The sequence below is a fragment of the Cuculus canorus genome, chromosome 2 (assembly GCF_017976375.1).
Source record: "Cuculus canorus isolate bCucCan1 chromosome 2, bCucCan1.pri, whole genome shotgun sequence".
Taxonomy (NCBI): domain Eukaryota; kingdom Metazoa; phylum Chordata; class Aves; order Cuculiformes; family Cuculidae; genus Cuculus; species Cuculus canorus.
The window spans coordinates 139,042,553-139,186,731 of NC_071402.1; the positions used below are offsets into that span (position 1 = coordinate 139,042,553).

At 39.4% G+C, this 144,179-nt stretch overlaps 3 protein-coding genes and 1 long non-coding RNA gene across 6 annotated transcripts; 1 reads left to right on the forward strand and 3 right to left on the reverse strand.

The window, feature by feature from the left end:
- Window positions 1-475: 475 nt before the first annotated feature.
- ST8SIA6 (ST8 alpha-N-acetyl-neuraminide alpha-2,8-sialyltransferase 6) lies at window positions 476-42,456 on the reverse strand. 2 transcript variants are annotated; one of them, XM_054059346.1, is made up of 9 exons: window positions 42,289-42,454; window positions 42,022-42,123; window positions 32,642-32,740; window positions 27,200-27,286; window positions 15,064-15,208; window positions 12,229-12,341; window positions 10,895-10,987; window positions 7,386-7,858; window positions 476-3,034 (listed from the first exon to the last, which is right to left on the reverse strand). In XM_054059346.1, the coding sequence occupies exons 1-8, from the start codon at window positions 42,381-42,383 to the stop codon at window positions 7,390-7,392; spliced, it is 1,203 nt and encodes a 400-aa protein (XP_053915321.1). In that variant the 5' UTR covers window positions 42,384-42,454; the 3' UTR covers window positions 476-3,034; window positions 7,386-7,389. The 2 variants fall into 2 exon arrangements, with proteins under 2 accessions (XP_053915321.1, XP_053915322.1); XM_054059347.1 differs by lacking the exon at window positions 42,022-42,123 and having other exon boundaries at window positions 42,289-42,456.
- Window positions 42,457-42,646: 190 nt separating this feature from the next.
- On the reverse strand, window positions 42,647-77,092 carry LOC128851322 (uncharacterized). Its single transcript, XR_008448662.1, has 3 exons — window positions 76,961-77,092; window positions 45,043-53,219; window positions 42,647-43,341 (listed from the first exon to the last, which is right to left on the reverse strand). It is a non-coding gene; the product is annotated as an uncharacterized LOC128851322 (long non-coding RNA).
- Window positions 77,093-81,748: 4,656 nt separating this feature from the next.
- HACD1 (3-hydroxyacyl-CoA dehydratase 1) lies at window positions 81,749-94,521 on the reverse strand. 2 transcript variants are annotated; one of them, XM_054059349.1, is made up of 7 exons: window positions 94,312-94,521; window positions 90,195-90,312; window positions 88,830-88,848; window positions 88,660-88,742; window positions 85,884-86,005; window positions 83,454-83,632; window positions 81,749-81,956 (listed from the first exon to the last, which is right to left on the reverse strand). In XM_054059349.1, the coding sequence occupies exons 1-7, from the start codon at window positions 94,434-94,436 to the stop codon at window positions 81,874-81,876; spliced, it is 729 nt and encodes a 242-aa protein (XP_053915324.1). In that variant the 5' UTR covers window positions 94,437-94,521; the 3' UTR covers window positions 81,749-81,873. The 2 variants fall into 2 exon arrangements, with proteins under 2 accessions (XP_053915324.1, XP_053915323.1); XM_054059348.1 differs by having other exon boundaries at window positions 88,660-88,748; window positions 94,312-94,519.
- Window positions 94,522-103,006: 8,485 nt separating this feature from the next.
- STAM (signal transducing adaptor molecule) lies at window positions 103,007-143,390 on the forward strand. The gene is made up of 14 exons (XM_054059094.1): window positions 103,007-103,160; window positions 115,487-115,571; window positions 124,682-124,757; window positions 124,851-124,946; window positions 125,486-125,632; window positions 125,907-125,997; window positions 126,087-126,279; window positions 126,606-126,700; window positions 127,879-127,967; window positions 129,819-129,906; window positions 132,394-132,448; window positions 132,779-132,932; window positions 134,948-135,123; window positions 136,286-143,390. The coding sequence occupies exons 1-14, from the start codon at window positions 103,121-103,123 to the stop codon at window positions 136,533-136,535; spliced, it is 1,635 nt and encodes a 544-aa protein (XP_053915069.1). The 5' UTR covers window positions 103,007-103,120; the 3' UTR covers window positions 136,536-143,390.
- The last annotated feature ends 789 nt before the right edge of the window (window positions 143,391-144,179 follow it).

Genomic DNA, 144,179 nt, shown 5'->3' on the forward strand with positions numbered 1-144,179 from the left:
CACATTTCTTGTCAGTTCTGTGCTCCACACAAATCACTGAAATCTTTGAGAGCACAGAGGATCAGGTCTTCAGGTCAATGGCAAGTTTAAACTGCTGAAATAGCTCTAAAAAGTCAAAGTGCCTGTCCATGTTATGAAGCTTTCTGTTTGCTCTCATTTGTGAGTGCTACATCACATTCCTTCAGTTAAGACCTCTTTTTTGCCAAGAAAACTAGAATAGGTTTCTTCTTTTCAGCGAAAGTTCTGTTAAAATGCATTCCTATAACCTTTCCTGTTACTAATATGTGTGTTATAAATAACACAGCTGCACAGAAACAGTCCAGACACACAATAACTTCAGCTCTGTATGGTGTGTCATAGTACACTATACAGATTTATTCACTAAGATAAAGCAATATGGTGCTAACAAACATACATTTCTGAAAAAAAGCTGCTTCTTCACTGCAAATGAAATTAATTTTCTCCCCTCCACATCTTCTATTATACTTATACAAAACCATTTTTTTCCACTTTACTCGTGCTGAGTAGTTAACTGAATTTAATCTGAACAATGAATTATTTCCATCAACTCTACATACACATAAAACACTTGCAATTGTTCTAGATACCATGCAAGATCTTCTCAGTCTCTAAAAGATGTACGATTTTTTCCAAGTCAAATTATGTAGCTGCTACATAGCCAAGATCACCTCATTGCACGATGCTAGACTGGAAGAAATAACAGTCCTTGACTGAACACAGGTGTGTCTTTGTCTCTCTGGGTGAAATATGACATGGTTCTCCTCAACCTAAGCTGTTTGTGTCACCCAAAGGACAAGTACATCACTTTTTACAGCTTTCAGCTATACACACTCAGGGACAGTCTAGGTGAGTGACTTATAGTGTAGGAAGAACTCTTTTGGGAGTAAATTTGACTCTAATCTATAACTCAGGTCTTGCAAGTTGGCAATCACCTGTAACATAACATGGACGCAGGGTCCTGCAGCAGCCAGCCCTCTGCAGACGAGCAGCAGACGCCTGTGGCCAGAAACCGGCACAAATTTCACTGCTGGTGAAGACAAAATGTGGACATGTGGTGCTGGAACCATAACAGATCACAGTAAATCAAACTCTTGTGCTCGCCTTTTTCACTCACCAGCTGGTAACGCAGATGTACCAGTCAATTCTGATGTCTCTGAGTCTGTTAAAGGCCCTACTGATATTCAGAGGTCCACTCGTCATATGGTGCTCCTAGGCACTGTCTATTTTTTTAAAACCTTATTTTGCAAACAATTCGCTTTATTGCTGATATTTGCTGCCACCATTTATAGATACTTCTGCTTGGGTAGGAGTAGTATAGGGTTCTGACAATATTATCTTAGAGTGGGTCAAGATGCTGAATGTGTCTCAACTATCAGACCTGGAATCATAATGACTGATTCTAACACTTTCAGGATTATTTATGTGATCATAAACCAGGTAAGCTTTCAAATATTACAACAATATAGAATGCTCTTACAGAGTATCAGTTGAAAAGTTTTTTTTTGAACCTTATTTTACAAGGTTCATTTCATCTAAGTAGGATTTTTTGAGTCATTGAGGATTATATGAGCGGAACATTAAATGGTCTTTGAATCAGTTGATGGAGGACTTAATGCTACAGTGGCAAAAGCAGTTTTAGTAAACAAAATACCTGATAGTATCTGACTGTAAAAGAAGGACACACTATCTTTGGAACTGATCATTCAATAGACTTTTAATAAAGCTACCGAAACTCTTCTTTTAACAGAAACTGGTTATTATAAATTTTTTATAAATTTCTTTTGGTTGGTTTGTTTGGGTTTTTTCCCTGCAGTAAAGCATATAAGCATAACATGCAAGCAGCCACAGCTAGTGAAACACTGCTTGTCATAGCTCCTGTAAATGTTAATGTGATTCTCTGCATTGAGCTGATATTTCACTTTCAGCTGTCACAGGATGTTTCTCCACAGGTACTCCTGGACCATATGGAAACTTAGAGCAGAAGAAATGCATGGGTTTTAAGTTAAGATACTGTAGGTTCTTCTCTCATATGTCCTAGTATAGGAAAAAACCTTGGAGTTGATTTTAAGAGGAGCATTCTTCTAATAATGCTTAGCGCAGTTTCCTGATCTGTACTCACATATTGATAGAAGCTATGCTATGTGACAAAGAAATAGAAGAAATTATAGGTTTGGTACCAATATTTCTTCCAATGAATGGTTCATCTCGTATATCAGCTGAGATACAGATCTGGGACTGCAGGATTGTGTGCAAAGCCATGCCCTACCAGGCCTCTGGAAATTGCAGCATGGAACCTAGTTTATTGTTGTCATTTGGAGTTGAACTGGACCTTAAACGGGAAGACAAGCAAGAAGAGGGGTTTAAAAACAATTATACAGCTCTGGTCCTTCTTGTTCATAAAATTAACATAATTCACATGAGTGATCCCATTAAATCCACAGCATTATCTATTGCCCACAAAATGAGAGTCCATAAACCACTTGACTATTTTTAAGCTGGGACAAACTAAAAATGACATGGCTCTGAATTAATTACTCTTCTGTAGCTCTTCTCATCACCTCTGTCATGTAGACAAGTGCTAGAGTTTACAGGATCAAGTTCTTAATTGAAAGTGTTCACTGCCAACTCACGCAGCTACCATATTGCCTGTATTATGTGATATTAACAAAACCAGAAATCTTATGTCAAAATGTTTTAATGATACTTTAAGAAGCAAAACATGCTGAATGTCACATGTTGCCACTATCCTGAGATTGTGCTTTGCTACAATTAAGCCAATAGTCAGGAGTTTGAGAATTTCCCAAATAAATGCTATTTTGTATTTTTAAAAAACAATCACTTAAAAATCAGAAATGTAGCAGTCACTGTGTGAAAAATCACGTTCTTTTCTCCCCAAGAGTAAAATATTTCTCTATCATAATTACACAGTTTAATGCTCACAAAATCACATCAGACCAATATCCAACACTGAACTGCCGAAATACACACAAATTGTCTCCTTAGGATCATCACCCTGGAATTAAAACAATAAAATATGTTATTGACATTTCTTGTAGAGTAGGAAAACTGCTTGCTATATTCAAAATGAGCCAAAAGCTTAGTCCTCCGTGTATGCGTTTCACTTTCTGCGTCCCCTTTTTCAGCCCAATTTCAGAGTGAGGCTATGACATTTATTGTACAGTATCACAGGCCCGCAAAAGTCCCCTGGGTGAGCTGGACCGCTAGTGCCTGATGTAGCCTGAGCATCTGCTCTTTCTACAGGACTCCACCATTTGAAAATCCCCAAACTGCTCACACTTACCCCACCCTGCACCACCCTCTTCAGACTTCCTAAGCTAAGCAAGGCTGGGTCTAACCAGTATCTTCATAGGACACATTCACTGCTAATCTGAATATGGATATGTCTAAATTGTATTATCTTAATCACATTTTGAAATGGCTAGGGATTGAAATGATTCTGTTTCTTCAACAGGCTAGTTCTGCTGTGGAAAAGAAAAAACCTTCTAGATCTGGAAATACTTTTTCATTTGATTTGAAAACTACCATAAACTCTAATTTGATTTAATCTACATTTTTCTGTTCTGGTGGGTTTTAACTAAGCCAGAAGCAACTTATCTCCATTTGTTTCATTACTAACATTATTCTTAACACCGAAACTTTGTTAGTGGCTGAACATGAGCAAAGTGTGGGCTTAAAAGCTCTACTAAGTGGGTACTAAAGCAGAAGATCTTTCTTTCAAAGTTGCATACATTTAATAATTTCACACTGGATAAGATTTGGCCAAGTCAAGGATAGGCTGAAATTTGGGTGCCTGGCAGGAATCCAGAGGTTTCCTTATTTTCAAACTGTGGTATCATTTTTCTCAAGGTAATTCCAAGCAAATTGTTGGGTTAGTTCATATCAGTGTAGCTACAGAAATATGAACTACTATAAATTCAGCAGAATTTAACCTTATGTTGGTATCTTAATGTTTTACAAATAGCTTATTTATAATAATTATATTTATAAATAGGTTACTTATAACAGTATTTATCACTTACTTGGATTGCAACAGCTTTCAAGATTAAAAAAAGATCACACAGAGTTTGCAACAAAATGATTCTCTTTGAGGTTAATTCCTGTGCAAGTGAGCAGATGGACTTTACAGGACACTTGTTGCCCTGCTAGCTCCACCTTGAGTGGAGGGCTGCACTGTAGCTAATCAGAAATAGATGACTTTTAATCACCTGGTTGGAATTAAAAGGCCTAGTCTCAATTTTGACTTTCCAGGTCAGATACCCTCATACTCAGTTGAAGGTTCAGCAGTTCTTAATCCCTAACCACCAGCACACCTCTGCTCAAGCTCTCCTTCAGCCCTTTGCTCGGGTGTTGGAGCACTATTCTCTTTCCCAGGCTCAGACAGTCTTAGTCTCATTCTTAGTTTCTATGCTTTTTTCTGTTGACTGACTCCTCTGAACAGCTGCTCAATGCTACTGCGCTCTATGTCAAAGGAATACATACTCATCTTTCCCCCCATCTCTTTCTAGCAAGCAGAAAACCTGATGGATTCTTGGTCCAACAAAATTTGCATTTTAACCAGGCTTCTGGGCAAACAAATTGTTGCCAGTCTGATTTATTTATCATCTGCCAATTTTTATAATCAGATTATTTTTGTCTATTTCTAAATATGAATCAGGCCATTCCCCCTCCTTGAACTTATGTTTACTTGAAGCTAATGAAATGCCCTTCAGGCTTATCAGGTTAAACCAGTGGACAAACAAGACTTCCTTCAGCTGCAAGGCCATAGCAAGAACAATTTAGTAATTTAATACAAAATAATAGTGATCATTATTTTAACTACATTTCAAGATTTTGCTCAAGGTTCATTTTCCATTTTACCATGAGTGATAGGTACACATCTGCTTTAGCAAAGACACGTATATCTGTGGAGTGTAATCATAAAGGTACGGGAGAATATATTAAGGCAGATGGAGCTTCCCACATTGTTCAGCACCAGCTCTACAGGGCTCTCATACTTGACAATTCCCTCTATCCAATAAGCAAAGTTCACCTTTACAACAGCAAAGATGGTGTATAGGAGCAAGACTGCCAAAACTATCATTGGGATGTGGTTATGCTTTCCCTGCACTGTTCCATAATCTGCTGCCTGCTTGCAATATAGGTGCTTGCAGCAGAGTAGCTTCCTCCGCTTCTTATTTACAGCAGCATATTTTTTGTGTCCCAGTGATGTATGAGGGAAGTTCTGCCTGAGGGCACCCAGTGGTGTAAGGAACCTTCAGCTACATGCAAAAAGGAAAGAGCATAGAGCAGGGAGAAGAACATCAAAGGGAAATTGAAAAGAGAAAGGTAATTGTTCAATATTTAGACAAGGTCATCTTCAGTGAAATATACCCATTGCAGAATTTCAATTATCTCTAATAGTTGATAATAGTAGCAGAATGGTAGCTCATACTGAAAGCATTTAATTTCTTCGCTTTTAAAGGGCTAATTTTTCTTTTTGTAAATATGATTAAATGTTATTTTTTCTCTACTCTAATATAGTGGAGAAAAATCTTAGGGCAGCACAACTTATCCTTCTGGTTGTTTCTCTCTTACAGCTTATTTTGCAAGTTTGGCCACAGAAGTGATTTTCAGTCTGTCAAGCATGGACAGCATTTAATTAACCCATCCAGATGCTTAAACATTTTTGTGGTTTCTATCTGCTTCTCTCTAGATTAAATATTCATCAAGAGCTGCCTTTCATTTTCTTAGCTACTGTAGTTACTACAATGAAAATTACATAGTATGTCTCCAGCGATTCATATTGTAGGAAGAATAAACACAATAGAAACTGAGGGGTATGAACAGCTTAGCCACTAAGAAAAATACATTATGTATTTCTTAACCTTTCCAACATGCTGCAACGTTTCACAAGCAAAATAGCATACCTTAGCCAGAGGAAACTGCACACATACACACCTCTTCCTAAGTATGGACTAGGAGAATGGGTTCACTAGATGGTTTCTAGCTCCCTTCTCACATGCTTTATATTACTCTAATAATGTATGAAAGCAGTTAATTTTTCTATTTCTTCAAATAAACTGAAACGGAATAAAATTATGTTTCTTGGTACTAGCAATCTGCTAGTTTAAAACTTAGCTGCCTCTGATGATGAACCAAGTGTGGCTGTATCTTTGATAGCATGTTTTCTAAATAATGTCAAAGGATATTTTCAAATTCATTTCAGAATTTTGCTAGAAGACAAGCCCTTGGCTCTTGAAATTAAAATTTCTGTCTTGAACAAGATAATGCTATTTTAATTTATTTAACTTGAGTAATACAGTCATGAGTTTACATCAGTCCAATTAAAGCATATTGTATACAATGCTAGTTCTACCGCACATTTCACTTACTGTTATATTAACTTGAACCCCCTGGAAAAATTGTGTTCTGTGAAAGGCAAATCTAACAACAGTACTATGAGCAGGAGTATTTCTGAGTTAGCTTAAAAGATGTACTTATACAAATAGGTCTTATTTTGTCAAGAGGGCAAATCAAGATTGAAAATATGAAGACAAATCTTTTCAAAGTCATCTGTAATCTGTACATGGCAAATTGGCTCAAGGTCAGAGGCCAGACTCTGTGCTGCATTTCTCTGAGGCAATACACAGAACACAGAGGTCCAAGGGGGGTGGGACAGTTAGAAAGGACAGAGGGAAGGGAATGACACTTCATCCTATATTTACAACTTCCAGATTCTGAGATGCCTCAAGATAAAATCCTCAGCAAGATCTACTGTAGTGTGTGGCAGCTTCCTCACTGCTGCCCACAAGCTGTTCTGCAGCCCAGGGCTGCAAGAGCACACTGCTCTGAATTCTACGTAACAAGAGGGAGCAAGAGTGCATATGCACGCTGCTCCTTCGTGGGGCAATCTCAATCCTTAATTTGGCCTCTCTATATGTCTCGAAAGGCTGTGCCAGGATTAGGTGCCTTCTCTTGTAGACCATAGTATGTGACAGCCTTTAACAAAGCAGTGCACAAAGGAGGCTGGTTCAGGGGAATCGATACCAAACTAAACACAGGTGAGTAGAGACACATATCTGAGATAAGGAGACACTAATGACTGACTGTGAATTATAGTGATAATGTATATTTAGCTATGCTCCCCATCTAAAGTTAACAACTAAAAAAAATTCTCCACTTTGTTTTATGTTATATTGATGCAGAAAACTCAATCTTTCACTTATTTATGAACACAACTTTTATTGACTATATGGTATAAATGTCTCTCTAAGGAAAACCAGACCTTCACTGTTCACAAAACAAGTTTTACCTTAACACATTACTTAAATAAAGACATTTCATGTAGTAAGAATGTGACCTACCTTTTCAGTCTGATTCACATTTACCAAACTGCAGTTTCAAAATGCCTTTGCCGTGAAGCTGAAGGATCTGGTTATATTCTTTGGGCATTGCATGGAAACCTGGCTTAGGCAACTGATTGTCATAATAATGGTGGCTGATCGGCATCTTCTCTGTGGACTTTGAGAAAGGCCAGAACCCGTAGAGCTTCACATTCTCACACAGCTCAAGAGCAGCACTAGTGATCATAAAACCAGATGACAACCGGTAGGCTTTCACACCCTTAGTTCTCCAGAACTGGGCAAGACTTTTCAGATAGGTGGGGTGAAAAAATATTGCCCTTTGGGTTGCTTTGAACTCTTGCAGAGTGTGATACACTTTAAAAGAAGTGGCTGTGTTGCTTCTGAAGGAAAATGCTGGCAATAAAAGGAAAGCATCTCCATAGACCGCAATGTTGTCTAGAAATTCTGTCTTCTTTTCATTTAGTTTGTTGTATCTGCAAAGTACAGCATTTTAGGATAAGAGTGAATGGAATGTTCTATTGATATAAATATCACAGACTGAACCAGCACAATTGCATCTGCAGATATGAGTTATGAACTCTGCTGCACCAGTTCACCATGTCTACATTGCAAACTTACACCAGCCTGTTATATGTTGTCATATGTGGAGTTATGAAAATCTGGCTTTATTGTATGACAAGAACACACTTCATAGGCCTGAATTGGCAACACAGGAGCTGCTGAAGCAGATCAAATTTAAAGCTAATGAGATCAGGTCCTGTTTACAGAATTGGCCAATTCAAGAAATTTCAAAGGAGAATGCAAAAAAAAAAAAGTATTTACACCTTCCCTGTTTAAAAATACATACACTATGACATGTACTGCATGCATTTGTGAAATGTGTTTCTTACATCAATATTGATGAATAGGTATATTGATTAATAGGTATATATTGATGAATAGGTATGTAAGATATATTGATGAATAGGTATATAAGAGAAGCAATAACTTCTCTTCAAAATCTGGTGTCTGCCCTGTGTAGAAATGCAAGTAAGCAGCTTTGGAGTGTCAAAAGTGTGCTCAAGTTTTATAGGGTGTTACCTGCTTGATCCACTTCTAAAAGAGCTGAAAATACAGGCATATCTATTTATCTCCTTCAACTACAAAGGGAAGCAACAGAGTAAAAACTTAAAGATCTAACCTCACAAAAGAAAAGGATTTATCTTCAGGTGCTTTGGTTTTCCAACAAACACCTAAGAGATCTAGTTCTCAGTAATGGATAAGTCTGCGGTCCCAAATATTAAATAGTGAACTTCCAGAGTTATCTGAGAGGTGATATAAGAAACAAGGGGGTCACTCAATTCATTTCCTCTATCAATCCGAGTTGTCTGAATCACCTGAACATGCTGACAACCCCTTTGATATTTAAAGCCAAAAGTATTGAGTCCTCTTTTGTAGGTAGATGTCTCTTTGAACAGTGTATTTTCACCTTTCAAGGGCTACCAGAGCCTACTTCTCACAAATGACTCCAGCAGAAACTGAAAAAAATTGGTTTCCTTTCTCTTCACAACTTGAACGGGTTCAAACCCTCATGCAAAACTTTAAAACAGAGGACAGCAGCAACTGCTGTTTCCATTCCAAACACTCACAAAGGAGTTATCAGCTACTTCTTGCATAACTGAACTCATGCAAGGAGTGATACACCCCTTTTCAGCCTGAAGAGGTTTAAATTTACAGCTTTTGCTGCCCAGAAAAGTGCCATGACTACCAGATTCTGTTGTAAAATGAATGAGACTCAGCCCCTCCTATTGCCTCTGGGCATACAAGAATCACAACACCAAAACAAGCAAGAAGCCTCTCGTCTATATCTAGGAAGAGTGGCTGAAGGGTGAACTTCTGGCCTCTACTCCAAGAATTTATTCTATTTCTACTCACTGTAATGCGAGTAGTGTAAAGCTTTCAGGACAGAATTCAGATCTCTCTTCTTCCTGAACTAGAAGCCTGTACAAATCAACCTCATCTTGTTTTCCTTTCCAGCTCTGACGCTGTAAGGTGCAGTGCACCCCAGCTCCATTAGGGCACAAAAGGACTGTGCTGCTTTCCTCCAAAAGAGTTCACCTACTTTGTCCACCCTGACAAATACAGTTCAAATGTTGATAAACCCTAACAATAATAACATCAGTCTAACCCATTACCCAAACACAGAATTGCAAATTAAAGTGAATAAAGTCAGAACAGGTTTTCTGAGATAAGAAACAGACTTAGTTCTGCTAAATGGTACCAAGTGCCTTCATGCTCCTCCTTCACAAGCATTTAGTGTTCTCTGAATATTTAAACAATTAATTTTTTAAAATCCTAAAGTCCTCTTATAATCTCATTTCATCCTCACACAGGTTTAGTTCCTATTTCCCTTCAGTGTAACTGCTATAAACCCTGGTGTGGCTTAATTTGGCTAAAAAATGAGTGCAGGTCCGAAGAACACTTTGATCAAGCCCAGACAAATCGTGCATCAGGTCAGTAGTCACCAATGATGCTGAGTCACTAGACAAAGCTTTTCTTTCTCATATTCTTGTGCAGCCCCATTAATATCAGTGAGCTAAATCTGGTTTTGGAGGAAGCAATAATTCATCTTCAGGTAAGTAAAAAAAGGGCTGAGTAAGCATTAAGGTAGTTAGTACTCATTGCAAAAAATCAAGTTCTATCCTTGAATCAATGACAAATGCCAGTTAGTTATTTCTACGCTCACTGTACTTTTTTCTTTTTCTTCTAAAGGAGGAGGAAAAAAACCCCTTTGCCTGATGTCATCTATTAGACAAATACGCATATGACAGACAATAAGATACAGTAAGATCAGTAAGAAGTAAATAACATGCCACAGCAGTCCTTTTCATAGATAAGCTGCAGTTCCAGCCCGCTGAAGATGTCAGATTAGTCAGCCTGGCCTTATTAGATTTTCTTTTCATCAAGAAGGCGAAAAAAAATAAACTTTGCTAAGAAAAAAGTGTGTGAGCAGCTTTTGTGTGGATTGAGAAAATGGATGACAGAAATCAGGTCTCCATTCAGCAAATAGCCTTCATCAGAACAGCCTTGAAGCACATTACCTAAGAACATGCACTTACATCCTACTGACAGAGTCAGACACACATTTTCAAGCATCCTGATTTATGATTACAATTCCTTCTTGCGCTGGGGGTCATGAAGAGCATGGCGGGGGGGTGGGGGTGGAGGAAGAGGCTTGGGCTTGCAAACATCTATTTTACTCTGCGTTACTCATAAATTGTGGACTGGTGCCAACTGTGAGGCACTTGCTAATCTGACTATTGCTGATTTCTTTCTGTTACAAAAAAAAGGCCAGGTTAAACAGATTTCCATTTAGACTGGTACACATTTTATATGAGAACTATGGCTTAATGAAGTAATCTGCATGCACGACTCTCTTTGCTGGTCTCCCAGTGGATTTTCAACAAAATCTAAATAACGTCAAACAATTATAGAGTACTGCAAAGAAACAGATTTGCATTAGTACTTACTTCTGAGCTATGATACTCGGATTAACAGTCACAAGGTTTGTTTTATTGCCAACATCTTTGCTAATGCTTCCTGTGGTTGGTGGAAGGTTACACCTGAAAGTGAGAAAGATTTACATAAACAGATGTGAACCAGAAATGCTTTGCAGTTATTATTTGCATATTCGTCTCTTGTGCAATGACACTTTCTCATCAGCTCCCAGGGATCTCTAAGCACTTTACAAATATTAAATAAGGCTTACAGCACTTCTAGTAAAAATATTTAATCTACTGTGCAGATGGTTAAAATAGGGCACAGAGAGCTCATTTTCATAAATCATCTCACAAATCAGTAGCAAAGTTAAAATCCCAGAAGAAGCCTGTCTATAAATGCCTCGTGTTCGCTGCTGGGAAATACTGGCCCTCTTCCCTAACCAATGCTTTTCCTCTGAAAGTCTTCTATTATTTTCTGTTTAAAAACAGTCTGATTGATACCAGTCTCTCTGCTCGCACAGCAATGTTGACAGCTGTTTCATGAGACATCAGCAGCATAACCTGCCCAGTTGCAGAAATAGTAGCTTTTGTAATAGGTACAGAAAGCATTTTTTAAAAGTCAGTCACTTGGTAAGTTTAGCATCTTAGTATGCAAATTTTTATCAACACAGTTACTGAACTGGGAAGACTTCTTTCTTTTTTAAATTTGAAAAGTCCAAATATTAGACAAAAGCATGAAAGGAAACAAAATGTAGCAGACTGTGTGATTGGAAATGTTGAGAGAAGAACCTTCCTTTAGCTCACTTTCTCCTTAATCTATAGTGGGAGCTGAAAAAACTATTTAAATTAGATGCGTAGTATTTTTTAGATGGCTAAGAGAAGGTGAGACAAATCCTGGGACAGTTAAATAACTGCATTAGTGAGCCAACCTAAGTAAACCCTTTGTAAAACCAGAGGAGAGGTAAATATGTAACATTTAATACCAGTCTGTCTTATTTCAGGGTTTTCTTTATTCTCTTCTGATGAAAAATAAAAAACAAAAAAAACCAAAAAACCCACACACAAACAAACCAATGAGAAAAAAGTTTCCTTTCCTAAAGGATGCTAAACAGAACAGATACTTCAAGTTCAGAACTTTGGGCTCTCAGATAATCACATCACTAGCAAGATAACTTTGTACTAGGTATCTTAGGAAGGTACCAGTGTTGTGAAACCTACAAAGCAGAAAGACTGTCCTTAGAGAAGCAGAAATAAAGAATTACCAAGATCCTTCCTCATTGCTACAAACTGGGATTGGCATGCTTCCAACCTGCCAAGTTTTCAGAAACATTCTACAGCCTTCAGGGAGAGGAAGCAGCTCTTACCTAAACACAAAGTCAGAACGATCAATTTCAGCTCCACAGCTGGAATTTTTCAGAATGCCTCCGTTTCCAACCACTGCACAGGTCTTGAAGGGATAAACTGAAAGAGGAGAGGACTGCAAACAAATAAAAAGACACAGCCAATGCCTCATAAATATTTTGACTGTTTCTTTGCTTCTTTAGTCATTTGTCCTTGTAGGTTTAATCCGGTAAATCCTGGTGAAGCATTCATCATTTAGCAGACAGATTGCCAGGCCTGGACAGACAAGACCAAAATAGGCACCAACACAGGACTGCGACTTCTGTCATCAGTACTTGGAGGCAAGAACACTGAATTATTAAAACTGGATGAATATCTTTTAAGTGCACTTAACACAAAAGTTGTCCAGTAGCAGACTGAAACCTTGACAAAGTAAGGAACTGACTTGTACTGGAGATAGTTTGAATTCACCCATTTTCCTTTGCACTGTAACAGACAGGCGGTTGTCACATAGTCACTGATTTTGTCAGCTAATGGAAGGTAACTTGGTAAATGCTCACTGCTTGGTCATCACACAATTACATTTGATATAAAATAAATTTAGGGAAATCTGCCCTAACTCATGGTAGATGTGAGGGCTAACGGAAGAGGTTACTGTTTATGGCTGTTCACTCTCTCTACTCTTATTCTTATAGGCTGCTGTCTTGCAGTGGGGAAGCTGAATTGGAGCTAAGCACATCCTCTTGTGAACCAGCACAGTTCAAAATCCAGCAAATTCAGGTTGTGAAAATCCAGCAAGGTTATTCTGCCCCTGTATTCGGTACCTCGAATACTGTGTTCAGTTCTGGGCCTCTCGCTACAAGAAGGATGTTGAGGGTCTGGAGCACATCCGGAGAAGAGCAACAAAGCTGGTGAGGGGGCTGGAGAACAAGTCTTACGAGGAGTGGCTGAGAGAGCTGGGGTTGTTTAGCCTGGAGAAGAGGAGTCTGAGGGGAAACCCTATTGCTCTCTACAACTACCTGAAAGGAGGACAGGACATCAGGAAAAAATTTTTCACAGAAAGGGTCATCGGGCACTGGCAGAGGCTGCCCAGGGAGGTGGTTGAGTTCCCATCCCTGGAGGTATTTAAAAGATGAGTAGATGAGGTGCTCAGGGACATGGTTTAGTGGCAGGTAGGAATGGTTGGACTCAATGATCCAAGAGGTCTTTTCCAACCTGCTGATTCTATGATTCTATGAAATTAATGTAAATTGTTAGTTATTTCAGTTAACATTAATACGGTTGGCTGTTTTCCCAGGGTCTCAGAAACATCTCATACGTCTCGTTCAGCCTCTCCTGCTGTGGGAGGACTGACGTTCAACAAAGGCCAACAGCTGGGCAACTTTGACCGCAGAAACTGAACCCACCTGTAAAATTGAGTCAAAACTTGTTTACACAAAGTTTTATCCCTCCTCACTCTCTCATCAGCTAAACTAAAGAGAAGTAGGAGGGGACACTATTATGCACAGGGCAAAAAGTGTGGGGAAAGTGGCAGATATCATGTTGCCTGGCAATATATTACAAAACAACACATTCAAATACTTTATTCAGTTTGGAAAAGATAGTAGTAGAGCACAAAGGCCAGACAACTCTGGTTGTCTTAGTATATACACATAAACCTATTTTCTCTTTGATTTAGTTTAAATTTGCAACCACTGTAACCTCTATTATAATGTTTTAGTGATTGTCAAATTTTTAGTGATTCACAGCAACCTTAGAAAGGACTGGACTCATGGCAGCTGGGATCTCAAAAATCAAGAATGCCAAAGATGAGTAAGAGGACTCCTTTGTGCTCTTTCCAGAAATTGATTACACCTCTGTTCCCCTCTTTTTCTGTTCTCCAGAGCTTGTATGTCTATTATAAGCACTAAGCTACAAAATCTGATTCCTTCCTTTGCTCAGCCTGCATTTCTGGCTGCAAAGGCCCCATCCCAGTGAGCAAGAAAGCTGGTGAAAGTGCTAGAAGGAATGTCCTATGAGAAGCAGCTAAGGACTTTGGACTTGTCCACTCTGGAGAAAAGGAGGTTAAGGGGGAACCTCATTGCTCTCCACAGCTTCCTGAAGAGGGGAGGAGGAGAGAGAAGTGCTGGTCTCTTCTCCCTGATATCCCAGGACAGGATGTGTGGGAATGGTTCAAGGCTGTGCCAGGGAAGGTTTAGGCTGGACCTCAGGAAGCATTTCTTAATCAAGAGGGTGATCAAACACTGAAACAGGCTTCCCAGAGGGGTGGTTGATGCCCCTAGCCTGTCAGGGTTTGAGAGGCATTTGGGCAAGGCCCTTAATACCATGGTGCCATATTTTAATTTTAGTCAGCCCTGAACTGGTCAGGCAGTTGGATGAGGTGACTGTTGTAGGTCCCTTTCAACTGAAATATTCTGTTCTGTTCCCTTCTATTCTACTCTATTCTATCACCAAAACAGCTTTCATAAGTTATATGCCCAAGTCTGCACTGGAGATGGCATGGGAATATGAGTAATACGGAATGTTGTTCCAGACTAAAATGCCTAGAAATTGGAATGAGAAAAGCAAGGCAAATGTTCTCAGATAATTAACTCCTGAATTCAGCTGACTGCCAAGCGTGGCTGCATCTTGTTCTCTGTAGCAACTCTACCTACAATCTGATCTATGATACCCTGGTCCATGCCTCCACCACTGTAAGGGAAGGCAAAAAAAAACCCCAAAACTGTTTTACAGGGCAAATGAAGAATTGGATACAGAGCACTTCCTCTTCCAGAGGAATCAAACAAAGCAGTTCAATTACTAACCCAAAATATATATGATACTGCAATCATAATAACAGGTGAAGATACAGTTCTTACCACAGGCAGCATCTTAAAAATGTCCTCTGTAATGAGGAGGGTCTTTTTACTGTCCACTTCGTAACTCATGTTACTTCCCAGTGGGGTGTTGTTTTGAGAAGCAATAAAATTGTGAACTGCATCACAGCAGGAAGCTAATTCTGACCTGCAAAAAATCCAAACAAAACCTGCTCAAAGACAGGCAAATAAGTAGGAAAGCAGTGGTATACAACCAGATGAATGACAACCACTTCTAATTAAGTAAGCAACAAAAGGCTATGTGAACCCTTTTTAATGTCATTTCCCTTTACTTGCTTTGCAGAGTAAGTCCATTTTCACAGCAAACATTCAGAAACTAATCAGACGAAGCAGTCCTTTTCTTATCCTGTCTTCCTCGCTTGGTCTCCCTTTCCCATCCAGAAAAAGTTGTAATTGCTCTCCTTATTAATTGCTGGGATTATTATAGAAACATTGAGAAACTTCAGTCCCCAAAGAATTAACAATGTGATTTCAGTCAACATAGAACAAGCGACTGTAAGAAACTAGAAGGCTGAAGAAAGGAAGAATCAAGGAGATGAAAGGAATGGTGATGGGAAGTACTGGCTATATAGTACTTAGTGAACAGCTAGATGGCTCGAAGCCAATTAATTAATAATTCATTTCTGCAACTGTTCAGCAGGGTTTTCCTGTGCATGGTATCACATATGTTAAATAAATTACATCACAACTTGCAAATAAAGAAGATGGATATCTTTGTGATAGAGACAGCCAGCCTAGCTGCTCCTCTAAATACCAACTGAAGTGCTTAAACAGGTAAGAGTGCAAGGGCTTCACTCAAACTTTATGTAGGGGTGAAGGCTATGGCTTTTCTTACAATTCCTGCTCCCTCCAAACTCATAAAAACATTGTGTGCATAAATATCCTATATTATTAGCAGTGAAATGCAATGAAAAGCCCCATCAAGCCTGAAATATTATAATTCATTATGCTTTAGGGAACAATGTTCTCTCTGCTGCCACTGGATATGATTTTCAGACCATAAGGCTGAAATATCCATGGCCAGCCATTATCTATCAGTTGATAAGACACAGCTATCTCTTTAGGTGACATACTAAGAGAACTACTAAGCGTATAGAGAATAAAACTAATTGATAATAGAATTGCTTGGAATTTTGAAGAAGATAACACAGCAGGGAAAAGATAATTCCTGTCCTGACACTGAAGCCCAATAGTGAAGAAAAAACCCCATATATTTACTTAGAGCCAGAGGATTACAAAAGTTTTATTTCATACTTTTTCAGTGAGTACGGTAAACCAAACAGTTGGAACTAGTTAAACAACACAGGTCAAATCCTGGCTGAAAGTAAGCTGTCTTTAATAGAGTAAGACATGGGTAAGAAAAGTTGCTTCTTTCAACTATGAGCAATGTACACAGAGCAAATATTCTAATAATAATATAGTTTTATTCCTGCTGGAGGTGAGGCATAGTCTAGCACATGGGAGAACCCAAGGATTAAGGGAACCCAGGAAAGAGAATGAACAGGTCTCAGATAACTCTCAATTCCACTTCTTTTGAAATAAAGGTCAAAATAGGGGAAATAAAGGTTGATAAAGTTAGTTTGATTCATACATAAAATACCAAAGGAAAGAGTACCATTTCAGTTGTCAGATGGTTTACTGGTATGTATTAACCTGATTCGATTACTGAGTTCTGAAACTCCTGAAATACAAAGTTTCCAGGTGAGAGTGGAATACTGGGAATGACAGAGTGCTGGAATTTCACAGATCTGAAATAATCATACTAGGAATATTACTAGAAAATATTAACAAGAAATATTACTCTTCAGGGAGGAGACAGGAGGGTTCAGATTTCCACAAGCCATATTCAGCTCCACACCCTGAACACAGTGATACCAATTGCCTTACTCAAAGCAGAAAGTGGCAGGGGAGGTGTCTGTGGTCAATGAAAAACACAAGAGTGGGGACAGAACTGAGACTATGCTCCCGTGCATCCAGAGGTGCACACAGGGTGAAAACAATTGCCATGGGCATGTGGTGTCCTATTTTAAATTATATGGAAAAGTACAAACGGAGCCATCAGGCAGGAGAGTCAAAGGATTAAATCAGGGACCATTGGATGTTATTGAACCACTCTTAACTGGAGACAACTTCTTTTTCTTTCTTGTACATTTCTTCCTATAAGCAGCTCTTTCCAATGCTAATACGTACTGCAGTAATAAAAGGATTCAGATATCACTGTCAGGCTCTGAGGTCTGACCACCAAACCTCCCCGCCCAGCCCCCCGAGGCCACCCCCATCCTGTCCATGGCACAAGACCCCATGTCAAACCCCAGGGCCACCAGTCCCGAGCCAGCGACACCACAGCAGGACCAATCTCCCATTGTGTCCATCCCATCCTCAGGAAGATGCCTGATGCCTGGCATCAGGGCTGCCCCCCTCGTGGCTGGGTAGGACAAGTCCGGCTGCTTATCCCTGCCCTGCTGCCCACATTATTGCATTGAGATCCCACTCTCCTGTCCTTGGGGAGCAGCTGTCCCTCACTGCTCCCTGCAGTCACATGGAAATGTCCCTCACTGCAATCACATGGAAATGAGGAACCACAAGAAAATACAATTTTGATTTGATTTCCTTGAATTTTTTTCTTAAAACTAAATGAAGAAGATCTAAATATTATCTGTGTCAACTACAGGATATTTGGCAGAGAAGACGTAACAACAGAATATTCTTGTCCAGCATTAGTAAAACAGCTGTTTTACATGTTTTTCATTAATACAGGTGATGTGGTTTTGGTTTTTTTACTCATTCTACAAGAATGAGTAACTCTACAGGAATGAGTGCTCCAATAAAGGCAGAATCAGTCTGGAAGAAAGACTAATATCAGAATTGATAAGAAAGTAATAGTTTGAATTAATATTATGGATCTACTGAGGAAGTAAAACAGAGCCAGGCTACGTCAGAACTGCAGTGAGAAAAAGAAAATACATACTGATTCTTGATACATACTCTTATGTTACTTATGAGCATACGTGCTGAAAATTTAGAGGCGACAATAGAAACATCTTACTTAGATCAAATCATGACACAGAATCCGATTGTGCCCCAACATCCACATATAGAACCCCAGCAAGAATGCATGCAGCCTGCAGACAGCAACACCCACTGACAATCTTAGAGATCTCTTCCTATACGATTTTGTACAAACTGTGACACGCAGGACCTCTACAGCTGATTGTAAACAATGAGTAAGGGGTAAAGATTGGGCAGTTCAAGCAATCTATTACTGAAACCGTCATCATAGTGCTAATGTCATAGGCAACGACACCCTACAAAGCATGTACTTCATAAGATTATGACATGTATCATGCAAGTAAATTCTTTTAACAAGTGCTATATGTAAGGTGCTGCAAAGCCAAGACAACATTTTAACTCATGTATCATGCCATATGAGGAGAGAGAAATTGCTAAAACCTACCGTACAATGAGATTCCTAACCAGACGGTGGGATAAAAGACAAGTGTCAGAATCTGAACAGCAATAAAGAATACTACCTTAAAGCCAAACTCTGTATTTCCTTCAGAGAGGTAGAAAGTGATCCACCTGGTGTGTATGACCAGGAGAATATGCTGTGATATGGGGGCAGCTCTTGGAAGATGGGATATCCCTCTACCGGATGTAGCTTAGAGTGGGAAGATTTAAGTTCCAGTTGTTAAAATCGTTGCTAGACTTGGGGATTGCCCTAAAACAAACTGTTTCTATGATCTGGTCACAGAATTAGAAGTCCAGACTGAGGGAAGATGAAGTCAAAATATCAAAGTTTTGTAGGGCCCTAGGTTTGGAAAGGGTCTCCTTTGGAGTACAAGTTGGTACTGCCAGTTCCTTATTTGGAGGAAGCCTACCCTCCAGCATCTCTCCCGCAAGCAGCTGGAAGCAGAGTGAGACTTCAGAGCTATTTTTAAATCTGAGGCGTAATATCAAACACAGATATTTCTTATGCCAAAATGAGCGTAAATGGAGAGATTGCATTATCTCAAAATTTCACTTCTAACAAATAAGTAATAAAATCAGTACCTGGGAAAAGACTACACCACTCAGACTGGCAATAGATACCTCATGAAAGTGACTAAGTACAGTCATGACAGCCTTAATACCCTAACCAGAGCGGTGTGCTGCATTTGTCTGTGCAGTTTGATTTGTATGAGACAATACTGAGTCACTGTTGCACTGGAGAATGTTTTTTGTTGCTCAGCAGATGCTTTTGCTGAATTTTGTCCTTTGTGGACCAAGGACACTGGTCCCATTATTGTATTGAGGTCAGCTGAGATGGAATTCTGAGCCCACACAGCATCCAGGTTCGTGGCTGCTGAGAACTTAAAAAACCTCCTGGTTTCTGAAGCAAGTTATCAAAATATTGAGACAAGCCAAAGGAATAATGTTGCTTTCCAGCTGCTATGCAGTTAGGCCACACTGAACCATCGGACTGCTGCCTTGATTGTACGTTTCAAAATCCCTCTGCATAACACAATCACTTCACATGGATAGTCCACTCAACTTAGTGGAAGTCAGTAAGTATCTGCAAGATCTAAATAAGCTGAAGTACTTTCTTTGCAGCTCTTGTGGTAGCTCTGTAGCCAAGAAGCTCAGCCTGAACTACTGTAACCCTCCTAGCAACAAAATTAATTAGCTCAGCTTGGTTCAACACCATTATGAATATGTGCATTTTAGCTGGTTCAGTGCTTGCGTACAGGGTACATGTGCCTGCTGACAAGACATAGTATGCACACATCCTGAAGAGATTCCAAATGTCTCAAGATCCTCCTTCCAACAACTCAATTTGAACCATTCACAAGAGCTAAAGCAGTCAATGGTTAGTCAAGGGCCAGAAGAGTTTCTCAGCATGTCCAAAAGTCAGCGCTGCCTGAGTGGAATGCAAAGAATCTGTGATAAGGGTGAAACTTCTCTTTATGCAAAAAGCTTCTGCAGAGTTTTAAAACTCCACACTCCTCCAAACTACTCATAAAAGCACCAAAATGGCCTTTGATTCACCCTCCTGCAGTAAGTAGGAATTTTTTTTAGAACACCTTCTTTTATTAGAAATGCTTAAAGTAATTTTGTTCTACATTTTTAAAATATTTTCATTCATATATATATCTGGTGTGAAAAGGCACTCACTTCTGCACCAAAACTTTACACATCCTCATAATCTGGGGCATGGGAAGAAAAGTATACCACTGGAACTGTCTGCTCCAGCCTAGAGCTGGTGTACTGGACAGCTAATCATGATCCTCAAGGGGCTGCAGTGCCTCAGTGGCACATGAGCCTGCAGAGTCTAACAAAAATGTGTGAACTTCATAGCATTCCTTTTGTGCAGATCACACTTCAGTGTGACGCCAGTGCCTGTAGACCTGGTGCCCAGCGGCATTCTTCATTGCTGAGGACAGTGTGAAATATTTCACTGGACTGAAGCGAGACAGGAGGAGGGGAAAAGTGGATGGGTATGGACACTGCAGAAGCACCAAAATAAGCGAAACTAGGAAGCACATTGAAACAAGTTGCCCAGGCAAAGAACTGAATTTCAAAAACTGGAGATTTTTAATAGATATCTGTCCAAACTTCTTTCAATAATGGTCTAAGTCCATTTGATTCTACAGTCATCTTTTATAAACATCTGTTCAAGTGAATGCTTGCTTGCAAAAAGAATATCATATCAGTCCTGTCATAAAGCATTTGCACATTATCCACATCTGCAATGCTTACAAAGACATATTTCTTTGTGGATCTTTTGTTATCCAACACACAAACAATGCAAATAAAACCCCAAACACAAAGTAAGACTAAAATATTTAAAGCTGTAACTCCTGTAAGTCTGATGTTAAGTGTATTTCACAGCACAGTTTGTAACATCTTTTGAACAAAGGGCAAAGTATTCTAAGTGACAAAAGTCTGTGGATTACTAATAACCAGAAGAAATCTGTGCTTGCCTAATAGCTTGTTTTAATAGTTCACCTAGCTTGGGTATTTGTAGCCATTAGTTCAAGTGAGCTATTACATAGAATCACAGAATCACAAGGTTGGAAAGGACCCATTGTACAGTACAAGTGAAGGCGACAATGACTCTGAGGTTTCATATTGAAAAGACTGTCATGACAGTACAGGGGAGAATCCACAAAAAATTCCACTACGTAACAGCAAAGTTTCAAGGGTGCAACTAGAAACAACAAGCCTACCTTTTATCTGTGTCCACTACTGTTATATTTTATAATGAGCAAGCAATTATCTTATTGTACTGCACTAGAGGCTCTTGACAATGATAGGGGTTTCTCCAGGCTCTTGTCAACCCAAGTCAATAGCACCCAAGTGCAATGACGCACATTATGACATATTGCAATCTCTTAGAAAAGAGTGGTTAAAACTGATATCTGAAACAGAATGTGTTGAAGGAGAATTCAACACTGACAGCCTTTGAACAGTCTATAAATGAAGTAACATCATAAGTGTCTAAGAAATTGAAAGCCAACAGGGTTGAATCAGAAATCAAGGCTGAATATGTAGAAAGAGTAATAAAATTTTCAAACCAAAGACTATTTAAAGAGTCTGCCATGAAGACATAATTAACTCAGTCTGATCCAAAATTAGGTTCTCCCCATAAGAACCCTGCAATCTTCAGGAAAGTATATAGTCTGTAGAGCAATTAGAAGATTCAGCCATTTCTCCAAGATGTCCCCAATTACTGTCTCTCCACCCAGCCTTTTTCTCTTCTGAAATAGAAATATGACTCTGAATATATACTCCCGATTTTAAATATAAGCTATTAAACATATGCAGCAAATGTACTCTCAAAACACAGTGTAATCTCAGAGTTCTGTGTATTTTCTTGAATACTGGAATGGAAGATGTCAGAGAGTACAGTGGAATCATTGATCTGTTTAGTGTTAGGAAAGCTATTGATTATGTGGTGGTGTGAGCTTATATAAGCATAAATTGACCTTGTAGGGTATTTTATTTGTGTTTCAACTGTTTTTCATTGCAGTACACAGACGTTTTAAGCAATACTGTTATATGTGTTAAGAGTGTAGCACACTACAATTTAATCTCTTCAAAAAGGAGTGGGATTTTATAATCTGTAGGAATGTTTAACGCACACTTTTCAGAAGCGATTTTAAATCAGGGAAAGGGTAATAGAGGTCAAGTGGAAAAAAATGCAGAAGGGGAAATTACAGGACTAGGAAATGGGCTGATCTTTAAACGATTCTTTTGAAGACCTGGGGTTCTCTTTTTAAAGCAGTAATATTTTCTTTTTAAAAAAGTTGAAAACATTTTGGTGGGGTGGAGCAGTGGGCCAGCTAAACTGCAGTGTAACATCAGGGGGTTTAAAACTGTATTTTACACCCAAGAATTTCCTTCTCCCTTCATTATCAGATCCAAATAAGGTTTGTCAGGAATGGTATTTCCATGAGGAGAAGTCCACACATCCACAGCTCACACAGGGCTATTCCAGTGTGGTACCACTCCCGGAGAACTGGTGCATTGCTTTGCCAGGCTCCAAGCTCAGCAAGATAGCCCAGAAATACAATACCCAGAGGTTCCTCCGTAGCACAGCATCTGCTCAGCCTTTCTCCATATCCTCCCTCCCCCTCAGTAATTCCAGGGACTGTTTTAGCTATTTGTTAGCTTCCAGCAGATACAGGAGTTGCAACTATTTAGAAAACCTGCAGAATATTTGCTACCATGGATGAATAGCCCACGTGAGAATAAACCAAGCTTAAAAATCTGTAAAACAAAGAGATGTGGAGGTATAAGAAACAATTATAGCTTGCACCCAATTGGGCTCTGTAATTTGTTTCACTAATGAAACATTTCTTTTAAGTGAAGAAGAATGCTTTGAAGAATGCTAATATAATAATTAATATTCAGGTTACCTAGGAAACCTGAGACTCTACTGACTGTAGCTAGAAGAGCCTTTGCAGAGGAAGCTACATAGCACAGATTATTTTCCTGGAGCTTTAAGAATGATGCTTCCAGACAGATGTGAGATTATTTCCCCTCCTATTCCAAGTTTGTACCAATCCTCTCTCATAACAAAGAAATCCAAGGACTTGCTTTGTTTAACACAAGTTAGAGCTCATGTAAATCTGAAAAGGGAAGGAAGAATTCAAGTGAGTTTAGAAACAAATAGATAACGTGGAGATGTTAGATGATTGTAGAACCATAAAGAACAAGAGAAATAACAAAAGAACAGGAGAAGTACAGCTGAAATTCATAAAGGAAAAGTCTGAATAAAAAAATACTTAAAATAGTTCTCTATATGTCAGCAACAGCAAACATTGGCAAAGACTTTCCCTAAATCATTGTTAGTAAGATGCCATTTACACCACTCCTGGTGTCATTACCATCACCTTTGGTAGCATCTATTGTGAAGTTAAGATAAAATCTCTTTAGTAATGGCTGATAGACACTACAGTGGGGTACAATAAATCTTAAATAGATTGTGAGAGCAATGAACCAAGTGCTCGCACTTGCTCCTCTGAAAGCAGCCTAAATCTGTCAGTGCTGATGTCAGCATTACAAGACACCTAAACAAGTGAAGGGCCAGGAGACTGGTTCCTGACAGAGGCTGGACAAAAAACAACCACAGAAGGGTGACTGTGGGAATGAGAGGTCTTAAAGAGAACATCATTGCCTGTATCTGCCTCATGACTCTTCTCAATTTTGAGAAACACATGGGTAAACATCACATAGCTGTGAAGAACCCCTGCTGCTGCCAGACAGCAATCGAGCCAAGTGAATGTTACCTTGCACAGCAGACTAGCTTTAGAGGAAAAGCAAAAAGGCAGCTCTCTGACAACAAATGGACACAGTTTGCACAGCTGCATGGCAAAGCTGAGCTAGGCAGTAAAGGGTCAGTCTGGAATCCTGCACTCTGCACTTTGTCCAACAGGCTGGGAAAAGCACTGGGGTTTGTGTCATGCATGTCTGTCAGCCGTAACCCTTTTGCCTCATACAAAAACAAGTATTTACTTCCTGCACTACACTTTTAATTCATATTCTTTTATTCAGCCTGGATCTGCTGGGTGTTTGGCTTACAAAGAGAATTGTTGTGCACTTATTGGCACACAGCGTTGTCTTCTAGGAACACGAGAGTTTCTGGCTCAGATCACACATTCATTCACTCCACTACCAGTACGATGGTAGCCAACAGCAAAAGCTGCAGAGGAAAACAGAGGAAAGCTTCTTCGAGAAATTCACTACCCCATGGAAAGCTGCTTTTGAACCTTATTAATTAGAGGTTAGTTTATGCCCTAAAGCATAAGACATTAAATCCCTTATAAATATGCATGCTTATACTTCAGAACTTTAGGATAATACAGAGAAGTCATACAATTGACACCACGCCTGAGAAGCAAATGTAAGTGTTCGCTCCGTTTAACAGATGGGCAAACAAGGAAAGAAGTCAAGCAGCTTCTCTGCAGTTTAGTCGGCAGGCAGACTTCTGGTAGCACTGGCAGGTGAATAATACAACAGGCAGCTTCAAGCTCTTCTCCTGAAGGTGCCCAGCTGTATTACCCAATTCCTGCTACACGGCCCCTCTGAGATTAATTTCCTCTTCTGCAAAACCGGTGTGTTTATCTACCTACTTAATGAGATTTTTAGCAATGAATAATACTTGTACTACACAATTATTATGCATTACTGACACTAGGCAAAGTTAGAAAAAGAAAGAGACGTGCTGCCAAGGGATTATTAATTCATTTATTTTGCCACATTTTTAGAAGCTTTGTTCCCCAAAGAGCTCTGTCAATGCATCGTTTCTCAGCTAGAGTGTCCTTGCAACTACACCCAGGCTCTTGTGCTTACAACTGATAAATATGTTTGGGAGTGTTGTAAAGCATGGAGCGTATACAGATTTAGTCGGTAAATTTTATACTGAATTTGTTTTTCCCTTTTTCTTTAATCTTTTTTTATTTTATTGACCAACTGCTAAGAGCCTTGAAAGTCTCCAGTATGGTCTGGGAACAAGGACAACTGTACAATTTTAATATCCTATTTCCAGAAAGCAATAGATAGAAGAGGATTTTGAGAGAATGGAAAATGAAAGACTTATGCAAAAGCACACATCTTTTGTAAAATAATCATCTTCCATGCCCTAAACCGAAGTACCAGTCCTTGGTCATATCAATGGAATTTTTGGATGATTATATCAAAGTAGACTAAATTTCATAGGAACAGAAGAATATACAATACTGTCATCAGAATGTCAGCATGGGTTGTGTACATATGAACTAGCTAATACTCTAGTTAGTCTGGACACTAAAAAGCAATGAAACCATAACAGCAGAACCCTTGAATGCCAATCAAGTAATAAGAGTTTGTCCAGCCTGTGCTGAACCATGGGTTTCAAAAGATTTTTTCTATTCAGTATTTGAGCTAATACAAAGCTAGCAAGCTCACCTCAATGTACATACAGTTCACATTTTCTAGGTGACTTAGTGCACCCCACAACTTTCACTTCAGAATACTTCCAGTCTGATCACTGGTTGTATAATCCACCTTGACTACTTATGACCCACAGTCCTTGCTGGAAGGCAAAGACAGCATGAGGAGCAGTAAGCATCTTAAAGTCCAACAGTCTCACATGACAATCTAGGTAGAGGGTATTATCTTTGATTCCCACAGGCCTTGAAGATGTAGAAGTTAGGCCAGTGGAAGGGAGACTGCAGAAGCAATAAATCAAAGACAAGTTGGAACAAGAAGTGGTTACTTCACCACTGAGTCGTACACCAAGTACAGCAGAAGAAGTGGCAAATTACATGTACAGCGTCTGGTTTGTTTGAAGGAAGAGAAGTTAAAGGATTTGAAAGAAAAATCCTAAATATAACAGGGTAAAGAGCAGATTAGAGCAGCTTCACCTCCTCCACTCTGTACAAGACACCTGCCTGTTCTGAAACAGAATGGAGTGCTTCTATGTCTCCTTATCATGCTCCTATATCTCCGTGCAGAGATAATAATACTCAGCCCACCTGAGGTAACCGAAAGTTTCTTAAACCTTAACTTTGTATTCTCCTACTTCAGCTTTGAGATGCACCATTGGTGAGTTATGATACACAGCAAACCCAGCAATTCATGTTACAGAAAAAGCTTTAAACCCCTCCTCCCTCAAAGTAATTCTTCCAAAGATATCATGTTAATCATGTGGACATTAAGCTTCCAATGCTAGTTAACTCCAAAGAGTTGGAAGGTAGGTCAGTTTATTTATTTTTAATGATCATGATAGAATCTTTAATTCTGATCCATGTAATTCAAGACAGTATTTTCCTGTGGAGAAAACAGGGTTGGCACAGTGAAGCTTTTCTCTAAACCCAGCATGATACATTTCCAAATGACAGTGGAAGCTTTTCAGGGGATCATTGTCCCTACTGAGCATGGACTTATGTGCCATCCCAAACAAGGACAGATGAAATCATATGCTTACAGGTTCAGGAGCCACGACATGCAGTGTCAAACCTAATGAATGCCCTGGGCACTTCTGTTATAGTAGCAATAGTCTTAGGGTGAGAAATACACTGCTTCATTACACGGTCATTTACCAAACTGCCAGTTCAGATGGACAAAATGACATTACTGATTCTTTTAATACTGTAGGTTTTGCGTCAAGAATATTTGAATCTTTCTACTTAAGTTAGTTAACTTTTCATTATAGGGGAGACAGGTAAGATTACTTAATTTATGTAATTTTTTTATCCAACTCAGTTTGCACTGTTCAATTCAAATAAGCAAGAAGAGCCCTAGCATTAGGAGGAAATCCTTCACCATGAGAGTGGAGAGGCACTGGCACAGGTTGCCCAGGGAAGCTGTGGCTGCCCCATCCCTGGAGGTGTTCAAGGCCAGGTTGGATGGGGCCTTGGGCAGCCTGATCCAGTGGGAGGTGTCCCTGCTCATAGCAGAGGGGTTGGAATTATGTGACCTTTAAGGTCCCTTCCAACTCAAACCATTCTATGATTCTATGATCAAAAATATTATGGCCACGAATGCAATCTAAAAGCAATACAAAACTATCTTTTTTAAACGGAAGATCTAAATTTATGGCTTGTTAGACAAATCTGGGGTAAACAGTTTCTCTAAATGAGACAATGAAAATTACCTAAATTTTGTAGATTCTTCCGGTCTCCTTATCCAGGTACAGTTCTGGAGTTTTGTGACAATGTGAAGATAATAATCTTCTGAATATCTAAAAAAAAGGCAACAACATCAAACACGAGAATATATACGTATGTATATTTAGAAACAGTCTCTCAAACATTGAAATTATGCATGTATTAATAATAATGTGCATGGTGCATACATAATAGATTGTTTTTAGAACTCTGTGACCTATTTTATTTTTTTAATTTATAACAGTACTAGCCTCATTTAATTAGCATGACCTATTAAACATTGCTTCTTAATAGGGATGTCCTAAGGAACTTCTCAGAAACTTTCAAAAGTACACTGGTTTCAAACTTAAATATTTGACCATAAATATCCTGAAGTTATAAGAAATCATCTGAAGTGCAAAAGTAAAAACAATTACAAAAGATCTTTCACATATTTGATTTTAAACTTCAAAAATGTTTAAAAATGTGGCTCTTGTGAACCAAGATGAAACATTACACCTCTTATGCCTTTTTTTTTTTTCATTTACCTTATAGAGTCCCCAAAGCTCAATTCAATCATCTAAGACCATAGACCAATATTTACAGATTGCTTCAAACTATGTCTCAAATAAAACAATTCATTGTTTTACATCACCAGCACTTTGGTTACATTGATACGTGCAATGAAAGAGCTTTCTGCTCCTTTAAAACATTTTCAAGAGGTTTAAATTTGTGCATATGTGAAATAGTTCAGAACACACAAGTCGAAAAAATGGAAACATTTCTTCCCTCATAGGTTCAAAGTTAACACTTCTCCCATCTGTGTTGTATTCTAATATAGTTTTTTTTAAAACTGTAACTCTGGTTTATAAGGAGGACTGGGGGAATGGGAAGGAGAGATGTTACGGATGCCATGACTACAAAGTCTGTGGGACACATCTCCAGAAAAGATCTGCCTTGTATTATTTTAGCAAAAATGGCTTAGCACTGGCCCCAAACCAAATGATCGTGAGTTTATTTAAGCTGGAACTTAGAATTGTGCATTTTTAACAGTTTTACAAGAACTGGGAGGGCAAAAACCCCACTGGCTTTTAAATGGAGCATAAAAATTGATAAAAAGGAACATAAAACAGACTGTGGTGGCTTGCAACAGCAAAGGTCAAGAAGCCAAAAGCTTCCTTCTCTCTCGGTGTTCAATACGCTTTCAGTACCACAGCTTTATGGTAAACATTTGGAAAAAACAGACCTTTCTTGTTTGCCTCTTAAAAAAGTACTGCAAATGCTGAAGTTAACTCGTTTATCTACCCTTGAGTAAAATCATGTTTCATTTCCAAATGGAAAAAGAATGAAACTCCTTAGAGGAATTCTGCATTGGAATTGATATTTGGCTTAAGTCTGTACCTGTCACAATATGTACGATTTTGATTCTGGACACTTAGCAAACTCCTAAAGGAACTAGATGATTTTGACTAAACTGATTCTACTGAGCCCTTGTACAACTCAAGAGAGCAGGAATTAATGGGCAGAAGCGGGAGAAGAGCAAAATAAGTTTCATTTTAACTGTGCTGACCTGACCTAATGCAGTACATTCTTCCTCCTCCCAGTCCACCTCCACATGTGTTCTCTCCCTATGCCATCACTGGTACTTACCGGACTCTGCCTCTGTTTTGGTTTTGTTAGCTTTTTCCGCTGTCAAATGGCTTCATAAACCACTTTAATTCACTACCGTGGCAAAAAAGAGTAGCCCAGAAAGAAAAAAAAAAAATTGCGTACACATTTTACTCTTTTTTAGTGTGTTAAAGCAAATCAGGAAAGATTCCATCGAACACCACAGCCAGTATAAGAAAGAAGTAATGGGAGAAGAGAAACTGGGAAAAGGGCCTTACTAGTTTGGCAGCTGCCTGCTGGTGTGTTGTATTGGCAGCGCTGGAACTGCAGACAGAGAAAATGGAACTATTTTGTTGCTGAAGCTGCTACCTAAATTGGCTCACGGTGGGGTCAGACAAGTGTCAGTACCAGCAATGGGCAGGACAAGGAGTGCATGTTTGGGAGGATGGGATAGAAGCACAGGACCAAAATAGCCTATGCTGATGTTGAATCACTTACCTAGTTTTATTCCCTAAGGCTAAACAATAAATAACTCTTACTGCTGGGATCTACAGAAAAATTCCAAAAATTAATAGGATTACAGGGCATGAAGAGTTATTTAGGCTATCATTATCTAGGAGAAAAAAAGTATAGAAAAAGCAAATTCTCGCCTAAAGACATTGATAAGATGAAGAGAGTCAGAAATGAAAAAAATTACCATGGGCTCAGAAAGAAATCATATGGACTAACAAGTTATTAGGAAGTTACAGGGAAACATCTGGTAAAGAGAAAAATCAAAGCACCATCCATAATGCTAGTTCTGAAGCCTCATGAGAAACACAGGCACTAGCTGTCAGAAACTGTAAGGACCTACATGTAACAGAAGCTGCACCTAGGGTAAAATCACCAACTTTAATGCGAGAACACTGCTGCCTTTCCACTGCTCTCTACTCGCTGGAATTGCTCTTGCTTGGAGGTGTCTAAGCTCACCAGCTCTCCTAAGAAAAGTACCACTTACAGGTTCATACAAGGCAGAACACCACCTCTGCATCCAGTTTTGCTCCTTCTTGACCTACAAAGAGACTACGGACTGCCAGAATACATCTTTGACAGCACTGGGACAGCATTGCAAGCGGCGGAGACAACCCAGAAGCATGTTCTGGGGGACAGGAGCTCCTGACTGTGGCAGCTCTGCAAGGCAGCCACCATATCTGCTCACACCGATATAAAACTTCTGTGAAATGAACTCTACTTGAATATAGACAATATTCCCAAATATTAATTCTCAAAGTGAATCTCTACCTGGGTTTACAGCCCAGAAAGCTTTGTGTTCCTCTCAGAAAGCTTATTTTAGCATTTCCTGCTTTAAAGGAGCCTCAGGGAGTCAATCCTTGAATGAAAGCAGTCCAGAAGGCCATCAGAATATCATTTCATAGCTCTGCTGTAACCCAGACAGTCCCCTTCTCCACTGTTCCATTTTAAAGTGCTGAGACAATACATATATCTCCACTGGCACCCAGGAGCTTACAGCACATATTCACTGATGCTAAAAGGGTTTTAGTATTAAGATTAAAAATGCTCAGGTAAATTGAACCATAAAAATACGTGGACAAGACAATAATTACACTGCTGAGAATAGTGAATGAAACATGTTTTGTCCTGTTTTTGTCTGTGACCTGCGCCACAATCATTATAATAACTTGCTGTTGCAGAAAACTCGCTCATACTGTCTGAGCTTTGCTGACAAATAACACCTGGAAGGTTTTCTTTGCCTACAATACTTGTCAGGTACACAGTGACCTTCTGCATTAACTGCGGTGGCTAAGGTGGAATTATTATGCACAATCAAGGCACTGACAAAGTATAAGGATCTTTTAATTTTTGGTGTATATCTAAAAGACAACAGTAAGGACTGAAGTGTTGAGACAGGAGGAAGACAACAGGTAAAATGTCATAACAGAAAGACAGATGCAGCCTACTGTTCACACGCTAAAACTATACACGTACCTGGAAAAAAGCTATTTGAATTCGAAGGAAAATCAAGCAGCAAGAGTAAAAAAAAAAAGCATATCTTCTTTCTGGGCAGCTTATGTTAATGAAGGAAATAAATAAACCCAAAAACAACAGCAAGAAACACAAGAGAAGGAGGATCCCTTTTGCCTTTGGACACTTTAACACTGCCAAAACAACTATCAGTTTTTAAAGCCCTCAGGACAGTGTGCATGGGGCTTGCACTAGAATAAAAATGGAAAACTGCCAGCAAAACTCAGCATTTCAGGCTCTTTATCACCACCAGCACATACCTGCTATAATAACAACTTCCCACTTACATAGCATTTTTTACTATCAAGTCATTTCACAAGCTTTAAACTAGTAATTTTTTTCCCTTCCTGCCAACTTCAGAGACAAGAGTGTCCAGAACGACCCTGAAAGTCTCAGACTGCAATATAAAGCATTTATATACCTTGCCTGTGGACCACACCTTGAAAAACCAACAAATATCCTTCCAGCTCCACTCTGTGAAGGGCAACATGTTGCAATATTCATGGCACAAAGCAACCTCTTCCTTCTTTGTTCCAAGCATCAGTTTCTCTTCCTACCTTCCCAATTCACCTTCTGTCTCACTAAACAGTGCAGTTCCTTTCTCTCTAACCATGGAATAAAGGTTTCTCAATTCCTAAAGCTCTTACAATCTCAGCTGCAAAACATTCTACATATGAAGTGCACGTCTGCAATCCTGCAGCCAGTATAACTTTGTAAAACATGGGATAAATAACAGTATTTCTACTGGTGCAACTGGATTTGGGAGGCAATACAGTGCCTGGTTGTCCTTCTCTTAGCGTAAATCACTCAGTTGTTTGGTTAAATCTTTGACTTCTGCTTGCCTCTCACTAGCAGTGCATCAGTAACATAGCGGTCTACTACTTTTCAAAAGAGTAAAAACCTCAATGATAGCATTGCCAGCGAGGTGGAATATTGATGGGAGAAGGGGTTATAGAGGAGAAAAAAAAAAAAAGAATTAAAAGAGTAAAGACAGAATGCTGGGAAAGTGGTGACTTAAAAATAGGTGAGAGATCTTAAAACACAAAGAAAAAGTGAAGAGGCTGCAGAAGACAGAAGTTTTAAAATTATGATTTAGTGTTCTTTCTGTGTTAAGGAAAAATCTGACTTCTCCAGTCCTTTGAAGGGGGAAAGGCACATAATTACTTTTAGGAGAGCTTTTGTTTCTCATTCCATTTCTCGAAAGCAACGGGGCACTTCTCCCATTTTTACTTGAGCGAGTGGCAAGAAATTTGAGCAGGGCTGTATCAAATATTTTTTTCCATGACAGGAAAAGACAGAGCACCAAGTTGAAACCCAACATTAATTTGGGGTGTTTTTAGAATGTATCTAAAATTGAATAGTTAGTTTCCTGAGGACTAGTTATTAGAATGAGTGCAATTAATTAGCAAGTTTTTATACAAGTACATTTCCATGCCTACTCTTGTGAATATGCTGAAAAGGATCCATTAACTGAGGTTGCTCATAGCAGGAGTGTTCACCAATCGGGACAAAGACATTCAAGAATGAAATCATACCTCACAGATTCTGCTCTACCTTTTTGTGCATATCTAGGAATAAAATATTGCTACCTGGCAAGGAAAAATCCTGATGATTTACATTGTGAAAATAAAAAAATAAAATCCAATCTTGAATAAATCTAATACATGTGAAAGAAAAAAATGCAGGCAATGATTGGTTGAACAATTTCAGTTTCATTTTGCATAGCTCCACATTAATATCATGAAGAATTATGTAAAAGAGGACAGTCTTTTACTCTTCTATTTAAAACAAACACAGCAGAAAGCAGAGCAAACACCTACCTTTTCTTCTTGATAGATGATGACAAAACGTTGTCCTGAATTGCCTTACATTTTGAAGCCTGTTCAAACTGGTAAATCCCATTTCTATGAACAGTTGTTCTGTTTTACAGGGGGAGAAAAAAGCAACAAACTTTAAAAGAGAGAATATATTCTGACAATGCTGTCACATTTACTTTGTTATGACAATAGATTAATAACAGTTGATTTAGCTGAAAACATTACAAAAGAAATCTTATTGACTTCTACTGTGAAGTTCTTGTGTAAAAGGGGAGTTTGTTGCTTCTGACTATAAAATAATTGATCCTTTAATGCAACCCTATTTCATAGTCTGAATTATATTTTCTGCTTTAGACTGTAATCAGAAAATGTAATTTAAAAAAAAAAATGGAAATGGGAAGCCTCTTGAACACTACGTTGTGAAGATTCACCAGCAAAATATTTAGCAGATGTGATTTCCTAACATGCAATATTCAGAACCAATATAAAATGTACAGGAAACACCACAGGTGGAGTGGATCTTTTTACTTGGACCTTAACTTCTTGACTTCAACTTAACGCTTCCTCTCTGGTTTATTCCTTATTTGCACAGTAAGAATAAATATTTGTAAAAGGAACCAAGACAAGTGCCAGACGGTGATCTTTAATTCCTGTTGTCTTACTTTCACCGAACTCCTATGTGGTCCTCTTGCTCTCACAGTCCTCAGTGGACAATTGAGCTGTGAATCAGTAAATGACTGGGATAACAAGGTCCTATTCCGTTCACTATAGTTCACTTTGTATCTAGATTCAATCCCATACAACCACTCTTCTCCATCATCAACTTTCTGCTGGATGTATTGTCATTTATCACTACATTATTTTCCTCCAGCATTCTTATTTCCCTAATGCTCCTCACCATCTTTGCCTCCTCTTGGCCCATTCTTTTTGGGTTATTTCAACTGATTCTCTACTTACGAAGCACTTGGTCACTGCAACCTATTTGTGCAAATCAGAACTAGAAATACAGAAGACAGATGCTATGTCATTTGCTCCTGGGTGTGAGCTGCAGCAGTGAACAGAACCCGTGCTGTTCTTGGACACACAGAACAACCACGGCACCTCTGTGCAGAAGCACAAAGAGAAGGGATCTTCCTGCTTTGCACTCAATGCGCTCTGCTTCTGAGCCATCATTCCTTTTACTAACAAGTACCAAAACTTCATTACCTTTACCTGTTAAAACATGGCGGCCACTTATCGACAAGATTTCTGACAAGCTGATTTTTTAAGCTCTTACTTGGGAAAGACGCTGTTTCAAGTCACAGAATCACAGAGCGGCTGAGGTTGAAAGGCACCTCTAGAGGCCATCCGGTCCAACCCCCTGCTCCAGCAGGGCCACCCAAAGCCTGCTTGTGCCTACTGCCCCCGGTCCTGTCACTGGGCATCACTGAGAAGAACCAGGCTCCATCTCCTTTACTCCCTCCCTTCGGGTGTACATGGATAAGGTCTCCCTGAGCCTTTCCTTCTTAAACAACTTAAATCTTAAATGAGAAATCATCTGACTGAAGAAGAAAGAGCAGAATAAAAGCTTGTTTATTTTGCTACTAAACTGACTAGCATGTTGATAGCTATGAGAGGGGAGGAAAAGGAACAAAGCACCTTTCCTTCTCTTTCCATTGCTCACGAATTTTCCAGTGAATCAGTCACTCGATAAGAGCAATTCAACCAGCATGTTAAACGCAGAGGAGAAAGAGCAACGCTCCCCCTTTTTTTTCCCACCAGCAGGAACTTCTTCCCAGTATCTACTCAGTGCCCCTAAGGAAGTGTGACGTCTGCATGCCCCTTGTTGAGGGCAATGGCAAGGCAACAAAACATAAACCTCTGTCCTTTCAATTCTGCAGTGAGTTTAATAGACGGTAACAGCCGGCACTACCTGCTGAGAGCTCCTTGGCTGATTTTGCATAAAGCTCCTTATCTAATTCTTTTTCAAGAAGCAATGTAGAAAAGTGAGGGCAGAAGGCTCTCGCAGCGTGCAGTTCAGACCAAACAGTTCAGTGGATCTTACGTCGTAAGTGCTGGTAAATATTCTGCCTATACCATTTACACACACATTTATTGCAGCTTGGTCTGAGTGGTTCTGTCTACTCTGAAGAATCAGGGAGGACCTTTCACAAAAGAACCCAACACCAGTTCCCAAACAAATTTTGTTAGCACTAAATCATGTTTTCTCTCCCTTCTCCGACTCAGTAAGCTCAAATGATTCTTCTGCAGCTGCAGCTTAAACTAGGAAAAATGGCTACAGGCAAAGCTTAGCTGTATAAACAGCACCTTAAAAAAAGAACTATTGATATCATAAGCCAAGTGCATATTACTGCTGCAAGTCTTTTATTACAACTGAAAATCAAGATGCTGGATACTGACTTGAGAAGAGGCCCCATCTGTTCTGAGCCACAGCTGGCCAGAGGAGGCCTCCTCTAACACACTCACCCTACCAGGGAGACCAACTCCGAGCACTCAGGCTTGATCAGCTCCCTGCAAAGTGCATTTGCAGGAGTCATCAAAGAACCAACGTTCTTTCACAAGTAGGTTTCAACTCTGTACAGAGAATCATTACAAGGTCCTTACAGCCTCCTATTAATTTATGTCCTGAGATCAGTGGAGGCAGTGAATAAATATTCTCTCAACCAAACACAAGCTTTACTCAGACTTCCAGTCTTTTTAAATTCGTAGCAGTTAAGATCAACTGAAGCAAGTTGCCTCATTTTTTAATAGGCAATTGCTTTTTTATGCACACATTTTCAGACTTGAAGAATTCAAAAAAGGAAGCCAGATAAAAGAGAATGAGCAAAATAAAAGTCTGCTCTGTTTTGTCATTAAATTCTGACAATCACTTTTACAGCCATCAAGGGGAGAAAAAAAACCCCAAACCCAGTCTTTCTTTTCCTTTCCATGACACATTTAATGATTGGTGAAAATGGCAAACTGTGGGGAAAATCAGACATGAATTTTAATCAAATTCTTCATATAATGCAGGTACAAGATAGATCACTAAATGCTTCTTCCATGGTTTTACTACACAAAATTTACTCACCACTCATTGTATGGTACAAAAAGATACAAAAATAAAACAATTTATTTGCAAGACATGCAAAAAAAATTCTTTTTCCTGTAAAAGTTAAATTCCCAAATTTCTGTTTTGCCATCAGAGTGGCCTCTGCTTCACAGGAGTGAATGATTTTTGCATTCAGACAAACAGGGATGTGCAAGGGGCAGTCCAGACTTCTACTACATTATTCATTGCAGAGCTGCAAAGGCATCAGACTCAGATTAGATTTCTGATCACTTAGGACAATTACACTAGGCAACATTTATCACTAAATGAATTTACCTGACCTAGTGAATGACAGGTTTTGTTCAATACTTAGAATCACACTAAAACTTCTGCAATGAAATCGGGTAACATGCCTAACAACACAGATATCAGGCTGCATTTAACTAATCTTGAAAACTCTTAAGCTAGATGAGAACTTGAAGTGGGAACCATGTGACATTCTGTTGGCTTGAACTCACAAAACTGATGAAACAGGAAAATTTCTGCTTCATGTCCCTTAGAGTTTAGATATTCTCAAAGCCAATCTCACTGGACAAAATCTGTAGAACAGTGGGGTTTTTTTTTTTCAGTCATATATGAACAGCTTGAGGACCACATACTTCTTATGGTAATTCTAGGAACTCAGAAAGTACACCATCTGTACATTAATAAATCCACAGTAGATTAAGACCATGTGCCACATTTATCAGCACGTTCCCATTTTATATCTTGCTCTCAGGAAGTCATCAGTTCCTTGAACTGTAAAATTCTTTATAGAGATTGCATCTACCTTTAGAATATGAAATCGGTAGGGAAAGTTCATGGCCCTTTTTCCCCCTTTCGCTGCACCTGTAGCACTCAGTCCTGAGGCTATGGAGAGCCTTAGTGCAGGGAATCACTGGACAGACAGATAACTCAGTTAACAGGGAGTTCTGGGGGAGCAGTGGTACAAGGAGGAGAAGAAAAGGGCAGCTCTTTAGAAAGAAAACCAAACTCAACCCCAAACAGTCATCAGAGTAGAAAAATGGAGGGACATAAGGTGGATGAAAAGGGGTTAGGGAGGGCTACCAAATGAGAAAAGGAAATACAATGCTGTGAATTGTACTGAGACATAAAGACACGCCCAAGACAGAAAGGACAGTTTTCCAAGATTCCCACAAAATCAGCTGGAAACAACTGAAAGAATGTGGGGTGACATTTTCAAAAGAGTTCAGAACTGGACTGTCTGGCAGCACTGAAAGCAACAAGACATTCACCTCTAATTTCAGCAGAGGTTAAGTCCACACCGAACATAAGGAAAAATTCCAGCGATTGGCTTTATTCAATCCATGCCTAGCAGAACTGGTTGTTGCACTTTTTCCCTAGCTTTCTGTTCTTCTCTGCCTGAAGCTGTACAGGAACACTGAACCCTGTTCCAGCTGAGCATCTCCAGTAAAACCTGAAAAGTCCTGCCTGCAAAGCTGCACGTTTATATCCTTCTACCAAACTGGCACTGAACTACACTATCCAGATTGTGAATACCTTCTGTCTTAATCTCTCCTTCAAAAAGACTCATTTATATTTGAATGTCCTAGTCTATTATTTGAATATTATCAAAAATCTGTAATCCACACTTCCCTAGGAAGGGTACTGTTAACTGCTGTCTTTGACACTATTTCAAACGAATCAGATGATAAGAATATAGTGATGTTTGTAAGGTTCAAAACACTTTGATTAGTAAGACAATATACAATTTAAATGCTTCATGAGACAGACTATAAAAATAGCTTTATCAAACCACAAGAGTAAGACTTCGTTTTCTAACATTAATCACAGTAACTGTGAAATAGACTGATCCTACTATCCTTGTTCAAGTTCCCATAGAGTTTTTGCTTATCTAAGGAAGGCTAAATCAGGTCTTTAAGACAATTGCATTTTGGAAGCCCTTCTGATGCACTTACCAGTGTTATACCTAACATCAGATACTTTTCGTTCTTAAAATCCATCAACCGCATGACACACATGACAAGCAACATTCAAAGTCTCACAGTGGGTAAAGTGAAAAGAATAAGACACTTATATTAAAACGATGTTACTTTAGTACAGGACAGACAGAATGACAGAGCAGTTTCACTTGGACCAAGTAAACAGAAAGAGGCTGGAAAACCTTTCACCACTGTCAGAACATAAACGTGTCCTGGCAGCAGCTCTCAGCTGAACACCTATTCATTAAGACAGAGCTAATACATGAGGCATGTGTTAGAAATGCACTCCTAAGATATGTCTGCATGCATCAGTTGGGAACGAAGCAAAAAACCACCAAGAGAGCAGTAAAATTAGTGAAGTGGTTGCTAGTGCTGACTAATCTAAACTGTAGCAAATTATTTGTGCAACATACTAAGCTACTGTTCATAATTGTGGTAATAGTCTGTACCTTCTCCCCTTCTGCCTGCCAGAATGCAATATTTTGACAGGAGACAGAATGCACACGTCTCTGTAGCACATTTAATTAAATATAGCTGTTTATTCCTTAGGCTGCTATAAAGATCTGCTGCTGAGAAAGGAATTGGAGAAACCAACACTCAGAAACACTGTAATAATACTAACTTGTTTACTCATAGCTCCTCAATCACTTCCTCCCACTGCTCAGTTACCCCAACAGCCTCTACACTATGCTTGCCTTGGACCTGCAAAGACAGAGAGTAAGTTAGAGAAATAGTAAGTGAATGCCTCAAAATGGGTGATGCAAACAGGATAACAGAGTAGTGGTAGTCCGTTCTTTAAGGTACTGTTGCCTTGTAATTACTTCCATATGAAGTATATCATGTTTGAGAAAACTATTTTCACTTCCCTTGTAGGAGCTCGCATTATTTACTTACTATGTCTTTCCTGAGCAGTACAAAAAGAGCTAGAATTCCTCTTCAACTTTAACACAGCACACCCCAGGCCTCATAACAAAGAAAAGATTACCCGACTCCTCTTATCATTGTCACCTTCCCCTGATAAGCACTAGCATTACTGAATCCTCCGTTTTGCTATTAATGCTGTGACTACCCAAACAAATATGCAGGCACAAACACCGGTGGGGACAGAGGAAGGGAGTACCAAGGGTCTAAAGGTGGGACAAGTGCAGGACTACTGCTTTTGGTTGTATTATTGGCTTAAGCAAGTTTAAGCTGTAATTGCAGTTACAGCTTAGGAACTGAGAAGATGGTATGAAGCATAGACTTGAGAATTTGTCAGAGAACCATAGTGTTGCAGTGTAAATGATACTGGTTCCATTAATAAATCTGGGGGCTACTATAGAAATCTTACTAAAAAAGGCCTTTCTTTTAAGTAAGAAATGCTACTTACAGGCAGGATAAGCTGTGAAAAAAACCCAAGGCAAAAACTGTAAGTCACACTGCAGAGGCAGTCACATTGTTCAAGTTATCTAACATTTAACAAGAAAAAGCAGTAAGAAATGTCCTGTAAGAGACAAAATGTGTCTTCAAGGTTATTTACTAAGACACAGATCTTCAGAGAACTTTAGGTGCCTAGTCACTATCTAATTAAACATTGCTGTGCATAATAGCTGCCTAAATATCTATGACAGTCTAAACCAATCCCGTTTTTCATCCTTTCATCCTTCAGTTTCATCCTTTTAAAAGAATTACTCAAAGTAAAAGAACAGATTAGCTTTCAATATTGCAAAGCAACAGAATAATAGGGCCTTAGAGAGTCTTCAGAGATGTCTAGTTACAAATAGGCTTCCAATAGCAAAGGAAATCATGATAAGAAGATAGATTAGCTTGTGATTCTGAAGGTTGTCTAGATTGCTTATACTTAAGAGTTCAAGAAGGATAATACCCAGTTGTTTGGGGTTTGGGTTTTTTTCCCCCTTTCCTGGATCCTCCCACCAAACTTGGTGAGAAAATTTTAGCTTTCTAGAAAAATGCATCAAGCTGACAAGAGATCAGAGTCTAACCTAACATCCGTACACATCCTCTCTTACGCAAGAAAGGACATTGCTGTCAGCAACACAGCAATGCTTTTCAAAATGTCAGGGTACTTTAGTAAACCCATAGTTCAAGAAGTCTGCACCAAGATTGTTCTTAGTTTAATGCATCAACATGCTAACCTAACCTCATCTGATTCAAAAATTCACTAAATTCATTCAACCTATTTCAACGAGGGATTCTTCTGTCCTTTTGCTATACTCGTGGATACTAAAGCAAAACCCCACTGCAAACTGGAATCTAATTTCTATTAACCAAACCATCCAACTCCATCACTGAGAGATTGGTCTGCATCTCCTGAATGAGTCCAGATGCTCTCTGGATCAAAACTCTCCAGCATGGCCCTCAGCCAGACCCAGTCCAGCTGCTGCCTGGATCAAACCCCTCCAGTATGGCTCTCTGCCCACTCCAGCTGCTCTCTGCATTAAGTAACAGCTCCTGGTCAATCCAGCAGCTCTTGCTCGTTTCTCATACACCAAAAATGCACCAGAAGCTCCTGTCAGGACGGCTTACTGAGGTTAGTCACTCAGGTGAGAAAGCACATCCTCTCATGGATTCAGCCCGCAAGCCATCCCTCTGAAGACACTAAAGTTATAGGAACTAGAGTGAAACGAAATTTTTCTTTATGAAGCAATTTACTTGTCACGCTTTTGCAGCCATGGAGTCACAAAGAAATACAATTTCAGGTTGATCAAAACCAGCTCCGAATTGGTGCCAAAATCTTCCAAGTAGATTAAGGAAAAAGGTATTTAAAATCTCATGCTCACTTGCCTTCTTACAGGGACTAAAAACTGACCCATACATGCCATGGATTTTCATCCCTCTCCAGTATAGGTTGCTTCCACTTTCTTTGCTCCAGTTGTAAGCGGTACTAACAGCAGATGGGAAGCAGTGAACTGACTCTGTTCTCTGAAGTGCTCTCTGCCAGCATTTGTAGTCAGTTTGACTCCACGGTTTAGCACACAGAGCTGAGTGGAAGGAGACTGCAGCTCGGAAACTAGCAGCAAAAAGGAAGTGTATGATAAGACAGGGCAGCGGGAAACCACAGGGATAAGACAAAGCAGTAGAAAGGAGAACAGAGTGACAACCACAAAAAAACAAAGCAGAACACAGTACGTATTGCAAAACTAGTGAATTTTAAGGAGTGGAAAAGAAGGGGGGAAAGAGCAGAAAGGGAAAAAACAAGCACAGGAAAGGAGCAGGCTAGAAGCACACAACAGCAGTTCAAATTCTACAAATGCTCCTGTTCCTTTTGTTTCATTCTGATTTTCAAAGATGTTATAAACTTACAGTTTGTGAAAGTTCCAAATTTTGAGGCAGGGAGCACAAGAGTCTTTGATTGGAAACACATAAGAAACCTACTGTTAGGGTACCTGGCAATGATTACAATAACTAACATCGCTTGCATTCACTTAGGGAAAGCATGTGTTCTTTCAACCTCAAATTCAGCTGCATTGGGTAAAATGGTGGCCTCAGTGAGGTGAACTACATTGTCACCATTGACTTCAACATAACCAGGGCATCACAGTTCCCATTAAAACCCCAATTCCCAAGTTCTTTCTAATCTTTATTATGTTTCTGATCATAATATATGTTCACAATTCATAATCATTGGAACTGCAATGCTAATGAGGCCATATAAAGTAAAAGAGAATAGCAAAAATATCTGCCAACTACTTTTTCCTCAGTAAATCCCATGCATGGATTACACCACCCTCTTCTGCACTGTTAGTTTTCCTACAGCGTGTGAAGACTCAAGAGCATGAAAACACAGTCATTAATATTGAAGCCTGCACGTAAGACACGACTTGTTTCACAGCTAATTTTACCGTTTTCATGTTGAACTTCGCAGTATAAAGTAACAGGCTGTAAAGATCGACACTCTCCAAAAGATCAAGACATGGGATCGGGCAAGAGGGCTTCTGTGAGGCGAGACGCTACACAACGTGAAAAATCATTCGTATGTCTTGCCTTCAGTCTATAAATTCTAAAGGAGAAGCCTGTACTTTCAACTAAAAACACGTTAGAAAAACAACGTTACCCGTCTCCAGCTCCACCTTTCTGGAGAGAAGATTAAAAAATACCCGGAAAGTGCCATTCCGCAAAAGCACTCTTGTATCCTACGATAACAGAAGCCCTACACACAACATCCCACCGGGCTCAAAACGCAGGGCGGAGGGGCAGCCGTCATTCAGAGGGCCTACAAGCAATTTACTCCAGTTAAAGCGAATCTTCCTGCCCTGGGTCTGTGCCGCTCGCTCTGCCTGAGCTGCCCGTGCAGAGGGAGGATCGCGGCGGGGACGGCGCGGAGCCCCCGAGGGACGCGCACCCGGTACCTGTTCTCGCCCCGGGCGAGGGACGGCGGCGGCGACCGGAGGGCTCGCACCACTTTCGGCGTGACGGCAGCCGCTCCCGCGCCCTCCTCCTCCTCCCAGCCCCTGGCGAGCGAGACGGGGAAAAAAAGTTGTCAGACGCGGGGATTCAGCATCGCCGATCGCCTCGCCGTTCTCACGGGGCGCCGAGCCCCGCATCCCCATCCGCATCCCGCAGCCCCATCCCCATCCCGCATCCCCATCCGCATCCCGCACCCCGCACCCCCGTACCTGTGGCCGAGGGGCTGCTGGCCGCCCCGGCGCAGGAGGCAGCCGCCCAGCAGCAGGCTGCCCAGCGCGGCGGCCAAGCCGACCAGAGCCCGCATGGTGCGCTCGGCGGCGGCTGCGGCCGCCCCATAGCATATAAGGGAGGCTGCGGGGAGGGGGAGCGGCCGCGGCAGCCACAGGGTCCCGCAGCCCCGCCCCTCGCCGCCTGCCCGCGCCGGGGACATCGAGGGGTCTTGGAGGGACCCCGAGGGGCTGCGAGGGGCTTCGCCGCTGTCCGAGCCGTGCCGGGCTTCCCCGAGCGGCCCGCCCTGCCCGCACCCGCTCCGGCAGCGCTTCGCCTTATCTATAAACATCACCCCGTGTTTGCTTTCTTTCGTGGTTTTGTTTGTTTATTTTTTTCCTTTTCGTTACAAAACGCATTGACAGTGGTTGTGGTGAAAGAGATATTTCTGTAGTAACTTTGCATCTTTTTACCTAATTGTGCGCTCGGTGTTTTCAGCCATTGCTATGAGAAATCTCGTAAGGCAACAAGATGCCATTAATTAGGCGCCCTTTATTAAGAGTGGGTCGCAGAGACGCTGTACCTCGCGGCAGACTGTCAGCCGTGAGGCAGCTAACGCGCTGCCGTTGGAGATTCATCCTTATCCTTCCTGTTCTCTGGATCTGCGAGTGTTCCCTCAAGCCTCTTCTTGTGTTCCCAAACAATGGCTGGAAAGCCTCAAAATAAGAGCTCTGCTGCAGCTGTACAAATGCAGCAGTAAGGGAGTTGGTGTTGTGACTGGGAAGTGCTTGGGTAGGACAGGGAGGAGCAGCGTGCCCGTGGGCCATCGGAGGAGCAGCGCAGCACCTGCTGCGATGGGGGACACCAGGAAACACCTCATCATTTCTTAAGGCATTTATTCTCCCACAGGTGAGCAGCGCTGTGCGGGCAGGTGGGAGGGAGCTGGAAGCAGCTGTGTGCTGGTGGCCCTGTGGGGTAGCAGGTATCGGACTGGCTCAGCGCACAGTCCCCGAGTCAGTGTAGCTCAGTCGTCCTCTTGGCTTTGAAGTACGTAGCTGTAATACAGAAACAAAGCCAGCATTAGGACTGAAGAAGTCCTGAAGAAGTGTGCTGTTTTGACATTGTAATAAATCATAAATGTCTCAAACACGGAGGTGTTTCATCTCCACTTCCAACAAACTTACTTCGACTTCAGGCCTGTCCTGTAAATCCAGTTCATGTGGAATATGGACACGTAAAGGCCAACAGTAAAGCTTTTCAAGGCATGCATACGTTTGCCGGTTAGCAGATACTAGAAATTTCAGTCCCACTGTTACCTCTGCAAAACTTGAGGGCTCCTGCTTACGTTAGTAGATATTATCAATTATTTCATAGATTACTTTATTGGTTTACTCTATGTAAAACAAATCTTTCATTTTAGAAAGTCTAGTAGTATCCTAATTCTGTGCTGAATGAAAGAAGAGTAAGAATTACAGTCCGGGAAACTTTTGGGCTTTTCCCCTTGCTGTTATTTCCCTCTGCAATACAGTTTTCCCATGGGTCCTGAAGTGTCACTGTCAGCTAATCCATGGGAAATTTAGTGATGTCAGTGAGGACATCGTATTTCAAGTTAGAGGCTTGTTGCCAACAACAGTCCATAATATCAGTAGAGATTTTTTTCCCAGATCAGAAGGTTAATCTTTGTGTCATATTAAAGTTCTTGCAAAGAAAATGGGAAGATTATAAACCATATCTGTTTAAATTAGACTTGGCACTTGGCGCTTGTTGTTTACCAACAGCTTTGCGAACATGTATTGATTGATTGTCACAGTATCTCTAGGTGTTACCAGCCTTAATTTCCTGGCAGAGCAGCTTAGTAGAGAGGTTAAGTGAATTGAGTAAAAGGTGATAGGAGAATCAATGGCAAATCAGGAGTCAAATTTAGGAATGCTGAATTCAAAGATGAAGTTTCTCTTGCATCATGTTGCTGTGCCAGAAGCAACATAGTATGTCAGGTAACATGATGTAGAGGGTCAAAATGATGAAAACACAGGTGCCGAAGGTGCTACACAGAAAAAGATAAAGGCTGAACAGCATACATGGAGACTATGTCTCATCTCGTCCTCCTCCTGACAGCTGGAAGCCGCTGCATCTTGGCACCGTCCCCCAGCCTCTGATTCCCATTAGCTTCTGAAGTCAGTGGGAACTGATAATTTCTGGCTTGTGCAGAAGGAAGAGATCACTAATCAGCCAAGCGGTGTCATGATGACTTTGTTGCTGACTTCCTACAACCCTACTTAGCTGCTAATTTGAAAAGTAAAATGTAGCCTTGGGTATCATCTGTGAACAGCTACTGCCCCCCAGGTCGACAGGACTGCATCCCTGAAAGGAGTCTGGTGGTGGTGCCTCCAGGGCTGTTGGTCACGTGGAGCTAGCTTAGCCTTCATTTTCCAGCAGCTAAATCATATTAAGAAGAAATTAATGTTCATCAAATGCTTTCCTAATGCTGTCTTCTCATCTAAGCAATGGCTGTTGTAGGGATATTATTTATTGTAAATAGGAGGGGAGATGACTGGTACAATTAGGAAGAAGAGAAAGGTACTAAAGATATTCAGTGAAACTGGATTCCCATGTGTCAAAGGACAGGAGTCCTCAGAGTAAGGTGTTGATAAGAGACTGCTATTTTGATATTTTTAGTGCAGTCATCAATGTGAGACATGTTAGCAATAAATAAATAAATAAATAAATAAACAAACAAATATCCAACACTCACAAACCTGAAACACATGTTTCAAACTGAGAGAAAGTCATGGGTTCATTTTGTTTCACAACTTATTCATTTATTTCCACCCACAGTTTTGGGCAACGTCATTTAAACAATGATAAACAGCAAGAGCTGAGGTGCTGTCTGCCAAACTCCAGGACATCAATTTGTCCAGATCATTTCACAGAAGAAAAATGGCAAAAAAATCTCTGTGTTCCTATACCCTTTGAAAAAAAAAAAAATAAAGTCAAAGCCAAAGAATTACCGTGTGTGGCCATTGCTGTTATGTGTTTTCAGTCTTGCTTAATGTTTTTCACTATATTTTTAGGATGGGATTTTGTGTCCAATTCCTGACAAATATGGCCTTATTAAAATAATAATGTAATAAATATTCAGTCAGCAGACAGTCCATTGAGGTCTGCATAAAACTAGCTGAAGTATTAGGTGTTGAAAAGCAGTTAGGTGTATCCCCGTTTTGAGATGTTCATCAGGTGTGCCAGTAATGACCCATTGAATAAGGCCCTCTTTACTTTTCAGAGAAGGTCAAGGTGAAAAAATTCAGGGCACGCAGAGATGTCTTCAAGATGCAGAGCATCTGTTACAATGTCACGCTTACAGTAGGACTTGTGCACAAAACTAATGATTTTTGCTGTTGTAAGCTGGCTATGATTTCTCAGGGTAATGTATTGTGTGCGCTTCACCAGATTCCTTTGTTTAGTTTAACTGAGTAACCAGCTTGTCTTTAGCAACCATGATCCTTCCCCATGGCAGATAAGCATTCATTGCCAAAAATGCATCTTATATAAGCAAACTTGAGGCCAATAACTACTGAAAATTTGTGCTCTACTGCCAACCACCGTGCAAGGCTTCACCCAGTTAAGGTCACTGCGGGCATTGAAGTGCCCATGACTGTAGTACAGTTCAGTGTGTGTGCTCTTCCAAAGGACGCTGATGGGAGGGAGCTGATGGGAGGGAAGAGGATTTGAATTCTAATTAGATTCAAAGGAGGATTTCAATGCAGAAATCCCCAAAAATTTGCAAGTTGTTCACCTGAAGTGAGATTTTTTTTTATTTCTGTTCCCTCTTCTTCCGAAGTGCTCCCAGCATGACTTCTGAACCTGACATTGTGAGAAAGGCCATCTTGGGACAGACTAGAACAGCGTGTTCTTCAGACAGTGCCCAGTGGCGGACTCCTAGGGAAGAGCTGTACAGTGACCCATCTCTAGGATCCTTTTTCAGCTTACAGCAATCAGTGGTTTGGGGACTTTTTGAACCACAGCTATCTGCAAGTTTCGTCTCCTTTCATGGATTTTTTTTTCTTTAATAATTGTGTCTAATTTCTTTATGAACATGTAAACTTTTGGCACCAACAGCAGTTTGTGTCAATGATTTCCATCCAAGCTGAAATTCTTCCCATTATCATCAGCCCCTAAACAATTTGCTAAGAAAGATCTCTGTTGTTATTTGGAAGTTTTGATCTCCTGTGCTAAAGGACATAAAGTGGTAAGTATTCTTTTGCAAAGAATTTTACCACACATTGCACAAATCAGCACTGCTGTTAATACAAATTCACAGCATCCTTTGATAGAATTCAGAGTGAGTTATTACCGAGCATACTGTGAATGCAAATTAAAAATAATGCACAACACTAAACCAAATCCTAATGGACCAATGGCACAATGTCAAATACAACAGGAACAAAGATTTTTAATGCTATTATTAAAACACCGAGCAAACAAACAAAGCGAGTAAATCAGCACTGACAAAAGCTGTTCAAGCAACACTTACTTGTCATAGATCAGTATGCAGACTGGTGGTAAAGCTCCCAGAAGTTCTTAAAATGCATGCATGGCTGAAGGGGGAATATGCCTCCAGGAATGTCACATAATGGAAGGGTTCTCATCAGGCATTGTGGTCAACGGTTGAGGTAGTTATGTCAAACTAAACATTTCTTTCCATCAGTAAGAATGGCACAGTGTCCAGCTGCTTATCTGTAGAAAAATCTGATTTGGGATCACGTGTTTGTTGAAGCACGCATAGAAAACACTCAGCAATGGAAATGAGGGGCCATAGTGGAGTTCAGAGTCATCCTTAATGACACCAGTGATGAGCTGTGGTGGTCACTCAGCATCATTTATGCTTATGGGAAATCAGAGCCACAATTTAGGAAAACAAATGCATGCATGATGTAAGCAAATAGCAGGGTTTACTTGGAAGAAGGGAAAAAAAAGGGGCGACTGTATGAGTGCCTAATCTCGAGATGGGAAGATTATTGAGTTTGATCCAGGATGACGGCCTGACAGCTCGGCTTCAAACTGGCTTTGTGAAATCACGGCACACTGAAAAAAAAGCAAGAGCCTTTTTTTTTTTCCCCCTGGTATTCTTACATTTTCTTTGTTGAAATTCACATAGAGTACAGTAAATAATAACATAAGGAATCATCATATGCTGATGTCTGGGGATAGACTACTCTGTTGGTGATAAAGAAAAGAACAGAAGTGATACAGTGCACCATAAACTTATGGGTTTGAGGGGTTTGGAGGAAGGGAGACAGGACCTTTGTCTTTAAACTAAGGAAAAAGCCATTAACTCCATGAAATAGCGTTAACAATTCAACTGTCCAGATTGCAGCCTCAAGGTGTTCTTGCATAAGACCAATTCTCCTGGTCTCTTCTTGCAGTAAAAACTTTTTAATACTCCATAGAAACATGTCTACTGCAAATCCCTCCTTTTCTAAGTGCCATCATCAAGTACTTTCGTTGTTTGCAGTGTTGTGAAATTAACGCTGGTGAGGCTGGGGTCCAAGGGAGGTGCCAGATGAGTGCAGGGATACCAGAGTCCTGCTGTGTGCAGTGGCCGAGAGAGAGGGACATGCGGATCCATGGTAGGGGCAGCCAGATGGGAGCTTGTGACTGTCAGATCCCCAGCTTAGAACAGAGTATCACTTGAGGGAGAGCCCATAAACCAGAAGTCACGGGACTGTGTAGGAAATGAATCATGAGGGTGCCTGAGGGTGAGGTAGCCAGCTCAGCAAGGTCCTTTAGCTCAGACACAGCTTTAAGCACATGAACATTTCTGTTAAATTGGGAACAAACTCATGATTCTGGTGAAACACCTGTCAAAAGTCCTCTGAAAGCTCCATGTGTCTCCACAGTGAAACATTAATGTTTATGCAGGGTAGGTGGCAAACCCGTGCAGTGATGGGGCAAAGCAAGACGGGCACCGAAGCTTCAGCACGCCTTGGGAAGAGAAATGACGTAGGAAATAAGCCATGCAAAAAGATACTTCTGAGCATCAGAGTAGCCTTCTTGTATTGGGAACCTTGGTGAAACCAACGGGGGGGGGGGGGGGGGGGGAGGAAGGAAATCTGAATGGTTCTTTATTGCTGTTTGTCTAATAGCACCTTGAGTCATCTATAAATTGGAATTGAAAAACCTTTCCCTCCAAACAGAAATAAGTCTGGACTATTGCAAGAGCTGGCAAGATATACAGGCATTTTGGAAGATTTATTATGAGCTCAGTTTGTCTCAAATGTCATTTTTTTCTCCATTCTGAAATAATTTCCTCTCTGAATGATACCAATTATAAACGAAAGTCCAAAACGGTCCAAACCACAGTGGGACTCGTGGGAACACTGGAGAGAGCCAGCTCAGTTGGTGCCTGAGCATCACTGTCCTGCTGCAAGTGGGAAAGACAGCAGCAGGAGTGGGACTGGGGTTGTACCTGGCAGCAGTGGGAAGCACAGCCCCTCTCCAGTGTCAGGAGCAGGCAAGAAGACTGAGCTATGTCCAGGGACTGTGAAAGGGTGCCAGCAGAGGCCAAAGGAGGGAGCTGGGGCTTTTTCCCTCTCCCAGCAGATGGTCACTTGGGCTCAGGTCTCTGTCTCACTGTCCTCTAAACATGCAGGGTTAGGTACAGTACTCCATCACTACAGTGAGATCCTTCGATATGTAAATATAATCTTACCTGTGATTCACGCATTAATTAAAAATAACAATTCTTTTAAATGTTAGCTTCTCCACTTCAGTAAATACGCTGATACCCTGTGCCTCGGTGATGGGTCTTGCTGATCATATTGCACTCCTGGCTCACTTTCATTAGGCTCTGCAAATATACTGCCATTCTCGCAAAATCTATGTGCTGGGTAAGCCAGAACCTCTTTTATGGTCCTCAGATAGCCACTTATGTATTTGTCTCCCTCTCAATTACTGTGCTTCCAGAGAAAGCACATTTTGGTTTATTATTACCCAGTGCTTTCAGTGGCCTAGCAGGAGAGAATTAAGGTCTATCAGAGGGGAAAAACAAATGTAGCTTAGGAAAACTGTCATCTGAACAGAAGGAGTCAATAAATATTTAGGATTATTTTCATATCAGGCGTTCAGTTCCTCACTCCCAGGTGAGACTTTCGGTGGCACATGCTCATTTTCTGCTTGCAGATTGATCAGCCTTAGTTTTAACCTTGAGGGTGGTAATACCCATGGTACTTATTTAGCGACCCACTGCGTGAGGCGCTGTTACAAATATCGCAAAATTAACAAGTCTGGTTAAACAGACTGAGCTTATAAATGTGTGGTTTACATGCAGCATTTCCAGGTCTTCTTTGTCCAACAGTCTTGGATCACCATCAGATCTGAAGGAATCTAAAAATGTATCAGTGTTTGGGAGGACTCAAGGGGGAGAGCAGGAGAGAGGGAGGGAGGATGCAGGCCCTGGCGCAGTGAGAGGATGCGTGGGGAGCCCAGGGGCTCACTGTGGGGGACAGAGCACTGGGACATGAGGGAGTGTGCAGCCCCAGGGGCAGAGAGGAGGGAAGATGAAGGCATTTTCAGCAGAAGGAATGCTGATGCTTAAAGTACCATTATCATATGCTGAGGAACCATGCATTTTAAATACTCGCATTTTAAATCCTTTGCCTTTAATTTCAGGTTTGCATATTGCATGAGTACGCATTTGACCAAATAGCTGAGTGTGTGTAAAAGGCGACTCTAAAGCAAGGAATCATCACTTGAAACCTGCAGCTGGAGAAAATGTATTCAGGCTTTCCAGATGTACTCAGGCGCAGCTTGGCTGTGCTTATGAGCAAACTGAGTACTTAACAAGTAAGCAATATGTGATTGTATCGATAACTGTCGGGTATGGTCAGGAAAAACTGAATCAACCCTGCTGACAGCTGACCAGAGGGTGATGCAGCCAGCAGCAAGGCAACACAGCAGCACCTCTCTGACCTGCCCCAAAACACTCTGCGCGGATCTCCCTTGGGGAGAGATGCTGCTTCAGCCTCTGCACCACTTATTACCTTCTTGTGTGACTCACTTTTCAGTAATAGTTTTTTAAAAAACACAAATAGATAGATAGATAGACAGACAGACAAATAAATATCTTTTCACCAGGGATGAGATTGAGACCACAAATTCAGTCTACATCAGAGGAGTTGGAACTCGTTCCCTTTCTCAGCCCTGGTGAACCAAATTGTCTGCAGTGAATTGCATGTTTTTAGTTCTGTGGCACTTTAGCTTCTAACGGACACATTGTGGCAGGTATCTGAAAGAGCTGATGCATGGGATATTTGCATGTAGCGTACTGAGCCCTGTGAAACAGGAACCTGTGGTCATCCTTGGGTCCATTTTGTGTTTGACCAGTGATGCACGTCAAGACCTGAAACAAGACCATCTCTGGAAATAAATAGGTGCCAAGTAATTAAAAATTGTGACATATTGATTTCTTTGTTCAGACACTGTACCCTTTGTAAAGCTACAACAGCTCTATAACTCAATGTTTTGCTCTTTAACGATTGGTCAGTAGCCTAGTTATAAACACTGTTTTACCATTCGCTGACATTTTGCATTTACTGAGCATGTATTTTATCCAGATTCATAAAGGCAGCTCAGGAAGTTTTTAATACACACAAAAAATACTTCAGACTAAACAAAAGGAAGAATGTGTGACTATGGGAGTACACTTCCAATATGTGGTAAGAAGCTGCTGCCAGATGCTTTGCAGGAAATTAGGGGAGGAGGCGCGAGCCAGGAAGCTGCGAATGGAGCATGGAGAAATGCACTGGTAAGGCACCAGTGCGAATCCATGCCCTGGACACCAGCTGGCTGAGATCTTGAGCTTGTGAAATGAGTGGCAGTGCTTTGAATTGCCCATTCGTCTCCCCAACAGAAGGCAACATCCTAATCACGTCCCAGCAGCTGTCAGAGGGGACAGCAGAGACGGGAGCCATGTCTTCCCCAGGCTCTGCATGAAGAAGCACTGAATGAGCTGTAGGGTGAACACATAAAGATTGGATCACTCTTGTTTTTTTCTGGCTGTAAAAAACAGGCTTTTTTTTTTCTTTTAGGCCATAGCATCTGCACTCCCAGGTCAAGGTAACATAACAAAAAAGGGACAGAACTCCCACTTTTACTGTACTGATCTATTCTGTAATCATAAGGTTAAGCCTGTGTAATATTTAGAAGTCTGTCGTAGATTCCTGATTCCATATTTAGTCACTTATCTTGTATTTAAGTACAGAGAACAAGTTTGGGAATCAAGTTATTATATATATACTTAGGAAACTAACTTCCCATTCCCACTTTGTTTTTAAATACCCTATGGTTACTGTGTGTTCCTAGGCAGGATGTAAAATGAATAAATTCTGTACAAATAAGCTGTTATTGCGAGTTACAGGTGCAAAAATTTCTAAAGACCTCTGCTTTTAAAAGGAGGCTGAAATTATATATTTTTCATGCAAAACTTTAACGTCATTAGACCTGGTTATTTAAAAGATCTTTAAAAATTAAAGACACAAAGTCTGCTTTTATGGGACATAACTGGGACACCATGGCTGGGTGTCATATGATCAGATACAGTAATTTAAAATATATACATCCACCTCTGAACCGTTCACCCTGGCTGCATTTATATTTAAAGGAAAGGTATTTACTTCTGGGCAAATATTTATCTCCTCCAAAAGTAAACGTATTTAAGCTCAGATTTCTTGCCGCACATATAAAAAGATCCCAGAGAGTCTGGTTCAGCTAAAGGTGAGATAAAGTCCTCCTGCCTGACAATGAGAGTATTTAGGGAAATTAAAAGCATCTGAAAATGCATTTTGTTCCCTTTACTCAAATGCACTCTGCTATGAGATGGTGGCTAGCTTTTAAATTGTTTTCTACATAGCCTGGTACACAACTTCTACTAAAGATGCAAGGTTGAATCAAGTCCCACTTTAACACAGACTAGGCTTCATAACTCTATGCTTTAATTGCGCATGCATATTTAATTATGTGAGACAAAAAATTCAAAGACTTGGTGCAGTGCATGCACTTATATTCTTATTGATCTGAGTTACGCTATCAATGGACACCCTGCTACATTCATGTTGCCTACGTCAATTTCTCTTAAAATGAGAGCCAAAATTTTCCTTTATCTTCCTTTCCCTCTTCATGTAGAAAATAGCTGCCACGCTCTCTCCCACATGACCCTCTGCCTTAGAGCACGGTGGGATTTTACAAGCATTTACCACTGAAATCACAGGGAATTTTGCTGTTGAAGTCTTTAGAGAGAGCAGAATTAATCAGTAGGAACTACTCAGGAAAATCCTGCCCCCACTTGAGTAACTCATCCATCATCTGTGGAGGGCATGGGACCCTGCACCTGCACAGCACCAGAGTGCAGAGCACCACCAGGCTTGTTGATCAGGTGGGTTCATGTTGAGATGGTCACACAGCGTGTGCTCGCGTTGGCAATTCTATTACCAAAAGCTCATTTTCCTCAAAGTTATCCTTCCTCCAGTTATCAGAGGCTTGGAAAGAATACTGGGTTAAATTTTCATTTACGTTTACAAGAAAAAGCAAAGGATTTAATGAAAGGCTCTGTGCTGTAGTGTTCCAGAAAACTGAGAGAAGCGTGGATCAGTGAACTCACATTCTGTCAGGCTGAGCATGCTCCTTCAAGAAAACAAGCTGCCAGAGGTTTTATTCTACTGAGCCATAAATGTGCAAGGTGATTATAGCAGATAAAGCCCACAAACAGAGATCACGGGCCAGGGCACAAAGAGTGCCGAGATCTGGAAAGTGTGATGAGTGCAGCGGTAGCCTGGCCACACACAAGGACTTCCCGGGTGGCATTGCAGCTGGAAACTGAACAAAGAGGAGCTAAACTTCTTCAAAAGGGGGCTGGCAGCCGTGTAAAAAACCACTTAAACTGAAAAAAAAAAAAAAAAAAAGATGAAAGATTGCAATTCCCGAAATGGACAGTAAAAGCAAACTGTGGCTAGAAAGCTGTTTCTAAACCCTCCTGTGAACCTGTTTCAAGAACTTTTTTCTCTGTTGCATTTAAGTCATTGTATTCAGTTACAGAAGTGGAAGTGTTAAAAAGATTTCCATCATGCAAAACATTCAAACCTATTTTAATTTCATAAATTCCTCTTTAAGAAGTTACAGCTATGGGGAAGAGGAACTTGTAATTAATGTAAACAGTGCTATCTGAGAAAACACTCTGAGCTTGGCTGCACAAAGAGCTTGTTTCATACTTCTCCAGCTATTACCTTTTCTCAAAAAATATTTGTTCAGGTATTCTGTTAGTTTGAAATAATGTTTTTCATAGGATTTCTTCAATGTACATGCTATTCTTAATTTGAACAAAACAGACATTCTTTGAGTAGCTGTCCGATATTTTAGTCTATGCTTTATGTACATAAATTTTATGTTTATCCATGAGCTGAGAGTAATTCGCCCCTGACATAGCAATGGATTATACTGCCATAGAATTAAAAAGCATGCAGTTTGGTCATGAGTTACCCTCATTGCAAGCCCTAAATTAAATTAATTGAGATTAGGAGTGATTGCCTTTTCCTTGCCAGGATTAAAATGTTAGCTGTTTTTGAGCTCAGGAAAATATTCCCAGGACAAAATCTCAAGAAACTGAAGAATGCTTGTGATTTAATTATGCATCGTGTGATATTTGTGGTTTTCCCACTGCTCAGTCACCAGAGTCATGAGACTCTGAGAGGCTGAGTTTTTTCTTCAAATACTAAACCATCAGTCCTTAAAATTGCTGAGAAAGAAAGAAAAACAAAAAAAAAAAAAAGAAAGAGAGAACGCTCCCGAGCATTAAAGAAAACAGAGAGCAAGCAGATGAAATATTTTGGAAGAATTGGTGTGTTCCCATGCAGGTTTTGAAAAGCTGTGCTTTATAATGTCAGCCATTTCTTCTTTCTTTACCACGAGTGAACAACTAATACTGAAAAGAGACTGTACAGCTCACAGGCATCATTTTAAAACCATTTTGCCACACTTGGTCCTTAGAGGAATGCCCCAGACAATCAAAATGAGGCAGAAGAGACGCAGCCTTTGTTGGAGCAGAGCCCTGAGTCTCCATCCCCACGGCAGCAGACAGCGAGCAGCACATGTGCCAGGGCAGAGTGATCTGGCACAGCTGGAACTGGTGCCTCCGGGCAATGACTAAGATCTACAGCACCAACAACTCAATGGCAACTGCCCTAGATCAATAATCGGTATTCAAGTTTTAGCACGGATTTCACAGCCATGCTCATCGCTCAGGACCAGATGTTTGCACCAAGCTGTCCTGAAAGTAGGAGCAGGCATAGGAAAGGGAGGACACAGACACACCGTCCCGACGAGTACTGGATGGCACCAGGTCTTCACCTCCAGAGTGAAACCTAGGCGATTACTATGAGACATTTAAGATTGTAACAAGAACCATGTGGCCTTAGGGCAGTCCAAGAAGAAACATATAAGGAGAAGGGGATACAGCCAGGAGGCTTTCCCTTAGTGTAACGCACTGTGAAATCTCCGAGTTACAGGTGATATCCAGACTCTCTTGTTAAAAAAACTAAGGGATTTATCTTCCAGGAATTTGGCTAAACTCCTCTTGAACTCACTTGCTGCATGAAATTGAATTCCACACTTTAGCTGAGCATTGCTGGTGGGGGGAGGGAATAATACTCTGTAACTTCGTATGCATTAAATATCTGGTAATTTCACCAGATAATCCTTACGGTGTGCAAACAGTGACTAATATTTTCTCGTTTATCATCCTCCTAACAGTCATTGATTCAAATGTCCTTGTCTTAATGCTTCTCAGATGATGAGCTCTTTTCTGTTTAATTTCTTTACAGCTGGAAGCAACTCTCAAGAAGTTTGAAACAAATTTAAAAATGTAGCTTATGAAAAATCCAATTTTTCCAGTATCTGTCTTTAGGACAATTTTTTTTACTGTCCTCAGTAATTAATTTGCCAATACTACATGCCATGTTTCTAATAAGCTCTGTTTTGCTCAAAATCAAAATACAGCAACAAGGCACTGACTATCTTTCACCTGTCGCTAAATGAAAGCATTGAAAAATAGCCAAAGAAAATGTCAGGATGAGTAAATCAGAATGACAAAAATAATGTTTTATAAGGAAAATAACGTTATAAAAGATTGTATCTTTTACCTGCAGTAGGAAAAAAAAAGCAAAGAAAATCACTTTAAGGTTTTGTAAGAGTCTAATTTTAAGAGTCTATTTATAGATGCTGCATATTATGTTAATTTGGCTTCTCCTGACATACAAAGGCTTCCTTTGAGAGCTTTTATCGTAAAAGAAAGAAGAAAGCAAGACAGCAAGGGGCTCTTACAAACAGTTATGATAAAAGCTGCTGTCATTATAACAGATCATCAGAAAGAGAGAAGGAGAATGTGAGACACCATTCGTCACTTTGAGAAATGCTCACAAACAGCTCCTGGATAGGTAAGACTAGCTACAATATTTATGAAGAGGGATACGTTATCAGAAGAATGCAATTTTTCTTCTTTGCACACTATTTACAAACTCATCCTGATTTTTGCCAGTGTATTTGTTATTTGCAAGAATTCATTGAAATATTTCACTCAAAACAGTAAGAAAGAAATTTTATTTGAGAATAAATTTCATTTCCCTGAAATGTTGTTGGGGTTTTTATTGTGTAATGAGAAGTAAAGTTTTTAAGCTTGTAGACTGTATGCAAACAGGTCATTTTAAGTGGGTTATTTTCATTGTATTGAGGTCATTGATCATACTGTTTTTTTCTAGTGCATTACTATATACATGAAAAACAAGCTTTCTGGCATGGGAAAACAGACCAGAACTGATGAACTATCGGCAATGAATATAAATAACAGATAGCAAGCCAAAAGGATCTGTGCATTGTAGAATTTCAGGTTATGTTTTATTTTTGATGGTTTAAAGAGGATAGCGGCACCCTGGACACTTCACTGATTGTTCTACTCATAAAACTCCAATTTTTGTAGGAAGACAAAAAGAAATTTTTCACAAATTGATGTCAGCAAACAGCAAGCAAGATATGAAAAGAGATTAAAGGTCATGTCAGAAATCATGTATTTATGGATGCTTATTTGTGGCCAAGTTCTTTTCACTCCAACCACAGTCAGCCATCAGAGTTAGCTCTTGGGATGGTGAAACAGTCCCCTCATAATGTAGAGGTCCTCTGGAAATGTGGTGCTGGAGTAGCTTTATTAAAAAAAATAATTAAAAATCAGTAGAAATTCATTTGAAGCTTATTAGGACTCCTTACTTGTGTCAAGGTATTTCCCCATTAGTCTGTGCTAGCGGCATTAACCTGACACTTAAAATGCCAAAGAGAATGTCATATTGCAGTTACACAGCATAGCAGCATTAGCGACTGTCCAGCTGCTTTGGCTGGTGTTTGAGGGGCAGGGGAGGGAGACAGGAGGCGGCAGGCTGGCACTTGCCCGTGCATGAAGTCCGTCCACCATCTGCTGGGGGTGGCCTGGGAGTATCATGGAGGGTTTGGCTGGTGTGAGCAGGCATGCAGCGCTGCCTCAGGGAGAGCACAAACTGCAGGTGTACTGACAAGGCTTTAAAAATTAATTGTCTGCACTCCAAAATCATCAAACTATATCAGAGTTTGTATATTACCTACATAGCATGGACACGTAAGTTAAGGGCTGAGGCTCAGAAAAGCGGATGCCTGCACAGGTGCTGCTGGCTGTGGTCACTTTGTGAGCTTGCACAGGGATTTTCCTGTGATATGCACTGTCTGGTGTTGTCTTAACATCATCACAGTTCTAACAGCTGAATGAACTCAGACCATCAGATCACATCTTGGGCCAGGAAATCTGTCTTTAGACCGGGTGTAAGTATGTATTGAAAATTTGTCTCAGCATCCCTTTTAATTCTCCTAGCACTAGCCTGCAGTCAGGCTGGAGACAGGCAAAATCAGGGGCTTCATAATTTTCCAGATTAGGGATAGAAAGTAATCGGTAGCTGCCAATTCAGCAACATGCCCTGAAACATCACCATCACACTCATCTCCTTTGAGTTGGCAGCTGATACCAAGACTACAGAGTCAAAATGAATCCTTGTGGATGTATGCGTAACCCAGCATATTTTCATGCTTTATCACCCCATTCTCTCAAGGCCAGAGGCACAGAGCATCCTATCTACTGCACCCAGTTATTTTCATAACTCCCAAGGACTGAAATAATCTTCTGCCTCATAAGTCATCATAAGGTACCAGTGCCATCTGCAACTGGACAAGAGAATAAGACAGCAAAAGAGCCCTGGCTCCTGTGATAAAACATCCTTGTAACACAGATGCTGCTCCTCAGCTTTGTCCCATACATTCAGGTTCATAAGTAACTCTGCCAGATTCTTCCTGTGACAGCGTCTCTCTCCAACACTAATACTATAGGAAGGATGGATTTTTCTATGTCATTCAGCTTAGGAGAGTTTCCATCCATCAGTCTCCACCACGTGTGTTGGAATCTTCTTAATGCCTAATAAAACATTTCTATGTCTAGGTATGATTGTAACTTTCGTGTTATATGTAATGACTTTTTTCCTCATTAAGACTTCAACTCATCTTACAGATTTGTTTTATCTGCTTAATAGTAGAATACTATCTAAAGAATACCCCAGTAAAGTTTGAAATTAATATAAAGAGGCTGCAGGCTTTAATCCTGAGAACTCAAGGAAGTGACTCAGATGCCAACTTCAATAAGTACTTTGGGACTGAGGATCACAAGTCTTCAGGCATCCCCTCCTGTTAAAACAGCTTTTCAAGATTTGAAAAATTACCCAAGGCCGGACTATGGGCTGAAAAGTAATCCAGATTTAGAAAGTGACACTTTCTTCCTGCAATAAGACCTGCCTTTAATTTCCACTCTAGCATTGTTCGGGGTGGGGGGTGGTGCTATTTAAACAAGGTTAATTCTGCTAGGATAACAAATTCATTGATACTCTTCTACACAACTATCTTTACCATACTTTGCCACTGAGCCACTCTGAATTTTCAGTTGATGCAACTAGATAGAATTAAATTGGAAAAAGCTGACATTTCCAAATGAGTCCAAGTAGGAAATGATTCAGTGGTTCCAAGGAGCAGAGCCAACTGTGAAAGACCATTTGTAACATGATATATCTGGAACCCTAAGCCACCCTTTTGTTTTATGAGCTTTTAATCTTTCTGTTTTAAAGTGTGGTGCTTTCCTTTTCCATAGGAAGATGCTAATCACATGCTGTTTCCTTCTGCATCTGCTGGGAAGAATTTGCATTGTAACTTTCTAGGGAACTTGTCACAAGGGCTGCCAGTGGTCCCTGTCCTCTGCAAACCTCACTGGAGCCCAGTCAGCGCAGAACAAGCTAGCAAAGCAGGGCAGGGAATACATCTAAAGAAGCTAGTCAGCGACTGAGCCACTGTCATTTCAATGATTAGACTTTGACCTTGGCTTCAAAATATTAATTTGCATTTGTCACACAAGTGGTCATTGAAATATGCGAGTCGTGCAGGTTAACAGTCTATTTTGCAGCCTATTGAGGTATTTCATACCCTGGGAGAACAATCAAAAGCTTGTTTTACCTAATAAGGAAACTGCTGAGACACATGAATAACCGTACTGTTTTCCAACACATTTCACACTAATTAACTTTTCAGTTTTATAAAACAAGCTGTGGTTATCTTTGAGTCAGGTTCAGTGAACCAGTGCTTGACTTTAAATAGAAAACTACTGATATTGCTGGGCAGATGTGTGCGGGCACTCGGAAGACCAGGGCTCCCATCAACACTGAATCACGCTGTACTCTTTAATCTTTCTCTTGGCCCCTTTGCTTGATTCTGGCTACTGAAATACCAACCAAATGATGTTTTCATGTGGTACTTATGTCGATTTCATTTAAGAACTTATGCATCTGCTCTGCAGTAGTTCAAGTTTCATGCAAGAAAAATAAAGTCAAACTTCACTCTTCTAATTCCTTTTTTTATAGAGTTTTCAGGTTTCTCTGGTAGTTTGTGGTATACAGACTGAAGATGCATTCCACAGGCTGACTGAAGGAACACCTGAGCTGTTTGCCCCTCAGATGGTTTTGTGTTGTGACTCTGTCCACAAAGAGTGTTTCACAAACTACCAACATTAATATTAAAAACTTACTTTTCTCTCTGAAACGTGTAGATCACTCTTGGCTTCCCTATTATCATTAAATAATTGCAATCTTCAGTTTGCCATCTAAAAATTGCTAATGGCTTTTTCTTCTTCAAACTGCTGCTGAATTGCCAAAAAGAATATATCATTCTCCTTTCAAGGCATGCCAGTAACTCAGAGGGGCACTGAGATATTAATTAATGGCCCATGCCTGAAGTAAAAGCTCAGACTTTTATTTAAATTGTTTAGAAGCAATCCTGCTTTTGAACTGTACTTTACACTTAAATATTCAAGTCCCTGTCTTTGATTCAGAGCTTTCCTTGCCAGCAGCCACGGCATCAGTCCTGGCTGTTTACACAAAGAGGTAGGAAGAGTGATATTTATGCTTACTAGGAATTGTGCTTCTTTTTGACATAATGGAGAAATCTGTGGGCTCTTGTAGAGCCTGTTCTTTTGCCCCTTGAACTCCCTTTCTGATATTATAGCATATGGGACACTCAATCAGTACATGATCAGACTGAGAAATTCAGGAAGGACATTCACACTCACATTTCTACCTTATTTCTGATTAGATCTAAAAAGCCATCCTTATTTTCCAGGACTTTCGCAGTGCTACAGTAACAATTCCTGTAATGTCAGCATATCATATCTTACTGAGCAGGGACTAGTCAGTAGCAGGGTGAGAAAAATCACTAATAAATTCAGTAATAGCTACAGAAGATGATTCTGAAAATTGAGCTGCAGATATTTTTCCACCCAGCTTCTGAGTACAATTAGGATATACATTAGTGAGGAATTTAAGTAAGAAATAAAGCAAGGATCCTCTTGGACAGCACAGATAAGTAAATATCCCAAAGATGTTATTAAAAAATAATGGAGACTAGAATATATAATATATAATATATAATATATAATATATAATATATAATATATAATATATAAGTTATAAGTTATAAGTTATAAATTATAAGTTATAAGTTATTATATATAAATAATAGACTCAGCGTCATCACTGACTCTCATTGCAACATCTCTTTCCTTTGTCTGATTATTTCTAGTGTTGCTATGCTTGGTTAGATGCATGTTAGTGGCACTAGGCACCACATTCCTAAGAAAGTAATTCATGCTTCTAACACAGTCAAATCTTGCTTATTTTAGCCCGCAGGAACAGAATAAGCATAGGGCTCACGTCGCTTACCTTTTCACATTTACCTGCCTGGATCTCTGCAGTACCCAAGAGAGCACTGGTGTGCTTGGGGATGGAGTTGTCAGCACATTGCTGTTCAGAGGGATGAGGAGAGGTGCCTGTGACATGGCTGCAGAGCCCTCACCCAGGAACTTGCACAGTTCCTTCCACTGCTGTTCCCTGCAGCATGGCATATGAGCACCATAACTCTCTACCTAATACCGATGTATGCCAGCCAGGTCAGACAGTCATACAGAGATCCTTTTAACACCAGCAGCAAAGGGTGTTGAACCCTCTCACTGAGACCCCCTGATCTGTGAGGGCAAAAAGGCTCCAGCATAGTATTGATAGCACAGCCAGCAGCCAAGGCAGGATTCCACACATGGGTTTAAACGTTCTTAGCATGAAAGGTGCCCTACAAGTGTCAGTCATCGTATTCCCTATTGGCAGAGGTTTAGGTGACTTATTTTATCGTCAAGGCTATTCCTAGAAAAAGAAAAACGTAAGTGCCTTAGAAAGTGAGAAGGGCTCCCACTATGAGAAATCTTATAGTCTTTATAAGGGTGTCTTAGGTATCTCAATTAAGTACCGATGAAATCCTAAGTGATTAATGATCAGAGGAAATAGCAACGGGTTTATGTTACTGGTTGTGCAGTATCACCTCAGGACCCAGCAGAGGGATCAGAGATCTGTGGTGCCAGAGACAAGAGACCAGAGAGACAGGCAATCAAAGAAGTTTTCCAGACAGAGCTGTGAGCTTGTGACATTTTACAAATCATTAAAAGCTGCACGAGAAAGACTTCAACATCCTAAATAGAGAACTCTGGAACAAATACTACTTTGTTTCCCATGAGTACTAGTTCACCTGTTACCAATCCTTTTCCTGCCCATAGGAATGATTTCCACTCAGCTCATATATTCCTAGAGAAGTTGAGAGAGGATGCATCCGCACTAGCATTTTACACTCAGAGAACATGTTTTTTAAGTCAGTCAACCTATCAACCCTACTTCTGGTTGTTTTGTGGAGGGGTCTCAGGGCGCACAAGCTGGATTGTTTTCAGATTAAATTAAACTACAATACATGCTTGTGGACTGTACCTAATGTGCTCCAACCACTAAGGGTATTAGTAGCCTCCTCCATCCCCTCCCACTCCTCTCCCAGCTCTGACAGTGTGGACATTGGATCCTCAGTGCCAACTGTTTCACTCCACAGATCTACTCCCATTGCAGGACACTGCTTGCCAGTGCGGGTACCCATTCAAACACTCCAGCCATACTGAGGCTGATTTATGCTTCTGCTGATGTAGTCAGCAATATGGGGTCTCTGCTGCTTCCGATTCAGTTGGAGCTGACAAATCTCCAGCCTTGCAGGTTGGAAACTTTAAATTCTGTAGACTAAACTCACAAATTTTATGTCAGACTGTCAACACGTTCCTTATCGTACACTCCCCTCCAACATCTAGCTCCTTCCTTCGAGATTCCTCACAACATTTCCTTATAATTTCTTTACACTGGTGAATGCAGTCAGCCAAATCTTTCCCAAGATACAACTTGAAATCATGCAATGTAGCAAAGCACACAGAAGTTAAAATCCAATGTGTTAGCAGGCTTAAGAGAGGGCATTATTACAGAAAAAGATGTCACGAATATTGCACAAAAATTATTTCACCTATTTCAGTTACTCCAAGTACAGCAGATGTATTTCTATCATCCCTGCACTTTATTTTTTCCCAGAATGAACAGGTTGGGGAGTAGTGAACCTCCTGAAATCTGGGGATTGGCCAAAAGCCCATATTCAAAAATTGCTCTATTTCAGACAGAAAAAAAAAAAGCCGTCAAAGTAATATATGGACTTGAAAACTCAGCCATAAGCACCTGTTCATCTCGTCATAGATGAAGTTCAGTTGAGTGCATCTTGCTTCTAAAATTGTCCTGACACTACTGGGAATGTTGGCTCAGAGTAAAGGAAATGAGCAAACCCAGCAGCTCTGCCAAACTCAGTGCTACAAACTCTGAACATACTGGGAGCAGAGGGAAGACTTATTATGCACCTCACAGACTAGCAGATTTGACTGTCGAATTTCATTTTCCATGAAGTTATACTCATATAGACGAGTATGAGATGTATCAGAAGGAGTACTCAGTCTTGACCTCAGTCTGCACAGAGAGGGGCTATCAGTGATAGGAGGTCTTAATTAAGGGGTTTGTATTTTTCATGATGAGGGCAAGGCTTTCAGGTGTGAGCAAGCTGTGGTCACTACAACAAGAAGGGAGTTTGGCTCTCAGGTCAGATATCTACCAATTTCTTTGTTGCTGCTCTCCTCAAAATGGTCTCCAGTAAAGGAGGTGCTAAAAAGGCAATGATATGAAGACAAATATAAGTAATCCACTAAACAGGAAATATTTTTCAAGTCCGCTTATTGAGTAAGAACAAAAATCCCTGACCTAAAGTACTATGACCCAAACTGCTTCTGAGACTGCCAGTGCCAGAAAACAAGGCAAGATCCCATCCTTAGCTAAGAAAGCAATTTGTTTGATGTTTTACAAGGCATCTAACAAATTCTTTTTCCCCCTGACAAAACCCAGTTTTATAAACCAACCAGCTAAACAAGTAGGAAAACACAATTGTGAAGTTTATCCAAGGGGAGAGTGGGCTGTTTGCCTGAAGACTAAATCCCACATCCAGATCTGTTTGCAAAGCCTGTAAATTCAGTCATCACCAAAAGTTGTCACTAACTTCACAGAACTGTGGCACCTGGTTTTCAATGAACTCTTGGCTTGTTGAAAAAATTTGTTCCTCATATTTGAAAACTTTTTCCATTACAAAGTTTGCTTCTGAAGTGAGCAGCTGGAGACTCTGCAGTGGAAATTGGTGCAGCTTCATCAATGTCAAGGGAAGATCTAACCCTCTGCTTCAGTAGGCTGGAGAATGGGACATGAGAAGATTCCCAACTGAAAAATGTAGCTTCACTGGAAGGCTGGTAAACAAAACTTGTTTGTTCGGGCTTTATTTTACAACACAGCTACATAAAAGATGCAACATGTCTTTGCTTTGTGCATTGATCTATCAGTTGAGAAAGGGTTCAGATGCGGCCAGGTGGAAGAGCATATTTGGGTTTTCTTTCAAAGTGCACTTTAGATTTTTTTTTGTCCCAATTCACTATTCTTAAAGCCAGTCGGGGCCCAGAGTCTTTTCAAGTCACTCTTCTTATTTACTGTCATTTGCTGATAATCCCAGCTCCCCCACTCTCATTCACTCTCAGGTGCCTCCTGCTGCTGCTGTTGTTGTCAGCTATTGGAAAAAGTAAAAAGCAGTGTCCTCCGAGATACGCTTTCCTTCATGCTTCATCTCCTGCTGCCAGTTATGCCTGCAGAGCTTTTGGTAGGTCCCCATCTCTCCTGCTTAACATGGTACACTTTTCAAAATAGCTGTGATTCTTAACTGGGACAATAACAGTTTGTCTCTTTCATCTCTATTGTCTCAAGGCTTTCAATAACCACCTTTCCAACAGTTATTTACTGTGGCTAACACCACACTTAGTCACTACTCAGGTTCATCCTGCAAATGCAGAAGAGCACATATTGGGAGCAGTTATTAGGACGGTAGTGCAATTTTTCCTTCAGTTAATGAGAGTCATGGGGCTTAACTCTGTCTTGCACACATGTAGCCATCCTCCACTACAATTAAGCATCATCAGTCTCCAGAAGCACGGGTCCTCTTCACAATAACCTATGGCTCAATTTTACTACTTTTTTTTTTTTCCAACTAATATTTTTACAAACAACTGAATATCACCTTCTGAAGAGGGTTTCATATTTTACAACTGTCATATTACTTGTCCAGGCAATAGCTGAAATAATTATCATAGAATCACAGAATCACAGATTGGTTTGGGTTGGAAGGGACCTTAAAGATCATCCAGTTCCAACCCCCCTGCCATGGGCAGGGACACCTCCCACCAGACCAGACTGCCCAAGGCTCCATCCAACCTGGCCTTGAACACCTCCAGGGATGGGGCAGCCACAACTTCCCTGGGAAACCTATTCCAGTGCCTCACCACTCTCATAGTGAAGAACTTCCTCCTTATGTCTCGTCTAAATCTGCCCCTCTCCAGTTTATACCCATTGCCCCTTGTCTTATCACTACAAGCCTTTATGAACAGTCCCTCCCCAGCTTTCTTGTAGCCCTTTCAGGTACTGGAAGGTCACTATAAGGTCTCCTCAGAGCCTTCTCTTCTCCAGGCTGAACAAGCTCAACCCTCTCAGCCTGTCCTCCTATGGAAGGTGCTCCAGCCCTCTGATCACCTTCGTAGCCCTTCTCTGGATTCCAGAACTGGACACAATACTCCAGACGAGGTTTCACAAGAGAGGAACAGAGGGGCAGAATCACCTCCCTCGACCTGTTGTCCACACTTTTGATGCAGCCCAGGACATGGTTTGCCTTCTGGGCTGCAAGCGCAATTAGCTACACGTTTCCTAGTACAGAGGGCTATATTACTGTTCCTCAGTGTCCAGAATATTTTTTTAACATGTTTCTGACTTATCTGATCAAGTGAGTATTTTTTCCAGGTGATTAGAGATTGTGTGTGCCATGCACATCAGGATAAGGGGCCATGACATAGGCTGAAACAAGCTGGCTTGGAGCGATCCCTGTCAGAGTTAGCTGATGTGCAGGCAGGCTGAGAGTGGGCTACGTGGGTTCCTCTCGCTCCCTTGTGTACCTTTTCTTCACAATGTCTTTTTTTTTTTTTTTTACTTTTTGTTGCAGTAATGACTCACTGTGCTTAAAAGCCGTAACTATGAATTCTCCAAAACCCCACAAATTAAAGAATACTCCTTGATGCAAGGAGTAAGAGAATGAACCACAGTAGATTCAAAAACAGAGAGAAGGTTTTAGAAAAAGTAGTAGTGAATAAAGTATTTCAGGGAGCAGCAGTTAAAAACTGCAAGAAAGGTGACATTTTGTAGCAATGCACTGGTCAAGAGGAAAAAGCTCAAGTGATCATTAAGGTTTCTGGAAAGGCAACAGGAAAGAAAGACAGCCCTGATGTGGATATTTTTTTAAATGTTGCCAAGAGACAGGCACTTGATTTTCATTTGTTCAGGTTTGTAGAGGTAAGTGTTGGAGTGCTGAAGTCTGAGCCAACGGTCAGGCAGCACAACAAATACTGAAGGGGGATATCACATCTGGGAGAAAGTACTCTGGAGAGGTGACAGCTTTAAAAGAGAAACCAATCAGATGGGATAAACTTCTGAGCCATGTACAGCAGATCTGTTACTTAACCCAAAATATAGCATGTACTGTTATTTTAATCACTGGGCCAGAACAAATTGTCATGGAGATCATATATCAAAATCAGGGGGAAAAAATCCAATTAACAATCCTAATTTAACCTGTGAAAAAGCAGAGATTATTTAGGATTCGTAAAACAGAACCACATCTGACTGCAAGAGTTAGAAGGAACAGAAGACTATTACAGTACAGAGAGTAAACAAACTCTGTCTCTGAAAGAGAGAGGAAAATTAAGGAATTCCAGGATTTTTGCAGGCCAAAGACTGAAAATCATAGTCAAAGTACACCTGCACAATCTCAAAGATCTATGTGTTTTAAGCATACAGACGTTGGCCAGAACTGTAGAGAAAACCATTTTGTAAAAGCTTGCAGACCAGAATTTAACATACTGGTAAAGAAACAGGTCATTAACAGTCTAGAGTAAAAAATACTTTTTTTTCAAAAAGGAATTATATGAGCAGAATATGAATATTGGAATCACTGTCACAGAAAGGTTTGTATCAGATTGATACTGGCTTTTGAGCTAATCTGAGATCTCATAGAGAAAACCTCATACAGCTGAACACAGATGTGCTGGGCACACATAGAACAGCTGCCATGGTGGGTTTTGAAGAGCTCCATGCAAAAGGGCAATAACACCTGGAAAATTCATTTTTACGGAATGGACTGCTGCGTCTGTTCTAAGGTAGAGAACAGGTCAAATACCCAGGCTCACTTAAAAGTAGAAGAAAAAGAGTCCATGAAGCCAGAAAGCAAACAGAGCTAAAAAGAATGATGAAAAGAATAAAGGTCTAGAAATGGCAATTAAAAAGTTTAATTCTGAGCAAGCAGACACAGGACAGAAATAAAATAACAAAAAAATATTGCTATCATTAAAAATGTAAGGAAAATCTCATGTTTTATGCATAGTGTTCAACGTAGCATGAAATGAATTTATTCATTCTAACTATATATATATATAAATATATACAGCATCTGGATTATTATTCCCAATACTTAATAATAGCGCTGTGACAATGCAAGCCATAATCTCATACATATCTATCGGCGTCCACATATGAGCTATGCTAATGATAAATAATACAGTAGGACATGATTATGATCATATCGTATGTTTTTCAAAATATTGTAAAGCACAATCTAAAGTCTTCCTGAAAAACAGTAGTGAAATTGGACACTTGAAAAGACTAGTGGGTAAAGCCCTACTAGACCTCAGAGCAGTACTGGTGGAACTGGGACTGTGGCTACTGGTTTAACTGGCAGCCACTACCTCCTTAGCTGGTGTTCAAAACAGGGCACTAAAAATCCTTCAAATACAATGAGAAAACAACAGATCAAACAGAAAATGTATACAATAAAGCTCATATGACCTAAGGCCCTTGGAGTCTTTGGACAATTAACTTATATGCAGACATAACAGCAAGTAACCTCTTGTGAAGCTGCTTCCTACCCCAGTGTGGTGATTTGTGAATAACAAGAGATGCCCAACTAGAAAATGAAACTGGATTAGTTCGTTTCAGAGGAAAAGAAGGAAAAGGAGACATGCAGCAGAAGGTCCACTCAGTTGGTCAACAGGATGGGCCAGAGAGTAAGGACTGAGCAGAGTAGCACAGGGAATGAAGAGAGCACTTCAGGAACTAATGCCCATAAGAAGCTCTGAGCACCCCCCTAAGACTAACTCAAAGACTGAGGAGGATTAAGTTACTAGCCACAATATTGAAAGGCACATACTGATTTTAAGCAGTCGTTCGGGTTGATTATAAGCAGCCTGACAAGTGAGGGGACATACTTCCTTCCCTAGGGATGTTTCTGCCTGGACGCTGAATGCCTTCCATAAAGAATTGATAGTCAAAATTCCCAGTTTTGACTTTTCCATAGTTCCTATGATAAACTGCTTAGAGGAGCAGCCTTTTTATATGTTTTTTTCACATAGATGTTTAAATAGAATCATTAAGTATGGCATGTGGACAATACCCAGGCAGCAAAAGATGACTTCTTTTATGTTAGCTAAACAGAAGTGCAGACAGAGTGCAATTTTCTTCAGACTTGTGTTTCAGGGGGATGCTAAGAGGATTTCACAGTAGGAAACTGGGCATAGTAGGAAAGGATGCTGCAGGTGAAGGCAAGTCAGCTGTTTGCTCTAGGTTCTGAACAGTGCATCATCTTAGTCTCTCAAATTCTTCTGGTCCTTCTTCAACTTTTAGAAGTTGATGGTACATTATGAGTGATTGGCAACGACATGTGCTAACACTCAGCTTCAGCCTTGATTCCTATGGATATTTATCTACCCATCATTTCACCGTAGACCCAGCTATTCCCTTCTGCCTCAGCAGCGCTGGTTTCTGCTCTCGTGTTCTTGAAATCCTTACTTTCTTTCACTTCCCTTAGGTCCCAGCTAGAGAGAGGCAGCAGGGTGCAGTGGCTCGTCCAGAGCCCATCAGTGCCGCCAGGACAGCCAGTGTGTGCACCCCAGTTCAGCCAGTGGTGAGTCAAAGACAGAAGGCACCTGTCCAGCTGCTGCTGCCTCTCATTTATGGTGATATTCACTTGGCTCTTCCTTCTCTATTCAAGCACTAATTGAAAAAAAAAAAATCAAAACCCAAACAACCAATGTTTTAGGAATATGATGTCTTCGAGACATTAATGTCTCTTTTTAATGTGGCTGAAATATGCATTGTTCCTCAGGAAGTCTCCTGAGATGCAGTACCTTAAACCTTCTCATAGACAAATCCTTCAAAAACAGAGGATTGATTTCTTATTTTGAGAGATCATCTGCAATGTTTTCCTGCATTTGCCCCAAGTGGTGCTCAGAAGTCCTGGAGAATGAACTGTTTTGGAGAGTTTCTCAAGGTAAAGGTGTTGTGCAGCAGGGACACAACCAGTCTTCTCCTGATAAGGTAGCCTATGAACACTGTGGATGCAGGAGGCCTTTAGGAACACTGCAGAGCAGGGAACAGTATGCAATCTTTCCAGTCAAAGAGGCTAGAGTAGGATTCACCTCAACTCAAATTGGATGTCTACAAAAGCTTAAATCAACTGAGCCCTCCAAGTAACCATTTATCTCTCCTGACACTGAAGGGAAACTTGGGTACCTACCCTGACTGCAAACATTTGTAGCATAAATATCTAAAGTTAGCTGAAAGAAATCTCACCTTAGGGTTCAGTCAATAACTTCCCTTTCATTTTACCTCCAAGTAACAATATTCTCTAACAGAAAAATACAGGTAAACATAAAGCAACATGGCAAGACATTTTTAAAGCTTATTCTTGCTGTAAAATGCATAGGTGTCAAATAAATCTGTCCTCTTGGTGACAAAGTTGTCAGCATTATCTTGACAGGATGCTATCATTCAGCTTGCAAATGTTGAAGTTCCAGTGGAGTAAAAGAAGTGCACTTCATTCAAATGCATCTCTCAGTATAACCACTGCCAACACCATGAGCTGTCACTGCAATTAAGGAAATGTAAAATGATCCCCCGCAGAGAAGAGTACAGTAGCAATGAAGGGAACAGAGTCAAGTCCAACCCTAAGCCAGCAAATAATTTTCTTTTTACAGCTTCCCAGAAAGGACTTGGCAGGGGACATGAGCAGGCAACGGAGCACAGTAAATTGGTGAAGGCTTTATCATGAACCTACTTCTCTGCCATGCTGAAATTCATTTCACCAAACCGTACTCCACAAAAATAGATTCTATATTTATATATGAAAGTATATACATATATATGAACATGATTATATATGAACGTATGCATTTCCTTCCAAAACCAGTACTTTGTAACTAGCTCGAAGCTTGCAGCAGTCACTGCTGCCAAGAGTGACCAGGAGCATTACGAGCTAGTGACTGACACCACTTACCCTGGGAAAATCTGAAGTTAAGTTCCACAATGTGTTTTTTTGCTAGATTCTCATTATCACACATTCTGATGTGTCTCAGGCAGCTATTAAACCCCTTGTCAAGTCATAGCTTAAATCCTGACTGTGAATCATATCTTCTTTTAGCTCAAATTACCTCTGCATTTCAAAATTCTGAAATAGATACTGTGCAATTAAAGCATTTTAAAAGCATTAATTCACACACATGGCAATAACTCATTTTGTTGATTTGTGTCAGAAAAGCTATTTGTCTGCAGATACTGTATTATTATCTTTGTTTTTAGGGCCCCTTTTAGTTTTATATCCAATAGACTTATACCATCCATCCTTTGTGAAAACAATATAATGTTCTCAGTGTCAGAAGGGACTCACATGTAACGAAGAGGAAAAATTGTCTTCACCATAGCCTTAAAGCACATAAGGCCTAGTACAATGAAATGAGAGAGTTGCTGCATTTTGTTCAGCTTCTCAAAGAAGTGTAGTTTAGAAAACTTAAAGCAATACAGAAAACAGAAATACACACGATATGTTTTATACACATAAAGGGACCACACACCAGTTGGTGTCACCCAGTAGTTTAACTTTCATGGCACTACACTAATTCCCACCAAATGACCATCTGGTCCACATCAAGTGTCAGAAACATCTGGGAAACATGGAAACCCTCTCGTTTTTCCTCAGATATGCAAGATCAGCTCTTATACTTTGGAACTAGCTTGTTTTTGCTGTGCATCGTTGTTAAATCCCAGGTTCCCACTCTACAAACAGTTCTTGCTGTCACTTCATCCTTTCTCAGCCACTTTCTTGACTGTCACAACATTTCACAATATTAAGCCTCTTTCTAAGCTTTCAAGAACAGAATACAGTTCTTTCAGCCAGTCACATTTTAGAGGTCACAGTGGTAAAAAATTAGATGGGTGAACTGTTAGAACAAGGGTTATTTTAACTCTATCTGCACTCCCAAACTGAAAGCAACGAACCACTGTAGAGTCCAGATTCACGACAGTGGTTGGGTTTCCTTTGAAGATCTGATCTTGTATCAGAATGGGGTTGGAGGCTACCCAAGTCTGAAGCCAAATCCTCTTGACTCCTCTATCCCGCAGAAAGGATCACCTTGGTAGAGGTGAATTTCAAATGGCTGGATTGGTAGAAAAACTATATACTTTTTATATATTTATTTATATATTTTTATATATTTATATATATTTACTTTTTTGGATTTCCAAAGGCTTCAGGGAAATGGCTGTGTAGAATTTCAGATGGACCCTAGAGAATTTTCTCACTACAGAGCTGAGGTGAACCATGTTAATCTCCTGTTGCCCAGAACAAACCAATTCGGAGCTATGCAGTACAAACACAGGCATGGCTGCCCACAGAAGGAGCAGTTAGCTAGTTCCCTGTTCAAGTTCCATTGTTCTCCAAATTCAAAGTCAAAGGTACCAGGAGAGAAAACAGATGCCATGACATGTGCCATTGCTTATATTGAGAAGGAACATTAATTCAGGATAAAAGATTATCCCATGTAGGTGACAGAGTGGAATCTCACTGAGTGTGACTGTATTTTTCTCAAGTCTGGTATCAATTAATCCTTCACTCCTTTCTCCTCCAGGAACATCACTTCCTTTTTTCTCCAGGGTGGAAGACCCAGGAAATGTTTCCTCCAGATTTAACGACTATGCCTTACATTACTGAAGACTGTTCCCTTCTGTCTCTTGCTCCCTGTGGCCACTCCCTGCTTCACCAACTTGGCAGGCTCCACTCCATATTGCTCCTTCCACAGTTTCTTTCATTTGGTATCTCTCAAGCCTTGCCCTGGCAGCCGCCTGTCGCTCCACCTACTGACCCCATTCTGCTGGGGCTCCAGTTGTCTCGGCATGGAAGCTTCCACCGGCTGCTTACAGCTGGGGGAGGCAACATGACTTTTCATTCATCTTCCACCCTGCTCACTATACCCCACATCCCAGGACTTGGAGACTAAGCTAGATAGGAATTTCCTAGGAAAATAACACATTTTTGACAGAAAATGGCATCTGAACTGTAGGAGAATATTCAGAAAAAGGTTTATTCTAGAACTGGTTCAGAACAAAATCCCTTGCTATTGCCAGCATTGTTCTTCCACAATTCTTGTTCTGAAAGGAATCCTGGTATTTCTAGCATGTTTGCATAAGTCAACATAATGCCATTGAGGCACAGCAGCAGAGAATCTGGTCCCACGATCGATATCTCCAAACCTACTTAACTTCAAACCTACCCAGCTCTGACATTTTAAAACTCAATTCCTTAAAGGCTTCTCTAAATTGCCACATCCCTCCTAGGCACTATCTCAAGAGGTTTTATTTGTAGCTGAAACCTCTTGGTAAATAGTATACCTAAAGAATAACAGCTATGTAGGGCTCAGTGTATTCCCATAGTAATTATTTCTCAGTTTCCCATGAAAGAGGAGTTGCAATGGGAAACCACACTGGTTAGCCTAGATAGTATTCTAAGGGCATTTGCTATCACCGCGAGATCACTAATTCTTCACCTGTGGCTTCTGAGAGAAATACTGAAATAATAACTTGATGCAGCTGACCTTAAAGCATGCCTAATTATCTCATTCAATATGCACTTGTCATGGGTCTCAAGAGCTTCTAGTAAATAATGAAGCAATTAACCCCTTCCTCCAATTTAAGGTTTCCAGGTTTCATTGTCAACGTCACAGCTTTGAAACTATCAGCATTTCTTGATCAAAAAACCTCCATGCTTACCATCACCAAAACAAGGGCAATACCCTTTCTCAATCAGAGGAAATACTAGGCAATGCTGCCTGGGCTTTGAACATTTTATGTACAGCAATCACAGCCTCTCAGTGTGTATTATATGAAATACACACTGAAGAAAGTTCATCACGGAAGGGATGCTAAAAGCCTGTGAGTATAACTAAGTAACAGAGAGGTTAAACCTCAATGAAAGGTAGAAATGTTAGCACTAGCACAAGACACCTGGAAAGTTTAAGCATCACCTCTAATGTGAAGCACTTGCATTCACCTTAAAGCAAAAAGACCACCCCAACATATCTTGTGGAAAAAAGAGCTTATGACTGACTTTAAGAGCAAGCACTTAAAAAAAACCATCTCTGAGCAGATTCCCCTCACACTGTTTCAGAGCCAGGAAGCTTTAAGACCAACAGTTTTGCTGTTTCTCAGAATTGTTGGTCTGACATTCCTCCCACAATTGCCAAGAAAGATTGCAGTGAGGAAGGACAGATCCCATATTTTAAGCTTGCTGGCCTACCTGCGTACCTCATATTTCTCTTCCATACATATTTTATTCTGTGTAATGAGATTTTATAGCATAGAATGAATTAGACCATACAGGCTATGCTGAAAAAGACGACATCAGAAAGATGGGAGACAGTACTAAATTAGCTGCCAGAACTATTTACAGAAGGCACTCAAAACCCTGAATAGATTTACTTTGGCTGCTTGAAACTTTCATGCTCTCGAGATGGAATCAGATCAGTCTAAGGTGCTATTTCTTCCAAGAAGTTCTTGACATCTCAGATTTAAACTACGTTAAAACACTAGAGGAAGGTGTTAATTCTTCTAACATGCAGAAAGCAGCACCTGCAAACTGTGCAACTGCAGGCACATAGTGTGCTCAGAGATGAAAAACAAGAGCAGATATATAAATGGGACCACTCATCAGTGAAGCACGTCTCATGTGTCTTCTCAATACCAAGGGCTAAACAGCAAGCTTGTTCCAGTCACAAGCAGAGCAGCCATCCAGGAGTGACTGACTCAGAAACACTCAGTCTCCTTCCCATCTCTAAATGTATACCCTCCATACTACCCTCACCACATGGCTAAAGCCACCCATTCTTCATCTAACAGAAAATGCTAGCTCCATTGTTCTCTGCTGGCTTTCTGTCTTCTGCACACTCTGCCTGTTAATACTTCACAGACCATAGGAAGGTGACGGAGTTACCTCCAACTTCATGCTGTTCAACAGCTCAAGAATTGTAGCAAGTGTTCAAAGGAGTCGGGAGTGAAATGAGAATTGACAAAAATCTGACATTATTTACCAGAGATCTTGTAACTGCTCCCCCTCCATCAATAACTTGCACAGTTCAGAAGGAAGCAAGAAAAAAAGGAATTATGCTTAAATATTGAATGCATTGAGAAAGATACCCTGAAGTATAATGCTCACTTCAGACAGAAGGTAAAATCACTGTACCTTTCTCACAAACATTTGCAGCTGGAAGCTATTCATCAAGGAAGTGGACTACAAACCTGCCATAAACTCAAGGAACTCACATATATGACCAACACAAAAGCCCACTGGCTTCATATTCTGTGGGTAATGTTGTTATTAGTTTGTAAGCAACTACATAGGTGGAAAAAACAACCAACCAGCCCTCCTACCCCAACCTGTTCACATATAACAAACATTACTCAGGGCATAGTCACATTCATAAAAAATATGCCTTGAATACTTTACCTTCATCCTGCAATTATTGGGAGAATAAAGTTATTTCTAAAGAACGCAGCCATTGCACCAATTTAGGAATATCATAATGCAGTGTTTTTCCAGCAGTGGAAAACTGCTGACCAGTAAAACAGCATGGCTCTGAGGCAACAGAGAAAATAATCTAGATCATACAATCATTCCCATACAGCAAAAAAAAAAAAAAAAAATCTGGGAAATTGATAATCTAAAAAGTATCTTAACTTTAGTTTCATGGCAAATGAAAAGTATCATGGCAACACTGTCTAATACGGCTCTTAAATAGGACAACCTTTCAATTTAAACACATTGAGGAATGGAGAAAACATGCCCTCTTTTCTTATTTTTCTGATCCAAGCTGCACATGACAGTAACACATTTCTATCAGTAACTACTTATGTCTATTGATTTTTTTTAAAAAATCCTTCTGTACCAAGTACGAACAAACTGAAATGTATACCACAATAGACAAAAGCAGACACTGCCTAGGGATCAGAGCTGGATGGTTAGACCCAAGGTTTGAGCTACTCTTTCCATTTGAGAACAGTCAGCTTGTGACTCCACTTTCTTCCTGTTTTTTCCAGCACTTTATTTTTGTAGTAAGCACAGAGAACAAAACAAATAACTCTTTAATTAATCAAATTTATAATTTCTCCTTAAGAGTATTAAAATGTTCAAAAGTGTTCATATCTCATGATCCCTTAGATAAATTTTCTATTCAAGAACAGCCAGAGGAATTGTTTCCATGGTTGGTCTTTCTTAAGACAGAACCTTTTGTTAAGAATATGATGGATGTGATATAGAGATTGGAAAGTTAAATCAATTGAGCGCCAGTCAGAGATGATCGCTGTAAAAGACTTCTGGCAAAAATTTCACATTTTTATTCTCGGTAATATCCCCTCACTTCAAATGAAAACAGGACTAAAGTTAAATACTCGCTTTCAGCTGACTGCAAATGCTGGCTGCAAGACCCACAATTCTGTCTCTGTTTTGTCGCAATTTTTAATTGTCTTCCCAGACTTAATTTACACAGTAAAATGTAATTTGCTGTCTTCAGTACTAAAATTTGTTTCTTTCCTTCATGAGTTGGAGGTGTAATTCTATCATACAACGCAACTTCATACATGGTAAATCAGAGGCACACTTAAGGGCAGGCAAAGTGCCATTTTATGAGAGTGGTATGAGCAAAGACCGCCAACAGACTACACATGAAAATCAAAGTTGCTCAGTGACAGCAGCATTCTAAGCTAGGAATGTCCAAGCAGCTGTGAGGGCTGATCTAGCCTGCCTATTTTTAATGAGATGTGTCACTGGGACTAGATTAATTTCAGAAATAAAAGATATGTGAAGGGAGTTTCTAAGACTGCTGAATTCAGACTAACATAATGCAATAGCAGTGTAATGCTGGAGATTTCCCGGTCTTTTGGCACATTCCACAGGGAGCAGCAATGGGCACAGTCACACGTTAAAGCTGGGAGGCATGCGAGCCACCATGCAACAGCTAATGCACAACAAGCATGTGCTCTCTCCCAGTGTTAGCATGGAGGGGACAGTTTTCTCTTTTCCTGGTAAATCCAGATTTACACAGAAGAGAATACATGAATCTCTGTGTCCCATCACACGCCTGTTTAAATCAGCAGATATTCTACCACTGGCTTCCATAGAAATCTCACTGGTTTAACATTGGTAGAAGGCCAGGACAAGTAAATCCTGCCCTGTAAATTTAGATAAGAAGACAACTTCTATGACTTTCAGATTCTGAGATCTATGTCTCCATTAGAATACGATTGACTAACAGGATTTAGCTGTGTACGCAGTTAAGCTCCTTGGGGTTACAAACACTTGATTCCTAATTCAAAAGAAGTAGGTGTGAATGCTCATATATTGCTTTATAATACTGTCATGGCAACAAAACTCTCATAGCCGCAATGTCATTGTTAGTCACGTTGCAAAGGACAGTCAGAGGACGTTCACTGCCTCCACCCTCCTCAAAGGTTAATACCACAAAAATGTCCTGTTCCAAAACAGCGAAACATCCACTATTGTAATACCTATTTGAGGACCACTGTAATGCAACTGTCTTTATACATGCTGACGGAGGTTATACATTCTCATTAATGCCCTGTATTTTTCCCTCTTGTTCAATAAACCAGTATTGTCACTCAAACTTACCTCTCTTTTAAAGGAATATAATTTAAGAAATATAAAAAAGAAGGACGGTTGACAGTAAATATGTTACAGAGGACCTCAAGCCTAATTTGTGCAATAATTCCAGATAAAAAAGTATAGTATTTTTAAACAGATATCAATCTGGTATAATATGCTAAACATTTGTATGAACTGACTTCTATATGCTACAAAAAACCAAAATCAAATAGAACATAGTTTGGAACACGTCTTTTAATTGATGAATTTCTACAGTGCTACAGTGTTAACAATCTCTAAAACAAATATCTGAATTTATAGCTCAACAAATCTCATAATCTTTGCAAATAAATAAGTTATTAAAAGTGTAATACTGTGTTGTTTTCCTGTTGGTGTAAACTGCTAATCATAATGCATTTCAGAAAAAAAATGACAATGAGCAGCTGTGGTGCATTTATGTTACTAAAAATCTTTAAGTACAATTCTATACATGATATGCTTAGGTAAACATTCTGTACTTACACTTTCACAAAGCTATCAACTGAAAGGACGTAAAATACATTCAAGGCTGAACAGAGAAGCAAGACAGCTGTGAATAAAAAGACAGTATGTTTCAGTTGATATAACATGACACAGAAAGTGGTGTACATTTTAGAACTCGGAAGTCACTACCAGTTGCAGGCCTGAACTTGACAGCAAGTTCCTATGAGAGGGCTAGAGTCAGCCAACACCCAAGTTCTCCAGTTTGTCTTGCTACATCCTTAAGGTCTCATCAGACTTACTCACTTTCATGACCTAAGAGTTCACACAACAGGTCTTCTCAATCTGGTAATTCACAAGGATGAATCACTTAGTGACATCTGTAGCCCCTTTGGGAGGACTTAAGACCCCGAGAATGGCATCAGTGGTGCACAGTACCAGACAATGAACCAGAAGTATCACTCACTATTAAGGCGCACCATCATCAAAGCAAGTTTAAGGAGCCATTCTTTGGCAAATATTAACTTGCCACTTTAACAGCCTTGCAAAGCTTAGTAGGCACTAACAACACTGCAACTCACTTCAGCAAGAGAACACAGAGCTTTGCAGAAATATGAGGTGTTTGGTTTTTTAAACAGTCATTGTAACAAACACAGACTACAACATTTTAATGGGCTACAGTTAATAATCTATTAAAAAGTGTATATTCAGCATGAACTTAAATTTTAAACTGGCAATAAATAATAGACTAGAATACAGTATCTCCAAGCACATTTTAAAATATACATTATGAAATAAAACTTAATTTTCAGAAAAGCTTTCAATCCTTTTGTTCAGAAACATATTTAACCAATCCTTTACAAACAATCGCAGCCACTTTGCCTGCCTGAAAATTTTGATTTATGATGCCCTCCTGCCTAGTGCATAATGCTTATCTGTATTAACTTTCTTTTTAATTCTAGGGCAGATTAAGCTAGAGCTGAATTCACAGCAACTACCTTAAAGTACAAATTATTGTAATGGTTGTAATTCTTTTTCATTTTTGTTTATTTAGTAATCATATAAATACCCAAATATCCACTAAAGTAAGCTCCTGTGAAGACTGCAAGTTCCACAGTCAGAGCAGTAGCTAGATCTAGGTTTAAAATGCACATATTTCTTCATGAATACGAATAAAGAAGCTCCCTCTAGTTACACGCACCTCCCTGTTAACTAGTCATGCACTGCAATCTGTCCATTAACATGAACCTGGCTAAATGTTACGTTCAATGGCAATCAGAAGGAGCACACTGCACCATTTCTCCAAGGCTGTTAATTTTGTACTATACTATTGAGATCAGTGTGGCAGAGCTATCTTGGCATACCAGTATTTCAAGAAATATAGGCTTATAGATAGTCATAAGACAGCTGAGCACAGCAGAAAAGCCCTTTTTGCACAGAGAGACTCCCAGATGATCTCATGAGCTGCCTACGCAGAAAGTATGAGAGAGCTTCCTCTCTTCTCACGTCCTGCATAGTGGGAGGTGAGAGAAATTATGTCTATCAACTACTGTTCACAATGGCCTCAGTGACCCTCTTGGCAGCTAATGTGGAAGATGCAATTTCTCAGCGTCATATTCCTTTGCACTGTCCATGCCTGAGTCCAGAATCTGGCCTCTGGACATTCTGGGCAGAGCCATGAGACAAGGTGATTCACCCAGTCTGGAACAGCCTTTTGCACTGGGAACAGTGAGTGAGTTTTTGGGGAAACCTCAAGAAATCCAACTGCTTTCAGATGGAGTTTATAAAAATTATGTTACGTTTATGTTCCTAGCACTGGTAGGAAGTGTCACTTGATGAACTGGAATCTCCTTCCAAATGTCTGCTCCTTTGTATTGTCATTAAAAAAGCTTCATTAGGTCATAGTCTGTATTAATTCATTCCAGAAGGCATATATAGCATAGGTAAGACAACACCTTTATATGAAAAATTTGTTAACGACTACATCAAAACATTAAAAACACTGATGTTTGAATACATTCCTACTCTTTATGAACAGGAGGATTCCAATGCTTTAGAAAACTAGGCATATTGCAGAAGGGAAGACAAAAACGAGAGGTGTCAAAAAGAAGTTAGAAAGTGAGCACCATACGAAAGCACCATACTTAACTTTTAATGTCCATTTAACAAGCTAATTAAATGTTTCACGATGTTATACTGAAGTTTAAATAAGCTACCAAGGATAAAATCCTGGCCCATCCGAAGTTAATAGTGAGAAGATTTTACCTGCAGTTCTCACTACCTTTGAGAAGATATAAAACCAAAGAGATACACATTGAGGCTTCAGTGAAAGGCTTCTAACTAAAAAGAGGAGGAAGAAAAGAATATATTGCTTGTTTATTTTAAAGTACATGCCATGTAAACTACTCTACATGGCAATCTCTCAGTTCTATTAGACACTGACTACAATACTGTAAGTAATTTGTACATGTAACTCCTTGATTGATATATGATAATATTGTTAAGCCACAATGAAAACAAATATCATACAGTATTATAGCACAGGTATTCCTTTTATTACAGGAATAGTATCTGTGGGATACACTCATGTGATCAAGCATTTCAAAACCACATCCTTAAAGTATTCAAAGCATTTTCAATGACTTGACGGCTATGGTCTAGATGAGCTGCCCTGATGGTAAAAAAAGAGACATGGAACTTAGTCTAATCTTAGTTACTCGTATTTCATCATACTCTCCTGTTTGCTAATTGAGAAGCATTTGTAAAAACCACCATGATGTTCTTCATGGATGAAAAAGCAAGTGAAGTTATAAAACAGTACTCTAAGAACTGTGTACAAATACCACTGCTATTCTGAACATGTGTAACACAACTATTCTGTGATGCCATATTGTAAATGCATAGTTTATATGTATATTTTTAATAATTTTAGCTGCATATAAAACAGAGAAGTAATAAGTTAAATTATAGCACCTTGCATGAAATTTGTTCTAAACCCCACAAAGATTACACCTTTTAAAATTGTAAGAAATACAACTATTCTATCTCAAAGTCCACTACGCACCTGTCACTTAAAGGGAAACTATCTACACGTAATGAAGACATGCATAAATATCACAAATGTAAGGCACAAAATGGAATATGAAAGTTAGAGATGTAGTAAATCAACGCTTTTCCATCAAATCAGCTGATGCACCAGAAAAAGGTGTATCTACTTTTTTTTTAAAAAAATGTATTATCACAGAAACATTGAAGTAAAAAATGGAAACTGCCTATTCAAGTATGTAGTACAAACTCTTACCAAGGGAAGATTATTTTCCTGTATCGTGCTACACCTAACTTAAAATCTTCCAAGAAATTGTATGCATTGATAAACACTGCTGTGTCATTCTATAACGTAACTGATCTCACTGGTAGGCTCTTTCTCCTGATATTCATTGGATATCTTCCTAGTTTCAATTTTATATCATCAGTTGCAGTTACATCTTCATACTTAGAAAGCCTCCTCCTTTACATGTATATGTCACATAACGAAAAATTGTACATATGTTAACAACCCACTCTTTCTGAATTCTTTATCACTTCCACTATTCTTGTTACTGTTCTCTGTTCTCTGACTCAATTCGTCACCTTTCAGGTACCCAAAATATACAACTGTACTCCAGAAATTACCTTGGCAATCACAAGGAGTAATCTGATTTCCACTTGCCTGATGCAGCACATCTGCATATATACTCTTCTTTTGACTTCAGTGATGCCAGAAGCAACTTTGTTGCCTACATTATCAAGGCTTCTAACTACATCATGACATTTCAATCTTCTCTCTCTAAGTTTCCTCAAATGCATTACCTTTTCTCTGAATCTCTTAGGCTGCATCTAATTCTTGTCTACATTTAATCCATCTGTTGGACCTCTCCCATTCAGTTATCATATAGTGTAATACCATCTGTAATTTTTAACAATATACTGTAGATCCCTCTTGCAGATCACTGAAGACATTAAATAGAATTAGAGTCAACACAGTATAAACAATTAATGGGGAGGGAGCAGCTAAATTTACAATGGATGATTCAAAGCACGATTTATATTTTAAGACATTATTTTGAATATATTTTATCCCTGTTTATAAGAAGTTAAATATCTCACTATAGCTATAGTTCCTAAATACAACACAATTATTTTTCTGCATACATAATTAAATGTAGCATAGGAAACATGCTGACAATCAGTCTTCCTTTGCAAATGAGTCCTAGTCCTATCACTGATGAGAGAAAGGTAGGCACATCAAGTCTACTCCTCAACACAAACTTTTAATCAGTTAATATTATATCAATTATTCTCCATATCTTCAAAATGACAAATGAAAATACAGAGATCTAAATTTCCACTGACAATCAAGAACTTAGCGCCTTTCCAAATTTCTTCTGGAATTCTACAGCGTGATCCTGTAATTAAAAGGACGTTGAACAACAAGCTAGCAGCACTTATAACGGGAAAGGTAGTACTTAATATAAGCTTAAATAACATTTAAGTCACCTAGTCTATGAAAAACAACATCCCCTAATTTATGCTTTGTTTTCCAGAAGACTAACTTTCAGTACAACTTATCCACTGTCTTTCTGTTCTTGATGACGATTACAGGTCGTAACAGGCCTTTCAGAACAGCAAGCACAGTTAGTCAACTATTCCAATTGTTAAACATATTGTCAACCTATTGAAATGCAGAAAATAAATTGTCTGAAGAAATGAACAATTAAAAATGAAAGTGAAACCAAGGATGAAAAGGTAGGTCTGAAGATATATTAACTGTAAAAATAATACAGTCCATGCTATTTTATGCACAGTTGTTTATTCTTGTTCCATGTTTTAAAACTTGGACTCAGAAAAATCACAGGAAGTTTTGGGGTTTTACCCTTTTTTTATCCATTAAAAGCACCATAGTAACACGGCTTGATTCAATCGTCCTTTTCCACAATCACTTCTCCATAAAGCACCCTTCTTCTCTGCCGCAGCATGTGGAAGTAGAGTTGTGGAAATACTTGATCAAAACATAAAAGAAAGCAATTCAGATGAAAAAGTTCAACAGATCTCGTAATGGAAAAATACAATTTTGAAGAATGATGAACTGAGGAAATATTATGGCACACAGTGCTGCAGTTGGTTAAGGTAAGTAACAGCAAGTCATGAACACTGCAGTGAATTACAAAACAATAATTACTCAGAACTCAGACAAGGTCCCCTGAATTTATACTCTGTGTTCAGTGCACTTCCCTCCAACACTTCCTTCGTATAAACAGGACTTAACGGCTTTCTGGCAGTGCCTTAAGTCTTCAAATCTGTACTAAGGTAGGCATGTTTGAATTAAGACCTTGAGGAGGATACAAATTTACGTTACTTCTTCAACTTTGAAGTGAGGAGATCCCTCTCTCCTAGCCTTCTGAGATCTATTATATTACTGTCCTACTGATACATTTGATACTTATATGTAGTGGACAGAAAAACATTTATTCCTGAAGCATTAAGTCATATCAACAACTCTAAAACCATTAGTAAGTTACGAAAGCTTAGGTTAGCTTTTATTCATATAAATCTTTCTCATTGTCCTTCATGATTTCTTGTGACAAAAAATTCTAGTGTGTACACATACTGTGAAAGTCCACGTTTAAAAGTCAGCTCCTTACAAGGACACCTTTATAAAGAGTCTGCAGATCACAGACCCTTTTAACTTCAATTTTCCTGCTTCTTAATGCCTCTCCCTAGTCTCTTGCCCTGTTTCTAGCCTCATTATCCAAACTATCTGAAACATTCTGTTTGCCTAGTTTGGTCTAGCCTCATTTGGGGTACTGCATCTGAATCAGGTTGCTTTCTCCTTGTCTAAACTGCTTAGGCACCAGTGGAAATAACACTGGAAGTGAAAGATAGATAGTCACTCTACTCTTAGCTCTGGTTAGCCAATTGATCTGTGTCTTCTGATATCCAGAAGTAGGACAATCAGATTAAACCAGGGAGTGAAGTAGGTTCAGAGAGATTTGGGGGATGGATCTCAGTGAAAATGAAATCTTGAGAATATTGCTTCAAGTTTTTCCCAAGCATACTCAAATATCAATTTTCAGAGGAAGCATGTAAATAGATATTAGTAGCAATAAAAACAAGGCAAATCTTTGGCACAATGTGTAGGACACTTTTTAAGCCACTGCTTCAAAGTTACAGAGACACTAGAAATTCTCTATGATACAGCTGCAGGTATTTCTGTGTGTAAGCCATAACGTTTTTTACTTCATTCAAGTCTTAGAAATATTTTTAGCATTTTCACTGACATTTTCAAGACAGCTTATGTTCTGAGGCAGATAACAGGATGGAAAATTTCAATCTAACCAATTAAAGCACAGCAAAGCTTGGATCAGGCTTTTATAAAGGCTATAAAGCAGGCTTTTATAGTAGAAAGTATTTGCCCAATTTAACCACAGGCAGCATTTCCAGCATTACTGATAATTGGTATTATGCTATTAGCATTATTACAGTTAAGTATACTTACATGGCACATAGGAGAACATGACAATAATAAGGAAGTAATAGTAGTCAAAGGAGACATTATATTTGTTGGGAAGTCTCAGTGAAAACATTCCTGTTTTCTTCACATAGGGTAAAGCAGCATATATGGTTAGCAGTTCACCTGCAACTCCAGCAGGATACAAAATGATAAAAAAGTTGTATCTGCATTGAAAAAAAAAGCCCATGTGAGAAACACCCCATGAATTTAGAAGTTCCTCTTGCTATTATTATTAGTGGCACAGCAATGTATTACAGTAGTTTCTGCACCAAAACCAATGACCAAATCCTGACTTGGCACAGAATATCAGTTTTATTTACTTTGGACAGTGTTACTTAGGTTTACAGAGAACGAGTTCTTCAGTCCTTCTGTTTAAAAACAGTGAAATATCAGAATGTCTGTATGTCTTTCTAATACCAAAGAGTTCAAAAATCCACAAATTTGTTGTCTCTAATAATGCCTTAAATTTCCTGATATTCCTCCTGTTGTCACTGGCAAGATTCAAACCAGGCCTGAATCCCAAATTGAGATGATCCTACACACCCTTGTCACAGTGCATGCACACTGGGACAACTCTATGTATTATAATTTCTTTGACAATAATGTAAATATTGAGAAACATCAGAAGTCTGTTTTACCTACTGACACATGGGAAATCCAAGAAATACTATGTTACCACTAAAGGAATTTAAAAAAAATAAAAGAAAATGAGAGTTCTAGAAACTTATCAGGTTCATTTTAAAAGGGGGAAAAAAATGTTCAATACAAGGGGAAGGCATTCAGTTTAAATAAAATGTGTTTTGAATGGCATAGGCCACATAGGTGGGGACAAAATGAAAACTGTAATCAGTAGCGTTTGTGCTGTCATTACTCCGAGTGTGCCATGGAGATGCAGTTTCTCTGTTTTCAAGTTCACGCATGGAACAGCAAATGAGAGCTGTCAGACAGAGAGAAAGGTACACTGTGCACTTCATGACCAAAAGAGATGAGATCCAAAACAACAGCAATCCATCTGGGCTGAGAGGACTCGCAGGTCAGAGAACAGATTAGGGGAGATATGAGAAGGAACTGGCACTATCTGCCAGTTAGACAGATCCACACACTATTTGTATCTATGCAGTGAAAAAAAAAAACCAAACAAAGTAAAAATTCTGAACTAAAATTTAAAGCACACCTGTCTCATTAGATAATGGTCAGGCAAATCTTTCACGAGTGTAAGCTAAAGATCAGAACTTTCCTGTTTGATTATCCATAAATCTTATGGGGCTACTTTGGACTCTATGAAAAGATAATACATTTTCAAATGTTCTGTTTATAGTATATTTCACAATATAGCTGTGTTGTTGAACATCAAGTTTTCCCTATCGCATATGATAAGGAAACAAAAGCTCCATCATACAAGATACACTGACTTGATGGCAAAAAGTGTACTTGCCAAGGTAGTACTTTCTGGATGCATTTCTCTTTCTGAAGCCTACATAGAAAAATCATTCATGAAAGTAGACCTGATTATTTTTAAGTTTACCATTTAGTGCTTCAAGATGACCAAGCCTACCACCCTAGGTATTAGCAAAAAAAAAAAAAAAAAAAAAAGTATAAATATCAGACATATCAAAGAAGTGCACTAGAAGCATCAGAACTGCATTATCTATAAAACAACAATATAGGAAAATAAAGAAACATACTCTTTTAAATAAGAGTTGCCTGTGCTGAACATAAGCTGAACATAAGAAAGATATTTTCCTTCTATCAGTGTAAGTCTGTTTGTCTTGCATGTATTTTTCAAATGACAAACACAGAGAATACTGCTCTCCCAGTTAAGTCTCCTGATAAACATGCAGTCTCCGCAAGAAATACGATTCAGCAGCCAACGTTAAGTATGCTTCAAAATCAAAGCAGTTTGACACGGAATACACTTTTTATGTTGGCTAAACTAAGTTGATATTCAGCTTCACCACACAAATATAACCTTACAAAAGCTCCGATAAAGCCGAACTTCTCATAAAGTAGTAGTACACATAAGACTGCGCAACAATAAATCCCACATTTTCAAAGGTCTCGAACACACAAAAACCAGTGCAGGTGCTTAATTCTGGGCATTGTATTCAAAAGCATTGTAAGGAGTCATACTGTAAGTTAAAAGATGACTCCAAAGGGAAACAAAAAATAAATTAAAGCAGAGCTCAAACGGTGACACACAAAAAGCAAAAAACAAATCACACCCCAAAATCTCAGCTAAGATATTTTTAACAGTTTAAACCAAGTAACAATGATCCCAAGTACCCAAAGCAACTGACTTGCACTCTGCTGATACATAACCAAAGCTCAAACATCTGCTCTCCTGTGTGTTAGCTCAGCATGCGTGAAACTAACATGCACAGAACTATAAGAAACTGAAGTGCAAGACATCTCCACCTGGCCCATTTAATGAAGTATGGCAAATGGTTGAGCAGGTTGAATGTGTAGAAGGAATATCGAGTAATCTCTGTCACAGTCCATACGACCAGAAAAAGAATAACGCTCTCCTCATTCTGGATCTGCAGAAGTATAAAGAACCAACACTTTCTTCATCCTTAAGCTTCTTTTCTGTGCAAACTGCAACAGACTTCTGTTTAAGATATACGAAACAGAACTAACATCTCATAAAGAAATAAAATTTTGGCACAAAAGTGATATGCTGAAATGATTATCAGTTCATTATCATATGTATTTACTAACATACAGACATATTGCAAACTGAGCAATCTTCATCCATTATGCAAACATCATACATAACCCTCTATAATTAAGCTTATTCCTCTTCTTTATTCTGTCTGCATTTTCACTTTGCTGTCTCCCTCTTTTTATTTGTGATTGATTTTTTATTTTTTCACTCCATAAAACAGCGAGAAGAAAACAACACTACAGAAGATACATTCCTTTCATAAGTAGTTTTTACCAATTCTGCATTTCACTACTCCTAGACTTCCTCACCATATAATGCACATACCCATGAAACTTCAGACAAAAGAAAGGAATTGTTTAGTATAATCTGCTAACTGGAACTTGGCTGCAGATCAAATTTGGCAGACTTCAGGGAGCTGTAAGATAATTAAGGAGCTGGAACACAGATAGATCACTAAATGAAGACTACTTGGTAGATTAGGAGCTTTGGGTAAACTCACTTAGCAATCCCATCTAAGATTTAAGTTCTGAGTCATTAAACTGCCTCATCGGTAGGTAGCACATCTCTCTGCTGTTTCAAAACATCAGTTCTTTTTCACTCTAAGTGAACAGATAAACAAAAGCCCCCAAATGCAAAGAAGGCACATGGGGATCTATCACAAACACTACCTTCTGAGGAGAAGAATTACACGCAAGTAATTTTCTTTTCTTTAAAAGGGGAGGAATTTTGTAATACACTTCCATGCCTGAAGGCTGAAAAGCTCCAGGGATGTCTGTGAAATAAAATAAAGTAACACAAGTTTTGTTAAAATTACAAAAAGGGAAACATTTTTTTAAAACAAAATGCAACACGGTGACAAAGCTTAATACATCTCAAAGATGCTGAAAATGCAGAATTCTGTCAAAAGGCAAGAAAAATTATAACTACTCATCATCTCATAAAATCTCGTCCTTGATCCGTAAGTCAAAGAAGGTGCACTTTTAGTGAAAGGATCTCACCAACATCACAAAAGAAAACAAGACATAAAAATACTGCCAAACTCACAAACACATAGCAACAACTGAAGTGCAAAGACATCCAAACAAATAAGCAAAAGGAAAGATAGAATTAGGCTGTTCTTAGTTTTGTGCGATTAGAGAGAAACATTGATAACTTAAACTTGGATTCATGTTACAGTGCTAAATCCAAGCAGAAGAGCTTTAAGTAAGTATGCAGAGAATTCCTATCTGCTGCCTTGCAAATCTCCAGTCAAGTAGAGAGCTCTGGGTCTGGCTATTATCACTAACATGCCTCACACCACCTAAAGTGACCCTGAACATTCATGCCTGCTAAGCAATAACAGCGTGAAATACAGTCAGACATACACTCAGATGTATTTTTTTTCTCAGACACAGCTTGACCTACTGTATTGAAGATAGAGGAAACAAAAGACACAACTGGATGTGGTAAAGATTTAATCCACTGCAGATAATACCAAAATGGCAAAACTTGGTGCTATGTTCTAGCACTCATGTAAACATCCAACATTAAAAACTTTGAGACATTGTCCCTTAAGGGAAAAATGAAAACACTTAGCTAAAAAAAAAAAAAAAAAAAACCAACACAACAAAAAAACAGATGTATGAAAAGCCTATCCCACGTTAAAAAAAAGCAATAGTAAGTGAAAAGATGAACTGTAGAAAATGAGTCTTCTGTGAACTGCAACGAAGGGATCTGAGAACAGGAGGCAGGTGCTATGATAGCTCATCAGCATAAAGGCATGTGCCATCTGCTGGTGAGACAGTTTAATGGCTCAGCTTTTTAAGTTTAAAGATCAGGAGCACAGACTCAAAATTATCTGACACTTCTTACATGCCCCCCCGAGAAAGACAGCAGACCTCAGAAACTGAACTGAATGTGCTATCTACAAGCTGCATGCAGTCAGCTTGCTTCATTGGGCTAATGAATCCCTAGGTTTACAATCACCACTAGGCAAATAAACCTCTCATGTATACAGGACCTGAAGTGTCACTGTGGCATGCTGGGTAACTCAATGTATTTTTAGTGAAAATAATGCAGTATGGATGCCACTAAATGTTAATATTACTGTAACATTATAAATTCTGAGAAAGTTACTAAAATAAATTGCAAAATTACAACCAAGTTTATCCAGGTAAATTCAATTTAAGACATACTTTCATTTAGATCAACTTGTTAAGTGCTAATTAAAGTTTTTGGAAAGGAACTGGTAACACTGTAGTAGATTTGCTGGTAAATAACAGCAGTAGTCATTGATCTCACTTAGGCAGACCACGCTGGCACAATGCCAAAGACTGTGCTGATTCACAGCTAAGACCTAGACCTAGTCTTCTGGGTAGAAGCACACAAATTCCTTCCTGTGACCCCAACTTCCAAAATCACACTCAAGAATCTAAGTATTCTCTGGAGAAATGTCATTAATTTTTCAAATGGTCTTCCTGGAAATGAGAACTGTACTAATAGATTCTCCTAAAAAAAAATATCAAAACAACTTGCTCACACACATACCTGTTTTATGCTATGTGCAATGAACCACACCATGAAGATTCTGGAACTCACTTGGACCCCAGTCACAAGCACAGATGTGCGAACTATTCCTTAAAAAGAGAAATGTGTTATCTATGTTGTCCAATTCACATTTTAATTAGTTACAGGAGAAACTAAAACAAAGAACTCACCAACTGCACAGTGCACTACCTGTAAATAAAAATAAGTTAGAGGTTACTGATGTACAGTATGTTACTATCTTTACTATAAACATGGCCTTTTTAAAATAATATAATCCTAGGCTTAATTCTGAAGGAGAACCGATTTTCTGTCTCCCACTAACAGTCTTTAAAATAAACACACATTAGAGCCCTGGCAACCAATGGTGTGTTGGGCTCAGAATCTGATCTGTGCAAACACACGAAAGATTTATTTTCTGATTAATTGTATATATTACATATTTAGACACTTACAAAGCATTTATTTTTTCAACCAGTGAGCTTCCCTTCCAGTATCTTATTCAAAGAATAATTTTACAGGACGGCATAGAGGTGGTCATAACAGATGCTAAATGTGTTGCAATTTTAAAATGTTCTCTATTGATTACAGATTAATAACATTTTTATAATTTTGCCATGAAGCTTCAGATTTATTGTATGGTCACTGATGTTTAGGAAATAGAGCATTTTTCATTATTTTGGCAGATCTGAGAAGAATTACTTATTGTGAAAGCTTAATACTATAAAAGCCTATATACAGATGGCCACATGATTTTAAGTTTCTTGAACTACAAGTTACAGACAGAAGAAAGTTAAAAAGTACATAGGCACTCTTTGTTGTGCCTGTGAAAGTACAGTAAGTACTCAATTCACCAAACAGTTTCATTCTACAGATGTATCATAAACTGAGGCCACTAGTTAGTGCATACCAAGCACTGGAACAGGCTGCCCAGGGAAACAGTGGAGTTGCCATCCTTGAGGGTATTTAAACAATGGGTAGGTGTGGTGCTCAGGGATATGGTTTGGTGGCAGACTTGGCAGTGCTAGGTTTACAGTTGGACTCGATCTTAAAGGTCTTTTCCAACCTAAACAATTCTGTGATGCTGTGGGCATACACTTTGTAAAGCTTGCACAGACGCTGCTGTAATGGATTATATGGGGCATGTGAATCCAGACGGGAAATGAGCAGGAAAGGCACTGAAGGATAATGAGTCCAGTACAAGGAATAAGAAGGAAGCTACCACCTCTGGAGAGTAAAACCTAAGCTTGACAGTTGATCTGCTGGCTGGAATGCCTCCAGAGATTTTGCCTTTAGAGTTAGACTCTCAAATGAAGGCAATTCCCAGGTAGTATTAAAGATATATTAGAATTAATTTTGAAAAAATATGTGCATTTGTTTGAAATAATCATTTTGCCCCCCAAAATCCCTTCATTAAATAATAAAGTCAGAAGAACTTTAAGTACTAATATAATATTTTGCTATTAAATTCAGGTTAATAGTGCGTTTTGCCTGTGATATGCAGCATCCAGTAAAGCAAACTAATGTTTAAAATTTACCTCAAGCAAAGCAAATGTCTGGAAAAATTTAAGTGTCTTTTGAACGCTTCTGAATAAGCCTCTATGTGTTCCTTTCTGTATATAAAACCGCACCATGGCAATACCTAACACCAGCCACCTACAAAAGAAAGAGAATGGATACATATTAAATTAGAATTCTAAAAATATCCATCCATCATAACTAATTTAGTAGAATATTTTCTTCACAGAATATCTTCACTTCTTCAGTTGACAGTGTTCTCAGGAGATTATTAAAAATATTTTTAGACACAAATACTACATAAAGTTATATAAACATCACACTCATTTCATTACTGGGGAAAGGACAGAGGATCACTTGTTTATATTCAAAGGACTGTGATGAATTAAGGGCACCCCCAAAACCCATGAGTTCATCAGACTTTTCACTAGCAGTGACTACATATTTTTACTATTAAATCCTCTTGCATCTTTACTATGAATGAGTTATTCAAACACACATGATAAACTTGGCACTGAAGCCATCATTGTGAGTCACAAGTAAAAGGCCAGAACCTAACAACTTTTTTACATTTTTCGTGGTCCTTCAACTCATAATTTTCAGAACTGACTAGTGATGTGAATACTTCTGTCTGTGGTTGTACAACTGTAGTTACCATTATGATTTCATTTTCAAAAAAGGTGAAAAGTCATCTTTGAAAAGCAGACTGAAAATCAATGCTGAAAAATGGGCACTTCATGCTCCTGGCTTCCAGAGGCACGTATATTTAACTTGCATATTTGACGGTGCTGGCTAATTTTTTCACATTTTTTTTTAAGGAAACTGAACAATGCTACCAACTGATAACCCTTCCAACGTAAAGAAAGTAACAGGATCACTTCAATCAAACTGGAATTCGATATAAAACTTAAATTGAGATCACAAATGAAAACTGAAACTAAAAAAATAAACTTCTGAATTGAGGCTGACTTGATATCCTCCACCCAGCACAGACCCAGCACAATAACCTATGGCATGTGCAATTCCTCCCTTGTAATTAATCCATGTTTATATAATTAATATTTTCAAAACAGTGTACCATATGTTCCATGTCTAATGCAGAGCTATACCACACTCTTACAAACATCATACTACTGAGATTCCTTGGAACTTCAGGTTTCAATCCACAAAGACTAAGAATGTAAAAAAATTCTTTAATGTAGACTTACAGGCATAACTACAGCTAGAGATGGCTATTCTGAGCTTGAAAAAACCAAAAGTTACAACTTTAGCTTAACTTCTTTTCTGGTGAGGAACAATTACTCAGTCCTTTCAGTATAGGTAAAGCCATAACAAGCATACTGTACAGCTACACGAGCTCTGGCTAAGGAAGGGCCCAAATGACAAAGCAGAAAGATCTGAGAAATACTCAGAGGCAGATTCAGAGAGCATATAAACATTTGGAGAAATACTTATATAAAGATTTGGATAAATACTGAACATCTCTCTTATTCTTATGCTCTTTCCTTAGCACAAGGTACTGGTTAACACTGGAAATTGTGTACCAGGAAACACTGATCTTTGGTCAGACCTGCTATCCTATAATGGCATGAAATCCGCATGGATCGTGACAGCTCTCTGTTCACCTTGGATGGCATGTACTTCAGCATCAGCCCCTGAGCAACTCTTACACACACTGCCTAGTGCTACACAGTCACCTGGCGTGGCCCATTCCAGCACTTTATCATGGCATTTCAAATTCACATAGTTAGTGAGGCTTTCCCACAGGGCAGGAATGATTCCCTTCCATGATCCATTCCACTTTAAGCCCATTAATTCGGTCTGCAAGAGGTCCAAAATTTGCCTCCACAAATATTACTCAGATTTCATAATATACTTTAAATCTGAGTGCATCAATTTGAGTTTGTCTGCCATCACTTTGGAAATGAGGAATTACTCACTGGTTGCCCTTCACAGTAAAGCTTTCCTGTTTTATCATGAAGTGTTTGACAAGAGGAAGGTGACGGTGAGTTTACATCATCTGGCAGCACAAATAGTGACAGCAACAGCTCTGTCCTAGCCCTAGTCTGGGAAGTCATAATACATCTAATCTAACACGACTTTTTCTGCACATCATCTTGTAACAGAAGGGCTGCAGAGAGGAGTAATCTTGGACTGCGCTCAGAAGCAAAGTTTGCAAATACGTTCTATGTAAATAAATTTCCATTAATTTCTGCAGATCAATTTATTTAGTTGCCAGCAGCTTTGACTTTGGATCTCATGAAAGCCCTTGTAGCAAATATTGCAAATCACCAGGAAATGGAAAACATTTTCTGTAAGATTGGGTACTGATCTGTCATTTTCATTGCTTAAATCTTTGGTAGAAAGATAAGCCATAATTTTTATTACAATTACTATAACTTGCAGTTATGTACTAGTTTATTAAAACTCTAGAAATACTTTGCTGTATTGCACTGTCTCAGCAAATGGACAAACACTGTTCCTGTTACTTACTCATCCTGTGCAGAGCCCTTGTTAAGTATTGCACCACTTCAAATGTTTATTTTTCTCCTAAACTGCATCTCTTAAAGACTACAAGAATTTGTTACAATCTCTTATTTCTCTATTTCCACATAAAATATGCAATTTTGATGTCTTAATCCCTTTTGATATTAATGAAAGATGGGAAAGAATGAAGTGACAGATACTGAATCAGCACCTAAGGTCAAAACTAGTACGGTTCGATAATCTTCTGCGGACACAGAAGTCCGTGGCAAGAGTCAGTGTTCATTAGCAAATTCACACATCGAGCACGAGACTGGGAATTCAATGAGGGAACATTAGCCTGCCAGACAGAAAGAAATGACATTGAGTAAAAGCGCTGTTCACAAGGTGTTGCTGCAATATATGAACAGGCTTTAATTTGTGTTCAAGATTGACCGATGCGAGTGAGAAGAAAGCCGTTATGATCATATTTGCAGCTTTGGGCATCAATGCTTGAACTCCTGTTTCACCTGTAGGATATCAATTCTGCTGTAAGGGATTCAAATGGCAGAAAGTTCAGCCACTGGTAACCAAAGTAAAACTGTTCTTATGATGAATGTCAGCCTGGAAGTTATGAAATTGTTCTTAGTTTTCTTCTAATCATGTGGAAATTCATAGTTTTGGGGTTTTTTTTCCCAACGACTAGTGAACAAAACAAATCTTCAGCAGCTGAAAATAAGCGCTTCAAGCACTAATGACATAAACCTGAATGCTCTTATAATTTGTTATTCAACATACATACTGATCTCCCTCAAAGCAAAGCAGCGGCTCAAATGAGCCCCCTCCCCTCCACCCACCCCCTTCTCATCACTAAATGCCCACTGCTGCTCAGCACCACGCTCAGCTTCAGAAATTTGTCTCAGAGGGAGCCGGTGCGTGCTCTCCTCTCTTGGACCCAGGACCTGAGAAACTGTCCACCCTACCCCGCAACTGTGGCCGTGAGATGGCAGAGCCTGTGTGATACAAGAATTAGTTACTATTACAAAAAGTGGATTTTTTTTTTTAATTTAAGCTATAGTTTCATCTAAGTCACTGTATTTTTTGAAAGTTAAGACAGGCTTTCCCTCTGATAGCATGTTTTCTTTCAAATAGTGCTTTTCCAGACGCCGTTCATTCTTTGAACATGATAACGTCTTGTGTGATCTGTGCTGAACAGATGCGTCTTCTTCTATCATCACCTGTTTGTGGCTTTTTCCTATTTCAAAAGCAAGGTCAGGCAGAGAACTGGCTCCAGAGCTCCAAATTAACAGGAATTTTGACTATTACGAAGTTCATAAAAACATTTGAAGTAATCCTTGGAAAGTAATAGAATGTACATAAGATTCCTCCTAATATTTATACAGTCGCACGCAAACGGGAGATGCTTTCCGTGGCCAGGTTCCGCCTGGCTGCACACGCTGGATGGGGATCGCTCCCTCGCGCTGCCCATGCCTGATGACGGATGCTCGTTTTAACTCCCGAAGGAGCCTCGGAGGTGCCACGGGCCGGGGCCGCGCCCGCCGCTCCCCCCCCGCCATTCCTGCCCCGACTATACTTAACCTCCGCGGGGCGAGGCGCGGCGCCGCTGCACCGTATTAGGCAATGCCCCGCGCCGCGTCCCCGCCGCCCGCTTACCCCGCCGTCATGGCCACGTTGTAGAAGATGAGCCAGGCCGTGGCCAAGGCGCCCGGCCTCCTCTTCTTGCCGTTCTCCTCCGCCGCACCACCGCCGCCGCCTCCGTCCTCCTCGCTGGCCGCCATGGCTCGTGCGGGGCCGCCGGCGCCAGGCGACGCCCGCAGGAGGGGCTGCGGCCGCGCCCCCCGCCGCGCGCCCCATCCGCCCGCCCCGCCGCGCGCCAGTCACGTGACCCCGCGCTCCGCCCTCCTGGAGTCGCCGGAGAGGGTGACGGCAGAGCGGCTCGCGGGGCGCCGCTGTCCTGTGAAGTGCTGCAGTTTGGGGGATAAATTTGCTAAAGACCGCCGAACAAACAAACGAACTAAAAGTGTAGTAATGAAAAATATTCCTATTGCGCATAAGACGCGCTGGGAAATGGGCAGCTTCGTACGGACCAGATTTGTTTCGCATATTTCTGGCGGCTTCACTGAATCATAGAATAGTTTGGGTCGGAAGGGACCTTCAAGATCATCCTGTTCCACCCCCACTGCCGTGGGCAGGGATGCATCCCGCTAGATCAGGCTGCCCAAGGCCCCATCCAACCTGGCCTTGAACACCTCCAGGGATAGGGCAGCCACAACTTCCCTGGGCAACCTGTGCCAGTGCCTCACTACTCTCATGGTAAAGAAATTCCTCCTTATGTCTAGTTTAAATCTGCCCCTCTCCAGTTTACACCCATTGCCCCTAGTGCTATCACCACAAGCCTTTGTGAACAGTCCCTCCCCAGCTTTCTTGTAGACCCTTTAGGTACTGGAAGGTCACTATAAGGTCTCCTCAGAGCCTTCTCTTCTCCAGGTGGAACAAGCCCAGCTCTCTCAGCCTGTCCTGGTATAGGAGGTGCTCCAGCCCTCTGACTATTGTTGTAGCCCTCCTCTGGACCTGTTCCAACAGCTCCATATCCTTCTTATGTTGAGGATTCCAGAACTGGACACAATACTCCAGATGAGGTCTCACAAGACAGGAATAGAAGGTCAGAATCACCTCCCTTGACCTGCTGACCACACTTCTTTTGATGACACTGAACAGTGTCTGCATTACTTTGGAGGTTTCTTTCTTGTTCTCTTTCCAATAAAGCTGCTCAAATGCCTTTCAGATCCTCATCTTTGCACTGACTGAGTTGCAGCCTTTCCTAGCAGCTTGCTAGCCCTGTGCTGGATTCTGTCCCCACATTCAACCATTTCCCGTTCGGATGCTAAGCAGCTTCTCAAGCAGCTTTGACTCTGGATCAAAGTCGCCCACCGTTTCTGATCCTGCTGATCACTTTTCCCATGTCCCTTATTCCCATCTCACCAGCTCCACTGGTCACCCTCAGGCACCATCAGCAGATGTAGCCCACCCCAACAGAAAACACCACACTTCTTTGCGAACACAGGAATGTATGTTGGAGGTTGAACATTTGGGAGTTTGGTCAGGGACTGACTGGTGGGAATATGGCCAGGCCCCCAACTCAGAGGCCCAGCAGCCACCTGCCAGGGTGACTGTGGGGAAAGGACACCTTCCCATCTGGTAGGTCACAATAAATGACACCCTCAACATACAAGGAAGACTAAGGCACACCCCTGAGAAGGGGGGTAAAATTCTTCCTAGGGCTTGAAAAGGACACAGGTGGCAGCCAGAAGGATGAGATTTGAATATTCATGTTGTCCTAAATTGTAGGTCTGCTCCCTGTGCAAAGGCACAGGGAAGCAAAGCCAGCATGGGAAGTGATGCTGGTACTGGCTCTGGAAGAGGTGACAGCCTCAACCTGAGCTATACTGGTGTGACATGGCCTTTCAAAGGTGCAGGCTGCACCCAACCCCCTGATGCCCACCTCCAGCTGTGCCAGCCTCGGCATGCTGTTCAGGCAGCATACATATAACCTCCAGCTCCTCTTTTGCACAGCTAGGCATATATTTCAGTAAATGTCAAGATAGTCAGATCAAGGTCTTTTGTGCTGTAGGTGAGCCCATCAATATGTTTCATACTCATTCTGTCTTCACGGGTGGTTCTCTTTTATTCACTCTAGTTCCAAACCATGAACATTGCTCTCCTGTTATTACAAAAATGAATGGATTTCCCAGCCTTCTTCATGATTGATATTATTGATGTATATTGGTCTTCTAAGTTCCTGTTGCACAAGGGAGATATTCAATACCTTGTAAATCTGAATGAGATCTATTTCCAAACTGTTTCCAGAAATACAAGGTGAAGCTTTTATAAGAATTATTTTCTCATGCAGTGTTCTATAATGATTTTTTTTTGTTACAAAATTACCTATCCAATATGGAAACATCTTTAGCAAGTGAAAAGTTGTAGTGCTCTGAAAATAATGTAATGACTTATCTGCTCCTCTCTCACAGGGGAAGGTCTAGTTCATCTACTGTGAAATGCTGCAAGAATTACTTAGTATTAGGCCTGCAGAATCATGAGATTACCTTTATACTTCTGAACAGTTCAACGCCAGATGATAAAATTCTGCAGAAGGAGAATTGTTAAAAAAAAATTAACAATTGAAATTCTGCTTGTCCTCTAGACCAGAGGCACACTTAATGTGTCTTCACTTAATGTTCCCAACACAGTTGCAAGAACAAAGTGCTTAGACAACAGTCTTATATATAGTAGTTGCATGCTATTTCAGATTACAGTATGTAGTAATCAGTGAAATATTTAAGGATACATGAAAGTAAATAGAATTTAGCTATGTCTAAATTGAACACCAGTGTTTAGACACTTTTTGAGCAGTCATCCAGGTGTGTATTATTTTATTTACTACTCTAGAAACAGGACAGAAAATGCTTTCAAAATATGTGGTGTAGAATGGGTTGCATAAATCTTGTGGGAAGAACTAGCAGATGTCTTTGTGGTTGGCACATCTGAAGCAGTTGGAGTTTTGCACTGCTACTGCAAAATTAGTGATTCATATTAAGCCTCTGACTACAGTCAGTGAAGGAAAGCAGGTGTCATGCACACAGGCTGAAGTGGAACTTTGTATTTCTGTTATTAAAAAAAAAAATCCTGGTGTGAACGTTTCAGAGTCTTTGCATGAAAACTGTTGACTCTATATATCTGAAAAGAACTGCTGTATTTGCTTTATGTTCTGAAAAGCACCAGTTTGAGATGCCCCAGTGCATTTTTCTATTTAATCCTCTCCAGAGCAAAACTATAACCCAAACCGCAGTGTTGAAGGACAGACACATATTAAAAGGAGGTGACTGTTCTGCTCATCTGAGTTTTGTTTTTATCCAAACTCAGTGTGCTTTTTGCTATACTAGACTAATTGGACTCTACAATACTTATTATGTTCACATGAGCAAAATAAAGTGCCTGTTGAAAATTAACCGCTAGCATAAGTAAGATATTCTTAAATTCCCTTCCCTATATTGTGCAATAAATGTAAGATTTTTCTTAAATAAAGAAGCTTTGCTACCTTGCCAATAGATGTCAGACAGATGTTTTTACAGAGTTTCACAAAGCACTTAAAAAATATTAAAAGTACCTTCTGATTTTTGGTATATTTCAATGGTAGCTTGCTTGCATGAGCACTATGATCTCTGTAGAGGAGACTGCTTCCATTATTAGCATCAGAGCACACACAATCTTTGCTTAATATTTAGTTTTACTTTAAGGACTTCAGTTAAAAAAAAAGCCTCCTTATCAAGGGAATAACAGTCGAATCTAACATACTTTATGGTCAGTGGAAATATTTATATTTTCCTTCTTGGAAGAGTGATGGAGAATGAAAAGATTAATTTTAACCTGATCATTGGTTGGAAGCTGGTCTGAGATATTAGTAAGGAAAAGTGACCATATTGGGTATAGTCAGTTTAACCACATGGAGAACAGGTGTTCATGTCAAAAAAAGCACTAGGACAAGTGGTACTCCATGCACATCAGGGAGCTGGCACAGAGTGATGCTCCCACCAGCATCTCCAGGGAAGTCCAGGCATACAGAGGTCCCAGTAGCTCACAGATTGGCTGCTTCTTACAGTGTTATCACAGTAGATCGCTATAACCTTACTGAAGCAAATAGTATACACATTCTAGTGTCTGACTTAGGTGAACTTGTTATCCAAAATAATTTAACAAAACTGCAGAGTAAACGTGAAATATTCCTTCATGTGAGCTGGTCTGCAAATACTGCTTTGAACACAGAAAGATTGAGGTATATGTAAACCCTTGTTTCTGGCAGCTACACATGCAAATATAAACTAGAAAGTTGCATGTTACAATTTTTAGTGTGCTCAGGGCAAACTGAGTTGTTTTATAAAGTTTATTATTTGAATATTTGCCTAGTTCTAAAGTTATATGGATTTGGGGGAACTCTGGCTATATGCTACATATAATCCCACTTGCATACTTCATAACTATTAAGGTAAAAAAAGACAATTCAGTAATTTTAGCCTGAGTTGTTGTATAACAGACGACATAAGGCTTATTGCATTGACACTTCTCATATATCCTCTTTATATGAAGAAATAGATAAGAATTCCATAACTAAGTAATGTAACTTGGACACTTGCAAAACATTAGGATATGTACAATGAAGTTACAGATGGGGGGTAAGTCTCAGTAGTCCAGTAGTTAGAACACTTGTGTGTGGCCTGTGACTAGGATAAATTTTGTTTTAATTATATCATTGTATTGTTATGCATTACAGCATCTTGTGTGCCATCCAAAACATCTTGAACTTTCCGTCAAAGACAAAAGCAGTGATTAAATGGACTGCTGGCACCTTCTCTACTCTGAGCCTTCCTCTTTTCCTTTGATTTTCTTTTCTGCTCAGCTTCCAGTTCTGAAAGGAATGTACGCAGTGGACTGCAATGAAAATGCAGTTAAAATAGAGGTCAGCGTGACTGATCTGTGAGACAACCATTGGTCTTCGTGTCTGTCTCCTTGCTAGAAGTGTACTAGCCTGACTTTTTCCTGGAGTTATGCACCTTATCCTTACAGTACGGCAGCTAGCAAACTAACGTGTGCTGAAATAAACGGGAATGACAAGTGTAATACTCCTCCAGTAAACTGAAACTCCAGTGGACTTCCCTTCCATGGCCATGAGGTTGTTGTCTTCCTCTAAAAAATACACTTGTCTAATGCAGATGTATGTCAGCTGAGTGATTGTAAAAAAATATAAAACCTTTCTAGTGAATTGTTATTTAGAAGTTGCTGTTCCCAAGTACCCTCTCCTACCAGAAGACTAAAGGGAAATGATTTATTACATACCACCAGAATCCAGAATAACCCTGCTACAGATAATATAGTACTTACCTTATACTGACTATGTACATAATTCTTACTATGTATATAGCACTTACTATGGCTTATCTTGTCACATTTAAAAAAAAAAGTAATAAATTATATAAACAAACAACAAAATTCAAAAGTTACTTAAGATAATTCAGAAGCATGTCACATCTTTAAAATACAGGAAGCAAGTTACAATAGCAATTAACTGAATACATGGTTTTATCACTTAGCAATATCTGAACAACAGTACTATATAAAAAATGAAGTGTGGAAATAAAGAAGTATCCATACCAGTCATCTGAGACTGTTTACTTTGGACAAAAGTAGCACATATTCTTAAAAAACATTCTACCTAAAACTTGCTATAATATGGCTGTCTGCATATGAGTCCTAAGTCATAGAACTGCTGGAGTGATAATCTCTGTGAAATCAGTAGAGTCACGCTGTTGCAGAGGCCGTCTTTGGAAGGAGATCTGAAATAGAACGGATGAATAATCCCCCGGACATGCCTGATTTTCTTGATCCAGTCTGGTGAGTAGAGTTCCCAGACGTGCCTTCCTACCTCTTCCCTTGCCTGAGATGAAATTGCAAGGTGGGTCAGATGAGTGACATGTTTCTATAGGGACCCTTTTGCAGTGAGGTAGTTTTTGGCTGGATGAGCTGATTGTGCAGCCACAAATTAATTGGATCAAATTCCAAATCTAATACAAGGAATGTGGTGGCAGCACATAGTTGTGGGCACAGAGAGTGCAGTGTCACTACATTCTCTATCAGCTGTAGTTACCCTGAAATTAGATGCAATTTGAAACTGTACCTTTGAACTGCATTCATTACTTTCAGACAGCCAGCTTAGGCAGCACAAGTTCCATTTCAATGCAGTAGGAAACAGTACAAATATTTTGAACCACATCCAACAAAGAAAGCTTAACACACCTTTTTTTTTTAATATCTTTTCTATAGCTTTTTTAGTAGCATATTCATTATACTACTCACACATAAGGTGGAAAACCTGGTTTCTGTAGTTGTCTGTGCCCCACGCTTTGTGAGTGCTCTATCACCCTCTGCTGTGCCATGGAAGAATGCCAGAGCCATGGGATGGGCAAAGAGGGAGATACAATATAATAGAGAGTATTCAAAGGGCTCTCCTACTTCACACTGTGTTCAACAGAACAAAATGTTTAGAGAAACAGAACAGGAGCCATGACTACAGAGCCTTAAGATGCTGAGTATAGACTACCTTTTTCAAAATGCTGGGTAGAAAAGTTGTGTTGGAATCCTTTCAGGCTGAGGACAGTCTAACACTCCAGTTCCCCACATCTCTTGTGTTTGCTCTTACTGCAGGACTACTGCCTAAAAGCTCTGCCTGTTTTGAAAGGATTCCTACAATTCATTTTGAAACCCATCAAGAGGGTGATGGAACATCTACCATATGTCTTTTGTGAACATAGTGGGGGATGGTGAATGGTGAGGAGGTAAAGCATCCTCTGAGAATATCTCACAGATGTCACTGAATCAAGGAGGAATACAAAGAAAATATGCAATTCCTTAAACATAGTCACTCCTAAGCAATAGATCAATGCTCACCTGCATCATCTGCCGATAACAGTTCCTGGTGACAGGGAAAAAGGCAGAACTCGAAATCCTGGAAAAAAAATCAGTAAAATAAGGAAGTGCCTTGTGACCATAAATACCTGTGCTAACAGGCTTGGTGTGCAGTTTTGATGTGTTAGAAGTCTGCCTAATGCATGCAATCACATTTATTATTGAGCATGGTTAGTGCTATTGATTGCGCATCTAGTGTTTCTGCACTGTGAACAGTAGTAGTATCCTTTTCATTCCTTGTTACCAGTCTCGTGATGTGCTTATATTGCTCCTTTAGATGTCTCTGTGCATGTGCCTTTTTTTGCTTAATTTGCCATCCAGCTTGTTCAGTGTAATTAAACAGTACTGAAAGTCCTGAAGGATAGTGAATTGAATATTATGTACTGGCAGGAACAGGCAGAATGTGTAATAACCCACAAGTGAAATTGTTATCATGTGATACATCCCATCAAAGTCAGTAAGACGCTCATACAAAGTGAAGCAGCAAAATGCGACTGTGCAACCAAAGGCCCTGGGAATATTCAAGGCCCTGTGAACAACTGATAGCTACTGGCCTCAACAGGATCTACCTGTGCAGAAGTGGTCAGGCTCCCTTTGCGTGCCATGAAAGACACTGTCATAATCCCCATGCTGCACCTAAGGTTCCTGTCAGGCCATGTCCCGCAGAAGTGTGATGGCACTAACAATGAAAAGACTCAGTCAGAACAATGCATAGGGAAGCACTGACAATTTTTTATATGGAGTGAATGTGTCTGGGCACAAAACCGGATCACATCCTAACCAGAAAGGTATAAAAAAGCTCAGCAGAACCTGGATCTGGGCAATACTAAGCATAACTACAGGCTGGACAGAGAATAGATTGAGAGTAGCCATGAAGAGAAGGAGTTGGGGGTCCTAATGGATGAGAAGCTCAACATAAGCCAGCAATGTGAACTTGCAGCCCAGAAGGCCAACCATATCCTGGACTACATCAAAAGAAGTGTGTGTGACCGGCAAGTCGAGAGAAGTGATTCTGCACCTCTCTTCCTCTCTTGTGAGACCTTACCAGATGTACAGCATTCAGTTCTGGAGTCCTCAGCACAGGAAGGACACAGGCCATGAAGACGATCAGAGGGCTGGAGCAGGTTTCATATGAGGACAGGCTGAGAATTAGGCTTATTCAGCCTGAAGAAGAGAAGGCTCTGGGTAGACTTCATAGCATCCTTTCAGTACTTAAAGGGGCCCACGGGAAAGCTGGGGAGGAGTTCTTTATCAAGGAGTGCAGGAATAGATCGAGGGGTAACGGTTTCCAGGTGAAAGAGGGGAGATGTAGAATAGACATTGGGAAAAATTTTTTTACTCTGATGGTGGTGAGACACTGGAACAGGTTGCCCAGAGAAATCTTGGAAGCCCCATCCCTGGAGGAGTTCAAGGCCAGGTTAGATGAGACTTTGAGCACCCTGGTCCAGTGGGAGGTGTCCCTGTCCATGGCATGGAGTTGGAACTGGCCGATCTTTAAGGTCCCTTCCAACCCACACCATTCTATGGTTCTACGAACCAAAGAAAACACAGCCCCGCTTTGAGCCGAGCCGCCCCACCGGCCGCCAGCTGTCTGGCCTGGGGCGGCCCGGGGTGGGGGCAGCAGCGGCCGTGCCAGCGTAAAGCCGGGAGCCAGGCCGCGCCGAGCCAGCCCGTGCCGAACGCGGTGAACCGGTCACCGCTCGGGCCGCGGGGCGGGGCTTGGGGCAGGGCCTGACACCGGCGGCGGGGGCTGAGGTAGGGGCGGGGGTTGGCGATGCAGACGCGGCCCGGGGCAGGGGCGGGGCTTGGGGCGGTCCCGGCATGCCGCGCGCGGAGGGCGGGCGGCCCGGCGCTGGGAGGAGGTGGCGGGGGCACCGCGGGCGGGAGGAGCCGGAGCCGCTGCCGGGAGGGGAGCGGGGGCTGCGCCGCCGCCCCGCGTCCCGCCATGCCGCTCTTTGCCACCAACCCCTTCGACCAGGATGTGGGTGAGTGGCCGCCACGGCCCCGTTCCCGCCCCGTCCCTCTTCCCGGGAGCCTCGGTGGCGAGCGGGCTGGGGGCGCCGGGCCGCGGCCTGCTCGGGGGCGCCGGGCCCTGCCCGGTGCTGCGGCGGAGCCTGCGGGCCGCCTGCTCGGGGAAGGCGGTGTTGCGGCTGAGCAAAGCGAGTAGTGAGGAATGCTTGTGCGGGAGCGTCGCTGGAACGGTGGAAAGTAAAAAGCAGCATCCGGAATCGCTTCGCAGGCAGGAGTCAGAGAATTGTCAGAGCGCTTTGTATTCACTGCTTTCAAGTGGACTCCGGGAGCTTTCTTTTTCCCTTTCAAGTGAAATTTGACGTGCTGTGTTCAGCTCTCATCCCCACCTTGCTTATTCCGAGGACAGATGAGATGGAAAGGAAATGCCTGGGTCCTGCTTGACAAAAATTATGCTTAAGGGTGATGTGTTCAAACTGAAAGTAAAATAGCACATAGATGGTTAAAAAATCGTTTTGCACGTCTGACTTGTCATTGTGCAATACGGTTTGTCTCCTACCTGCTGCTGACGCCTTTTTTACTTTGAGTCATAAAAGCTTTGTCTGGGGAGCAGCATAATATGAAGGAACTTCTCAGATTTGCCCAAGTACCCCTCACACCACAGAGTTATTTTCTTACAGTACTATAACACTGTATATGTTTCTTAGAACAAATGTTTTTTTTAGTAGCCTTACAGTTGCTGTAGTTTTCTACTACAAATATATTGTTTCTTTCTTAATGTTTATCTAGGTTAAAAGTCAGGGCTCTGGTTTAATTCATAGAATCATAGAATGGTTTGGGTTGGAAGGGACCTTAAAGATCACCTGGATCCAGTCCCCCTGCTATAGCCATGGGCACTTTCGACTGGATCAGGTTGCTCAAAGCCTCATCCAGCCTGGCCTAGGATGCCTCCAGGGATGGGGCATCCGTGATTTCACTGGGCAACCTGTCCCAGTGTTTCACCACCATCGCAGTAAAAAATTTCTTCTCAATATTTAATCTAAATCTACTGTCTTTCAGCTTAAAACAGTTACCTCTCATCCTATCCCTGCACACCCTGATAAAGGACCCCTCCCCAGCTTTCTCATAGGCCCCTTTAAGTACTGGAAGGATGCTATAAGGTCTCCCTAGAGCCTTCCCTTCTCTAGGCTGAACAAGCCAAACTCTCTCAGCCTGTCCTCATATGGGAGTTGTTCCAGCCCTCCGATTGTCCTCACAGCCCTCCTATGGACTCAGTTTTGCGAGCTCTTCCAGCTCTTCAGAAAAAAACTCAAAACTGTTTGGAAAGTGCATATCTTTTCTGGAGGGAAGCATAATGCATAATTGAAGGACTGTTACACAGATTCTCTATGTGTGTTATTAGGAATTCACAGTCTGTTGCATCTTTAGAAAGTATACTTGCTTTTTTGGAAGAGTTAAGAGTGAAGAATCCTATTTTGAATCCCATTTTGAAGAGTTAAGAATGAGGACTGCCTCTTAATCTATAATTTTCTTGGTAGTAAATTTTTGCTGTTTGTTTCACTGTCTTCTAGTGTAATTTGGCAGTTGAAAATAGGGAGAAACTGCTCTGCTTGCCAATTTTCTGTAAACCATTAGAGGATTGAAATGTTGGTAATATCTGTGAGAATGACTTGAACTAATAAGGTTAAAAAGTGATAGGTGAGGTTCTGGCAATTGTTCATTTTCACTTCCTAAGGCCAGTGTCTGGCAGTGAAGATGTGACTGCTCTTGAGAGCTGAGTCTGACAGATGTGCTTGTCAGCACTGTGAGTTTCATTGTGTGGTGGCACCCAGCTGTTACTTTGGGGGGTTATTTGATATTTTCTAGGTGTTGAGGATGCCAGCACCTTACCAACTGTGCCTACTTAGTGCAATCACCAGTAGATCTTTTTCAGAAGTGTGATTCTGCATACTGTGTGAGTACAGGGAAATAACCACGCAGTCCCAAATCGTTCTTGGAAAAGCAGACAATGAAAGTGAGTAGTGGGCTGATCCTTACTAGTAAACACAGCCTCTTTCTGTTGTTGTCATCATGTCCTAAGGGAGACTGAAGGAGCAGCAGGCTGTTCAGTTGGTGGCAGCCTACTTTCAGGAGCCTGATGCCATTATCCATCAGTTAATGGGATTTGTGCCAGTGGGATGGGAACGATGAATTCTCCCAGAAAGCGTCCCCGAGTGCTTCTTCCCCAAGGCCTCTTGAGAATGTGCTATTATATGGATGAACTTCTTGGCAGGCTTCATAAGATAACGTCAGCTGTAAAGTAAGCTCTCATGTTCTCGGGAAACTTCCAAAAGTTGTCAAGCAGTGGTGTTATTTTTCAGATCTTTTCCCAGAATGAAAGTTGAGTGCGCTCTGCTGTTGTTCTTGCCCAGCAAGAAGGTTTTCTTTTGAAAGTCAGATTCTTGAAGCAAGAAAGCAGTCAAAAGCTAGTCTTAATTCATATGAATTTGGACATTGGTGTAGTTGATAGCATTGCTGAGAATTCTTGTCTGCTGCACAGCTAAATAGTACTGTGTAATAGTTGGAAATGATTTTGGAACAATTTAAGGTGATAGATTGCAGAGAACACATCTGGACCTAAATTCTTTTCCATTGTTTTGACGAACATAAGTATCTGTAAGTGCAGAAAGAGAAATTTCTCAATTTGGCCATTCATCAGCACTTGACTATTCCTGTTGGTGTGCTACTGCTGTGGAACCTGGTCATCAGTAATACCTGACCATTTAGTGTCAACTTTGCAGAGTTTTTTTGGGGATGCAAATCTTCTTTAGGTTTGATTGGCAAAATAATGTTGTTTAAGAATACTGTCAAACTAATAAAATTAAAGAATGCTTTAAGCTACCCAGAGATTTGAGGAGGTAAGCCATTGTCATCCTCAAAGAGTCCAAACCTCTGGATGAATCTCAAATACTTCTTGTTTCCTGAACCCTCCTCTTACCGTATTTAGGACTATTTCAACAGAAAGGGATACTAATCACTGGTGACACAAGTTGGTGTGGATTTTCACGGTGAAATCTGGGAGCTTTTAACAACGTCTCCAAGTAACGAACATAATATTGGAATTTAACAAAAGAAAAATCCTTCAAGACGTTGAACTGCCACAGTTATAATTAGGAGAATATAATCCTCCGTTTAAGGAGTTAGAATTAATGATGTTCTTATTAGTTTGATAGAAAGTCTATTTCTGCCATATTTCACAACCTTAATCATATAAGTATTCCCAGGAAATTATTCCTGGGCAATGCAGGTTTACCTGTAAGTTTGATGCAGGCAAAATAATGGTGAAATGTGCTTTAAGAACCAAAAGACTCTCTGCTAATGTCATGTCAGCTAATTAGTAATGTAGCGATGGTTAGGCTATGTTTGATGAAGAACTTGCTGCTAAGGCAGTTCCAAAGTGTCATTTAGATGTTATCTTAAGAAAAAAATCTGACTCTGGACTCAGTGTAGTGCGTGCTTTATTCTAACTTGATGTCAAGCATTGTAAACTTAATTTATGTTGTAAGAAGAGAACTGGAAGAACTTCTTACACTGCTGTAAGCTTATTATTTCTGAAGTTTTATAAACTGCAATAAACACAAGTTCTGGTGTGACTGGTCATAGAATCACACATGATATCAAGAGCAGGCGTTTAAAAAACACGGGCTTTTACATGATTTGTCTTGCTTATGCACAGTAAGGGATGAAGGCACTTCTTGGATTTGCTTTTGGTGTTAATTTAATTCTAAATGTAGCTGGTGTAATGGTTTGGGGCCCCACAGGAGGGGGAGGAAAAGAAAGATTCAGGCTTACTATTTACAGTAATAGGAATTTAAACAGGTAGTTTAGTAATGTAGTAGAGCTATCAGCTTGATGCAACTTGCAATGATTTTTCCTACTTTTTGTTGACTTTAGCAGTGTTGATCAATTTATGCTTACAAGTCTTTAGATATTTCATAATATGTATGAGAGACATATGAGCGTAGGTAAGTAGGGATGTCAAGGTACCACAGCATATAGTTTGATGAATTAGAATGTGAGAAATGCTTTGTAGTTCACATGGTACAATTTCTTGTGATAAAATACTCATTATGCTTTACATTTATCCCCTTGGTTGGTAAACATCTTCAAAAACGTCCAATTACATGTCTCTCTGAACTGTGTTTTTCTCTGTTATAGGCCAGATTTGCCAAAAGGGAGGAAAATTGTTGCTGAGGAGTTTCTTGGCTCTATATAAATATGGAGACTGCAGACTGTGAGTTAACTTCTGGCTGCAAGGATAGAAGATGCGGCTGGCACTTTTTTTGCCCAAGTTGGCCTACAGCTTCTCAGCTTTGTTTTAGGGAGAAGTGTATTAGCTGTGAGCTAACAGAGAGGCTCAGTAGAAAATGTGTAGGGAAAGAAGCTATAGCCATCCCCCGTTTTCAGTTATTTCTGAATGTGTGTGAAAAACAAGAACTTCTCACTAAAGATACCTTCAGTGTATGTTCACAATGAAAAATGGCAATACTGTTAGGATAAAATGAGTGGAGTACCCCTTGTGTGTAACAGTGAACAAGAAAATCTTTCTTTCTGAAAATGAATCACCAGACATTGAATTCAGCTGGGTAGTTTGAAGCCAACGTAGTTTGTTCCATAGGCAAAGGAGTTTTTGTAGACTGTACTTTCCTACTTCCCTGATAATTATTTTTTTTTTCCTTTCTTCAGGGAAGAGCTGTCATTTTAAGTGCTTCCCCTCATTTCAGCTGTGGCAGTGTGCATTATAATATAAAAATTCAGAAGAATCAAAGTAGTTCTCCAACATATAAAATCTATTCCTCTAGCTGATAAAAATAACACTGCAAGTTTGATGTGAAAAGTTAACTCTCTTTTTGATCTTCCTTCTGAAATACTGCTTCTACCGTGGCTTGGTGTGTGAGGCTCTGCAACTAGATTTCGGCACCATTTATTAGTATAACACACCTGTGATAAACCTTGTTTACAGACTAATCATCATCGTTCTTGTATATCTATAATTTCCTCACCTTCCTGCTCTGTTGTAATATTTCTGGGTGAAAGGTAGTTTGAGTTCCATGGATTTTTTAGAATTTGCTGTAAGATGTCTAAATCATTTTTTTCCAGCTTGTCTTACTGTTTTCAGCATTGTTTTACCAGATTTTGAATGCTTTTGTCTTGATTCTGCTCAGCTTACTGAGTTGACCAATGTCTATCTCAGCTAGGCTGCCTTGTGCACAGTGAGATCCTAAAATGGTCTTCTGAAGGAATGAGTTCAGGTGGCCTCATGGCAGCTCAGTCCTCGATGCTTGCTTTGCCTTGGGTCAACTTGCAGGGCTGTCATAGTACAACTTCTACAAGGGCTCCCACAGGGACTTTTTAGGAATACTGTAAAGGGGGGTGCAGTTAAACTGAAGAAGTTAGTTAATGATTTTACTGAAGTTAATGGTTCAAGAGGGAGTTATAGTTTCTTTTCATGGTGGTATTGCCTGTTAGAGGTGATTTTCTGACTTACGTAAATGGTATCTGGTTGGACGTATTCTGTGTGGCCATGCTAGTGAAGTACAGAATGGTTAATAGGAATGCAGTGTTTTATTGTAGAATGGGCCAGCAAATGCATTTGTTCATTTTATTTGACAGACAAAAAGAAGATAATTAATTCCTTTTAACTTCAGTGGTGTGAAATGGTATGTAATCAGAATTACTTGGTGAGTGGCTGCTAAAAGAAAGAAAAATTTGCAATCAGTTTTAGTATTTTAGGGCTATTTGAACTCTGTTGAATAGATGAGGTAGTTACATTTATGTTTCTACAATGCTTTGGAATTTTAGTATTTGCATTTATATAGAGAGTGAGAAAGTTATTTAGCCTTGGGAAAAAACCCTATGAGGATGAGGGGAGAGAAGGTGGAGGGGAGTTGTTGAATTTTTTGTTAATTCTGCCTCTTTACATTGATATATTGGATTTTTGATGGATTTTTTTATCATGGTAGAGATGGGTGTTAATTTTAGCTTGTGAGTGAAGAGTTTCTTTACCATTCTTTTGAAGATTTGCTGTAGCCATTCTTTTCTTTGTAACTTCAGTTGCTGAGAACTTCGGTATTTCTTTTTAGAGCCATGTTAACTGGGGAAATGGAATTATGTCCATGAATAGAGTAAGAACAAATCCTAAGCAGAATAGTTAGAACCTTAGTTTAGTAGAATATTTGGATAATTTTTACTCATATCTGATTTAACCCCTTCAAATTATATACATTTAAAGTGTTGGGTTTGAGGGTATTCTGATCTCTTATTTTTTGAACTTCTAGGTAGTTTTAGCATCTTTGAGACATTGTAGCAGAAAAATGGCTCAGTCCTCAGATTGGAATTTTTTAAAAAAAAACACTAGTAAAATCTAAAGTTTAAGAAGCTCAAAACTTCCCTCTAAGAATATTGTTAGCAATGGGTAGTCTTTAAGTTTGTGGCCTTAAGAAATGCATCATGTGCATCACTACTATTCACTGTAGTATCTGAATATTGATGTGCTTATTTACTCTTGCAAAATTCTACCAAGGCAATAAAAGACTGTTGTTAAAATGGAGAACTTGGGCAGAGAAATCAAGTAACTACCACACTTTTGCATGGAAAATCTGCAGCAATATTCATATTTCTCTTAACAACACTGAAATAGTCAACCATTAACTTTGGCAGTGGATTTTTTCACTATGTACTAAATTTCTGCTGTCTAATAGTACTTTATAAATCTGGTTATAAATTTCTTTTAAGACAATTATGAATTAAATAAAAATCATTATTTATTTCTTCTGAGAAAAATCTGCCTCTTCTGTCCTAAAATGATCAACTGCAGTTGTGATTTGTAGGTAATAGAGAATTTCAAATGGAATCACAGTGCAAATATTTTTGCTTTGGGTATATTTTTTAAATAACGCACAAAACCAGACGAGAAGACAATTTTATCAATGCTCCAAGCCTGTTCAGCGTTGTGTAAGTTGGAGAGAAATGAGCCCTCAACTGAAATAATGAAAAACACGAGTGGCTACTTTATTTGGGTATCCTCAAAGAGCCCATGTACTTTCACTACAACCAAAGTATAAATAGGGTAACTCATGGTTAGATCTTTTGGCTCTGGCTTCTGATCAGTAGGTGTAACACTGTCTCCTGTCTTTTTTTGGTGCAATATTTTGGTGAGACTAGCCAGCCTTTATATAAGGAGTGGTGTTTGCTTTAGAAGGCAGACGATGTTCAGGTTTGTTCAGAGGTTCAGGTGAAAAAAAAAAAATGATGGAAGATATGTTTGAAAATATGATTTCAGCATCTAGATATTCTATTTGAAGGAGGTTGTGTTCTAGGACTTACGGAGAAATTTTGAAGATACAGACACAGCTGAAACCTATCAGAGGAGATGCATTTTGCTTCAGAACACTTAATTTCTTTTCTCTATGATTTATGATTGTATTGTTGAAGCATCATTTCTGACTCAGGAGTTATGAAGCTGTAAATTGTTGGTTGCTGAAAAGTACGTTGTAGGAAAGTACAGCTAATGCTTACCTTATCCTTTTTTAATATTTTCCTAGGCCTCTGCCTAGGTATGATATTTATTAGAAACTGAATGTTGGGCAAGATGAAATTGACCTGGCTCAGTATGATTAGTGTTAGGAGTACAGAAGAAGTGTAAAGGGAGAAGCTGAGTGATCCCCTGCTCTGTGCCTTGCCAAGTGGCTGAAAAATGTGATATATTGGTTTTGTGTGTCTTGCTTTTGTTTTAGGAATTAAATAAGTTGTTGAGGTTAATTAGAAAGGTATCCTGATATTGTGCAGAATCGTTGTTATTGTTGTCCAAAGAAACCGTAGCTCGAAGTAATCTTTTCATCTAAAATGGTGATGCTTGCCACTTTGTGTGTCTGACTGTGGGATGAATTGTAAGAAAATAATTTTAAATAACTTCTAGAAAAAGACAGGTGAGATTTGAAAATCTGCAAGGGAAAAATAAAAGAAAAAAGCAATTATAAAATGTAAAATTACTAATTACAATCTAGGGTGACATAAGATGTTATAGTCTTGCAGTGGTTATAGTTCATATATTAGTTTGTAGGCCTTGCTTATGCCAGGACGGCAATACCTGAAATATGAGTGATACAGCTTTATGGGAGAGCGCTGTTTTCAGTCATGTACACCTCTGTGTTGGGCAGTCCTTTTTTCCTTTGTGTTTGACATAGCATTAGTAAGTTTTAAAACCCACAGATTTCATGAAGGAGCCAGAGCTGTCTTTAAAAGTTGTTCTAGTAAACTCAGAAATGTTATTGGTCCTGGCTGGGCATTCAGTAAGTTGAATAAGATTTTGTAGCAATGATGAAGTAGAGAGATAGTCTGAAGTAAACGTTAATATTCCTGTGGCAGAATAATTTTTGGTAAGAGATGGAAGATGAAGAACATTTCTAGTTTCAGTTACTATCATCTGTACTAACCTACCCTAATGCTTTAAATACAAATGTCTGTTTTTCCCTCTCTGTTAGAGTCCATTTTGGTACTAAGATAGAGGCTGACAATCAGCTGTACCTGAAGGCTGGTAGGGTGCCACGTGTTAGTCAGGGTAAGCAAAGACTGAAGGTACATAAAGGTTTTTTTGGCTGTGAATGTGTGCCTCATGTTAGAAGAGAGTGCATTCATGGATTTTAAGCGATAATGTTGTAAGTTATTTACCTTAAGTAGCTTTAAGTCATAAATTTGTCTACAAAACACTGATGCAACTTAGGAATTTTGTCGAAGTGTTTTTGTTACTCCTGTTACCAGAGTGGTGAAAGGTGATAGTCACTTGCTAATGCTCTGACAGATGTAGTGGCCTTTTTTCTGGACAGTCAATGTTGGATAGTACTGCTTACGTTCACAGTATGCCATGAACTTTTAACTGCACTTGTTTGAGACAGCATTTAACTGAAATTATAGGAGCAATTTTTTTTTTTTGTCTTACAATTTGTTTTATCATACAAGGGAATTAATGGATGCTTGTTATTACGGAAGACAAAGTACATTATGAACCTGGGTTTCACTTCTCTACAGTCTTGCAAGTGCTAAACCTTGGTTTAGTAAATACTACATAGCGTTTTGTTGGTGAAGGAAATGTCCCAAGTAACAAGGCAGAAGGTGTTACAAGCAAATGGCATCAGAGTTTCACTTCCAAGAAGGCATCTAGCCATGATAGAAAATTTGTAATTGTACTTCTGGATAGACTTGGAAAACCATCTTACTGAGAATTAAAATGAAGGTTGTGATTGGTGTAGTTGATATGGATCCGGGATTTCATCAATTGTCATCATATATTTAGTTTTAGCCAATAACTATTTAAATTAGCACAAAAGACAGTTTATTTTCAAACCTTAAGCATGCATTATTTTACTTTTGGGTTTGTAAAATACATAACTGATTGCCCTGCCACTTCTCTCTGATGACGTGAGAAAAGAAGGATCAGTTGTTGCCAAAAGTACAGACAACTATTTGTTATGCAGCGTAATGGGAAAGGTCAAAGTTTCAGTTCCATGGGGTATCTCAGCTCTGACTGCTGAGGGATGTGCTAACTGAAATACAGCATTAGGAATGAGTGACTGGTGTGGGTTTACAAGGCTGCGTGTGAGCTCTGGGCCTGACGGGAACTTAAGGCTCTGGAGAGCACAGCGCAGACAAACTTTGGCTGGAGCTCATCCAGCTCCAGCAGAACTGGCAGTGAACTGAAACACTGGAATCCTGGAACTGAACTGCCTCCATGCGGTCTAGCTTGCGTGCCTCTGGTCTGTGCTTTTCTGATGTTTTCAGTTTTGGGAATGCCCAGTAGGCACACGTTCAACTGAGGTACAGTCCTGCTTAATTAAGGTCTGTGTTTCAACAAGGCAGTTATGGTGCTTCACAGTTGAGCCTGGCTGTGGTAGCAGTGCAGCTGCTGTGCTTGTGGACTGTGATTACAGAAGGCTGTCTTGGCCTGTGATGGGTCTATGCAAGGGGATTGGTTTAGGTGACTTTACCATGTGTGTGCACGTATTCTGCCTACAGGTGACTAAGAGCTGGCTATATTAAAACAATACCTAACAAGCAGGAAAAGTATAGTGCGTGGTTTTGCTATAGTATTTTTCTCGCCTTTTTTTTTTTTCCTTTTTTTCCTTCCTCCTGTCTCATTTGTTTGTATTTAAAAGGTATCCCCAACTAAAGAACTGAAATTCTGGAGCAATGAAACACATTGCTCTGTTCTCATATTTTGGTGCTTTTAGTTGGCGTGCTGAGTGTATTCTGCCATTGTGGTATTCTTCTCAATATTTGCTTCACAGCCAATGTGTTTCCTTTATGAACAAAAATCATGAATTACTCTGTTAGCTATACTAGTCCTAAGCATGAATTGGAATAATGGGAGATAGAAAAATAGTGATTGATTGATCAGCTGGTATAGAATCATAGAACGGTTTGGGTTGGAACAGGCCTTAAAGATCATCCACTTCCAACCCCTCTGCCGTGGGCAGGAACACCTTCCACTGGATCAGGTTGCTCAAAGCCTTGTCCAACCTGGCCTTGAACACCTCCAGGGATGAGGCATTCGTGACTTATCTGGGCAACCTGTTCCAGTACCTCACCACCCTCACAGTAAAAAATGTCTTACTAATATTTAATCTAAATCAACCATCTTTCAGCTTATCATTACCTCTCATGCTATCACTGCACTCCCTGAGAAATAGCCCCTCCCCACCTTTCCTGTAGGCCCCTTGTATACAAGTACATCTTAGTGCTTGATACTGGCATGGTGTCTGCCGAGAATTTTTCATATTTTTTAATTAAGACAATTGTTCTAATAAAAAAGTTTTCTGATTCAGCTTAGAGAGGAGGTGGTGCTTTTTACTTAATCTGAGAGAACATACAGAATTGTAATAGGATTTCCCTACACTGCTTTACTATTTTCCTTGCCTCAGGCAGCACAACTGATGTGTTATCATTGTAATTCTATATGGCAATGTTTAATTTTTCCTCAGAAATACTTTGAAAGCACAGAACCATAGGGCTTTGCTTTTCTGCATTTTTGTTCTGAATCAAGAAACTAATTAACTGTAAACTGACTTCAGTTTGTAGGACAGAGAAGCTCATGCATAAAGACAAGCCATCGATTTTGGGATGATTCCTTGTAAGGTTTGGAGATTAGGGTTTTGCTTTGTCTTTCTCTTCTCTGCAGTTTTTCAAGTGCTAATATGGATAATGAATCTTTCCTGGTAGATAAGTTTTATAGGAAATCTTTGCTTCCTTTCATAAAACTAAGGGGAGATTCCCCGAGGGATGGTACTCATTGCTGAGGCATATTTTGCGTTTTGTAGATTGAGGTGAATGTTAGATGAAGCACGAATAGGAAACAAAGTTTGTGTGCTGTTCTGTGCCTATTCTTCTGTTTAGTGGATAATGAAAAGTGCTTGTACATTGCCTTAGACTCTCCAGTCCTGATCTGATCTATCAGTGTTTAGATAATCTTCCATCTGCACTGTAAAGCTCATTTTCCTTTTTTTAATTTTTTTTTATTATTATCCTCTGTATACCTAAGATTTTCTGGTGGAGAAATAAGAAGGAAGTGATTTGGTTTTGTTTGGTTTTTTTTTTCACGAATGGAGTCTATTTCTTCTCTGCCTACCTGTCTGTGGGCAACAGAGCCAACAGGGACTCCTATTCTTTTCAAAACATTTGAAAAGGGAGAGAAGGGATCTCAGTAGCCTTTATCAAATTAGCTTTGGTTTAGCGGTCTTTATAACTGAAATATATCGTATTCAAATACTGAAATATTTCATCCAAAGCCGAGATGAGAATGGAGGGATAAAAGTTGAGTGATTATTAATTAATTGTTGAATCCTTCTTTTTGAGCTATAATACACGAAAGAAAATGCAAGACGTAGCAGTTTAGTGTCAGAGGAAGTGGTATATGTGGTTGTGTCTGTCTCTACGAAGAGTGAACTAATGCTTTGGGTATCCATATCCTATTAAACTCTGTGGTTCCAAATGGCAAAAAAAAAAACCATAACAAAAAAACCCCAAACAAACATGTTGGTGGCTATACTACTTCTGTCATATTCTTTCAACCCGGCCCTATATATTTGCTCATGAGTTTAAGTTCATGGCCATAAGTGAATATTCAAAAATTAAAATAATTATAACAGTTTTAATATATGAATTGGTTAAATATAGGGATTTGTCATATATTTAGCGATATACAAAGAGGTAGTATTGTAACATCTTTGTTGACAGGTTTGTTAAATTCTGATATCAAGGTGGTTTCTTTTTTTTTTAAAAATTTGTATTTTACTTATGCTTTATTCATCAGAGAAAGCAACGAGTGAAATGAACACTGCAGAGGACTGGGGACTCATCTTGGACATCTGTGATAAAGTTGGACAGTCACGCACAGGGTAAGTGATTTTAAATTTCCTCCCCAAGCTTCTTAAATTCTGTTACTTTAGAGAGGAATGTGTTATTTTGTACAGACTTTTGCAACAGCTGAGTTTAAATTTATTACAAGGAAAAGGAATATTTTTTCTATTTTCTGCTTAAATATTTTGCAATTCTTCCTTTGGAGCTATCTGTTAAAATTGGGAAGTATGTACAACAGCTTTTCACCCGTGTAACAGAAATATTAAACTGTTATGTTTTAGCAGTGTCACCGTAAACCCAGGAGACTTCATTAGGGATTTTTCTTGCAGAATCTTAAGCTAGGTTGGAAGTGATCTCCAGAGGTCATCTAGTCCAACCACCCCGCTCGAAGCAGGTCTAATTGGATCAGGTTGCTCAGGACTGTGTTGAGTCTTGAATGCCTCTGAGGTCAGAGTTTCCACGACCTCTATGAGCAACGTGTTTCAGTATTTAACTACCCTTGCAGTAAATAAGTAAACAAATAAATAATCCTGCATTCTGATGATGATTTCTGCTGTTCTAACCTGCCTGTTGCATCTTGTCTTGTGACTGTGCAGCTCTGAGCAAGTCTGGCTGTGTCTTCTATGTGTTCTAGTTGTAGAAATTAGATTAATTAGTTGTAGAAAGCAGTAAGATCCCCTTTTAGTTGCCTCTTTTCCAGGCTGAAAGGAGCTCACCATTATCTCCTTGTACGTCAGTCTCCCGACCATCCTGGCAGCCCTTCATTGGAGTTACTGCAGTGCATCAATATCCTTCTTGCTTTGGGGAACCCCAAGCTGGACAAAGTACTCTAGATGCAATCTCTCAGGTGCAGAATGGAGGGGAAGGATCACTTCTCTGGCCTTCCTGGCTGTACTGATCACTTGTTTGACCCAGGGTGCTTGTTGATTGTCTTTGCTGCGAGGCTGCAATGCTGACGCCTGTTACCCAATAGGACATGCAGATTCTTTCCTATGGAGCTGATTTTTAGGTAGTCAGCTTGTGGCCTTATCTGGTGCAGACCATCCAAAATGCAACACCTTGCCCTTGCAAGGCTTGAACTTGAAGTTGAAGTTTGTCCATTTCTCCCACCTGTCCAAGTCCCTCTGAATAGTAGCCCTGCCCTCCAGTATGTTTGTTGATTGCTCCTCCACATGTTTTTTTGTTGTCAGTAAAGTTGCTGCCATTGTTCCGGTTATTGATGAAGCCATTTGTCAGTGCTGGTCACAGCAGAGATCTGTGAGGGATCTCACTAGCTGGAATTGCACCACTGGTGATAACTCTGCGCTTAGGAGGCCAATCAGTTTTTACCCACCTTATCATCTTTTTATCCAGCCCATATTTCACTAGTTGTGTGATGAGGAAACTATATGAGCTTCATCTCTGTGTCAAAGCTTTGCTAAAACCAAGGTCTAAAGCATCTGCTGCCTTTACCTTGTCCTTGCCACCAGAAAGCAAGGAGGTTCTGTATTTCTTCCCTTTGTTTTGAGAAGGTGTTCCCTGACATCAGAGCTTTGATAAATGTACATTTTGCAAATGTGATAGTAAATTAAACATATTTTGATGTGGACTGCTGATGCTTCCATTACTGATTCTTTACTGAGCTGTCTCATAGAATTTATGCATACACTTGTTTAATGGACATGAAAAGTTAAGGTATGATTTGAGATGTCAAGTAAAAAGTACAGCTTAAAGACTTTATTTCAGTGTATCTATAGTGTTTTTATTCAGGGCATTATCATGCTTTGGACATGTTTAAATACATCTTCTCTGAGCATTTCTTGTAACAGTTCAGGTAAGGAATAGCCTCCAAAAGAGTTTTGCCGTTGCTGCTGTCTAGTGCAGGTCTTCACAAAGAATGACTTGGTTTGTCTTGTAAAGCTGTGGGAAACAGTATGAGATGTTACACAGCAAATTCCCACCTGTGACTTCTGTTTCAAAGGACAGGCTTGCAAATAAGCTTATTCCATGGGATTAGAGATAGTCTTTAGAGCAGTACTTATAAATAGCATGGCATATTGAGACTTCGTGCTGTTGTCTATAACTGCAGTTAAGATAATAGCTGGCAAGTTGTTGGTAACGTTTCATATTAGTCTGTGTATGTAAAAGTGCATTTCTGCTTATTGTGTGAGCCTGTAACAATATATTAATGAAGGCTTCAGTATTCTGTTTAATCACTGAAAGCATTTCCACAGACAAGATTTAGTCTCACAGCAGCTTAGCCTGAAAAGTGCTCAAATGTATGCAGCTGCAAGAAACAGCTGCCTGGGAGTACAGACAAAACTAGAGATCATCTGGTAAGGTGCAACTGAATTTCTCCAGGACAGCTGGAATTTGTTATGATTTGTGGGTTGTAGTTGTTCATTTTTGCTTGTGGTTTTTTTTTGTGATTCCCCACCCTCCCCCATTTTAAATAAAACAGTGGTTTTATCCTAGCTGACTTTAACCTTTGTAATATTTACCCTGCTTGTAATAGGCTGTCAGCCGACTCATTGCTTACATTCAGTTTCTGTTAAAACTTGCTGACAGTGGGTTTTATTTATTTTGATGGATTATGCCGTGTTATTGGAAGGTAAAACAAGAAAACGTTCCCCATTAAGAAGCTTAAATCAGATATGCTGTGCAGTTTGAAATTATCCTGCAGTTTAAGATCCTGTGGCAAGGATGCCAGTCTTCTTAACTGGTACATATTTTAGTCTTCTAACCAATTCTGGGCTGATACAAGCTGTCTGTAGCTCTTCTTGGCAGAAGTTTAGATGATAATATCTCTGTTTGATCACTTTCTTTGTACCAGTTCCATTTTGTACTAAGCTCCATTGCGTGCCTGCAGTATTTTAGATGTAGATCTTCTTACATGTGAAGCCACAGTAGACTAGAAGATCTTTTCTTCATTAAGTGACACTTTTTGTCCCAGAGTGTTACATGGCACATTTGTCTTACATAGGTTTGCCAACAACCTGTTTGCATCCAGAATAATTGTTGGAAACCTGTTATGCTACGAAGGTGCTACATTGTCTCTTAAGTTAGTTACATGTCAGTAACATAATTACTGCTGTTCATTTTTACATTGCAATGCCTTCATTACAGATAATGGTGAATAGCGGAAAATCTTCCTTCCTTTAGTACAACCAAATAAAACAGCTTTTAGCAAGTTACAATTCCCTGAATCTCTCTTGATTATTTTCTCTATTTTACTGTGAATTTAAATATCTAATTGATTATCGTTGATGTTAGAATTTCTGGAGAAAACACTGGAAATTCACTAATATTTTTAATAATATGCCTTTTTTCAATAGTGTCTATAAAATACTGTCATAGTGTGGGATTAACTTGATAATTTCTGCATGTTTGACATATCAGGTTCTTAAGTTGATCTAAAATTTGTATAGGAGACAACATTTTTTTAGTATCTGAATTTATTTTAGGAACTCGTACAGCTCAGCAGTTGTCTATTATCCCATTTGCATCCCATTTTTGGCGAATATTGGTAGTTCAGTCAGCAAGTTCCCTTTAACATGTAAGTGTGATTAAAATAAAGCTTTTACCATTAGAGGCTATCTTTTTTTATTTTTTTTATACAGCACTATTGAAAACTTATTTTAAAAACTTCATGTTTGACTGACATTTAAAATCATCTGACTACGGGAAAGGTCTAGATTTTTGCATAGTGTTGGTTTTCTGCAATGGAAATGCTGGCACAACTGAATCTATAGTTTGTCAGCTCCAAGTAAAATAATGTTTAAAAATTTGAATGATTCACTAAGCAGACTAAAAGGGATAATTAAAGGTCATATAGGGTATATTTTAGCATGAAGCACTTCCCCTTCCTCAGTCAGCTCATTGCCAGCCAATTTCTGAATCTAATTTGGTTTGCATTTGGCTTTGATATAGTCGTACCCTTTGAATTAACTTAGTGAGACATATTAGTCTTTACGTTTGAAGCTATTGCAGCTTCAGATTTTCTCCAGAAAAGTTACTTAATTTTTTTTTTAGCCATCATTTTTATTAAGTCAGTGACTGGGAGAATTTACCAGTGGTTGAAAAACATACAAATGTTCATTGCAAGACTCTTTATTGGGAGTGGATATTAAAAATTGTCATTGAGAAATAGTTTGTCTGTATTGCTGCTTGATTAACTTTGTCCTGATTCCTTATGGATTAATCACTGCCTCAGTGAGTTGGTATTCTGGTTAGCTAATTCTTCTTTGGTTGTTTTTGAGCCTGTTCATACAAGTGAGACCAGTAAAATGATTTACTTGATAGTTTTACACACTACATTTTGTTTTTTTTCTCTGCACAAGTTACCCAATCTAGGTAGTGTGCTACAGAGCCATTGCAGGGTATGTCCAACAGGTTGACCAGGAAGCTGTTTGACTGGCTTGTTTCTAAATAAGCAAGAAGGAAAACTGGGTCACCTGTGTAGTCTTGAGCCTTATTGTCAGTTACTTTAGACTGTAAATGAACTATAAATTCCTGAAAATGTGAAGTGTTTTGTGCACAGTAGTATTTTAAATTCCAATTGCTGTTAATTTTGTCTCTGTTAAATTAAATATAATCAGATACGTTATTTTTTACTCTCTAAAATAACCTGAAGTTTGTGAATGTTTTCTGGTATATACTACTGTAGCTTCTATTATACCTTATGCTGTTTTCCCTCTACTGGTTTGTTATTCCCGCTTACTGTGCTGCCTCTGAAATTTTGACTGTAGAATCATTGAAGTGGAACTGCTGCGCAGTATTTGTATATGATGGTCTGGAGGGATGCCTAATCATAGAATCATAGTATCACCAGGCTGGAGATGACACACCCGATCATCGAGTCCAGACACACCCGATCATCGAGTCCAACCATTCCTAACAATCCCAAAACCATGCCCCTAAGCACTTCATCCACCCATTCCTTAAATACCCCAAGGGAAGGTGACTTGACCACCTCCCTGGGCAGCCTGTTCCAGTGCCCGATGACTCTTTCTGTGAAAATTTTTTTTTCTGATATCCAGCCTGAACCTTGCCTGGCAGAGCTTCAGGCCATTCCCCCTTGTCCTGTCCTCTGTCACTTGGGAGAAGAGGCCAGCTCCCTCCTCTCCACAACCTCCTTTCAGATAGTTGTAGAGAGTAATAAGGTCTCCCCTCAGCCTCCTTTCCCCCAGGTTAAACAACCCCAGCTCTCTCAGCTGCTCCTTGTAAGACTTGTTCTCCAGCCCCCTCACCAGCTTTGTTGCTCTTCTCTGGACACGCTCCAGAGCCTCAACATCCTTCTTGTGGTGAGGGGCCCAGAACTGAACACAGTACTCAAGGTGCAGTCTCACCAGTGCCGAGTACAGAGGGACAATAACCTCCCTGGACCTGCTGGTCACACCGTTTCTGATACAAGCTGAGATGCCATTGGCCTTCTTGGCCACCTGGGCACACTGCTGGCTCATGTTCAGTCAATGTCAACCAACACCCCCAGGTCCTTCTCCTCCATGCAGCTTTCTATGCAGACTTCTCCTAGTCTGTAGCACTGCATAGGGTTGTTGTGCCCCAAGTGCAGGACCCGGCATTTGGCCTTGTTGAACCTCATGCCATTGGTCTCCGCCCAGCAGTCCAGCCTGTTCAGATCCCTTTGCAGAGCCTCCCTACCCTCCAGCAGATCCACACTTCCTCCCAGCTTAGTGTCATCTGCAGACTTGCTAAGGGTGCACTCAATGCCTTCATCCAGGTCATTGATAAAGACATTGAACAGGGCTGGACCCAGTACCGAGCCCTGGGGAACCCCACTTGTGACTGGCCTCCCGCTGGAGTTAACTCCATTTATCACTACTCTCTGGGCCTGGCCATCCAACCAGTTTTCAACCCAGGAGAGTGTGCGCCCGTCCAGTCCAGAGGCAGACAGTTTCTGAAGCAGAATGCTGTGAGAAACTATGTCAAAGGCTTTACCGAAGTCCAAGAAGACTACATCCACAGCCTTTCTCTCATCCAGTAGTCAAGTCACTTTGTCATAGAAGGCAATCAGGTTAGTTTAGCAAGATCTGCCTTTCGTAAACCCATGTTGACTGAGCCTGATCACCCGGTTCTCTTGCACGTGCTTCATGATAGCACTCAAGATTACCTGTTCCATGACTTTCCCCGGCACTGAGGTCGGGCTGACACGCCCGTAGTTCCCTGGATATCCTCCCTGCAGCCCTTCTTGTAGATGGACACAACATTAGCCAGCCTCCAGTCCATTGGAACTTCCCCAGTGAGCCAGGACCGCTGGAAGATGATGGAAAGGGGTTTGGAAAGCACATCTGCCTGCTCCTTCAATAGTCTTGAATGGATCCCATCTGGCCCCATAGACTTGTGGGTGTCTAGCTGGGCAAGCAAGTCTCTAAGTGCCTCCTCTTGGATCATGGGAGTCTCATTCTGCTCCTCTAACTCCTGGGTTTGTACACAGAGGAAACATCTTCCCTTACTATTAAAGACTGAGGCAAAGAAGGCATTAAGTACCTCAGCCTACCTAATAAATAGGTAGAATTCTGTTCTTGCAGGATGTGTGCGTTACCTCTGGTTTCTGCATAGTGCTTCTCAATTTACAAGATAAGTTGTATGTTTCATTAATATGAAGTGAAAATAAGTATTACAGTTCTGTCTAGAATAGGGATTTTTTTAGTCTGTGTGACTAAATGTTGGTAAGCCTAGGCTTTTGTTTCCTGTAGATGTAATCAAAAGATATCTTTAAAATGAGCATGTTAAAACGTCAGCATTCAAATATTGATAGTTTCTGTAAAATGCATGAGCACACTGATTTTTTTTTTTTTTTAATGCATTTCTGTGTGTTACTGAAGGGTTTCCTGTGTGGTATTTTAACCTTTTCAAAATTGTATTTGACACAGTGAAATATCTTGTTACTCTCTTGCTTTTTAATAAGGCTTTGGATTCATTACTGAAAAAAAGAATTTTAGGCTAATGGTTCTGTTCCTGAACTGCTAAGTTCTTAATCCTGCATCCTACATATATAATGGAAATGTACTTTTCTGTGCTTGTACTCATGTCACATTGTTAGTCCTCCTGATAAATTAATGGTTAAATAAAAGCAGTTATTTCTGAAAATTTTAGCATGTATTCTTTTTCAATTAAAGTGAATAAATGAGAAATCTTGGATAATTAATAGATAAAAGGTAGTGCTTAGTGCTTGTCTTATAGCCTTCATTTGTAATAATTGGTTTTATGAAGGTATACAGAGTGATAGGTAGCCTTGTGTAACAGTATTTTCTATAATTAGTGCTACTAAATATGAAGTGGGCATTTCTGTAAAATGTAGACACTGCCCAATATAGTATAGCCAAGCAGTGCTGTAACTTATACGTAAGTTTCATGTTAGTTCTTGGGTATTAGTTCAATAGAGAAATAATTTTGCTTAAAAAAAAAAAGTTACTCCAGAAATACATAAAATCTTTTTACCTTCTTTTTTTCCTCTTTCCCTACTTACACTGTTTTAGCAGATAATGTTTGGCCCATGCTAATTCCTACCCCAGCCTCGCACAACCTTCTACCATCTTTAAAGACAGAACAGAGTAAGAAAGTCAGAGATTTTAATATGCTAAACAGTGTCTGAAACTCCTGTTCAAATTCTTTAACTCATTACAATCATAGCATAGTTTGGGTTGGAGAGGACTCTTAAAAGTCATCTAGTCCAAACCCCCTGCAGTGAGTGCAGACATCTTCAACTGGATCAGGTTGCTCAGAGCCCCATCCAACCTGACCTTGAAAGTTTCTAGGGATGGAGTTTCACCACCCTCATTGTAAAAGATGTCTTCCTTGTATCTAGTCTAAATCTACCTTTTTTTAATTTAAAACCATTACCCCTTGGCATAGGGCAATAAGCTTTGCTAAAAAGTTTGTCCCTACCATTCTTATAAGCCTCCTTTAAATACTGAAAGGCCAGAAGAAGGTCTCCTTGAAGCTTTTTTTCTCTAGGCTGAACAACCCCAGATCTCTAAACTTTTCTTCATAGCAGAGGTGTTCTATCCCTCTGATTGTTCTGATGACCCTCCTTTGGACCTGCTCCAACAGGTCCATATCTTTCCTGCGCTGAGAGTTCCAGAGCTGGACACGGTACTCCAGGTGCAATTTCAAAAGAGCGGAGTAGAGGGGCAGAATCACCTTCCTTGACCTGCTGGTCACACTTCTTTTGATGCAGTCCAGGATATGGTTGGCCTTCTGGATTGTAAGCACATGATGCCAGCTCATGTCCATCATGTCCATCTTTTCACATCCATCTCTTGTTTTTTCATCCACCAGTACGCCCAAGTCCTTCTCAGGAGAGTTACTCTCAATCACTTCATCCTCCAGCCTGTATTGACTTATGTCAGGTCCCTGAGGTGGTTGTAAGCTGCAGTGTACACAGCACATCTTGGAGCAACAGGCTGAGGGCCCTCAATAGCACCCTGTCCCTCCAACCTTTGCGTGTCATCCCACAGCTTGTCACAGGCAAGCCTGATATTATTCCCCTCCCCCATCATGTAGAGTTTAAAGCCCTGTCAGTCAGCTCTGCTCTTTTCCTTTTCACATTATTTCTATCTACCACAACACAGGTAAGACTTCAATTCTGTATTTAATTGTTTCAAAACTGTGATGTAGAACGTCTAACCATTTTTTTGTACTTGTTGGTTCATTGGATATCTTCTTTATAAATGTTATTCTGTAGATTAAAAGAGACTACAAGGAATGTAGTGGTGGTAATTTAGAAAAGAAGTAGCAAAAGGGTGTTGGCAATCATATGTAAGCGCATGTTCTTGTTTGTGTATGAGAAATACAGAGAAGCAGGTGCATGGGCTATAGAGCATTACAGTTCTCTCCTGTAATTCTTTACTGTAAGGGATTTTATAAATTTCTGGAGTATTTACAGTAATTTTCTCTCCAACTACAGAAAGCGTGAGGTTTTGATAACTAGGAAGGCTAGTGATCCTGCAGATAGAAATGGCTATAAGCTTTAATGGTGCTAGTTTGTTTTTGTTTTTTTTTTTGATGCTGCACTTATAAGCTACTAAATAATTTACTGGCGATGTTCAGGAGAGCTTGCTGTCCATTAGTGTTGCCACACGGTATCCTGTGTGCAGTACGAAATGTTCATTCCATTATTTTTTCAATTCTGTCTTGTGTTTTTTAGGCCTAAGGACTGTCTCCGTTCTATTATGAAGAGAGTTAACCATAAAGATCCCCATGTTGCTATGCAAGCATTAACAGTAGGTTCTTTTTAATGTAGTGCTTTTACTTCCTGAAAAGTTATATTGCAAAAAAAATATCTTCTATGAGTTTTAAACTCTTTCTTTCTTTAGCTTCTAGGAGCATGCGTATCAAACTGCGGTAAAATCTTTCATTTAGAAGTCTGTTCAAGAGATTTTGCCAGTGAAGTAAGCAATGTGTTAAATAAGGTAATGTATTGCATTGATTTACACAATTCACTGGAAAGCGAAATCAGAGAATCTGGATAATCTTAAAGTGGAATGGAATCTGCTTTTGGAAGACTGGAAATTTGGTGGTGGTAGGCAGGATACAAGATTACTGGGAAGACTGTGGTTGTGTGAAATATCTTCCTGTGTGTCACTTCACACTGCAGTTACTTATGTGTTCTGTTTGGGGGAGGTGGGACATGGTGTATTAATTTATAAATGGGCAAATTCATTTGCACATTAAATAACAGCAGTGAAACACTGCATAGCGATGTGGTGAAATGGAGATAATTCAGGGCTTCTGTATGACTTTGTTTTACTTCATTTTGGGCCTAGTACATGTTGTATGAGTACAAGCACAATGCTGGTGTCCTGTTCTGCCCTTCTAATAAAGACATCCCTTAGTGATACACTTGACTTCAAAATAAAGTGTCTATATAGTTTATATTGACAGTAACATGAAATTAAGGAATTAAGAACGGATCCCTGCATTATTTAACTAGTTTATACTGTTCTTGCAGGGTCATCCCAAAGTTTGTGAAAAGCTGAAAGCCCTTATGGTGGAATGGACTGATGAATTCAAGAATGACCCACAGCTTAGTTTGATTTCTGCTATGATAAAAAATCTTAAGGAGCAAGGAGTTACCTTCCCAGCTATTGGTTCACAGGTATATTTATTTTTGTGATTCTTTTTGAAGTGTATCAGGAATTCTTTTTGCCCTTAATTCTGTATTTTACCATTAGTGAAGTAGTCTTGAATTCTGTAACATGTTTGGCAAACAAAAGGAAATTTCTCTTGTCTTAATAAAACATTCCTTTGAGGGGTGAAATGCTCTGATTTACTTCAGGTTTTTATATTACAGATGAATACAAATCAAAATGGTGAACAATGTTTTGTCAGGCTTTTTTTGAGTTCATTTTTTACCTTCCACTTTTGTCTAGGCAGCTGAACAGGCGAAAGCAAGTCCAGCTTTAGTTGCCAAAGATCCTGGTACGGTAGCCAACAAAAAGGAAGAGGAGGATTTAGCTAAAGGTGAGTGTATTTACTTGCTGTTCGGATGAATATATTGGTAAATATAAAATAAAGAATACATTTTCATGTGAAGAACTCTTCTTTTGTAGCTATCGAACTGTCACTAAAAGAACAAAGGCAACAGCAAACAACACTTTCCACTTTGTATCCAAGCACGTCAAGCCTTTTAACAAATCACAAACATGAAGGCCGAAAGGTTCGTGCAATCTATGATTTTGAGGCTGCTGAAGACAACGAATTAACTTTTAAAGCTGGGGAACTTATAACTATCCTTGATGACAGGTAATTTTTATAGAATTCTTATTAGGAGTATATTAGACTGTAAAAATAAATTTGAAATAATCATGTCTTTCTTATATTTTTCCATGGGAATACAATTGCAATAAAATATATTTACATATTAAATACTTTATTTTTTTACATCTTAATTTTTTTACATACGAATGGATTTGCATGAAGATCCTCATATAAAGATTTCTGTGTATATACAAACTGTGTATATTTACAAGTAATATCAATGCTTTGTACAGTGCAATTCTTAGGAAAATACCATATGAGTACGGGTTTTTTAATGTATCAGGTTTTAATTATTTTTTTTTTATCTTTAGTGATCCAAATTGGTGGAAAGGTGAAACTCATCAGGGTGTAGGATTGTTTCCATCTAATTTTGTAACAGCTGATCTTTCTGCTGAGCCAGAAATGAGTGAGTAACATTACATTTATATGTTAAGGGAGTGGTTTACTTGTAGTGGTTTACTTGTTTCCTGTCCCTTATAATATCATGAGTTCAGTTGCAAGTTAATGTGATACTCGTAAAACTGAGGAGCCCTTGCTGTGATCTCACAAACAACAGTCATATCTTTGGGTCAGACCAAGGCTGCCCAAGCTGGTGTCTACTGAAAAATATGGTGAAACCTACTGCTGGATTTGTTGGTATCTTCCCTGAGACTCATTTAACAACTGTGTTGACACATATATAGATGTAAGCAACAGCAAGTTTTTTTCCAAATTGCCTTTTTGCCTGGTTGCAATGATACATATCTAATCAAGGAAAAACTGGTCAGATTCAAAAAACCTATGTACTCTAGGTATGCAGGTTTTTTTTTTTTCTGTATATTGGCTATCTTCTTGTATTTATTTATATCTATCTAACCTACTCTAAATATTTAATAAAGATCTTAAATATTAAATCAGGTTTTAAGATGCTAGAACTAATTTATCTAAATCTGATGCGTTTGCAAGATTAATATTCTGTGATCTTAATATGAGCGTGCAAAAGCTATGAGCAGGTCTGCAGAATTACATGCTGTAGGAGTCATCTCTACTATGTTAAGACTACCTTAGAGTAGTATTATAAGAGTAGAATTTGGTAGCTTTTTCGTTGTGAACACTACTACGGATGAGCAAGATGCTTTTTCAGGTACTCTTCGATGGAGAAAGAACAGCAAAATCTGTGAACTATTGATTTTATATGTTGCTCTGGAGAAAAGAAGACTCCAGCTTGTCATAGATGATTTTACAAGTTTTCTTTTAAACCTGACTTATTAGCCCTCTTTCTCCCTATCACTGTCAATCTGGTTTTCCTGATGCCTTATTAATAGTATCTTATGTGCAGGAAGACTATGATAAATGCAGTTACTTGCTAAAACACATTTCTGTTGATCTTGTGTGAACTGATGTCTTCTTTTATGCAATGTGCAGATTTGTTTAAGAAAGTTGTTTAAGTCTATGGAAAAGGTTTTAGCCTTCAGGTATCAACAAAATATTAATTTTTTTATAAATTTTCACAATAGATGTGTCAAGTGCGAAGAATTTGGGCAACATGCTAGCTGTGTAACATTGTTTTGTTTATAAAATAAAGTCTGCCTTTTTATCTTACAGTGAAAGCTGAGAAGAAAACAGTGCAGTTCAGTGATGAAGTTCAAGTTGAGACAATAGAACCTGAGCCTGAACCAGTTTATATTGATGAAGTAAGCATGATAAAAGTACTGATTCTCAGCTGCTGGTACATTTAAATGTTTAGCCCTTTCATCCTGTACTTCAAAACCAATGTGAAAAATTAGGAGAACATAATCAAAGGAGGTTGGGAAGGAAAAGTTGATTTAATTAAAAAAAACAACCAAGCAAACTAAACCTGCAGTATTCTAGTTCGCTCATGTGTCCTGAAGTTCTTAGGAATTTCTGAAACTGATTTTGGAAACTGCATTCCATTTATCTGTTCACCTCCAGACTAGAAGCTTGATATGGAGCAATGCATTTGTTTTAAAGTTTTGATTCAAGTACTTTGGGATACCTCAGAGATACTCATCTTGAATGCTGTCTTAGATTTATTTCCAATATAATCACCGCTGTCTTCCCCCAGTCTGAAAGAGCTCTTTCCTTCTCTGAAAAATGTGAGCTTTTTGTTGCTCTATAAGTAACGTTTAGTAAGATTTGTGTAGTCTCACCGCAGGGATTCTGTAGGGTTCCCAGGAAGTCTCAGCCCATTATGTTTTTTCCTTGTCTTTCTCTTCCACCTCCTTCCTCTTCCTCTTAGGAGGCATAGAATTGTTCTCTTTAGAACTTTTCTCTCTTATGACCTTCCATTTCTTCCTCCACTAAGGTTCTGTCATTGTTTTTTTAAATGAAAAATCATTTACTACCTTCCTAAAGTCCTATTTAACTCCTCTCTCAAATGCTTTTCCTCCCAAGAGTTATTAGTGGGTAATCTGTCAAAATAGTTTATCTCAGGCCTGCCTTGAGGTGCCTTCCAGCTTTTGTCTTCTGTGATTCTGTGTTGGTTTATGCTTCAGTGTCTTGTTTTGTTTTTAAAATTAACATAGCATAATTTGTAAGGAAGCAGTTCGGTTGGCTTCTTCCTGCCTTTCCTGGGTTTAAGAAGGAAAAAACATCATTTTAGTTTCCACTTTGATATGTCTGGCCTGTTAAAGGCTATTTATTTGATAACACTTGGCTAAAAAGTGATTTTTAATAATTTACATGTAATGTTTGGTTAAGCAATACAGTTCAGTCAAAGAGTTTATGCCTGTTAACTTTCTACGCTTTGTTATTTTTATAAATGGGTTACGCTTGAACTGGTAAATCAAGGATGACTATTGGAACAGGCTGCCCAGAGAGGTGGTTAAATCACCAAACCTGGAAATAATTTAAGATGTGTAGATGTGGTGCTTAGCAACGTGGTTTAGTGGTGGACTTGGCAATGCAAGGTTAAGGGTCAGACTTGATGATCTGAAAGGTCTAAACAACCTAAACATTTCTATGACTTACTCTAAAATCAACTGTGCAAGCCCTCCATACATCATCTTAAAAGAACCCTTTCATGTATATATTATTCACATATATGTTAGTAATGACGTTGCTTATGTGCTGACAGGCCTCATTCACTTACAAAATGCAGGGTAGTTTTTCAGTGAATTTAGTTTTAAGTACCCATTTTTTTTAAAGTACTCTCTCAATGTATTCTGTCAAAACGTTTCCACTAATCCCACTAGGTGGTAGTATTGCATATGTGATAACTAGAATGGAACAATAGTAATTGCTCAAAAAGTACTGTTTAGAAGGACTTTTAGGAATAAAGGCGTATCCTGCACATTCCACTTGTTACTACTAATCATTTTTATTATTTGGCTTTTCTTTGTGCAAGCATCTTTTTTCCTGTAAAGTAGCATGTATAACTAGTGTATTTTCTTAAAGTTAGTCTACACGATTTGCAAGTCCCAGGAAATCCAAGTGGCTGTTGTAAATAGGTGCTTTAATTTACTCTCCTTAAAGTGTTGGTTCTGCCCCCTGCATATGCCCTAATTAAGCAATTTGTGTTCTAGGATAAAATGGACCAACTCTTGCAGATGTTACAAAGCGCAGATCCATCTGATGACCAGCCAGACCTCCCAGAACTGCTTCATCTGGAGGGTAAGAGAATCTCACTTTTTTTTCTGTTTTGTTTTCCTCTCTAGTAATTACCTATGTCAAAACAGATTGAAATAAAGCGGAAACTGCTTCAGCTTCATATGCACACCACCAGCATGTCTGAGGAAAGTGCCTGAGCCATAATTATCTTCTCACTTCCTGTTTCCCACATCTAAGAGGGCAAAGTGCAAAATTTTGCTTTAAAGCAAGCTCACTCCTCTCTCCAGGAAACTATATTCCATATTATTTTCGTTTTTAAGACCTGGGAATACTTAATTCAACCTTATTCATCCATTTTTTCCTTCATAGAGTAGCACAGAGTGAATTGCTAAAGGAGTTTGGAAATGCTGTGTTCGGTTTTGGGCCCCTCACTAGAAGAAGATTAAGATTCTGGAGTCTGTCCAGAGAAGGGCAACGAAGATGGTGAAGGGTTTAGAGCACAAGTCTTATGAGGCTGAGGGAACTGGGGTTGTTTAGTCTGGAGAAAAGGAGACCTTATCGCTCTCTACAACTATCTAAAAGGAGGTTGTAGTGAGGTGGGGGTTGGTCTCTTCTCCCTGGTTGTTAGTGGCAAGAAAAGGGGAAATGGCATCAAAATACACAAGGGGAGATTTAGGTTGGATACTGAGAGAAATTTCTTTACTGGAAGGGTTGTCAAGCATTAAAATAGGCTGCCCAGGGAGGTGGTTGAGTCACCATCCCTAGGGGTGTTTAAAAGACCAGTAGGTGTCATACTTGGGGACATGGTCTAGTGGTGAACTTCGCCACTAGACTCTTAAGAATTGAATTGTTTATATCTGGTTCAGGACAGAGGCAAAGAAATTCAAGGTATGCTTACCAACCAGCCTCCAGATCTGGCTTACGTTAGGATCTCCTTTCAAAATGCATTGTCAGATCATTAGAAGAATGCTGAATTTTGTATTAAACCATGGGACTACTCCTAGAATTTGATAGCTGTATTGGAGTCAGATGATTGTTCCCCAGCTACCTACAAGAGCGTTTGCCAAACGTGGCTATGTGTAGGTCTACAGTTCCATATTGAAGACTGTACTTGCTCTGCAGTCTGGTAGGGTGTGAGTAGCTATTCTTTTTGGCATAGGTTCTGGGAATTTTGTTATAACTGGATCTGGGGCTCCTACCAGTGGTGGCAAATACTGATCAACATTTGACAAAAAACCACTTCATTTTCTTCTGCCATCCAGATGTCCAGTCAGAAATGTCTATGAATTGGAGAGCTTATCTCACCATTTTCAGGAGCTCCGGGTTTGAGGTTGGCAGCAGTGCAGTCATTGTGTCAGCACACAGACATCTAAGCAATCCTTATTATACCTTTTGCAAAAAAAAACCAAATAGAACTTACACCAGGTTTTACATTGTTTCCTAGCATTTCTGCCAAAATGATACTGACCTCAGGTTCAAAGCAGCACATAAGTGCTTTTCATACAACTCCTCTTTCACCTTCAGTTGCCTTCAAGGGACATGTTTGTCATGGCTCTTTAACCCATCAGAGGCTTTCAGGACCTTATGCATCTGTAATTAGGAGTGAAGATGGTGTTCCAGAGCTGTTTGTAATGCATTTAGGTCATCTTTGATGTGTGAATCTTTTTTCTCATCTCTCAGTTCGTGTTGAGTGGCTCTTGGGACTAAACACATTGCTTTATTAGTAAATAGTTCATTGCACAGACGAGTGTGCACATTTTGCATTCTGGAGTAGGGTTAGACTGTAGTATCCCCTTTCAGCTTCCTTGTCTGTTTATTTTGCATTTGGCAAACTCCATCTTTCTGTTAGTTAACTGTGTGGTTAACTGCATAGCAGTTACCCTAACCCCACGCCCTTGTACTGAAAGCTGGCAGGGAGTGCATTTTTGCTTATTTTAATGCTTTTCCATTCTACTTGTGGTAAGTTTTTATGTTAATTTTCGCATGTTAGTGACTTGGAAAAGTCCCTTTCCCTCAATTAAGATTGTAGTGAGACAGCAATGTGCTGTTAGGGTCTTTGACGCGCAGATGATTTGAATAATTTCAACCTGTTTTCCCTTTTGCTGTTTTTATAGATAGTCTTTTTTTTTTAGTAAAGTTAATTAAGCACATTATCTAGTAGGTTGCACTGGCAGATTTTCTTCCTTGAAGAAGAGATTGCCTTTCAGATTCACCTGAACTATTTTATGCAAACTAATTTCAGCTTTACACTCCCTGGATGTTAATGTGTTTTGGTTTTGCTTTATTTTTATTTTCTTGTTAAAATGATCTTTTAAAACTGTACCACTACTGAAAACTTCAGCTGGATCTCATTCTTAAATTGTTGATGACACTACCTGTGTTACTGTAACTTTGTTGGCACACAGATCGTAGTAATGTTTTAAAAAAAATTCAGACTGGCATCAACCTATTTCTATGATACTTGTTTTAGATCTGCTTTCTGACTTGTTTTGATCTTTGATTTCTGACTTGATCTTTACTCTGTTATATTTTAATGTCTTTCTATTCTAGCAATGTGCCACCAAATGGGACCTCTCATAGATGAAAAGTTGGAAGATATAGACAGGTAAAAAAAGTCAAATATTTTGACTCAAATATAGATTCAGTCTTAGAAATACCAGTGTTGCTACTTAATGATATCTTAATTTCTGTGAATACTGGCAAAGAAAATAGGTATATTTATTAGTAACTTCTCATTTAGGAGGAAGTCTGAAGGTTTTTTTTTTTTCCTAGTGACATTATATTTTATAGTATTGTACCATTTGGTATTCTGGCACTTATCAGTCAGTATGGGTATGTTGCTTATCACGCTTCATGAAAGTTTCCCTGTGTTGTCTGTTCTCTGTTATCTGAAGTTACCTAAATTGTAGAGTAAGCTTTAAAATGTATTTTCTAGGAAACATTCAGAACTTTCAGAGCTCAATGTTAAAGCAATGGAGGCTCTTTCTTTATATAACAAATTGATGAACGAAGACCCAATGTATTCCATGTATGCAAAACTACAAAACCAACAGTATTATATGCAGTCATCTGGTGTTTCTGGCTCTCAGGTATGTAGGTAACCTTTAATAGCTATTGATGTTATCAAGTACATACTAAGCTATGGTTGAGTTCTAATAAATTATTAGTGATAAATAGTTTTTCACTTGAGCTAACTATTTATAAAACGTGCTCGAATTTTTTTTTTTACAGTATGCTTCTGTTCCTGTTTCTGTCTTTCTGTTCCCACCTCATTGCCCCCTGAGTTGGAAACCTCTTTTTATGACCTTTGTTGCCTTAATGCTAGGTTAAAATCATCTTGCTCCCTCAGAGGTAATCTCAAGTGAAAAAGCAGTGTTTTCGCACAACACAGTATGTAAAAAAAGAAAACAACAATGCAAAACAAACCCAAAAAGCAAACACCAAACCGCCAAACTTGTTTCAGCTGCAAGGTTTAGATAGTCTCCTTTTGCAGGTCCGAATGCTTTTATTGCTTTCTGTTCAGTTCTTTTTGGTCAAGGAAAAAGCACATTCTGTGCTTATGTGAGTTGCACATAAAAGTGAAGACTAAAGATTTAGGGCTTTGCATAGTGGGTTAAAGACAGTAAAGAACTAAAGGAGTACAGTTCCTGTTTAAGAATATGCCCTGCCCACCCTGAAATCAATCTCTTCTTTTACTTTCCCTTTTATTTGAAAATATCAGTAGAGAGCATTTAGCATCAAAATTACCGAAGTTAAAAATTGTAATTCCTTCATGGTAGCATTTTGATGTAATTGACTTATCTCAGAGTAGATCTTTTGTCTTATATACCATGATACTTTTAAAAGGTCTTTTAAACATTTAAATACTTTAATTCCATAGTCTAATGCACACTCACTGTTCTTTCCCTGTTTATAGGACTATGTAACATTTCAAACTGTTTTTAATAATTTACTTGCTTTTTGAGTGAGTTAAAAAAATTCAGGCCAATTTATTGTTGCCTACCCAGTATTCTATAAACATTGAAGCAGTTTGTTCTTTTTGCTTCCTATAAATATATACTTTCTTTCAGTATCTCTTAAACAAAAGAGTGTATGTTTTTGCAGTGTCATTAAGAGGAACGTTGTCTTCTGTTCCTGCGTGATAAGCAATCATGTCATGACCCTATCAAATAATTTTAATGTTTTGTAAATGGGAATATTTCTGGGGTTTCTTAAAGGGAAAAACTGGATTTAGAGGTCAAAATGAGTCAGTATAATGCTATGAAAAGTTAGGAGGTCTCATGCTTTTGCTGCCTTCTAAAATTCTTTTGTGCTATTGATTTGCCTTCTATAAATGTCATCTGAGGTTAATGATTCTTAAGACAGAAGAGCTGTATATCATTAACTTTTACATCAACTCAGTTGTTCATGAGACCTAATAATTTCCTCTATTAATTTGTGTTAAGCCAAATGATTCATGATTGAACAAAAGTATGGGACTTAAAAATTTAGTCTTGATTTAGAATAAAGCTGGCACCTATACTAGCAAGCTTTTCCCCTAGTTAGTTGTAAAACACTTTCTTATTTTCAACTGAAATTTTCTTAAGATCTCTTTTTCCCTTCTGCCCCACTCTTAACAATTTTACAACTGCAGTCTGAACAGTTACGTGAAATGATAGGTTAACTAATGATATAAAAATAATACAGTATTGGCTTTCCATTTTAATGATTCTACTTAATGAAATTTATCTAGGCATCAAAAAGTATTCCACTTCGTACCGCTATTTGTTACGTGATTTAAATCCTTCGGTATTTTCATTCAAAAGTAGCAACTCCTAATTAGTATGAGTGATAGTCATTAAAATGAAATTTGGAATGCAAGTTTTCTAGTAAACTGTTTGACCTTTCTAGTATTGGAGCCCTCAGGTTAGAAATGTAAACTGTCCCCTTTGAAAATCTGGTATTTTTTTCATATTGCATCACTTTATAGAAGACAATCAGTTGCTTTCTATTAAAACAACTGTAATAAAAGGTTTTAGAGGATTTCTTTAAGTTTCAAACTCAGATATTAAATACCAAATTTGCTTGTATTCTATTTTTAATATTTCTCTATTTAACTTCCTAGGTTTACCCAGGGCAACCTCAAAGTAATGCATATTTGGTGACAGGGAGCGCACAGATGGGCCATATTCAAGGTTATAATCTTCCTCCTGAACAACTCTCTTCTCTCAGCCAAGGCACGGTCACTCCATCTGCCAGCTCAGTGCTGCCTGGTCAGCCCGCACAGACATCTTACACAAAGTAATTTTAAATATTTTCCCATTCAAATTTAAATCAATTTAAATGTAAAGGACTACAGATAATATTTCAAGGAGTTTTTTTTTCTTACAGAAGTATAATTTTAAACACAACTGAAAGTTGGTTTAGTGCAATTATTTCTGGTGTGCTTTTTATTGGTGGTGTGTGTTTGGTAAAAATACCTGACAAACTTCAAACTTTGCTGCTGCTTTTATAATTTTTTCTAGTTTTTAATTTTGTCTTTAACATATATGTATTTCTTTGATACTAAAAAATTAGAGAAGATGATGTAGACATTACTTTTTAATTTTTTTCTTGTTTTAAGTTAACTTTTAATAATATATTAAAAATAAGTTTAATTATATAAATAAGTTATTGTGGAAGATTATCTGTTGCTTTGGCTGGCTTTGCTTTATTTCTGAGATAGCGTATACTGGATTGTTCTTTTATTTCAAATATCTTACTGTGGAAGCATGGCGGGAATTCTGCTCATTTGGGGGAAAGAAGCGTATGGGCTATGAATGCTTACTGAAGCCTATACAGCTTCCCTATATAAAGGAACTACAGGTGGCTTTCTGTTTTGAGTAGATGCCCAAAGATGCTAAGCTGCCTCTATCATGAAAAAAGTTTTGAATTGACCCTAGGAAGAAGTTAGTCTTTCTTTTACTCTGTCTATGAAGAATTTTTATTCCATAAAGTTGAGAGAGACCTGCATCTCAAGTTACTAAAGTGTTTGTTAGTCTCTGTTCTGCCAAGTTATTTATTTGGGATGGTAAGACATATATTGATAAAGTGAGTTTTTATATATTTTAACTGACTTGTTGTGCAGTCAAAGCCAGTTGATTGGGTTTTGGTTTTTTTCATTAGCAGAATGGAAGATAGATGGGATTCCATGTTGCACATTGAAATAAAACGAAGTATAGATTCACAGTCTAGTTATAAATCCATGGGAAGTGTGTTAGGTATGTTTAAATCTGAGGAATGCGATTGAGTTTTAATTGGAATATTCATTTAATACAGTTTCAAATATGCAAAATGTCCAGAGTTAAGATATTTTAGTGTGTATATCTGGAGCAGCTGAAAAAGCAATGGAGTGTTGCTGTTCTGTTGGTAAACTGTTTCATAATTCAGCTTTAATTCTTTTTTTTTCTTTTTGTTTTTTCAGCGCAATGGTTGGCTCTGTTGCCGGGAATACTTACTCTAACCAGGCTTCGGTGTATAGTCCACCACCTGCTACTGTTGATGTTGCTGCTTATCAGAATGCTGGAACTAATATGTCCCAGGTGCCAAACTATAACTTAGCATCTACACCTCTTCCACAGACAGCAGGCAGCCAACAAGCACCTCCACAACCACCACAGCCTCCACCACCTCAACAGCCACAGCATAGTTACTCACAGAAGGCTCTGCTATAGGATCCAGAACTTCTGATTCCTAATCTTCTTTAACCTCTGCTAAAGGCAGTTGGCAGTTCTGTGAGTTTCTTCCTTTAATCTCTTAAACTTTGTTTATCCTCAGCTTAATAAGAATCTATCTTGGTGAACAAGTTCAATTTGCACTGACTTTCTAGGATTTTTTTTTTTTTTTTTTTTTTTTAATTTTGCAGAGGAACGGATATACTTAGGACATTTAATTCCTTCTAAAATGCCTAAAAGTTGGTACAAGATTATTTATGTCTGGTAAAATTGGCTAGTCTGTGAAAACAACACTTGCAAACTGTTGTGGCATATATGTTATGTACATATAGTGTGTGATTGCGATAGTGGCTATTTTGTATAGCTATGGTGATCATGTGAATATATTTAACACAATGTTTAAAAATAATTTACTATTTTATTTTAATCATGAACTGACAACCATGTTTCATAGTTTTGTCTAGTTTTATGACAGATGTGTTGTCTTTTTCCAATGCAGGAGAAGCAGTAATTCTGCATATTATGGTTACACTTACAAGCTAAGGTCTATATATGGATTTACAAACTTATCTGAGTTTCATTGCTTCTTGAATTGAACACAAATGTATCATGACTATTAGACGGCTTATCTACCAAAGTAAACTAGGTAACTAGTAAGTGATTTGGGGGGATAACAGCAAATTATGATTCTGCTTCAGATATAATTAATAACTTAAAACTAATATTCAGAGGCTGCTAAACATATCATGGGACCATGCAACAGGATCTTGCATTTTATCATAAGAAGCATGTAATTTATTTTTTCCATGTTAGTTTTTACAATGAGAACTGAACTGTATTTGATGTGTGTTGGTAGAGATTTCACCAAAGACAGAGGAATTCAGTTGGAGGAAAAACAATGGAATTTTAAACTGGAACATGCAACATGATCAACACTACTTTACTCAAGTCTTCTTAATTAGAACATTGAGAGTTACAGACGTTTAAATCACTTTGCTGAACAAACCTTCAGGGCTTTATTTTATCTCTTGTGGCCTTGCTTAGCAATTTGTTCTGTTTACTGTTCTTACACAAACACTTCTGCCTTAAACATCTGTTTCAATTTCCAGTTGTACCATTTGACTCTTAGCCCTTCTATAGTCTGAATAGTATATGAGGCATCTTGTTTTCATTCACTTTCAGGTTAATTTGAATTCTTTTCTGCAGCAATGTGCATTAGCCTTTGTTAAACCCTTGCATTTCTCAGTAAATTTAGCCAGGTGGTTCTTTAAGGCATGATATTTTCTTTCTACAGCTTAGGGTGCTGCAAAAAGAAGATGGTAATGGAAGGCAACATTTAAGATATGCCTGGTGAGAGCTTCTTGTACAAAGACTGTTGTTACTTTGCATTTATATTCAATCTGTTAATGCATCCTGGTTTCCTTGTATCTTTTCCAGTGACTCTAATTCCAATTAGAGCAATACTTGATGGCTTCAAGATCAGATCTGTGTTTTGAGTCTTGTTAGTGTGTATGTCAGAAATCGTTCACTTTTGTGTACTATATTTTCGTGTGATGCTTCTGGAATTAAATGTTGCAGTTGTACATTGTACTATGAGCTGACCTCAGCGATCCCATACACTCCTGCATCTCTTTACGGTTACCTAACATGCCTTTGTTTCACTCTTTTAATAGACGCTGGTGTTGACGCTGATTTTTTGCCTGTTAATGCTTTCCAGTGACTGCTGTGCATGACTTCTAACTGGGGTGGTTAGAAAACATGCCCATAGCTGATGTGTTCCAGTTGGGGATGTTCTAGCTAGCTGGCTGGGTTGATACTAGTATTTTCACGTATTGTTCTTCTCCAGAATTCTTTAGCACCTTCACAGACTGTCTTTACTTCAGTACTTGGTGTCATCCCAAAAGCCTAAGGAATTTGAAAGGAAACACGAAAAAAGAAATGTCCCACATATTGTGTAATAATTTTTTGATAGATTGAAAAGGAAACTACTACACACTCTTTCTAAAGTAGTATTTATATAGTGTTCTCTGTATGCTTTACATACCTTATTTCAAATCAGAGACACAATATATATACCAATGTATAATTTCTACACAAAAGTGAAAATAACTGTTTCCTCCATAGTTCTTAGGCCGTGATTCAAGGAGAAGCTTGAAGCATCATAATGGTCCAGCCAACGTTGACTACTTGTATTCCTAGGTTTTCACGTGTTGTCACATGTTGCCTAATATAGACCTATGGAATTTCTGTACCAAAACGGCTCTGCAAAAGTACTTTTTGTTACCAATTTGCATTTGTTTTTTAAATTTTTGATGTCGCTTTTCCTTTACACACAGAAACGCATGTTACTGGTTTCTCTTTTGAACACTGACAACTTATGTGTATCTTAAGTTTTTCTGCTTTCCAAGTTACTTATTTGGGGCATTTATCCATCTTTAAGAAAATTAAAATGACTAGAAAACACTTTCTAAAATGCAGTGCCACTGTAAATTCAGTGTAATAAAACTTGTGGAAACAAAGATGGGCACTTCCTTTACACACTTATTAGTCACTGCTTCAAGGTATCTCCAGTAACAAATTGTGGATTTTAGTTGATTTTGTATCAGTTTTCGTTGTCCACAATTGGTGCAGTAGGTCACTGCGTGTTTAGGTTCAGAGTCTTAGCATTTCTGTTGCATACTACAGTTTCCATTTCAGATGCAATTTTCAGCTGTATTACTTCATGTTGATTTTTCTCATTTATGAGAACAGATGATTTTGTCCTCTCGCCTGATTGTGTCCCATATGGCAGATTCTCTGAAGTGATACTCCCTGCCTTGCTAGATGCTGCCTTGCAGAAATTCCTTCACTCATCTTTCTTGCATCCTTTCTAACTGATAATTTAGCAATTCTGTTTCAACTCACTTTGTCTCTGCTGGTTTAGTAGCATTAACCTGGAGATGCTGGGGCTTCTCTGCTATGATTTATTCTGAGATCTCTCATTTATGCATTGTTTTAACCAAGTTTGTGTGTGTTTTGTCTCACTGTGGTATTGAACACTGAAATATGGACATGTACAGCTGCTGTATGAAAAGCTTTTTAGCAAATGAATAAAATGTCAGAAAATTAATCCATTGGAAGATTAAGAATCCCTAGAAATTGTTATTCATGTTCCAATAGAAGATTTGAAATTTTTGAATGTCTTGATTCTTTACATGTAAATTGTCAATGAAAGGCTAAAATGTTTTCATAATATTTTGTATAACCCTTTGTTATTTAACTCTTTCATAAAGGAATACAAAAATGTTAATTAACTTCAGAAGGTATATTTTAGTGGCTTGGTTATCATGAACTGGAGCAAACTTTGGAAAGTGCCTTCTGTGCGTTTCTCTTCTATAATATAAACAAAGCTTGTTTACACATGTGTATCATCTCAGTTTATGTGGGCATAACAAAGATGTCAAGATTTACTGTAAAACATCCCAGGAAACATACTGAGGCAGTGTGTTAAAATTTGCTAAATTGATGTCATGGTAGTGTGTTCCAGAGCGAGCAGCTGCAGGAATGGTTGCAATGTATTTACCCACTTTTATTTCATGACTGGTACCCATGTAGATCTGTATTTAATGTCATTGTCCAAAGTACAAATAGACAACAGCAAAACAGCAGTAAAAAGGAACAAAATGTAAGAATTACTACATGCTTCCCAAGAGGTGTGGAGCAGCATATTGCCCTCATGGTGCAGTTTTATTCCTGGCTTTTGAGAGTGGAGACAGGGACAGATCTGAATTTGAGTAACCAGAACTTCAGAGAATTTTTCCAGATTATAAATGCCGTGATGTAACAAAGGAGATAAATTTGCTTTTAACAGCATGTACGTATTCTGCAGATCAAATCTAGGCTGATACTATAGTTCTCTGATTTCTTCTAGATGGCAGGAACATCAGATTTACACTGGAGAACTGCTTAATACCTCATTCTTGCAATGTTTTTTGTATTTTCTCTAATATCACTTACCTTATTTTTCACTCATATTTCAAAGCTATCTGTGCAGTCTTTACATATAAAGGTCTTACCTTATTCCTTGTCTGCTGGGTTTCACAGAATGAAAATGAACATCTCTAATTACAACAGCTACAATGGCACTTTGAATTACAGAACTACAGCTTCCTTTGGAGAAAATGCTTGTATCTGTCTTGAAGAACAAGGGAACATAATTTTTCCAGTTAAAAATTAGAAGGAGGTATTTTTTTTAAAGGGTAAAGTAAAAGTTAAAAAAAACCTCCCATGCTAACAGCAGGCAGAATCATTTTTTTACTCTGTTACGCAAAAGTATTAAATTTGACCAGTTTCACACTACAGATACTCCTTTTTCATTTTCAGCTGCAGTAAAGAATAATAACCTTTATGTGTATACTATCCAACACCATAGTAAAACATGGGAAGGCCCTGACATTTGAACTTGCTTCAATATGTTAAAAACACTACATAAGTTTTGAAGCTTCGTTTCTTAAATTGGGGCGTTTGCATTTACAAACATTCCATTTGATACTATGTAAAATTGCAGATATCAAGTTCACTTTTCATGCTGCTGCCTTGGCAAAAAGGTGGTAGAACTTTTTGTTCTTTTATCCTGCATGTACTTCTGAAAATCCAAATAATTTTTATCTTTGTCATGAAAAAGAAAAGAAGCCTGCTGCAGTCTGTTTTGGTTTCAATAAAGTGTACACAGTAGCAAAGTGCATTTTTTGGTTTTGTTTGTTTTGATGCTTCCTCTGATGTTGGCATATGTATATATTTAGATATACTGCACTGTTGTACAAGAACTGTTTTAGTAAATAACACTTTGTAAAAACTGTTTGGTTTGGTATGAATGCAAAATATTAAAGTTGGAGTATTTAGTTCATTACGTTGCAAAGTCAATTTATAAATTGCATGGAAAAATAATCAGAAAAGAAATTCCTTTGCTGGAAGGACTTGGAGATACAGTAGGCAAGGTCTGTTAGATGTACTTAGCTCAAATTTTCACCAGGTTAGCAGTTGCACTTTGCATCCTCCTTACAGAAGTGCTGAATATCCATCAGAATAATGTGGTGTGGTTGGTAAAGCCTGTCACCAGAGAGGTGACAAACTCATTTGATGGGTCAGTGTCTCTATTTACCACTTTTTGGCTATAGCAAGCACATATATCAAGAAGAGGATCCCTTCAATGTATCCATGCCTGGGCCACTTAATTTTGTGCAGTTTATTCTATAGTGGGTTTCTAAGCTAGATTTACTAATAAGCAAACAAATCTGCCCTCTCTGCTACTGAAATCACACTAGAATCTATTTCTGGCCAGTTGTGATTGATGCTGCTGTTGACTCATGCATCCTCAGGTATTTGTGGATTATGCAGATGTATTTTATTTTTGCAAACTGTGTGTCAGACTGTCACAATTTACTGTGTTTCACAGAGGGTGTGAACATTCAGTTCCCTTGGTTTTAATGTCGTTTAGACTTGTGAAAATGTCCCCACATTATCCTTCTTCTTTGTTCCCCTGGTGGCATACTCTTATAGCCGCTGCTGAAGAATTGTGGCAGAGTTCGTTTAGCCAAACTTGGCAGCAAAAAACACATGACCAGAGGAATATAATATAATTTACATTAAAATGTGTTTTAGCTAAGAATTAATGCAAGTCTCGGCTCAGCTGAGGACAGAAGTCATGGTTTCCTGGAACTATGCAAGAACACAGGGTCAGTACCAACCATCTCACTGAAACATGCTACTGAAATGTTCAAATATATTTTTCAGAGAAACCGTAGGTGGTTAAAAGACTTGTGTTAAGGGTGTGTACCTCCTGGTACAGTGAGGAAAAACAAATAGTGAAGATTTTTTTGCTTTGACAGAGTCCTCGATCTTACTTCGTAGCAAATTTCTTGGCAGCTTCCATGGAATCATGATTTATATTCTCTGATTTTGTGGATAAGGACAATGAAGTAGGATTCAGCATTAGTACTTTTTAAAACTCTTCCCTCTCACTTAACTATAAAGTAGGTAATTTTAATTTAGTAATTTATCTTACTAAGCTTGTTTTCTCTCAAAGCAGACATGCTTTTTTACTCTTAAGCACAACTTATCTTCCGGATAATCAAGGCTTCCTGAAAACGTCAGCTGTTCCTTCCAAGGTTGTGGAGTTCCACTGATCACTTCAGGGGGCAGTTATTTGCCTTGGTTGTCCAAACCAGTCTCTAGTTTTGCTTCTTCCAAGAACTAGACTCCTTTGAATTTGTCTGTCCATGTGGCTTAAACTGAGACCAGATTTGTTGCTCAGGTTTCTTTATTCAGGACAGATAGTAGGTAGCAAGCAACCAAATGCATAGCTGCAAAAAACGCTTGAGCTGAGCAGCGTTCAGTGAGGTCCTGTAGCTCAGCAGTGATAATGCAAAGAATCCAAATCCCAGCTCTCCTGTACATATATTCAGTCAGTTCTATATACTATGTATTTCCTAATAGTTATCTCCCTCTTTCATACTTCCATATGCTTTCTCATACTTGATACTTATAGTAGGTATGCAAATGATACTAAAGGTTAGTAAATCATAAATTTAATTAATTTTATGTGTACATGTATATTTCTTTGGACACTTCCACTCTGCAGATTGTCCTTCCACAACAATACAGGTGTCTTGGGGAGCCTTTAAGTTGTTTCCTGAAATGAAGACAGTCCTGCTCTTTAATCTCTGAAGTACTATCTCTTTCCCTCATCACTGGTTCAATCAAACAACTGCTATAATTGGGCTGTGTATTTTTCAAATATCTGTAATGTTGCTTTGGTCTACAGCATATTCTCAATATAGCACCTTGCCATTAACTTTGGATCATCACTTTCTGATTCCCTTTATTTTGTGTTCACCAGTGGTACTGTTTCACAAGGGAGTTGACCAGATTTCAGCTCAGAAAAAGAGCATCTTTGTTCTTTGGGACTGAAGGTTAGTTCCAAATGTTTTAATGATACAAGCTGATAGTTAAATCCAATTTGCTATTTTTATCCATTACCGTATTGAGGCAATTACTTTAGTATGTGACAAGTCCATCATAAATTTTTATGAGTGATTCACCATACGTTGTGCATTGCTTTTAAGAATTGGATTATGGTTATACAATCCCAGGGATGATTTCAGCCTTCATTCCTGCTAGACAATGCCTTAAACGGCTTTTGCAATCGTGTTTGTTTCTGCTAGAGCCTTTGTACATTCTTTGAACTCGTTTGTCACAAAGGACTTCATATGAATGGGGGGATGTAGGAGAAAGTTGATTGTTAATAGTGTAAAAGCAGGCTGTTCTGACTCTGCATTTATCAAAGTTTGTGTCTAGATTTTTCAGGTGTTAATTTCCAAAGTGAAAGCCTGTCCTTTGAGAGCATACGCTATTTCTGCAACTTCCTGAAAAACAAAAAACTACATCTGTGACAAATAGGGTTGCGCTTCCAGAACACCGTGGATTGCTGTGGCAATGAAGTATTTTCTTTATTCTGCAGTGCAATTTTTACAACACAGGTAGATGAAGACCCTAACCTTTACCAAGAATAAGTCAAGATAGTCAGTGCTGCTGGGACTGTTCTCTTTGACGTGTCCTGGCCTCATCTATCTTTGAAAATGAACTGCTAGAAAGATATTCTGTTAT

Bases quoted from the DNA above. Each gene is read 5' to 3' on its own strand.
- ST8SIA6 (XM_054059346.1), bottom strand. From the start codon at position 42,383: ATGCGGGCTCTGGTCGGCTTGGCCGCCGCGCTGGGCAGCCTGCTGCTG. The intron at 42,124-42,288 runs GTACGGGGGTGC...CTCGCTCGCCAG, and splicing joins CAGCAGCCCCTCGGCCACAG to GGGCTGGGAGGAGGAGGAGG. The intron at 12,342-15,063 runs GTAAGAACTGTA...ATTTGTTTGCAG, and splicing joins TTTTTAAGATGCTGCCTGTG to TCCTCTCCTCTTTCAGTTTA.
- HACD1 (XM_054059348.1), bottom strand. From the start codon at position 94,436: ATGGCGGCCAGCGAGGAGGACGGAGGCGGCGGCGGTGGTGCGGCGGAG. The intron at 86,006-88,659 runs GTATGTGTGTGA...ATACTTCTGCAG, and splicing joins TTGCACATAGCATAAAACAG to ATCCAGAATGAGGAGAGCGT. The intron at 83,633-85,883 runs GTGGAGATGTCT...TTTTCAATGCAG, and splicing joins TACTTCATTAAATGGGCCAG to ATACAACTTTTTTATCATTT.
- STAM (XM_054059094.1), top strand. From the start codon at position 103,121: ATGCCGCTCTTTGCCACCAACCCCTTCGACCAGGATGTGG. The intron at 126,701-127,878 runs GTGAGTAACATT...TTTATCTTACAG, and splicing joins TTCTGCTGAGCCAGAAATGA to TGAAAGCTGAGAAGAAAACA. The intron at 132,449-132,778 runs GTAAAAAAAGTC...TGTATTTTCTAG, and splicing joins AAGTTGGAAGATATAGACAG to GAAACATTCAGAACTTTCAG.